At 40.4% G+C, this 144,179-nt stretch overlaps 2 protein-coding genes, 1 long non-coding RNA gene and 1 pseudogene across 6 annotated transcripts; all 4 read right to left on the minus strand.

The window, feature by feature from the left end:
- Positions 1 to 5,756: 5,756 nt before the first annotated feature.
- On the minus strand, positions 5,757 to 65,596 carry BLOC1S5 (biogenesis of lysosomal organelles complex 1 subunit 5). 3 transcript variants are annotated; one of them, XM_059688576.1, is made up of 5 exons: positions 65,414 to 65,563; positions 56,391 to 56,473; positions 42,629 to 42,758; positions 22,794 to 22,852; positions 5,757 to 7,507 (listed from the first exon to the last, which is right to left on the minus strand). In XM_059688576.1, the coding sequence occupies exons 1-5, from the start codon at positions 65,526 to 65,528 to the stop codon at positions 7,328 to 7,330; spliced, it is 567 nt and encodes a 188-aa protein (XP_059544559.1). In that variant the 5' UTR covers positions 65,529 to 65,563; the 3' UTR covers positions 5,757 to 7,327. The 3 variants fall into 3 exon arrangements, with proteins under 3 accessions (XP_059544559.1, XP_059544561.1, XP_059544560.1); XM_059688578.1 differs by lacking the exon at positions 42,629 to 42,758 and having other exon boundaries at positions 7,351 to 7,507; positions 65,414 to 65,570; XM_059688577.1 differs by lacking the exons at positions 5,757 to 7,507; positions 22,794 to 22,852; positions 42,629 to 42,758; positions 56,391 to 56,473 and adding an exon at positions 64,831 to 65,247 and having other exon boundaries at positions 65,414 to 65,596.
- Positions 65,597 to 73,867: 8,271 nt separating this feature from the next.
- Positions 73,868 to 109,989, minus strand: EEF1E1 (eukaryotic translation elongation factor 1 epsilon 1). 2 transcript variants are annotated; one of them, XM_059688568.1, is made up of 4 exons: positions 109,832 to 109,989; positions 92,468 to 92,668; positions 86,579 to 86,674; positions 73,868 to 75,062 (listed from the first exon to the last, which is right to left on the minus strand). In XM_059688568.1, exons 1-4 carry the CDS (start codon positions 109,916 to 109,918, stop codon positions 75,045 to 75,047), a joined length of 402 nt encoding a protein of 133 aa, XP_059544551.1. In that variant the 5' UTR covers positions 109,919 to 109,989; the 3' UTR covers positions 73,868 to 75,044. The 2 variants fall into 2 exon arrangements, with proteins under 2 accessions (XP_059544551.1, XP_059544550.1); XM_059688567.1 differs by lacking the exon at positions 73,868 to 75,062 and adding an exon at positions 77,314 to 77,743.
- LOC132230703 (uncharacterized) lies at positions 93,233 to 104,832 on the minus strand. The gene is made up of 3 exons (XR_009451916.1): positions 103,832 to 104,832; positions 94,093 to 94,171; positions 93,233 to 93,283 (listed from the first exon to the last, which is right to left on the minus strand). It is a non-coding gene; the product is annotated as an uncharacterized LOC132230703 (long non-coding RNA).
- On the minus strand, positions 105,377 to 109,593 carry LOC132231896 (beta-hexosaminidase subunit beta-like; annotated as a pseudogene).
- Positions 109,990 to 144,179: the final 34,190 nt, after the last annotated feature.

The raw sequence follows: 144,179 nt of genomic DNA on the forward strand, positions 1-144,179 counted from the left end.
AAATAAAAAATGAAAATAGCAAGATCAGGGTGCAAGTGAGATAACTGATTTTGATCCTCTTTTTACTTTATGACCACTGGTCAATATAATATTAAGATTCACATTTATTGGAGTTAAAAATGAATGAAATAATTATAAAACCTCTTGGGAATATTAAGAATAATATATTAGAAAATATATTTTCTATATTGGTAACTTCAAATATTTTGGCTGAATTAATGTTTAAAATATTTTTCTGCTATTTTTTTTTCCTGAGATAAAGACTTATAGTTTCACATGGCAAAAAAGAGCCCCTAGGGTATAATTTAAGAAAAAGCAGTCATTATGCTAAATTCCAAAGCAATAAAACCCTCTGCCTTTTAATTTGCAATGCCAACCAGAGTCCAATGTATTAAAACACATATACAGGGTGTGGCAAAAGTAGACTTACAGTTATTCATATAGATAATTAAGACAATACAAAAATAAACTCCATGTTGTGCTTATAACTGTAAACCTAATTTTGCTCCACCCTGTATATTAGAAAACTGTTTAAAAGTAAAAGGAAGTGTTCAGATAGATAGTTTATGTGTTAAAGGAGCAAAGTAGAGAATTCCCGATGGGGCTGGGAGGCATTTGTGACTCCTCCATATTTTCATGTACTTTGGGTTTATACCTACTACTTCTACCTACACATCCATAATAAAGATCTGGGCATTTTCATAAATCACAATAATATTCTAAAAAGAACAAAAGAAAACCAAAATAAAGTATTCAGATAAGAGTTATGCAGGTTTAGAAGACTACAGTAATCTTACTTTCTTTCTTTTAAAAAAGTGTTTTTTAATTGATTTCAGAGAGAGGAAGGGAGAGGGACAGAAACATTAATGATAAGAATCATTAATTCACTCTCTTTTGCACAACCTCTACTGGGGATTGAGCTCGCAAACCAGGCATGTGCCCTGACCAGGAATTGAACTGTGACCTCCTGGTTCATGGGTCAGTACTCAACCACTGAGCCACACCAGTCACAACGGTTTTTGTTGTTGTTAATCCTCACACAAATATATTTTTTCCATTGATTTTTTTTAGACAGAGTGGAAAGGAGGGGGAGAGACAGAGAGCGAGAAACACTGAGGTGACACATCCATTGGTTGCCTCCTGTACACGCCCTGACCAGGGCAGGGATCTGAGCCTGCAACCGAGGTATGTGCCCTTGACCGGAATTGAACACAGGATCCTTCAGTTGATCGGCCGACAGTTCAACCACTGAACCAAACTGGCTAGAGCTTGGGCAATCTTATTTGCTTTCATTAGCTCACAAGTAGTAAAAAGAAAGGATCCACAGAAGATATAGAAACAATCAAATTAGTTCACAGGTAGCAATAAGAAACCACCAAATAGAAAATATCTAGCACAATATTTGAAAGAAAAGCTACCATCTTTTATACTACAACATGGTCATATTCTTGGGGGAAATATTAATATAATAAAATCAGCATATACTTGTCTAACATGCCATTTCTATACAGAGAAATCTCACTAGCTGCTGAATACCAAAAAAGCTAGAGTAAAATTTAAAACCAAATAAAGACAAGGAAAAAGTGAAATTCTATAGGGTAATTTAGCTCTGGAACTTGTAATTGTCCTAAAGGCATCTCTGCCTCCTTGCAGCCAGAAGGACCTATCTTAAGGAGCTAAGCCTGTATGGGGGACAAGAATCATGGTCTGGGGCAGTATTAGTCTCCTCTGGCTGCCACAGTAAAATATCACAGAGGGCATACCATAAACAAATATTTTCTCATAGTTCTGGAGGAAAGAAGTCCAACAATCAAGGTGTCAGAAAATTCCATTTCTGGTGAGGTCTCTCTTCCTGGTTTGCAGATGGCCACCTTTTTGCTGTGTCATACGACCTTTCCCGAGTGTGTAGAGTGCACTCTGTTGTCTCTTCCTCTTCTTATAAGGACACCAGTGCTAACAGATTAGGGCCCCACCCTTATTACCTCATTTAACCTTAATTACCTCCTTAAAGGCCCTATCTCCAAATGTAGTCACATTGGGGGTTAGTGTTCTGACATATACATTTTGAGGGACAGAATTCAGTTCATAACAGGTGGATGAGCAACAGGATTGGGGGATCTCCATAGGGAACCACCTTCAGTGAGTGAACTAGGAAACCATCCAAATTTTCTCTTCTTTCCTTGAAGTAGAGCTGGGAAGGGGGAAACAGTCTCCTCTAGGAATGCCATTCACGGCCCAACACTATGTTTAAGGATGAAATTCACACTACTTCTAAGTGTGTGTGAGAGTGCATGTGCTGAAGAACAGGGGAGGGAAAGGCGGGAATCCAAGGTGAACACTGACTTTGAAGTGGCCCAGGGTTAGCAGTGTCCCAAGAAACAAACCGGTGGTGCCGGGGTCCAACCCCAGCAGGTCCAGGGGTCCCCAAAGGTGTGGACGGAGTCGGCGAAGAAGGAATGACACGGAGACAGCGTTCAGTTGATCAGCAGCCTAGCCAGGATCTCCAGCCAAGTTCTGGTCTTGATCTCCAGAGAGGCTCTGCTTCGGATTTCCAGCGAGGTTCTGTAGCCATGTCCCCTCGCTAGGTTCTCCAGCCAGGTTCTGTCCAGGCTCTCCAGTCAGGTTCAGTGTCCAGGTTCCAGTCAGGTTCTCCTTCCAATCTCTGTAGTCAGGTTCAGTCCAGGATCCCTTGCCATGTTCTCCCGCTAGGCTCTGTCTCTAGGCTCCGAGGCCAGTCCCTCTCCAGGATCCTCCAGCATGCTCTCGCCAGCGAAGTTCTTCTGTCTCTAGAGAACGTTCTGTGTAGGTTCTGTGCCTAGGCTCTGTCTCTCTTGGTCCTGTCTTCCAAGCCTTGTGTCCTTAGTTCTGTGTTCTGAGTTCTGAGTGTTTCTGTCTTGTTACAACTGTATTTATACCAGTTGATTCAATCCTATCAATCTCTATTACAAAGGTTAGGGCGTTTCTTATCTCCATTCCAGGGAGAAAAGATTATGTAGTTTAAGCATGATTGTTCATAGTTAAAGGGATTAACTACCCGCCTGGCACTTAGTTAAGGAGTTTCATCCCCTCCCTAACTTCAGGGTAAAATCCCTACCTGGGGATTCAACCTTTCTCGGAGAGGTGACCTTGGTTAAAACACAGAGCCAAGAAGGTGAGCAAACATATTAAGAACCGTATGCTATATATGCCAGGTCCCTTGAAACAGCAAGGATGGACCGGCTCCCGGCACGGTGGTTCTAGAAAGAGAAATCTTCTCTGTAGAAACATAAATTATAGGTTAAGTAGGTTAGAAACAGTGAGAAGAAAGAATGAGTGAAGTGAGCAACAGAGTTAAAGAAACTATCCAGAATTTACAGGGATGGTCAAAATTTCACACAGAGACAGAGATAGAAAATATGAATCAGAGATAAGGAGAACAGAGTGAGGCAGTAAAACCTAAGTCTAATTTGATACCTGAAAGGAGAGAATAGACAGAATGAAGGCAGTACAATATTCAAAGAGATAAAAGTTGAGCCCTAACCTGTTTGGCTCAGTGGATAGAGCATTGGCCTGCGGACTGAAGAAGGGTCCTGGGTTCAATTCCGGTCAAGGGCATGTACCTTGGTTGCGGGCACATCCCTGGTCAGGGGTGTGTAGGAGGCAGCTGATAGATGTTTCTCTCTCATCAACGTTTCTGACTCTTTTCCCTCTCCCTTCCTCTCTATAAAAAAAAATCAATAAAATATATTTATTTTTTAAAAAGTTGAGAATTTTTTGAATTTATGAAAGATACAAATTTGTAAATTCAAAAAGCTCAATGAATCTGAACAGGATAATTTCAAATACTGAGAACAAATGACTGTCAACCCACCTAGCTAATTTTCAGGGATAATGAAATGGTAAACTTGTAGGTAAATCTAAATAAATATTGACTGCATAATTATTTTTGGAGTTAAACTGAGATAAAATAAATTCTAGATGCTAATTTTAAGTTGAGGGGGAAAATCAGACTTTATTCAAAAGTCTCTTATGTTTAGAAAGAAAAATAAAGATTTTATGCTAACTATGCAAATTAAATTGGTAAGCACTAAAAGATAAAAATTGAGGGTTTTTTTACCTTCTAAAATAGTAGAGAAAAAATAAATGGGGAAAAAAACACATACAACTTAATCTGAAAGAAGGCAGAAAACCCCGAAACAACCCACAAGGGCAGTAAGATAACAGAAAAAGTGCAACAAAATTATAATAAGATGATATAAGCAAACCCTAATATAGTACTAAGTTCAATAAATATAGATTGATCAAACTCTCCAGGTAAAGGATAATCAGATAAAAAGAAAGAAAAATCACAGTTTTTAAGAGGCACATCTAAAACATAACAGAAAGGTCCAACAGAAGGATAAAGAAATACATATCATACAAATATTAACCAGCTGGTATGGCCTATATGTTTGTTAAAGCATAGATTTTAAAGCAATGTAGAATGAAATAAAAACATTATTAGGAATAGAGGTCATGACTATGAATACAAAACTCAATTCTAAACTTGGAAGATAATTCTAAATTTGTATGTTCCTAATAACAAAGCTTCAAAATATACAAAACAAAAATTACAGGAAGAAAAAAATAAAAAAAATTTCAACACATCTTAGAATCTGAGTGATCAAATAGAAGGAAAAGCAACAGTGAAATGAAGACAATTTGAAAAACACCATTAGGAAGTTTGATCTAACAGACACCCAACAACTGGGAAATATTTAGACTTTCAAGCACTAAAAAAAATTTACAAAAACTGATCAAATTTAGGTCATAAGGAAAATAACAAATTTTGCCATATCAACTTTATATGGACCCATCTCTGACCACAATCCAATTAAAGCAGATATCAATAATGAGAACAGAATTTAAAAATCTATAAGTTAGGAAATGAAACAAAAGTAGCACATATGTAAGTCAAAAAAGAATCATTATAAAAAATAGAAAACACTTAGAACTTAAAAAACAAAATATTTCTATAGGACTTAAGCATTATTCAAAAGAAAATCATCGTGTCAGCTACACAGAACCCCTCTTATCTCTGCTCAACGGCATAAACAGCAAAAATGTTGTAAATTATGTAATTACCATATTAAAGTTAAATACATGTATAATACATATAAAAAGTGATTTGTAGATTGAGAAATATGAAAGTGCTCACTACTAGAGTATTAAAAGGGAGGCAAACCAACCATCTCTTTTAGAAGTTATACTGAATAGCTAAAGAGAGAAGTTGGTATCTTAAATGTTTAAAGGTCAAAAAGCCAATTATTTCATTTTGGTTTAAGAAGTCCCTTAGATCCTTATATAGTATATACAAACTCATATGGTAAAGTACTTATTATCCCTATGAGATGGACAAATGCTATCAGAAATCCTTGTTGCACCAGTTGAGTAACCACAGTTAAGAATACATTCCTGCTCACACAGTCCTGATTTCTTGGTTATAGAGTCTATTCAATGGTGCATTGGCAATTAATAGCATTCCAAAAACTGCCTATAGTACAAAGGGAATTTTCATTTAAGGCTCCCCTTGCTTTTCATGTGTGGGATATTTTTGAAAGTATGTGTTTTTTTCCATCCACTGAAAGAGAATTAAGAAAATTCCAACATGCCTCTGTGTCAGCAAGAGCCCTTTTGAGTCCAGGTACCAGAGGATGATTGATGAACCTGTCAAGCCTACAGTAGCGGACAGAGAAAGTTGGCAGAAGTTCAGTGTTATTGAAAGAAATCTCAAATACTTATTTCATCTCCTCTATTAACTTTAATCACATTTTCAACATGCAGCCAAGAATGCAGCTTTGACAGTACGCCATAAATTTACACAAGCCAGCATTGTCACTTTCTGCTCTAGTAAGACTGAGATACATGAGAGAGTTGGATATGTTCTTTCAGTGCCTTTCTTTATTGAAGAGCAATAAAAAACATTTGAAAGATTTATCCATACCTCAAATTCATTTGCTATAAACCTCTTGAAATATTGCATGTTATTATTTTTTTTAATATATTTTTATTGATTTTTTACAGAGAGGAAGGGAAAGGGATAGAGAGTTAGAAACATCGATGAGAGAGAAACATTGATCAGCTGCCTCCTGCACACCTCCTACTGGGGATGTGCCTGCAACCAAGGTACATGCCCTTGACCAGAATCGAACTTAGGATCTTTGAGTCCGCAGGACGACGCTCTATCCACTGAGCCAAACCGGTTAGGGCTTAAAATATTGCATTTAATTTTGCTTTGTTTACGGCAAATAAAAAATAACTTAGTTCCTCAATTACACTGTTAAATGCAGATTTTTAAAGCTCACAGTGATGACTGAGTTGGTACATGTTTCATCATAGTACACCTGCTTATGAGAACAGACGCTCAACACTAAAAAGGATTTACATTTAGCATGGATTATTTGCCATATGGGCAATTACTTCTGGCATATTCAGAGCCAGAATAATTGTATGATTCCAGAGGAACTCCTTGCAGATTTTGCTGATTACTCATTACACAGTTGAAACATTTTAGAGATTATTTGTCTTACAAAGCTCACCCACAGCAAAAGAGACACAAAAATGAGGTAAATACTATGGGCAAGATTATGGTTTTTGGAAAGGCTAAAAGTCAAACTATATTTTTGGTAAGCTTTTCCTTCTAAGCATGTTTTAAAAGCTGAAAGTATGAAGTGCTGGAAGGCCACACAACTTAATAAGTGTGTCTTGTCATCAGTGAAACACATGGCATTATGCTGCACTGCAGACTCTGTAACCTTTCAGCAGTTCAATGACCAACAGGGCCACCTTTGCTACAGTAGAGAGTGTTTTACTCTCACCTCTCATAAAGGTGATCTATGTTCCAAGGACCATTGTTTTTGTCTACATTACTGATGGAATAACACTCTACACATTCTTCCAATAGCCAAGGAGGCTAAAGCAGGCAACTATTATATCTGCTTTCTAAGCCACAATAATAAGCTAATATTAACCTCGTATAAGAATGAAATTATTTTTCTAAGAGGTCTATACTTACAGTTCTTTGAGATAATCAATAACAAGAAGACCAATTCTGATTAACAAAAAGTAAATTTATCCAATTTTTCTTCCTACTCTTGCCCAAATAATTATACATAGGCACTTAAACAGGAAAGATATAGCACTCTTTTTCCACTAAACATTTAATCAGTACTCCAGTAGAAGTTTCTTTCTCCTGATATGAGTGTCACTAAATATATTGCTAAGCTTGAAGCAGAGGCTAAATGGTTTGATGAGAATAGTTAGTTCTTTGGGGCAAGTCAATGCTTTCACACTGTTGTGGTTCAAGTTCTCAAAAGGTTGAAAATTTTCCTAGGTCCTTCTTCATTTCAGCATATTGTTCTTTAAGCCTCTCCACAGCTTTTCTGTGCTCTTCATCCACTTCAGCCTGTTTGTTGTGTTGTTCTTTCATGAAATCTTCCCACTGGATTATATGCTGGTTTTCACTAGCTATTAAATGGTCATTATAAATCTGAGAAAAGAAAATTTGAAAGTCATGTGACATTTTCCAGACAATTATTTTTCTATGCAGAAGAGACAAACATAACTTTAACTCTTGATATTTGGTTACTATAGCAATCACAGCTTGAAAATCACAATGATAAAACTGCATTATAGTTTTAATATCCAATAAGAACACAACGTATTAGAAACGTACTATGACTGAACATGGGTATCCACATTGTCGAAATTTCAAAAATGTCTAGTATTGTTAAATGACAAAATCAAATACAATTCAAGTAAATTTTCATACCTCTATTTCTCCTCAAATACCATTTAACTGCATATAACTTTTAAATCAAGCTTAAAGAATATATGCCAGCAATGATTATTATAAGAAATTAAAGTGTATATCTTACACAAAATATTTCTTTAAATGCATTAAAAATAATTATGCATTGTTAGTCACTCAAGAAATCTCTTCTGGTTCAGTTCCATTCCTTAAAGCAAACAAACTCCAAAAGCATTGCTGTCAAATATTTGGAAATGCTCCTTAATATTTCTATATGAGAATAAAATTTTTGCTTTTGAGGACCACAACAATAGAGATGAAACAATGTATAAGTAAAAAAGGCATGAATTTAGTATAATTTCAATTATTATCTTTGAATATGGACAACAATGAAAAATAACTTTATATCTCTGCCTCAAATATTCTACATACAACTTTAGAAGTTAAGTTCTGAGACAAGCTAAGTCCTATTCAACAAACAAGAAAAATATGATGATATAAACCATAGAAACCTACAAAACACCTAAAGCCATTACTAATCCCAGCACACTAACGTAGGCACCTACCTGGTGCACTTATGTACTGGCAGCTCAGCTGCTGGGAGAGAGCTATAGGAAAAGAGCAAACCAGGTTTTCATGCGGCCCATAAAGTCCTTGCTGCCTTACTTTCTCTCTTATCTGGGACATGATGAGAAGCAGGAGGAAGAGCTGGATAAGCCATCACATTCTAAGTATTTATGAAATGCATATTTCTGTTAGCTGTTTTATGTATCTTATCTACTTCTATAAACCTCTCTTACACGGTAACATTATTCTCATTTTACAGACGAAGAAATAAAGGCTTAAGGACACTAAATTTACTTCTCTATGGTCACTCAGCTATGAAGTTGCAGAGTCTCACTTAAGTCTTTCTAACACCTATGCCTTTTCTATCACAAAATGTAAATCAGATCTTTCCAGAGGAAGTTCTACATAGGTAGCTAAAAGTCTCTTTCACAAGACCAAATAAAAAAGGCTATTGTGCCCTAACCGGTTTGGCTCAGTGGATAGAGCATCGGCCTGCGGACTGAAAGGTCCCAGGTTCGATTCCAGTCAAGGGCATGAACCTTGATTGCAGGCACATCCCCAGTGGGGGGTATGCAGGAGTCAGCTGGTCGATGTTTCTCTCTTATCGAGGTTTCTAACTCTCTATCCCTCTTCCTTCCTCTCTGTAAAAAATCAATAAAATATATTTTAAAAAATAAATAAATAAATAAATAAATAAATAAATAAATAAATAAATAAATAAATAAAATAAAAAGGGTATTGCAAGAGCTTTTTCTGCCAATCCTATGTGAAGTTCCTCAGCACAGAGGCTTCTCAAGTAAAAAGAGGGTGAGGGTCTGAAGTTTGAGTTATAGTAAAACATTAGCCTAAAAGATGTTCCATAGACTTTTGGAATTTAATAGGTATTACAGCAGTGAGGAGAGAAGGTTAAGGAGGGTTTTACAGATCCAATAAAGTTGGGAAGCAGGTTAAGCAAAATCCAAAACATTACTTTTTAACTTTTTAGCCTCATGGATTGTAATTGTCTAAAATATACATAAAATAAATTATTTTCATAGAACTTTTGCACTATTAAATGAGAAAGCCATTAGACTAAAAAGAAAAGACAAAGGCAAATAAACTTCCTCAAAATGGTATCTTGTTTTAGCTGTAAATTAATTTTTAATAAATACAGAGAACATTAACATCCAAGCTCAGATGTTATTTAAAAATTTATTATTTTATTTTTAATCAAAACACCATAATTGGCTCAGCTGACCCTGTGATTTGGACCTGGTTCCACTTCCCCTCAGGCAGCTCAACAGAGAAAGATGAAGATCCGGGAGGCAATGAACCTTGCTTCAAATTCTGGTTCACTTATTACCAGTTGTATGATGCTGAGCAAGTTAAAAAGTTTCTTTAACTTTAAAATGAGAAAAATAACACTTTATATTCATAAATAATATTTGTAAAAATCAGAGGTAATACATGTCAAGTTCCTAGCTCAGTGCCTGTGGTGCTTAATAAAAGATCAATATTATTATTATGCAAAATCACAAGTACCCTGGCCGGTGTGATTCAGTTGGTTGGATGTTGTCCTATGTACCAAAGGTTGCTGGTTTGATTCCAGGTCAGGGCACATGCCTGGGTTGCAGGCTCAATCCCCAGTAGTGGGTGTGCAGGAGGTGGCCCAATAGACGTTCCACTCTCACATCGATGTTCTTTCTCTCTCCCTCTCCCCCACCCGCCACCCCAAATAATCAATAAATTAAAATAAAATCACAAGCAAAGAATCTGGAAGGCATGTCACACTACTTTTTATCCTCTCCAATTTAAGTTTTTTTGTTCTTTAACTGTAGTCATTTAATTTTAGTAATACTTTCTTGTAGTAATTCGAACAATAGAAGTAGCTCAAATAAGTTTCCTCTTTCATTCCCACATTCACTTCAATCCCCTTTGATGACTCCACTATATACTATTTTGCTATGTTGCCATTCAAACAGATTCACATTAAGTCTTATAGAAAGTGATAGTTCCCCTTCCCCCAACACATACACACCAAATCTTTTCCAAGTATTATCTTTTTTTCCTAGTATTATTAATAGTTTGATGGGTATTCAGAAGATTTTTACCTATATTTATACAACCATATATTTTTTAACAACAAAATGAAGTCATATTACATATGACGGTTTACAGCTTCCTTTTTTTTCAGTAATGATATAATCGGTACTAGTGGCAGACCAACAGCAGTAGGGTGGGTGAGCTCTGCCCTGGGTGCAAGCAATCAGGGGGTGCAATGTCTGTACAGAATTTAAATCAATGACACAAAGAGCTGAAAGACCATCTTTTATTACCACCAGGCATGGCAATACTGAATAATGTCACTAATAAAATACTCCTAAACCAAAAATCTTGCTTTGGTTAATCTCCAACATTTATAGGGAACTCATACATCTTAACAAAAGGAAGATAAACAATCCAATCAAAAAATGGGCAAAGGACCTAAATAGACACTTTTCAAAAGAGGACATTCAGAAAGCCAAGAGACATGAAAACATGCTCAAAGTCATTAATCAACCGAGAGATGCAAATCAAAACAACAATGAGGTATCATCTCACACCTGTCAGAATGGCTATCATCAACAAATCAACAAACGACAAGTGCTGGAGAGAATGTGGAGAAAAGGGAGCACTCGTGCACTGCTGGTGGGAATGCAGACTGCTGCAGCCACTATGGAAGACAGTATGGAGTTTCCTCAAAAAGTTAAAAATAGCCCTAACCGGTTTGGCTCAGTGGATAGAGCATCAGCCTACAGACTGAAGGGTCCCAGGTTCGATTCCGGTCAAAGGCATGTACCTTGGTTGCGGGCACATCCCCAGTAGGGAGTGTGCAGGAGGCAGCTGATCGATGTTTCTAACTCTCTATCCCTCTCCCTTCCTCTCTGTAAAAAAAAAAAAAAATCAATAAAATATATATTTTTTAAAAAAGTTAAAAATGGAACTCTCATTTGACCCAGTGATCCCACTTGTAGGAATATATCCCAAAAAACCAGAAACACCAATCAGAAAGGATATATCCATCCCTATGTCATAGCAGCACAATTTACCATAGCGAAGATCTGGAAACAGCCTAAGTGCCCATTAGCAGATGAATGGATTAGAAAATTGTGGTACATCTACACAATGGAATACTATGCTGCTGTAAAAAGGAAGGAATTCTTACCATTCGCAACAGCATGGATGGAACTGGAGAGCATTATGCTAAGTGAAATAAGCCAGTTAATGAAAGAAAAATAAAGACCATTATAAACTGATGAACAAAAATTGATACAGAGGCAGAGCAGCCTCGAACAGACTGTCAAACTACAGCCGGAGGGCTGGGGAGGGTTGGGGGGGCAGGAGGGAGGGGTAAGAGATCAACCGAAGGACTTGTATGCATGCATATAAGCATAACCAATGGACATAAGACACTGGGGGGTAGGAGGGGCCGGGGGATTGTCAAGGGGTGTGTGAAAAAAGGAGACACATGTAGTACTCTTTGTAATACTTTAAGTAATAATAATAATAAAAAATCTTGCTTTGGTCTAAGTCCTAAACAATTGCTGAGGTTGTTGAATTTTAACAATATATGTTACAAATTAACAGATTTTTATAGTTAATCTTTAATAAACATTGAATTCTACACTGGAGTTAATTTAGAGGACTCCCACTTTAAATAGCCAGTCCTGGACAAAGTTGAAATCAGCCATTCATTTCAAATGTAAATTCCCAGTAGCTAAGAATCATTTCAGTTTTCTCTGGATGTTCAGCTTCTCTAACCTCTGGGTAATTAAATATTCTTGCATTTAACCAATGATGGCAGAGCAACTGCTGAAATAAAACCCGAATTAGTTTCAAATCTATCATTCTACATTACCATACCACTTTTTGTACGTAAATTTGTATGTTTTTATTTGTATTTACAATTTTTATAATGCAGAAATATTGGGAGCCATTAGAATAGTTTTCAAAGAAACAAAGACAGCATTGCAATTTCTGAATTTATTGTAAAATGTGATTTTTATAAATCTCTTCTAGACTTCATTTGAAAAACTTTTTGAAATGTATAATAAAAGTATTTTCAATCAACTATGAGTCAAAACAGATTGATAAATCTGATATACTATTTTAAGTTGAATATTCAAAGGTCAAATTTGATGAAGTCATTAATAAATTTGCATAAGTTAAGAATCAAATGCAAACTATAATATTATTACCATTACTGTAACAGACCAATATGTAGGTAGATATGTTTTTCCTCCTTTTTTCAAAAACTATATTAATGTACTTAAAATGATTACTCTCTTACTTTTTCCTTTTGCTGTTATAGCACTTTTTAAATTGTTTACTTTTTTAATGGTATAATTATGTACATTAAGTTAAAAAATACTATGTGCATTTTTTTCTTATCATTATTCTTTAACATCAGGATTATTATGTATTACAAATAATTTTGTCGGGGAGGGGTTTAAAGATGATCTATTCTAGTGTCAAATACAATAGGTACACTGTTCCTATGGACCTCTTTCCAAGGTCACACAGTGAGAAAGGGGTAGAATCAACAGTAAAAATCTAGTTTTCTGCTCTTTTTTGCTATATAATGCTGTTCAAACCAAACATAATGAGTCATGAGGATTGGCAAAAACAAATATGTATTTCACATTCCAATATCAAAAATAATTAAGAGATTTTAAAAAACACAATGTGAATCACTTAAGATATATATATTTTTTAGTTAAAAATAAAAGTACAACTAACTTTGGTCTCATTTTTCTTTCTTTCTTCTAGCAAGTGATCATAAAAAATCATGTGGTATTAAAAATCAAAGTCACACAAGGAGCAGATGACTTTATTAGTGAATTCTACCAAACATTTCAAGAATTAACACAAATCCTTTTCAAACTATTCCAAAAAACATTAAAGAGGATGGAAGGTTTAACTCATTCTATGAGGCCAGCACTGTGCTAATACTAACTGATACAACATATACCTCAACAAAAAACTAGCAAACTAAATTCAACAGTATATCAAAAGGATCAGATGCTATAATCAAGTAGGATTTGTTCCTGGAATGCAAGGATGGTTCAACACATGAGCATCAACTGACAAAATACACTCCAACAACAGAATGAAGAAAAAACACATAATCATCTCAATTGATACTGAAAACACATTTGACAAAATTCAACACCCTGACATGATAAAAACAACTTAAAAACCAGTAATAGTAGGAAACTATCTCAACATAATAAAGGCAGTATGTGAAAAACTCACAGCTATCATATCTGATTGTGAAAAACTGAAAGCTTTCCCTCCAATGTCAGGAACAAGACAAGTATTCTGCTTTTTCAACTTCTATTCAACATAGTATTTGAAGTCCTAACCAGAGCTATTAGGCAAGAAAATAAAAGGCATCCAAAATGGAAAGGAAGAAGTAAAATTATCTGTATTCACAAACAACATGATTTATATGTCAAAAATTGTAAGATTCCACAAAAAACTGCTAGAAATACTAAACAAATTGAGCAAATCTACAGGATACAAAATCAACATGCAAAGTTAGTTGCATCTCTATACCCTAACAAAGAAGAATCAAAAAAAATTTTTTTTAAGAAAACCATTCCATTTACAATAGCATTGAAAAAGAATAAAATACTTAGAATAAATTTAATCAAGGAGGCAAAAGACCTGTATGCTAAAAACTACAAAACTTTGTTGAAAGAAATTAAAGACACAAATCAATGGAAAGGCATCTCATGCTCATGGACTGGAAAATTTTATTTTGTTAAGATGTCAATACTATCCAAAGTGATCTACAGATTTGATAAAATCCTTATTAAAATCCCAATGATGTTTTTTACAGAAAAAGAAAAATCCATCCTAAAATGTATATGAAGTGACACCAAATAGTCAAAACAAAAACAATTCTTGAAAAAGAAGAGCAAAATTGATGTCTCATATTATGTTAACCATGTGTTCATGATGTTTTTACATTTGGGGCCTTGCTGACCCTGGAGAGACTGTCCCTTCCAGAGCTAACTTATTCCTAGAGATAGTAAACAACCACCCTGTAAGAATAACTTTTATATGCAAGCCAACCAATACAAAGCCCATACCCTAACTACCTTCTTTATTGGACTCGCACATTCTGGGCCACTACCTACCTACCCTGGGCCAGGTACCAGACAACTATGCTCTTATGCCCCAGAGCTTGATAAAATTATTCGAACTAGACAATCCTAAGCCTGATTACCCTGCTTCATATGTAACTTCCTTTGGAAACCACAATAAAAGCTCTTGCCCGTGTTTTCCCTCTTTCACTCTGCCTGACAAACTCTAGTGCTTTCCTATATGGTCCTGTGTACACAGCATGCCCCCTCCTTTTGAGAACTATGAGTAACAAATTATCTTTATTGGAGATGGCAATCATCTCCAATCTGTTGGCTTCACCAAATCTAAATAATAAAACCTACATTAAAAAACATATTTCCTAATTTCAAAACATACTGCAAAGCTACTGTAATCAGTGTGGGACTAGCATAAAGACAGACATTTAGACCAATGGAAAAGCCCTTTGTCCATTTTTTATCAAACTGTTTTATTGTTGTTGTTGTTGTTATTGAACTATATAGTTTTTAAAAACATTTTTTGAATATTAACCCATTATTAAATACATGATTTGCAAATATTTCTCATATTCTGGGGAATTGCCTTTTCACTCTGTTCATAATGTCATTTAATGCACAAACGTTTTTAATTTTGGTGAAGTAAAAACAAAAATTTATTTTTACTTTTGTTGCCTGTGCTTTTGGTGTCACAGGCGAGGAATCATTGCCAAATCCAATGTCATGAGGTTTCCCTGTTTTCTTCTAAGAATTTTATAGTTTTAGGCCTTACATTTAGGTCTTTGTTCCATTATGAAATAACTTTTGTATATGATACAAGGTAAGGGTCCAGTATCATTTTTTTTGCATGTGAATATACAGTTTTCCCAGCACTACTTGTTGAAAAGACTGTCCTTTCGCTATTGAATGGTCTTGGCATATAAAGATTTAATACAATTCTCATCAAAATCCCAATGGACATTTCTACAAAGAAGATATACAAATGTCCCAAAATCTTAAGATGTTCAACATCACTAATCATTAGGGAAATGCAAACCAAAACCACAATGAGATAGCCATTAGAATGGCTACTATGAAAAAAAAAAACCCACCAGAAAATAACAAGGATGTGGAGAAAATGGAATGCTTGCACACTGTGCTGGTGGGGCGATAAAAATGGTGCAACTTCTGTGGTTCCTCAGAAAATTAAAAATAGAAATACCATATAATACAGTAAGTCCACTTCTGGGTATAGATCCAAAAGAATGAAAAGGAGGAATTTGAACAAATATCTGTTTACCGAAATTAATAGTAGTATTATTCACAATAGTCAAAAGGTAGAAGCAACCCAGTATCCATTGATAGATGAACGGATACACAAAATATAATCATCTTTAAAAAGGAATGAAATTCAGATACATGCTACAACACAGATGAACTATGAAGACACTATATAACAGAAGCCAATCACAAAAAGATAAATGCTACATGATTCCATTTAGAAAGAAACCTAGAGAAGTCAAATTTTGGAAACAAAGTGGAATGGTGGTTACCAGGGGTGAGGAGGGGAGAATGGGGCATTAGTGTTTAATGGGTACAGAGTCTCAGCTGGGAAAGATGAAAAAGTTCTGGAGATGGATGGTGGTGATGGCTGCAGAACAATGCGAATGTATTTTATGCTACTGAACTGCATACTTAAAAGTGCTTAAACCAGTAAATTTTATGTTAGGTATATTTTATCACAATAAAAAAATTCAAATCAGGTTTCAGAGGATTCTTCATAAATGAAACCAACTACATTCTTTATAAAGTGGACACAACTAATTTTCTGAAGATACATTTAGAAAATGCCAAAAAAAAAAATTGAAGAGAAATTTTGTTAATGAGCTACAACTGTATACGTGGAGTAATTAGCTTTAATGGTTTTGTCTCTTTCTACAACAAAGTGAAAAATAGTAATAATAAACTGTCTTACATATATCCCATTAGACATAAATTTAAAGAGAAGCCAATCTTGAAGCCAAACCATTCTAGGACCAGGTCTAGAAATGAACTCTGGGACACATAATACATTTCTGCATGCTTTAGTCTAAGTCAGTGGTTCTCAACTGGGAATGGATTTTGATGCTTCTGTCTCCCAGATTTTTGGTTGTCATAGTATAGGTTAGGGGAAGCTGCTCCTGGCATATAAGGGGTAGAGGCCAAGGATGCTGCAAACATCCTACAAAGCACAGGCCAGCCCCTCCCACCCCTCAAAGAATTATCTGGTCCAAAATGTCAATAGTGCAGAGGTTGAGAAACACTGGTCTCAGAGAAAACTCAGTCTAAAAGGCCCTCTGGAACTTCTGTCAGTAATACATATGCCATTAATTGTACATATGCCCGACACAAACAAATGAAAAAGTATTTACTTTGATAAGAAGTGTCAGAATAACACTGTCAGTAATGATTTTAAATAGAATATTACCTATTGATCTATGAACTCTGCATTTTCACACTCTATCAAGAACAATGTATAATCTATGCTATCTCACTGATCTCATAAAATCATACTGGGATATAACTAAATCTAATAAATATTTGTGGACAAGATGAATCAAAGGATTCATGTTTACTTCATTACTATCTCTAGTTTGGTTGAATGTGGCTTCAAAAGTTGATACTTGTGTATGGAAACCACGTTTAAACTATTCACACATATTAACAAGCTCACTTCCCTTGATGGCATATTTTTAAGAGCCAGTGAATTTTATAAGCTACTTGTATTTTCTTTTATTTTTATGCTACTTGTATTTTCATTGCACTACTCTTATTGCTAGCATCCAAAATACAACTTTGTATTAGTGAGTCGTTTTCAAGACATTTATTGTTCTTATGAATGTACTTTTAGATATCAATTGTGGGAAATGTGATTTGGATGAATGACGTTTATCATAATTTACTTCCCACAGAATTCCACAAATTGTCTTGACATAAAAGAATTAATGATTAATGGCAAGAGTCTATTTTATTCCATTACTACTCCCATCTTTCTTTGTTCTGAGAGCCATTCAAATACACAAAATGTAGCCAACAGTATAACTAAGGACAACAATTAACATTAGATTGCAAAATGCAGCTAGACGTCAATTTTGCTTTGTACATATTTGCTAGATGAGAAATTAAACTTTACCTCTATGTCTTTTATATATTTGTAGTGTGAAACCTCTGCCACGTCAAAGTTTTGGCAAAAGCCAGATGACAGAAAAAAAAAAATTCTTAAAGATACGTATTTCAAATCTATTGCTAACTACATAAACTCTGAAAAATAAATGAAGACTAAAGGTTCATTGCCTTGGAAGAGTATAAAAGCAGCGATTCTCAACCTGTGGGTCGAGACCCCTTTGGGGGTCAAACGACCCTTTCACAGGGGTCGCCTAAGACCATCGGAAAACACATATACAATTACATATTGTTATTGTGATTAATCACTATGCTTTAATTATGTTCAATTTGTAACAATGAAAATACATCCTGCATATCAGATATTTACATTACGATTTATAACAGTAGCAAAATTACAGTTATGAAGTAGCAACGAAAATAATTTTATGATTGGGGATCACCACAACATGAGGAACTGTATTAAAGGGTTGTGGCATTAGGAAGGATGAGAGCCACTGGTATAAAGAATTTTTATTCTTCTAGGAAAAGCACATCTTTGTGTGACTTATAGCTGGTTAATTTTATTACATTATTTTGAGAAAAGAAAATACTCAGGGTGGCTGATTATGCAAGTAGGTTTCACAGACTCCATTTCAGTCCTTAGTGAAACACAACATTTCAGTACATTCTAAAATAGTAACTTTAATGTGTACTCTATAGATAGTTCAGTAACGTTCTCTAACATAATACCTATAGAAATAAAATTATGACTAAAATATTCTAAGGGCTTTATTATTTCTTGAGGCTGCTTTAAGAAAAAACAACCAGGGACAGCATCTTTTAATTCAGAAAATCATGAATGGGCAGGATTTTCAAGGGCTTTGCCAACTCTAATAAACCACAACAGGGCTCTTATGCACAAAGTGACTGCCTGCACCTTAAACAAATGATTGAACTGGCAGGGAAGATGTGCCACCTTACATATGAAAAGTGATATACAATTTGCAAAACCATTTCACACAAACCACGTAATACGATCAGGTAAGTAAAATATTAATCCATAAGGTTAAGTAAAATAGGTATTTATTTTGCAGATGAAGAGCTTGAAGCTCAAGGCATTGTCCAAGAACATACAGCTAGCTAATAAAGAAAACAGCTAGAAATAGAAGACACTGTACTTTTTTTTTTTTTTTTTTTTTACCAAATCTGGTCATTTTCTTACTTACATATAGTTAATACACCAAATGTGAAAAAAGTTCAAAGTGCCAAGAAGAACCATTCCAATTATAATTTAATTTTAGGTTAGTTCTGCTCAAGGATGAAAAGAATTGCCATTTTACCAGAATCATCACTACTCTGACTATGTCTTCGAAAGACCAATAATGTGTGAGAGCATATTCACATAAATCTGCTTAAATCACGCAGCAACATGTTCAACATACATAGGGCACCCTTTTTAATTTTCATTGTGAAAGCCAAGAGAATTGCACATGTTACAGCCAGGAATAGCCAGTGTTCTTACAGAAAAAGTCTTTTTGCTTCTCAAACACAGAAATGCTCCTGGTGCCTTCACTAACAATTCGTTTAATATAGCAATCAAGGTTCTCCACAATCATCCTCAGATATAACCCGTTAGATCAGGGTGGGGAATGTCCGGCCCACAGGCCATATGAGACCTGCAAAATCATTTCGTCTGGCCCTGCCAAGGCATTAGGTTTGAGTTAATTCAACGTTCAACCAAATATAATAGGCTAATTTTTACAAAATATATTTGTATTAATTTCAGAGAGAAAGGGTGAGGGAGAGAAACGTCAATGATGAGAGAGAATCATTGATCTGCTGCCTCCAGCACACCCTCCACTGGGGATTGTGCCTGCAAACTGGGCATGTGCCCTTGACAGGAATTGAACTGGGGACCTTTCAGTCTGCAGGCCGATGCGCTATCCACTGAGCCAAACCAGCTAGGGCAAGCAGGCTAATTTTTAAGTTGATAACTTTGTATGGCCTGCAAATGATGTTATAAATACCCAAAAGGCACTTGGCAGAAAAAAAGTTCCCCACCATGCTTTAGATAGTCCACATCCCAGCTCTACAGACTACTGAATTCTAACATCTTTTGTCTTTTCTCACATGATATCCGTCACCCTCTCATATTTTTCGTCCCATATCCTGTCAATTGAAGTCCAACTCATTGAGCAAGGTTGAAACGAATGCTAGCATCCTCCTAATAAATTACTTTTTTGTCAGATCCTACAAAGTTCCTTGTGACTGGACCACAGCTTTTACAGCTTTTACTTTATCCTACATTATATTAGTACTAGAGGCTCAATGCACAAAATGCATGCAAGAGTAGGCCTTTCTTCCTCGGCTGCTGGCACTGGCTTTCCTCTGGCACTCGGGACCCGGGCTTTTCTCCAGCCACCGGCAGGCACCCAGGACCCGGGCTCCCCTCGCAGCCCTGGCTTCATCTGGAAGGTTGTCAGGAAGGATGTCTGGTCTAATTAGCATATTATGCTTTATTATTATAGACTAGAGGCCCGGTGCACAAAAATTTGTGCACTCGGGGGGGGAGAGGGGGTCCCTCAGCCCGGCCTGTGCCCTCTCGCAGTCTGGGACCCCTCGGGAGATAACGACCTGCTGGCTTAGGCCTGCTCCCGGGTGGCAGAGGGCAGGCCCAATCCCTAGGTGCAGTCCCTGGTTGGGCTCAGAGCAGGGCCGATTGGGGAGTTGGGGTGCTACCTCCTGTCATGCACAGAGCAGGGTCAATCAGGGGGTTAGGGAGCTCCCCCCTGTCATGCACAGAGCAGGGCCCATCAGGGGGTTGAGAAGCTCCCCCCTGTCACTCACAGAGTAGGGCTGATAGGGGAGTTGGGGCACCACCCCCTGTCACACTCAGGGCAGGGCGGATCAGGGGGTTGGGGTGCCACCCTCTATAACCCACAGAGCAGGGCCAATCAGGGGGTTGGGGCGCTGCCACTGTCCCACTCAGGGCAGGGCCTATGGGGAGGCTATGACTCTACCCCATCACACACAGAGCAGAGCCCGTGGGGGTTGGGGGGTTGGGGCACCGCACTCTGTCACACACAGAGCAGGGCCGATCAGGGGGTTGAGGCGCTGCACCCTGTCACACACAGAGCCACAGGGCGATCAGGGGGTTGGGGAGCTCCCCCCTATCAGGCACAGAGCAGGGCTGATCAGGGGGTTGGGGCGCCTTCCCCTGTCACGAACAGAGCAGGGTGGATAGGGAGGTTGTGGCCCCGTCCCCTGTCACACACAAAGCCGCAGGGCGATCAGGAGGTTTGGGCGCTGCCCCCTGTCACGCTGATCCCGGTGCCGGGAGGCCTTGTGGCTCCGCTGATTCCAGTGCTGGGAGGCATATTACCCTTTTAGTATATAGGATGGAGGCCTGGTGCATGGGTGGGGCTGGCTGGTTTGCCCTGAAGCGTGTCCTGGATCAGGGTGGGGGTCCCCACTGGGGTGCCTGGCCAGCCTGGGTAAGGGGATGATGGCTGTTTGCAGCTGGTCACACACCCTTCAGGGTGGGGGTCCCCACTGGGGTGCCTGGCCAGTCTGGGTGAGGGGCTGAGGGCTGTTTTCAGGTCGACTGAAGCTCCCAACTGCTCCTTTTTTTCTTTTTTTTTAAATTCTGGGCCAGCTTTAGCTCTGGCTCCAGCTCTGAGGCCTCTGCTGCTGAAAGAAGGTATCTGATTTGTTTCGGTTCTATAATCGAAACTCTGTATCAACTCCAGCTCTGAGATCCCAGCTCGCTGAAAGCTGGTTTCTGGGGTTTTGTTTAGCTTCTATATTTGTTACACTGTTTCTTAAACTGCAAGCTCAGAGGCCGGCAAAGCAGGCAGGGAACGTTGCAGTCCTCCGTCACTGAAGCAAGCAAGCCTCATGTTCAGTTTAAGCTTCCTGGCTGCCGGCCGCCATCTTGGCTGGCAGTTAATTTGCATATCGCCCTGATTAGCCAATGGGAAGGGTAGTGGTCATATGCCAGTTACCATGTTTCTCTTTTATTAGATAGGACTAGTGGTTTGGGACCCCTAGACTTTTACCTCCTGAGTATACAAACTGCTTCAAACTTAACAAACTAAAATTTTTCTCCTAGCAAAGTAGAAGATTAAAAAAAAATCTGTCCAGCCAGGAAAAGCCCATTGAAGCCCCTGTTCCTGCCTCTACAGTGCTCTCTAGACACAGTGCAAACACTCCACCCAACCCAGACTTTCCTGCCTATGGCTTTGCCTTGCCCTTTTATCAAGGTGCTACGCAACGGCCTGTTTCCTGACCTGGCCTGCTAGAAACAATTCTACTCTTCTTGGACAGCCTTCCCTCCTGGCTTGAATGTCAAGTTCTTTCAGTAGGCTTGATTCATCAAACTGTTCAATATTTAAACTTTATATCAATATTTAAAGTTGAGCAGAGGGTGAAGAAATTCAAACTGGGGCAAGGTTCATTCCATTATATTTTTACACAACGCCAAATCTGAACCACAACACTTCCAGAGAAATGGAGATAGTAACACTCATTGATACACACACATGCAAAAAGGTGTGTATTTCAGAATGACTTAGCATTTTCAACATTTCTTAATAAGTGTATCTTTATTGGTTTAAATCAATAAATAAGCTATATAAATAATTCATGAAAATTATATGTGAAAACACCAAGTTATAAGAGGACCTTAAATCCTTAAGCTATTTTTCCACATCTGAATTTAGTTAAGATATAATTAAAATAAGCAAAGCACTACCCAGCAAATGATTCACATGCACTTATGACTATTCACTAAATAACCCATCCACGGGCATGAATGCTTCCTTTTCTAGAAGAAATATACATTCTATACTCAATGCTTCAGGCGCAAAGGAAGATTTATATTTCCAATCTGGTAAGTATTTTTTATTCCATGTAAAAGTCCTATTCTCTCTCCTCCATAAGACAAATACCACTTTCAAGGAAAAGATGGAAATGTTGAAAAGGTGGAAAAAAAAGGTCAAGGTCTGTAATTTAAACTATAAAAATATGGATGGTGCAATCATGTGCCTATACCTCTTCAAAACATCATGAATGAATTTGCCATTTTAAAATCTTTTAAAATCATTGCATAAAAAACCAAATTCAGATAACTTCTTTTTATCAAAAGCTAATATGATTATAATAAAAACCCTGAAGTTAGAGGCTCCAATAGCCAAATGATCTACTTTTACCTTTTTTCGTTCCTGCTCCCTCTGTTGGAGTCTACAGACTGAGTCAGTAGCTGCTTGCACTGAAATGAAACAGAGAATGGGTTTTCAATTAGCAGCCCTTGATCAATGAAAGAATGACCTGGAAAAACAAATATGTGGATTGTTTTAGATCTCAAAAAACTATGCAAAACAACAGCAACAACAAAAAAACCACAATACTATTTTGGTTGTGGTGGGGTAGCAAAAAAAGAAGTTCTACTAATATACTCAGTATGTCATAATCAGAACTACCATCATTCTTGAGCTTTGAGTTGCAAGCCAAAGGCATTTAAGTACTAATTCCAATGACAAATTGTCAACAATAACCTTAAAATTCTCTAAAAAGATATAAAGTTAGCATTACATTTTGATTGTGCCTTTACAGTGTCTTTCCCATTCACTAGGCCTCTCTCCCTTTGTCTCTTGCACACTACTGCTCTCTTGCAGACATTACTGGAATGCTTCAACAACTTTCTACTATTCTTCTTGCCTCTGCTCTCGTCTTCAAATTCATCCTGGCTGCCATTGCCAGATTCAAACTTCTCCAGATTGTTTTCATTGAGTTGTTTTCCTTTCTAATGGACCAAAACTGTTAGGAATAATTACTATAGTTATTTATTAGTACTATGGTGCCAAGACCTGTACTTTCCATGCATTATTCCTTTTAACCCCACTTTTCTATTTAAAGAGGATCACTGTCACACTTTACAGAGTATTGGCATTTGTAAAAAACAAGGGTAAAGAGGTAGATGCCACTCAAGGAGGTAATATGACTAACTAGTGACCCAGCAGGTAAAATCGTGCGAGACCCGGACCCCCCCCCCCCCCCCCGAGTTCCAGCGAGGGGTGGGACCCAGAGTCAAGTCCCCATCCACCCGCACACACCTTGCTGCACACGCAGCCCCACCCATCTGTGCGCAGCGAGGCCTTCTGGTGACTGGTCTTTGGTTGTTACAGCATTACCACCACTGGGTTTTTATTATATAGATAAATACAAAAAGTAGAATTAAAATCAGATCTCTGACTCTAAAGACTTGATTCTTATCCTCAACACTCCATTCCTCTTATAATTTCATCAATGAAGCTGGTTTTAATCCATCAGTTATTTAAACCTTTTCATTTACGGGATACATTGTATTTACATAGATAAATGTCATCACTTACTTTACTGTTTAGTGTGCAGGCTAAGAGTCAGACTTTGTTAAATCTAGAGATGAGCACTTATCAGTTGTCTCACGGATCTTTGGCATGTTTGTTTACTTATTCTTTCATTCATTTGCCAAATATTTATTGCCCTGTGCTGTTATTGCTACTGTTGCTAATTTTGTAGCATCTTAGTTCTCCATTTGTAAAACAACAAAGAGGACTTCAGAATTGATACAAGAATTAAATAACATAGCACATATTTAAATACTAATAAAAGTCACTTAGCGTAGTTCTTCACACATAGTAAGCAGAGTAATAGATCGGTACATAATATTCTATTTAAAATACTTCTGACTGCTGTTATTTACTTCTTACCCAAGTAAATACATTTTCATTTGACTCTATAAGGCATGTGTAGAAGTAATGGCATGTGTAATACTGACAGATGTAAGCAGTCAAGAAATGCTACTGTTCTATTATTAGAACTACTAGAGGTCCGATGCACAAAAATTTGTGCACTCGGGGGGGGAGAGGGGGTCCCTCAGCCCGGCCTGTGCCCTCTCGCAGTTTGGGACCCCTCGGGAGATAACGACCTGCTGGCTTAGGCCTGCTCCCGGGTGGCAGAGGGCAGGCCCAATCCCTAGGTGCAGCCCCTGGTCGGGCTCAGAGCAGGGCCGATTGGGGAGCTGGGGTGCCGCCCCTGTCATGCACAGAGCAGGGCGGATCGGGAGGTTGTGATGCCACCCTCAATCATGCTCAGGGTAGGGCCGATTGGGGGGTTGGGGCACCGTCCCCTGTCACACTCAAGGCAGGGTCGATGGGGAGGTTGCGGCGCCACCCCGTCATGCACAGAGCAGGGCCTATCAGGGGGGTTGGGGGTCCGTACCCTGTCACGCACAGAACAGGGTCGATCAGGGGGGTGGGGAGCTCCCCCCCCCCCCCGTCACACACAGAGCAGGGCCCATCAGGGGGTTGGGGAGCTCCACCTGTCACGCACAGAGCAGGGCCGATCAGGGGGCTGGGGAGCTCCCCCCTGTCACTCACAGAGTAGGGCCGATAGGGGAGTTGGGGCACCGGCCCCTGTCACACACAGAGCAGGGCGGATCAGGGGGTTGGGGTGCTGCACCCTTTCACACTCAGGGCAGGGCCTATGGGGAGGTTATGGCTCTACCCCGTCACACACAGAGCAGGGCCCGCGGGGGGCGGTTGGGGCATCGTCCCCTATCACCCACAGTGCAGGGCCGATCATGGGGTTGGGGCGCTGCCACTGTCACACTCAGGGCAGGGCCGACGGGGAGGTTATGGCTCTACCCCGTCACACACAGAGCAGGGCCAATCAGGGGGTTGGGGCGCCGCACCCTGTCACACACAGAGCCACAGGGCGATCAGGGGGTTGGGGAGTTCCCCACTATCAGGCACAGAGCAGGGCTGATCAGGGGGTTGGGGCGCCTTCCCCTGTCATGAACAGAGCAGGGCCGATAGGGAGGTTGTGGCCCCACCCCCTGTCACACACAGAGCCGCAGGGTGATCAGGGGGTTTGGGCGCTGCCCCCAGTCACGCTGATCCCGGTGTCGGGAGGCCTCGTGGCTCCGCTGATCCCGGTGCTGGGAGGCATATTACCCTTTTAGTATATAGGATAGAGGCCTGGTGCATGTGTGGGGGCCGGCTGGTTTTCCCTGAAGGGTGTCCTGGATTGGGGGTGGGGTCCCCACTGGGGTGCCTGGCCAGCCTGGGTGAGGGGATGATGGCTGTTTGCAGCTGGTCACACACCCTTCAGGGCGGGGGTCCCCACTGGAGTGCCTGGCCAGTCTGGGTGAGGGGCTGAGGGCTGTTTTCAGGCTGGCGGCTGACGAAGCTCCCAACCGCTCCTTTTTTTCTTTTTTTTAATTCTGGGCCAGCTTTAGCTCTGAGGCTGCAGCTCTTAGGCCTCCGCTGCTGAACGCAGGTATCTGGTTTGTTTGGGTTCTATAATCGAAACAATGTATAACTCCAGCTCTGAGATCCCGGCTCACTGAAAGCCGGTTTCTGGGGTTTTGTTTAGCTTCTATATTTGTTACAATGTTTCAAACTGCAGACTCAGAGGCCAGCAATGCAGGCGGGGAACGTTGGTTTCCTCTGTCACTGAAGCAAGCAAGCCTCATGTTATTTTCAAGCTGCCTGGCTGCCAGCCGCCATATTGGCTGGCAGTAATTTGCATATCTCGCTGATTAGCCAATGGGAAGGGTAGTGGTCGTATGCCAATTACCATGTTTCTCTTTTATTAGATAGGATTATTCTATTTACCATACTATCCCTACTCAAAGTGCTTTCCTTATTCCTTTCCTATAATTAAAATGTTTTACTTGTTTCAAAAGCTCAGTTCAAGGTTTACTGCCTTCATAAAATCCCCCCAGATTAATCCTTTCCCTATAAGAATTTCCCCTTATTTGGTATGTAACACCCTACCACTTTAGCTTGCATTTGCTTAAAGGGAGGTTCACCTAGCTGTTTTACAATTATGCCTTCCTATCTCAATCTGGCCCCAACTAGGTCACAAGTTCCACAACAGGGTGGGGGCTGTGATTCTCTTTCAGAAGAATTTTAGGACCCACCCTGTGAAAATACGGTTAAGAGGAGGATTCTGCTTTTAAAAGTCAGGTTTTCATCAGTAAGCATTCTCTTTATAGTTATATCAAAGATAGTATTTTAGTACTGAAAATTAGGTTCCCCATCATTCATTGTTTCTTCTAACAGAAAAGATGAAAACAAACCAAAATAGGTGCTGATTAGATCTGCCTTCTTTCTGTGCTATACTAGTAATAATATTACATCATCTTTCCTGAGCAGTGGTTTTTATAATTTCCTGGTTTTTTATTTTTTTGGAGAGGGGTGATGGAAGGAAGGCTTAAAAATATCCATTTTGTGGTCTTTGTTTCATTATTTTCAGGTCTTTCTTGGTTTAATCTGACAAGAGTTATAGGACTATGACATTTATTTTGTCATTTATTATATCCTTTAAAATTTAATTAGAACAGATCTGACAAAGTCATACTTTTGTTCCTTACCAGGATTGTCTTGGTGCTTAGACAAAATATATATTTCTAAAAAATTCCTTTGAAGTAATTTACTTTTTAATTCTTTAGCCACACAATAAAAAAAGGTTTACTTTCCGAGTAAAATAAAATCTGCTTTTCTAAAGTCTAGAAAGTCACCTGACTACAGCAAACATTCCCTTTCTTCACCATTAGAGACTCAAAGACGAAAAGGTCCATTTATCCAAACCTTCTTATCACTTCCACAGGACTTACTGGTCAATAGGAAGCAGTTGCCCCTGTTGTCTCAGTGTTTTAGGAAACTATACTGACTTTAAAAAGTTAAGAATTTATCAAATTATTTCCTCTCAACTGAAAGATTATTTAAGGAAATTAGTATAACATACAGTAATTGTGCTGCATATAGTAGTTAATGTCCCAACTGTCTTCACATAAAAGAAACAAATTCATCCTGTCATGGTAGGTATGTGTAAACCTCAAATACATACATAAGAAAATAATTTTGGTTTGGTATTAGGAGCAGATGTTGGCTGAATCCTCATTCATTCATTTATTTCAATAAACAAATAATTAGTGGCTACAATGTGCCAGCCACTGCTATTCTAGGTGCCATGGATACTGCAGAGAACAGAGTCCCTGAGCTCATGAAACTTATTTTAGTTGGGGAGACAGAGCATATAGATAAATAGTTAACATATCAGGAAATGATGGAGAAAAACAAAGCAAGGTAGGGAGGCCAGAGAATGCCAAAGTGAGGGGAGATGAATGTTAGAGTGGCTGAGTTAGGTCTCGCTGTTGACATCTGAGCAGAGACAAATAGGAAATGAGAATGCACAGAAATCTGAGAAAAGAGTATTCCAGAGGCAGTAGCAAGTGCAAAGGCCCTGAGGTGGGAGTGTACTTGGCACATCAGAGGAAGAATAAGGTAGCCAGAGTAGCTAGAACAAACAAGCAGCGGAGGGGGGGGGGGGGCCCGGGTTAGAAAATAAGAGTCACTGAGCCAGAAGGATTTAATAAAATATACATGAGGGGAGAAAGAAGGAAAGAATGAAAAAAGGGAAGAGAAAAGAATAGAGGGAGGAAGGGAAGGAGTGGAGATGGAGAGGAAAAAAGGAAGAGAAAGGGATGAGAAGGGAGGGAAGGGGAAGAGAGACGGGATGAGTAAAGGAGGGAAGAAGGGAGGTGAAGGAGATGAAGTGGGGAAAAGAGAGCACTCCAGAGAAAGAGATGAAGAAGGGAGAGAAAGATAGGAGTTCAGATTTTTCAGCATGAGCATCTAGGGAATGGTAATGTCATTCATGAAATGGTATAAAATGAGGTAAAAGCAGAACTGAGGAAAGAATTCAAGTCTGGTTCTGGATATGTTATACTGAGATGCTTATTAGACATCTAAATAGACTAAGCAGTTGGATGTAAAAAGTCTAGCAATCCAGAGAGGAGCCTAGGGTTAAAACATGAATGTAGAATTGATGAATGGCATACAGATAATATTTAAAACTGTGATTCTACATGAGACCACCAAGCAAGTAGAGACAGAAAAGGTATCCCAGACCCAAGCCTTAGGACACAACAATGTTAAAAGTCAAGAAAAAGGTGTGAACTAACAAAGTAGAATGGAAGGAGGCGCCTGTGTTGTAGGAGAAAATCCAAGAGAAAGTGATGTCTCAGAAGAAAAGGTGGACTTTGCTTATTACCTTCTCAAAGATGCACAAAAGCAATATTCTGAAGTTGAAAGATCTTGAGCTTTGGAGCAGAACTAGGTCTGCATGGTAATTCCTCTGATTATTATTGGAGAACGATGGATATTAAACCACTATTAATTTCAGTTTCTATCAAGTAGGGAGGATAATAAATACTTATTTTATAGAATTATGATAGTTTATGAAGAAACTACAGGTAAAAATTCTAACTAATAAAGTGCTATAAAAGTAGTATTTTAAATCATGAGTTCTTAATGATTTCTAGGTAAAGAGGCAGAGTGTAGCAAAAACAGACAAGGTTAGCCCCTTAAATAACTCATAAAATACATAAAAAACTATAAAAGAGTAAGAGGGGGGAAAATCTCCATCCTTTACTGAAAAAGGAAATATTATAATTGCATACTATAAACTTTGGAAAGTGATGGCCAAGAATAGGAACACAGCTTCTAATAAAGAACTGAGACTCCTAACCTCACCATAACTATTCCTCCCCCAAAAGTCAGAGAAAGAAAATGAGTAGACAAAACTTAGAATTCTGATAAGCTTTCATTTATCATTTATAGAGAAAAGATGTGAGTGGGGGAGGAAGAAGGAACATAATATGTGAGAGGCAGATAAGACAGACAAAGTATCCAATTCTGAAATAAAACCTAATAAAATTCTCCACTGGTACTTTGTAATACAAAAAACAAACGAATAAAACCCACCTCAATTGAATCTATTAAAAGCGATCAAACATACAGCATGAAATGAAAATGTGACTGTAAAGCTAAGGAAACAAACTGAGAACTATAACAACATCATTACAGATCTAATAAACAAACCAGAAACAGAAAGAAGTTGAATAGTGTACAACTAAATAAGCAATTGGCAGCATTATAACTGCAGAACAGAAACAAATACTATGAACCCTACCAAAGCTAAAATTCACAAGTGAGAGGTTGGGGAAGAGATGCAAGAGAAAAGGTTAAGTCTTAACCCCTCCACGTCTCAAGGCATTAACTAATGCAGAAATTATGATGCTAACTTCAGAATGTCTTTTATTACTTTTCTTTGAATGATCTTTTAGCAACTACCTTCAATAGTAAAGAAACACATATTTTAATGTATTTATTTCAGCTTTAAGTTTTTGTTCTGTTAAATTCAAATAAAATTTAAAATTAATACTTTAATTTAAAAAGACAATAGTGTGGTGAAGATGCGGGGCGTGGCGGGGGGGACTGGATGGAGGTGGGCAAGGGGGGTGAAAAGGAGGGACATCTGCACTAGTGTAAACAATAAAAAATGTATTTGAAAAAATTATATGATTGCCGAAACCGGTTTGGCTCAGTGGATAGAGCGTCAGCCTGCGGACTGAAGGGTCCCGGGTTCGATTCCGGTCAAGGGCATGTACCTGGGTTGTGGGCACATCCCCAGTAGGAGATGTGCAGGAGACAGCTGATCGATGTTTCTCTCTCATCAATGTTTCTAACTATCTCTCTCCCTTTCTCTCTGTAAAAAATCAATAAAATATATTTTAAAAAAAATTATATGATCCATTCTTATCAGAAGGTCTCTCCCCCGTCCCCCGCCCCCCTGATACTTGCCCATCTGTTCATTCAGCAGTCATCCCACTATCCATCCTTCCATTTGGATATATACAAAGTTGTCTGGAATGATGTTCTCCAAAGTTAAAAAGCAATGGTTATCTTTATGTAGTTATTAAGGTGATTTATTGCTTTCTCCTTTTTCCCCCTAATTTCTTTTTTTTTTATTTTATTTTATTTTATTTTATTTTATTTATTTTTTTTTTATTGCTTAAAGTATTACAAAGGATATTACATATGTATCCATTTTATCCCCCCGCCCTAGACAGTCCCCTAGCCTCCCCTATCACCCAGTGTCTTATGTCCATTGGTTATGCTTATATGCATGCATACAAGTCCTTTAGTTGATCTCTTACCCCCCTACCTCCTGCCCCCCAACCCTCCCCGGCCTTCCCGCTGCAGCTCGACAATCTGTTTGAGGCAGCTCTGCCTCTGTATCTATTATTGTTCAAAAGTTTATAATGGTCTCTATTGTCCACGAATGAGTGAGATCATGTGGTATTTTTCCTTTATTGACTGGCTTATTTCACTTAGCATAATGCTCTCCAGTTCCATCCATGACGTTGCAAATGGTAAGAGTTCCTTCCTTTTTACAGCAGCATAGTATTCCATCGTGTAGATGTACCACAGTTTTCTAATCCATTCATCTACTGATGGGCACTTAGGCTGTTTCCAGATCTTAGCTATGGTGAATTGTGCTGCTATGAACATAGGGGTGCATATATCCTTTCTGATTGGTGTTTCTGGTTTCTTGGGATATATTCCTAGAAGTGGGATCACAGGGTCAAATGGGAGTTCCATTTTCAGTTTTTTAAGGAAACTCCATACTGTCTTCCATAGTGGCTGCACCAGTCTGCATTCCCACCAGCAGTGCACAAGTGTTCCTTTTTCTCCACATCCTCTCCAGCACTTGTCGTTTGTTGATTTGTTGATGATAGCCAGTCTGACAGGTGTGAGATGGTACCTCATTGCTGTTTTGATTTGCATCTCTCGGATGATTAGTGACTTTGAGCATGTTTTCATATGTCTCTTGGCTTTCTGAATGTCCTCTTTTGAAAGGTGTCTATTTAGGTCCTTTGCCCATTTTTTGATTGGATTGTTTATCTTTCTTTTGTTAAGTTGTATGAGTTCCCTATAAATTTTGGAGATTAGGCCCTTATCAGATATGTCATTGGCAAATATGTTTTCCCACACAGTGGGTTTTCTCATTGTTTTGTTGATGGTTTCTTTTGCTGTGCAGAAGCTTTTTATTTTGATGTAGTCCCATTTGTTCATTTTTTCTTTAGTTTCAAGTGCCCTAGGAGCTGTATCAGTGAAGAAATTGCTTCGGCATATGTCTGAGATTTTCTTGCCTTTGGATTCTTCTAGAATTTTTATGGTATCCTGTCGTACATTTAAGTCCTGTATCCATTTTGAGTTTATTTTTGTGTATGGTGTAAGTTGGTGGTCTAGTTTCATTTTCTTGCATATATCTGTCCAATTTTCCCAACACCATTTATTGAAGAGACTATCTTGGCTCCATTGTATGTTCTTGCCTCCTTTGTCAAATATTAATTGAGCATATTGGTTCGGGCCGATTTCTGGGCTCTCTATTCTATTCCATTGATCTATGTGCCTATTCTTGTGCCAGTACCAGGCAGTTTTGAGAACAGTGGCTTTGTAATACAACTTGATATCTGGTATTGAGATCCCACCTACTTTGTTCTTTTTCAGGATTGCTGCAGCTATTCGGGGTCTTTTTTTATTCCAGATGAATTTTTGGAAAGTTCGTTCTAGATCTCTGAAGTATGCTGTTGGTACTTTAATGGGAAGTGCGTTGAATTTATAGATTGCTTTGGGTAGTATGGACATTTTGATGATGTTGATTCTACCAATCCATGAACACGGTATGTTCTTCCATCTGTTTATGTCTTCCTCTATGTCTTTTTTCAACGTCCTGTAGTTTTCTGAGTATAGGTCTTTTACCTCTTTAGTTAAGTTTATTCCTAGGTAGCTTAGTTTTTTTGGTGCAATGGTAAACGGGATTGTTTTTATAATCTCTCTTTCTGAAAGTTCACTATTGGTGTATAGAAATGCCTCAGATTTCTTGGGGTTAATTTTGTATCCTGCTACATTGCCAAATTCATGTATTAAGTCTAGTAGCTTTTTGATGGAATCTCTAGGGTTTTGTATGTATAATATCATGTCGTCTGCAAATAAGGACAGTTTTACTTCCTCTTTTCCAATTTGGATGCCTTTTATTTCTTCTTCTTGCCGAATTGCAATGGCTAACACTTCCAGTACTATGTTGAACAGGAGTGGTGAGAGGGGGCATCCCTGTCTTGTTCCTGTTCTTAGGGGAAATGGTGTTAGTTTTTGTCCGTTGAGTATGATGTTGGCTGTGGGCCTGTCATATATGGCTTTTATTATGTTGAGGTATGATCCTTCTACTCCCACCTTGCTGAGAGTTTTTATCAAAAATGGGTGTTGAATTTTGTCAAATGCTTTTTCTGCATCAATTGATATGACCATGTGGTTTTTTTCTTTCAATTTGTTTATGTGATGTATCACGTTTATTGATTTGCGGATATTGTACCATCCTTGCATCCCTGGGATAAATCCTACTTGGTCATGGTGTATGATCTTTCGGATGTACTGCTGGATCCGATTTGCTAAGATTTTGTTGAGGATTTTGGCATCTATGTTCATGAGGGATATTGGCCTGTAATTCTCTTTCATTGTGTTGTCTTTACCTGGTTTTGGTATTAGGGTGATGCTGGCTTCATAGAATGAGCTTGGAAGTGTTCCTTCCTCTTGAATTTTTTGTAGTAGTCTGAGGAGGATAGGTTTTAGTTCTTCCTTGAATGTTTGGTAAAACTCCCCTGTGAAGCCGTCTGGTCCTGGGCTTTTGTTTGATGGAAGCTTTTTGATGACTGCTTCAATTTCTTCCATAGTAATTGGCCTGTTGAGATTTTTAGATTCTTCCTGATTGAGTTTTGGAATGCTGTATTTTTCTAGGAATTTGTCCATTTCCTCCAGGTTGTCTAGTTTGTTGGAGTAAAGCTGTCCATAGTATTTTTTAACAATCATTTGTATTTCTGTGGGGTCTGTTGTTATTTCGCCTCTATCGTTTCTGATTTTATTTATTTGGGTCCTCTCTCTCTGCTTCTTGGTGAGTCTGGCTAGAGGTTTATCAATCTTGTTTATCCTTTCAAAGAACCAGCTCTTGGTTTCATTGATTTTCTGTATTGTTTTTTTGGTCTCTATGTCATTTATTTCTGCTCTAATCTTTATTATCTCCTTCCTTCTGCTCACTCTGGGGTTTTCTTGTTGCTCTCTTTCTAATTCTTTGAGTTGTAGAGTTAGATGATTTACTACCATTTTTTCTTGTTTTTTGAGATAGGCCTGTAGAGCTATAAACTTCCCTCTCAGGACTGCTTTCAATGTGTCCCATAGGTTTTGGATTGTTGTGTTTTCATTGTCATTAGTTTCCAGGATGTTTTTAATTTCTTCTTTGATCTCATTGGTAACCCAATCAATATTTAATAGCATGCTATTCAGCTTCCAGGTGTTTGAGTATTTTGGGTTGTTTTTATTGTAGTTTATTTCTAATATTATGCCATCGTGGTCTGCGAAGACGCTTTTTATGATTTCAATCTTCTTGAATTTGGGGATACTTTGCTTGTGACCCAATATGTGGTCTATTTTTGAATATGTCCCATGAGCACCTGAGAAGAACGTATATTCTCTGGCTTTGGGGTGAAGTGTTCTGAAGATGTCTATTAAGTCCATCTGATCTAGTGAGTCATTTAGGATTGCTGTATCTTTGCTGATTGTTTGTCTGTAGGACTTATCCAGTGCTGTCAATGGTGTATTAAAGTCCCCTACTATGATTGTATTGTTGTCGATCTCTCCTTTGATATTTTCCAGGAGTTTTTTTATGAATTTGGGTGCTCCTACATTGGGTGCATATATGTTTACCAGGGTTATATCTTCTTGTTGTATTGATCCCTTTAGTATTATGAAGTGGCCTTCCTTATCTCTTGTTAAGGCCTTCACTTTGAGGTCTATTTTGTCCGATATAAGTATTGCTACCCCAGCTTTCTTTTCCTTTCCATTTGCCTGAAAGATATTTTTCCATCCTTTCACTTTCAGTCTGTGTGAGTCCCTTCTAATGAGGTGGGTTTCTTGTAGACAGCAGATGTATGGGTCATGTTTTTTTATCCATTCAGCCACTCGATGTCTTTTGGTTGGAGCATTTAGTCCGTTTACGTTTAAAGTTATTATTGAAAGGTACTTGTTTGTAGCCATTTCTTTTTGTGTGTGTGTGTGGCTGTTTTCTTTCTGAGCTTTTTATTTCTTATTTTTATACCAGTCCCTTTAGCATTCCTTGCATTGCTGGCTTGGTGGTGACAAACTCCCTTAGTCTTTTTTTGTCTGTGAAGCTTCTTATTTCCCCTTCAAGTTTGAATGATAGCCTTGCTGGATAGAGTATTCTTGGATTCAGTCCTTTGCTTTGCATCACTTTGTAAATTTCAGTCCATTCTTTTCTGGCCTGATGTGTTTCTGTTGAGAAGTCATTTGACAATCTAATGGGAGATCCCTTGAATGTAACTTTCCGTCTCTCTCTTGCAGCCTGTAAGATTCTCTCTTTGTCCTGAACATTTGCCATGGTGATTATGATGTGTCTTGGTGTGGGTCTTTTCGGGTTCACCTTGTTTGGGACTCTCTGGGCTTGTGTGACTTTTTTCTTCCCCACCTCAGGAAAGTTTTCTGATATTATTTCTTCGAGTAGGTTTTCTAATCCTTGTTCATCTTTCTGTTGTTCTGGTACTCCTATTATTCGTATGTTGTTTCGTTTCACGTTGTCCCAAAGCTCCCTTAGGCTCTCCTCCTGTCTTTTAATTTTTTTCTCCAATTGCAGTACATTTTGGGTGTGTTTTGCTTCCTTGTCTTCTAATTCACTTATTCGGTCCTCCGCTTCTCCTAGTCTACTGTTGATACTTTCAATGGAGTTTTTCATTGCAGCTATATCACTCTTCATTTCTTCTTGGGTCTTACTTAGGTTGTTGATTTTTTCATCTGTTTCTTCTAGCTTCTTCCATATGTTGTCGATTTTTTCATCTGTTTCTTCTAGCTTCTTCCATATGTTATCGATTTTTTCATCTGTTTCTTCTTGCTTCTTGCAGAGGTTGTCGATTTTTTCCTCCATCCGGTTTATGCACTCTAGGATCCTTATTCTGAATTCTTTATCTGTCATGTTGCATGCCTCTGTATTACTTAGCTGCTTTTCTGGAGAGTCCTCCTTCTCTTTCCTTTGGGGGTTTCTTTGTCTACCCATGTTTGATCTCACTGACATATCTAGACGTTGAGTTGTTCAGTGGTTGCTCCCTTGGTGGCAGTGACTCCTTGGTCTGTGGTTGCTCTTCGGGCGGTTGTGGTAGCAGCTGCTCTTGAGTTGGCAGCAGCTCCTCTGGTGGGTGCTGTTCACAGCTGTGGTGGCTCTTCCGGCTGGTAGGGCGAGGTTTCACGTACAGCTGCTGTTCCTCAGCAGAGGATGAGGTGCTCAGGAGGTTGCTGTTGCTTGGATCTGCTGCGTTGATTTAAAGGCACAAAATACAACACAACAAGGCACCACGTACCAGGCACTATACACAAATATATTCACGATATTAATAACCCCAATTAAAGGTGACCACCTGAATTAAGAGAATTAGGGGATAAGGAAGAAGGAAGAGAAAAAGATAAAAGAGAAAAAGGAAAAGAAAAGTAGGGACCAAAAAAAGGGAGTGCAAAAATGAAATTGGGAAAAAGGAAGGGGGAAAATAAAAGCGAGAAAAGAAAAGAAAAAAAAAAAAAAAGAGCGAAAAGAGAGAATGAAGTGGAAGAGGGAAGAGACTTTTTATATGAGGAGAATACTCCTATAGAACAGCCATTAATCCCAACAAATTCCAGCAACAGCTCCCTGGATATGAATGCAAACTAGAAACAACCAATAATATAACGATGAAAATAGAATGGTGAACACTAATCCCAAAATAAAATAAAGAAAAAATAAAATGGCACTTTAAAAAATGGTAAAATGGTAGCAGTAATAATACTGGTTAAAAATAAGAAGGTAGTAATTAAAAGGGTAAAATCAGGTGATGGAAAAAGAAGAAAAGAAAGAAAGAAAAAGAAGAAGAAAAAAAAAAAGAACAGAAAAAAAAAGAATGAAAAAAAAATTGGTTTCTTAGTTAAAAAGTGAAAAAAGAAAAAAAATTGCAGTAGTGAAGGTCCTTCGTTTCTTCTATTCTTCAGTGTGGCTCGCCTTAGACCTTCCAGGTATTCAGGAGAGTGTTGAGTTTCCCTGCGATATACTGTTCCTCTGTGTTGTAAACCACAGTCCTTATTTTAAAGCATGCCGCATTTATTTCCCAGACTGCCTTATTTTGTGTTTAGCAAAGAGTCAGTTTGTGGGTCAGCCTCTGGGTGGCAGTGTTCTGGGGTTGGCCTCTGAGGCTATAGGGCCTCTCTGTCCAGTGGAAGTTCACTGCCCAGAGCTGACTGCGTAATAGTTAGTTACTGGCGCTATGTTGTTGCTGGGATTGAAAATCCCCCTATAGGCCAGACCCTGTTAACTCCCAGGGACTGATCAGGTTATCTTAATCCTTGATCTCGTACAGGGTGGAATCTGGGTGTGGCTGTGCTCCTTGCCTGAGGGCTGGGGGGAGGAGACTCCCTCTCAGGAGCGGGTGGATGCCCCAGTCCCGGGCTCTGGGGTGTCTCAGCACTCAATTCACTACCACCTCTCCCGGCTCCCCCTCTTTCCCCAGTCTCTCCCCAGATTCCACTCCCCAGCACACTCTCCCTCTCTTCAGCACAGGTGAGTGTCTGTATCCGAAATGTCCCATGAACAGGATTCAGTGAAAACAAACAAACAAATGCCGGCCGCGGAAACGGGGAAGGCTTGGTTTCTGTAAGCTTCTTCTCTTACCGGGACTGCATGGTCAGGTCAGCTCTTCAGGCTGCCCCCTTTAGGCTCAGTCCTCCGTGATCACAGAACCCAGCTCTCAATTTCCCTGGCAGCACCAGGAATCCCGCGGTTCTCCTTTCCCCCGTCAGGGGCTGTGCCTGTCCCAAGGGACGCGGCTGTCTGCCACGCGGTCTCCCTCCGACTCTCTGGGCTCAGAGGTCTGGCAAACTTTCCTGCCCAAATCCCTGGTTTTTTTTTTACCTTACCAGGGAAGTTCTGCTCTTCCCGGCTGTAAACCCTCTCACCAGCTGAGCAATTTCGCCAATTCGGTGTGAGTGTTACTAGCTTCAGCTGCTCGTTCCATTTGCTCCGGGACACGACCTGGGACACGTCTGCCTATATCGCCGCCATCTTGGTTCTCTCCTCCCCCTAATTTCTTAACTTCTTTTTCTTAGTGCTTTACATTTATCTTTTGTTTAAATAATACAAAAATAGTCACTGCTCTTAAAAAGAGAGGGAGGCAGGAAGAGAGAGAAAGTTTATTTTACTATGGCTGTATTAGTTAAGTTGAATCAGGAATAACCTAGAGGCTTTCTGTCCTTACTCTCTAAAATCAAGGACAAGAATTCTAGATAACAAACTTGGTGAAGTGTATTAAATAATTAATGAGTCAAACACAGACACTACTAGTATGTTCAGGATGAGAAAATAGTAAAGGCTGCATCTTGATGACAAGTTACTTTATGGGTTGTTTTTATGTATCTTCTCAGAGCAGCAATTTTCAACTGGAGTGCTGCAAGAATTTTTAAAACATGCAATACCTGACTAGTCAGGGGTACTGACCTCTTTTCCCTTAGATCGCCAAATTATCCACAGCTGTCTGGTGTGAACGAATCAAAACTATATCTGTTTCTTTTGTCAAATATATTTTTTAGTGTGCCACAGAATTTTAGTAATTGGTTTATGTGTGCTATAAGATGAATAAGGTTGAAAATTGCTGAATTGATGAATAAGGTTTAAAAATTAAATCTTTATTGCTAAGATTATTACATTTGTTCCTCTTTTTTCCCCCCATAGCTCCCCTCCACCCAGTTCCCACGCCACCCTCTGCCCTTACCCCCCCCCGCCCCCACACTGTCCTCATCCATTTTTGTCCAGTCTCTTCCCACACCCCCCACATCCCCTTCCCCACCCAGACTAGTCAGTCCACTCCCTTTCTATGCCCCTGATTCTATTATATTCACCAGTTTATTCTGTTCATCAGATTTTTAATTCACTTGATTTTTAGATTCACTTGTTTAGATGTACTTGTTCATAATTTGTATCTTTACCTTTTTCTTCTTCTTCCTCTTCTTCTTAAAGGATACCTTTCAGCATTTCATATAATACTGGTTTGGTGGTGATGAACTCCTTTAGCTTTTTTTAAATCTGTGAAGCTCTTTATCTGACCTTCAATTCTGAATGATAGCTTTGCTGGGTAAAGTAATCTTGGTTGTAGGATCTTGCTATTCATCACTTTGAATATTTCTTGCCACTCCCTTCTGGTCTGCATAGTTTCTGTTGAGAAATCAGCTGACAATCTTATGGGTACTCCCTTGTAGGCAACTAACTGTTTTTCTCTTGCTGCTTTTAAGATTCTCTCTTTGTCTTTTGCTCTTGGCATTTTAATGATGATGTGTCTTGGTGTGGTCCTCTTTGGATTCCTTTTGTTTGGGGTTCTCTGTGCTTCCTGGATTTGTAAGTCTATTTCTCTTACCAGGTAGGGGAAGTTTTCTGTCATTATTTCTTCAAATAGGTTTTCAATATATTGTTCTCTCTCTTCTCCTGGCACCTCTATAATTCGGATGTTGGTTCACTTGAAGTTGTCCCATAGGCTCCTTACACTATCCTCATATTCTTAGATTCTTTTTTCTTTTTGCTTTTCCGTTTGGGTGTTTTTTACTTCTTGGTATTTTAAACTTTGACTTGATTCTTGCAATCCTCTAGTCTGCTTTTGGATCTCTACATAACATTCTCTACTTCAGTCAGTGTATGCTTAATTTCTATTTGGTCCCTTTTCATATCCTCAAGGGTCTCACTAGATTTATTGAGGGTCTCACTAAATTTATCGGCAGTTTCTAGAAAACTCTTGAAAAACCTTGCACCTGTGGTTTTGAACTCTATATCCAGAAACTTGCCCTTCTCCATTTCTGTCATTTGTGACCCATCTCTTTGCCTCTGATTTTGGCTGCTGTGTTGATAGGGTGGCTTTCTGTGCTAGGTGTCCTATAGGGCCCAGTAGTTCAGCCTCCCCAATTACCTGAGATGGACACTCTTGGTGCACCCCTCGTGGGCTGCGTGCACAGTCTTGCCGTAGTCAAGCCTTGATTGTAGTTGGTATCACCAGGAGGAATCGACCTCCAGGCCAATTGGCTGTGAGAATCAGCTGTGTCTATGGTGGGAGAACTTTGTGCTGGAGACACCCTTCTGGGGCAAGACGTGCTTCAGTGGGGCTTTGGTGCTCACTGAGTCTGCCCCCTGAGTGTGTCCCTTATGGATATGAGGAGTTGTAATCTGGATGGTCCCACTCTGACCACTGGGTACACTGGCTCTTGGATCTAAGGAGGTGCTAATTTAGCCTCTGCCTGAGGCTACCCAGCAGGAGCCACGGAGAGATCTGCAGATTCCTCTTCTTTGTTTGGGATTTGGAGGTGCCCAGAGGAGGTCCAGCTGTGAAGCAGTGCAAGCTGCTGTCAGGCCTTGGGCCTTCTTTTGGATGTTCTGGGTCTCTCTGACCCAGCTGCAGTTTGTTAGGTAATCTTAGATTGCAAAGAGCCAGGTCATCCATATGCAAAAGCCTCTGCACACAGCTTGGGTGGGGCGGGGTCTCAGGGAATCAACAGGGCGGAGCAAACAGCCATGGCTGATCCTCAGTCCTGCCCTAAGGGGCCCTGTGTCTCAGTGTCCCGGTAATCGCTGCAAGCACCTCTGAGGGAAAGCCACCCTTGAGTTCTGACCGATGCCAGACAGTCCAGCTTCTCCCCGTATGAGTCTGGGTCTCCAGAGACTCGCCTGGAACTGGAGTTCAGAGCGGGAGCGTGTGTCTCCCTTCCGATTGAAAAAGACAACCGTGTCTTCAGTTGCCAGCCCTTTCCACGTGCGCCTCCACACCTCCTCTGAGTCTCACTGTGCTTTTCTCTTTCCTTCTAGTTGTAGAATTTCCACTCAGCCAGCCTTCCTGTGGTTCTGGATGATGTCCATTTTGTTTTTTAGTTGTATTTTTGACGTGGTTGTGTGAGGCAGCAATTTCTGGTGTTTACCTATGCCACCATCTTGGTTTCTCTCCTGTCCTAGAGTTCTTGTTTATTTTTGTGGTGTTAAGGATCCACAGGAGAGTGTTAGTTTTAAAGGCTCTGCTCACACAAACACACTTTGCAAGATAGGTGGCGCTACACAGGTAAAAGCAGAAACAATTATGAGCTGCAGATTCTGTAACAGGTCTCATTCAAATAATTCGAGATGTCTCCACTTTACTGTTGCACAGCTATTTAGTTTTGTACATCATGTTAGACCACGATCCACACCAGCATAGTTCTGAGATGCAGCTGATGGCACTGCCAGCACAGCTCTCAAACATGCATAGAAGAGACCAATATGGCAGTTCTAACAGGCACAGAACAAAACTCAACTCATCACTAGTCTTGTAAAGTATAACTAAGATCAGAATATAGTCCATATATAATAAATTCACTTGCATGATCTTGTAAAACTCTGATCAGTTAGTAGTGAAAATAAACAAGCCAGCACTATGACTTAAAATGTCAAGTTTTTAAACATGAAATTCCCCAAGAACAACAGCTGGGCCCAGGTGAATTTTTAAACTACATCAGCTTAAAAAGCAGGTAATTATCTCCATTGTACCTGTGCTGTTCAGGATAATTACTACATGAAAATACTTATATTGGAGCCTACTGAGTTCCAAAAATCATTGACTAGTTTCTAAAGCTAACAATGAGACCCAAAGCAGTGTATATATGTCAAAACCTTAATTATTAACTTTGCATTTTGTGTGTTTTAATTCTTCCTTTTAGGAGAATACATTTAAATTTTGGATAATACTTTTTTAATGCACTGTGAAGACTCTACTTTTATATATATATATATATATATATATATATATATTTCAGAGAGGAAGGGAGAGGGAGAGAAAGATAGGAACATCAATGATGAGAATCATTGATCGGCTGCCTCCGGCAGGCCCCCTACTGACCGGGAATTGATCCGTGACTCCAGGTTCATAGGTCGATGCTCAACCACTGAGCCACACCAACTGGGCTGAAGACTCTACTTTTAAGAGGCCAGTCCTCACATCAGAAATAACTTTAGCCCAAGAATGAAGCAAGTCAAATAACTGCTTATAGATTTTTACCAAGTTTTACCTAATTTATTTTTATATTCTCAAAATGTAGAAAAGGCAAGTTACAGGCAGAGTTCAAATGCATACATAAGCATTCTTATTAATAATAATTTGTTTTATTTTTAGCATAATGTCTAGAATGTTTGTCAAGGTTAAGGAAGTGACAGTGTGAACAAACAAGGGCAAGTTTGTAGTAAAATGCAAGTCTGAGGTTAATTTTAGACTTCTTGTTTCTCCCCTCAAAGAAACCAAATGTGACCTTAGGGGATTTTTCCTCTCCAATCTCCTTTTAACATCAGAGTACACAAGACTAACTTGGACTTGCACATAAAGACTTAATTACTAGCCAAGGTCTCTCAGCTGCTTTCCTTCACTGGCCAGTTTTCTCTCCCTCCTCCCTGCCCGAAAAACATTTTATTTGGCACTTCAGTAATCCATCATTATTTACCAGCATTATCCTTGGACAAGCTGAATAGTGTCAATATAGATGCAAGGAGCAGCCTTGTATTTCTGATATACTTCTAATTTTAAAATCAATTATTAATAAAACTCCTTTTATGCTATGATTTGACATGTTTAATAAATATTCTTTTTGATTAACTATGTCTTCAAAATAAAGTATTTTGCTTAATGAAAATAATAAAATACTAATATTATAACAGGATTTTTTTTTTAAGTTAAAAAACACACTCTAATATCCTATTTGAAAACATTTTATTTCAGATCCTAAATCTTGGTTATCAAACTTTTTCTAATGGATAAATTTTTTAAGGTAAAAAATGTTTCAATTTTCTCACATCCTAAAAGGATAAGTAATCTTGTGCACTGCAGATGCACACATCTCACTTTGGAGATTAAGGCTCTCAACATCAATGGCAATACACATTAGTCACTAGATAAGCACTTCCTCTGAGACAGGCCATCTATCTTTATCCTCTCCAACTCCCACCAAATACCCAAAAAGATACATTTTGGCGTAGATCTCATGTGAAATAAAGCAACGTAAGAAAATAGCTGGCTTACATCTCTGGAGAACTTGGTTTAAGTTGTCTTGCATTGTTTCTCTACATTTGGGAAGAGTATGTTCATTTGTTTCATGGATCATATTCTTCAAATTCTCAAGAACTCGCATTTCTCGAAGACCACGTTTTTCCTATCAAAAGAAAATAAGTGACTAGTACATATTGTCTTTAAATCTTAGTAATTACTTTCTGGGATTTCCACCCAGGTTTTGGTTGTTATGTTATTACTTATTACTAAAATTTACAAGGCCTTCTTCTAATTATTTGGCAATAAATGATATGACACACAATCTGGAGACATTTTTTTATTATTATGAAATGCTTCAAAAGTTGAAAAGTTGCAATATGAATAATAATTTTTATAGCAATATTTTAAAATGGACAAGAGAACCCGGCCAGCGTGGCTCAGTGGTTGAGCATCAACCTATGAACCAGGAGGTCACGGTTTGGTTCCAGGTCAGGGCATATGCCTGAGTTGTGGGCTTGATCCCCAGTGTGGGTTGTTCAGGAGACAGCCGATTAATGATTCTCTCTCATCATTGAAGTTTCTACTTTTTCCCCCTCTCTGAAATAAAGATATATATATATTTTTTTTTTAAATGGGCATGAGAAATAAAGAACAAAAAATGAGGCCTAAATTGTGACATATTTCATTCTGTACAGCAAAAAAATATACTAGATGCCCTTGATTTGATTTTAAATTTTTTTTCATTCTTACCATCTTATTTATACCCTCTATTTTTTACCTGATTCCATTTTTCTCAAGTAAAAGTATGAAGTAAAGGTAATATGAGGATACTTCCCTGTGCAGAAAAGAGCTTAACACTGAAGGCCTAAGATTACTATCCTTAGAAAGGCCTGCTTGCAAGATTGGCCTTTGGCTGTGGGTTGGGAACTTGACCAGTAAATAGTTCCTTTCACTGGTATAAAACTTTCTATAAATGATAAGACACCACTTTCCTTCAAGGAGTCTGGAATTGGATACACACTAGGCAGAGATTGCCTACCTGACCAGTCCCCAGTAAAAACCTTGGACTCCTAGGCTAAAGCAAGTTTTCCTGATGGATAACATTCCACAAGTATTGTCATAGCTCACTGCTAAGGAATGAAGAACATATCGTGTGAACCCTAGGACTCTTGGAAGCTTCTGCCTAGTTTCACCCAGACTCCTCCCCGTGCACTTGTTCACTCTGATGACTTTGCTCTGTATTTCTTTGCCATAATAACACTGAGCCCCCAGAACAACCATATGCTATGTCCTTGAGTTCTAGAGAGTCACTGCACTGTGGGGAGCGGGGAAGGTCTTAATATCCCCCACTTGAGGGTGGGCTAGACTTAGTGACTTGCTTCTAAAGAATAGAGCAGGGAAAGGGAAAAATAGTAACTTGACAGTGGAAACAATGACAGTTGATATTATTAGTGATGTCATGGTGATAGCATCCCCTAATGCAATGTGATGACAAGAGCTATTTACTTCTGTGGTACTCTTCCCAAAATTCACAACCCTAGTCTAATCTTAAAAAAAAAACAAAAAAAACAATCAGACAAACCCAGATCAGGGGACATTATACAGGATACTGGCCAGTACTCAAGACTATCAAGATTATGAAAAACAAGAAAAGACTAAGTAACTGTCATAAACCAAAGAAGACACGACAATTAAATGCTAATGTGGTACCCTGGATTAGATCCTGGACAGAAAGAGGACTGTAATGGAAAAACTGGTGAAATCCAGTCTGGTGTTTAGTTAGTAGTAACGTACCAATGTCGGTTTCTTAGGTTTTACCAATGTAGCATGGTAGTATAAGACATTAACAGAGAGAAAATGAGCAAAGGGTAAACAAGAACTCTCTGTACTATCTTAACAATTTTACTCTAAATCAATACAAAATAAACATTCATTTTAAAAAAGAAAGGTGGTAAACTTGATCATAAGGAAATAAAAAGTTAGTTATGTTACCGGGTTTTTGTTTTGTTTTAAGTCATTATTATGGAGCAGCTGTGGTCAGATTTTTACTCTTAATTTTCCCATAGTAAGAAATTTAAAACTTATACAAAAGTTGGGAAAATAAAACAATGGAATCCTCATATTCCTATCAACAAGCTTCAAAAATTCTTAACTCATGGCTGCGTTTGTTCCTTCTATAGCACTCCATACATCTCCCTACTCAATCCTGTATTCTTTTGAAGCAGATCCCAGACAATATATCATTTCAACTATAAATATGTCAACATCTACCTTTAAAAGACAAAAACTCCTCTTAAAAAACAGATACAATAAGACCACCTCTCTCACACTCAACAAATCTTTAATATTATTAAAAATCAAGGTAGTGCCCAGCCAGCATGGCTCAGTGGTTGAGCACTGACCACTTATCAGGAGGTCATGTTTGATTCTCGGTCAGGGCATATGCCCGGGGTTGGGGGCTCAATCCCCAGTAGGGGATGTGCAGGAGGCAACTGATCAATGATTCTCTCTCACCATTGATGTTTCTCTCTCTCCCTCCCTTTCTATGTGAAATCAATAAAAATGTATTTTTTAAAACCACATAAATCAAGGTAGCGTTCCCTCAATTAACCCATAAATGTTCTTTTTATCCTCCAGTTTAAAACAAAATTGAAGATTCTTACATTGCAATTGGTTAATATGTTTCTTATATATTTTTTAATCTATAGATTTGTCCTCCATCATTTTTTTCCCCTTTGCAATTTGTTGGGAAAAAAAGTGAGTCATTTATTCTGCAGTTTCCCACAGTCTGTTTTTCCGCTGAATGAATCCCCATGGTGTAATTGAACATGTTCCTTTGTCTCTTCTCTTTCCTGTAAATTAGTAGTTAGAAGTAGAGGCTTGATCAGATTCAGGGTTTTATATTTTGTTTATAAAGAACATTTCAGAGGTTGGTTGTGTCTTCATTTATCAGCAGGAATACCTCCAAAATGAAAAATTTCCCCTCACCGACTATTTGGCTATTCTGAAGATTGCTCATTATATGAAAGGCAAAATAAAACACCTGATCATTTCCCTGAAACAATTATTTGGTTCCCTGGTACTCTCTAAAGGTTTTTGTTTGTTTTTACATATTCCTGTAATTCAAAAATTTAAAAATAAATTTTTTCATCCATTACAGTATTTCTCCTTATTGGTGGTTAAATTGTCCTTTGTCCAGTGGGAGCCTATTCAAGTTGGTTCTGGAATGCTTTAGACCAGGGGTAGGGAACCTTTTTTCTGCCAAAGGCTATTTGGATATTTATAACATCATTTGCGGGCCATACAAAATTATCAACTTAAAAGTTAGCCTGCTATATTTGATCAAACATTTAATTAACTCACCCCTAGTGCCTTGGCAGGGCTGGACCAAATGATTTCATGGGCCTTATGCAGCCCATGGGCTGGACGTGCCCCACCACTGCTTTAGACAAAACTTGAATGTTCTTTAGTAGTTTCTTTACTTCTGGTATGGCCTGATGCTCCAGGCTCATCTCTACATTTCCTGACTCAGACTTGGAATCAGTAGGTCTCTAAATACCACTAGTATTTACAAATAGTATTTGAAGACAGCACTAGTGGTGTTCACTCTACTGGCTTGGTCATTATTTCTAGAGCTTTCAGTGGACAAGGCTAGGAGATAACTATTTTTTAAAAAGAAAGGAAACTTTTTAAGTTCTCACTCATTAGTCAAACTTAAATTCAGGACTACAGGGTTTTTAATTACCTTCCTCTGCTTCATCTCTTTCCAGTTCTCAAGTCACCAATATAATTACTCATTTGCTTTATTACCAATTTAAACAAATAATACTAATACTAGCATCAACAAAATGATTACTGAAAACAGTTTTTTTTGTTTTGGGGTTATTTTCGTTGTTGTTGTGAAGGGTGATTCCTCTAGGAATGTAGTCAAATTACTGTGTTTTAAAGTTACTTAGGATAATTTCTCTCTGCATGGCAATACCAAAATCTACAAACATAGGTTTCCTTTTTTACAATTTTTAGTTAATATGGAGAGAATTGCTCATTAAAATTTAACTTTCTTTTAATTATGTAAAATATTTACATGGCTCCAAAATTCTCTCTCTCTCTCTTCAAAAAAGTCTAGCTTCTATCCCTATCCTTTACATCCTATTCCCTCTATCACTCTCTCTTTAGGTAATTCTTTAAATTTTTTTATTCCACCATTGTTTTAAGTATAAGGATATACATCCACACACATCCATCAACATATATATGTGTATATATACACACGCATATATAAAATATATATAAACATATATGTGTACATATGTATATTTTTAATTCTTTCCTTCCTAAACAGAGTAACAGAATTTTCTTATCTCACTTTATGAGTCATTCATAAACACACACATAATATATATAATCTTTATGTGGTCTATTTGTTCTAGTGTTTAGAAAAGCTGGCATTTTTGTTCTCATGATTTTGTTTATACAAAAGAATGGTATCGCAATTCAAATAGAAAGGCATCAATGAACAGAGAGGGGAACTCTTCAGCTCCATTCAGAGTATAAGTCTTATCCTGGGGTCCACGGTTGGGACTGGGGTTCTAGAACCCCCTTGAAATTGCACTCAAATTGAATGTACATGTCCTCTTTCTATTTTTCTTGGAGGGAAAATTCTCCAAGGAGTCCATGACCTCCTAAAGTTAAGAACCACTTTATTCAAAGAGTTATTGAAAGAGTTATTTCTGGTAGCAGGCAACTTGGCAGTCATACATTGTAGCAAGTGAATTTGTAGTCTCACCTCTCTAATAGCCTATTAATGACAATAATTAAACGATACAACAAATAGACCCAATGATAATGTTACATGAAACAGGGTGTCAGAAATAGTCTCTGCCCTTAAACTTACCATCTGGTAGGTGCTTTTTTATACTGATACTACTGACACCTATTACAAAAGGAAAACTATAACATCATCTTATTTATATATTCATTTTTTTAAAAAATATATATTTTATTGATTTTTTACAGAGAGGAAGGGAGAGAGATAGAGAGTTAGAAACATCGATGAGAGAGAAACATCGATCAGCTGCCTCCTGCACATCTCCTACTGGGGATGTGCCTGCAACCCAGGTACATGCCCTTGACCGGAATCGAACCTGGGACCCCTCAGTCCGCAAGCCGACGCTCTATCCACTGAGCCAAACCGGTTTCGGCTATATATTCATTTTATTTCTGGGGTGAAAATTCTCAAAACAAAGCTCAGCATCTGGTTTCCAATGTAAAATACCCTGAAATTTTTCATATACAGTTTATTTTTCTTAGGTTGAAAGTAATGGCAAGTGCTCACATAATGCTTCAAACAGTGCCTAGCAACTAAGCACTTTAAAATGTTTATAATCCTATATAATAAAAGCCTAATATGCTAAGTGTCCGGTCGTCTGTTCAAGCAATCAAAGTGTAATGTGCTAATGATATGCTAAGGCCACTCAACCGCTCACTATGATGTGCACTGACCACCAGGGAGCAGTCAATGGTCGACCAGGGGGCAGGCGCTCCAAATGGTAAGTTAGCTTGCTGCTGGGGTCCGGCTGATCAGGACTGAGCACCCTGGAGCCCACTCCCACCCCCACAGCAGCAGTAAGGCATCCCCTGAGGGCTCCCAGGCTGTGAGAGGGCACAGGCCGGGCTGAGGGGAACCCCCTCCCCCCCGACCGAGTGCACGAATTTCATGCACTGAGCCTCTAGTTATTAATAATACTAGAGGCCTGGTGCATGGATTCGTGCACTGGTGAGGTCCCTTGGTGTGGTCTGCAGGGATCGGGCTGAAATGGGCATCCAACATCCCCTGAAGGATGTAGTAGTGCAAGAAGTGACAGGTGGCCGGGGAGGAGCCACTCCTGCTCATCCTGGCCCCACTCATCCCAGTCAGCTGAGCATCTGCCTCCATCTTCCACCACTGCCCCTCGCAGCTCCTGGTCTGCCACACCCAGCTATGGAGAAGTGGGTCCCTAGGGCAGAGCTCCCACGGCCTCACTTGGGGTGCAGACTGAGGCTCGAAGAAGTGGGGTGAGTGCCTGAGGGGCTCCCAGGGTGGACTGGGGAGTCGTGGTGGATGCACGGCGTGACTTTGTGCACCCTCCCACAAGTCCTGGGGTGGCTCTGGTCTGATAGGAGGAGGCAGGTGCTAAGGGCAGAGTTTGTGGTCTTTTTTTCCCCTCCCTCCATCCCTCAGTCCCAGCTGCCTGGGGAGGACATGGCCGGAGGGGTTGAGAGGGGTCAGGGGTGCCGCACCTCTAGAGCGGTGCCTGGGGAGCGGCGGAATTTGGGCTGATGACTCAGCCTCCCAATGCAGCTCAGCCCCACCTGCTTGCAATCTTTCATAGACTTAATATCCTATTTCTCTTTTGATCTGTCCAAGCTGACTGTCCCCTAGTGGTCAGTGCACTTCCTAGTGACCATTCGGTCATTTGGTCGCTTAGGCCTATATATATAGACTAGAGGCCCGGTGCACAAAAATTTGTGCACTCGGGGGGAAGGGGGGTCCCTTAGCCCGGCCTGTGCCCTCTCGCAGTTTGGGACCCCTCGGGAGATAACGACCTGCTGGCTTAGGCCTGCTCCCGGGTGGCAGAGGGAAGGCCCAATCCCTAGGTGCAGCCCCTGGTCAGGCTCAGAGCAGGGCTGATTGGGGAGTTGGGGCGCCGCTCCCTGTCATGCACAGAGCAGGGCTGATCGGGAGGTTGCGATGCTACCCTCAGTCACGCTCAGGGTAGGGCTGATTGGGGGGTTGGGGCACCGCCCCCTGTCACACTCAAGGCAGGGTCGATGGGGAGGTTGAGGCGCCACCCCGTCACGCACAGAGCAGGGTCAATCAGGGGGTTGGGGCACTGCCCCCTGTCACTCACAGAGCAGGGCCTATCAGGGGGGTTGGGGCTCTGTACCCTGTCACGCACCGAGCAGGGTCGATCAGGGGGTTGGGGAGCTCCCCACTGTCACGCACAGAGCAGGGCCCATCAGGGGGTTGGGGGACTCCCCCGTCACACACAGAGCAGGGCCGATCAGGGGGTTGAGGAGCTCCCCCGTCACTCACAGAGTTGGGCCAATAGGGGAGTTGGGGCACCGCCCCCTGTCACACACAGAGCCAAAGGGCGGATCAGGGGGTTGGGGCGCTGCACCCTGTCACACTCAGGGCAGGGCCGATGGGGAGGTTATGGCTCTACCCCGTCACACACAGAGCAGGGCCCATGGGGGAGGGGGAAGGCGCCGCACCCTGTCACACACAGAGCAGGGCCGATCAGGGGTTGGGGCACCACAGCCTGTCACACACAGAGCTGCAGGTCGATCAGGGGGTTGGGGAACTCCCCCCTATCAGGCACAGAGCAGGGCTGATCAGGGGGTTGGGGAGCTCCCCCCTATCAGGCACAGAGCAGGGCCGATCAGGGGGTTGGGGCGCCTTCCCCTGTCACGAACAGAGCAGGGCCGATAGGGAGGTTGGGGCACCGCAGCCTGTCACACACAGAGCCGCAGGGCGATCAGGAGGTTTGGGCGCTGCCCCCTGTCATGCTGATCCCAATGCCGGGAGGCCTCGTGGCTCCGCGGATCCTGGTGCTGGGAGGCATATTACCCTTTTACTATATAGGATAGAGGCCTGGTGCACAGGTGAGGGCCGGCTGGTTTTCCCTGAAGGGTGTCCTGGATCAGGGTGGGGGTCCCTACTGGGGTGCCTGGCCAGCCTGGATGAGGGGATGATGGCTGTTTGCAGCTGGTCACACACCCTTCAGGGTGGGGGTCCCCACTGGGGTGCCTGGCCTGCCTGGGTGAGGGGCTGAGGGCTGTTTTCAGGCTGGCGGGTGACTGAAGCTCCCAACCGCTCCTTTTTTTCTTTTTTTTATTCTGGGCCAGCTTTAGCTCTGAAGCTTGGCTCCAGCTCTGAGGCCTCCGCTGCTGAAAGCAGGTATCTGGTTTGTTTGGGTTCTATAATCGAAACACTGTTTCAACTCCAGCTCTGAGATCCCGCTGGCTGAAAGCAGGTTTCTGGGGTTTTGTTTAGCTTCTATATTTGTAACAATGCTTCAAACTGCAAGCTCAGAGGCCGGCAGCGGCAGGCGAGGAACGTTGGAGTCCTCCGTCACTGAAGCAAGCAAGCCTCATGTTCGCTTCAAGCTGCCTGGCTGCCGGCCGCCATCTTGGCTGGCAGTTAATTTGCATATCGCCCTGATTAGCCAATGGGAAGGGTAGCGGACGTATGGCTAATTACCATGTTTCTCTTTTATTAGATAGGATTAGTACAGCTACTATAATATATATATATATACACATATATATTAACAATTTAATTTGATAATATTAGAGAGGAAATGAGAAATTATTTTAAATTTTCTTTCAATTACAAAATGGATTTATCTTCAAGATTCAAAACCATATTGTATACATATATATTTATTACATGGTATATGGGACAGACTTCATACTGATATTTCATAATATGACAGTTACTCTAATAATCTAACTAAATATGAGAGGTTAGGATGTCAAGTGAAATGTCCTGCCTTTTAAGGGATTTTCTCTTGATCAATTCAACCCATATTCAAAATGCATCAACACAATCCCTCCCAACTCCTATAATAACTATACTTACTTGAAAATATTTTTGCCTCTAATTTTAATCATCCATTTTTTTCCTATCGGGATAGTATCTGTTTTTCTTTCTCAGCTCAAACATAATCCCCTTTATGAAAAATTCCCTCCCAGCTCTCTTGGGAGTTGTTGCCTCCTTGGTGATCTCAAGTACTTTGTGCCTATTTTATCATCATACTTTCACCATTAAGTCTCTTTGTTTATATGTCCTTCTTGTCCCTAGATTGTAAACTTCTGCAGGTAGAGACTGTTTCTTATTTTTACATATCTAGTGTGACAGATAGTCCTGGGTCCATTCTCCTCTCCTTTCTTTCTAGCAACATTGAATATTATTTGGAGTGGCAAATGTACCTATAACAGAGACTGCTAGATGTTTCCCACCTGCCTTTCTTTTTGCTACATGAAATGCAGATGTGGGGGTTGGAGCTCCACAGCCATCTTGTAAACATAAGCATAAGAGCAATACCTCAGGGAGACAGAAGGAAAAAAATCAGGAAGAGAGCTGACATCATAGAGCTACCATAACAGCCTAGGCTCTGGGTAGTGTGAGAGAGAAATAAGCACTTGTTAAAGCTACTATTTTTCAGGTGCCTGCTACTGTTAACTAAATACATCCCTTACCGATATACCTAGGTCTTCAATAACTATTCAATAAAGCATTCAAAGAATAAAGTTTGGTAAAAATAAGAAACTTGTACAGGACTACACACTCCATAGCAAGCACTTCATAAGTATTGACTAAATGGATCTCCCCTCTGTTCTATGTGAGAGAGGCCATTACAGCTCCTTGTGGCTAGAAAGACAAAGGTGCAGAAGATAATGTCTCTACCCACAGACACTATCAAACTGATGCTCACTGAGAGGGTCCCACTGGGATCTCTGTTCAAAATACGCACTGGAATCAAGAGAAGAAAAGATTTGTATAAAGTTGGGAGAAAGATAGTCAATTGCCCAGAAATACTAGCAAACACAAAAAGAAAGCATAAAATATTACAATAGAACTTCATTAATTTAAGAAATGCTGCCACCATGTGGCACTTATTTCCTTCTTTTAGAAATAAAATTTTATAAAGAAAAAGATGATTGTTGCTCTGTGCATTACCTTTTTTAAATTATATAAACTATAAACAACTTCAGTTTTAAATGCTAGCCAGTTTTTCTTAAAGTGAACTACATTTAAATGGTGAAAAAGCAGATAAAAATTCTAGGAAGTACTGACAACTAGCTCTGCTGCACCATTCCTCTCTGAAGACCACATGGACTAATTAGAGGATGTTATTGTCTGAACCAAGATTGAAGAGAACTATAAACAATGCAGATATCTTTTTAACTCTAAAGTCTTCACAGTGTTTTAAGCTTTTCTTTACTAATTTAAGGAAAGTGTTAGGAATATAATATACATAAAGGTAGCAGAGCCTGATATGTAAAGTTTTCATGCTACACTAAACCTCAGGAAGACCAACTGGGGAGGACACTGGGTGAAAAGATTGGATCAGATACATTTCAAGAAAAGAAAATATATTTAGTTGAAGATAATGGCTCAAACTTAGCTGACAAAATATTTTTGAGCCCTCCAGAGGGCTGGCGGCGGAGGGCGCGGTTGTTGTTTTCAATCGGGAGGGAGTCGCAGACTCTGAGCACCAGATCCGGGCGAGTCTTTAGGGACCCAGACTCAAACGGGAGAAGCGGGACTGTCTGGCTTCGGTCAGAGCGAGTGCAGCTTTCTCTCCCAGCTTTGCAGCGGGTGCTGGGACTCAGAGAGGCAGAGCCCCTTGGGACAGGACTGAGAGCCGCCATAACTGCTCTCTCCGGCCCACCCTGTTGATCCTGTGCGACCCGCCCAGCCCAAGCCCTGCACAGAGGCATTTGCTGGATAGCCTCAGGCAAAGGCTAGATTAGCACCTCCCTAGAGGACAGAAGTTCTCTCACTGCTGACACAGCTGATTCTCATAGCCACTTGGCCTGGAGGTCAAACCCTCCCTGGAATTAGCTACAACAATCAAGATTTATCTATAAGACTGCGAACAAAGACCACTAGGGGGTGCACCAAGGAAGCATAACAAAATGCGGAGACAAAGAAACAGGACAAAATTGTCAATGGAAGAAATAGAGTTCAGAACCACACTTTTAAGGTCTCTCAAGAACTGTTTAGAAGCTGCCGATAAACTTAATGAGATCTACACGAAAACTAATAAGACCCTCGATCTTATATTGGGGGACCAACTAAAAATTAAGCACACACAGACTGAAATAACGAATATTATACAGACGCCCGACAGCAGACCAGAGGAGCGCAAGAATCAAGTCAATGATTTGAAATGCGAGGAAGCAAAAAACATCCAACCGGAAAAGCAAAATGAAAAAAGAATCCAAAAATGCGAGGATAGTGTAAGGAGCCTCTGGGACAGCTTCAAGCGTACCAACATCAGAATTATAGGGGTGCCAGAAGATGAGAGAGAGCAAGATATTGAAAACCTATTTGAAGAAATAATGACAGAAAACTTCCCCCACCTGGTTAAAGAAATGGACTTACAGGTCCAAGAAGCGCGGAGAACCCCAAACAAAAGGAATCCAAAGAGGACCACACCAAGACACATCATCATTAAAATGCCAAGAGCAAAAGATAAAGAGAGAATCTTAAAAACAGCAAGAGAAAGAAACTCAGTTACCTACAAGGGAATACCCATATGACTGTCAGCTGATTTCTCAACAGAAACTTTGCAGGCCAGAAGGGAGTGGCAAGAAATATTCAAAGTGATGAATACCAAGAACCTACAACCAAGATTACTTTATCCAGCAAAGCTATCATTCAGAATTGAAGGTCAGATAAAGAGCTTCACAGATAAGGAAAAGCTAAAGGAGTTCATCACCACCAAACCAGGATTATATGAAATGCTGAAAGGTATCCTTTAAGAAGAGGAAGAGAAAGAAAAAGGTAAAGATACAAATTATGAACAACAAATATGCATCTATCAACAAGTGAATCTAAGAATCAAGTGAATAAATAGTCTGATGAACAGAATGAACTGTTGATTATAATAGAATCAGGGACATAGAAAGGGAATGGACTGACTATTCTTGGGGGGGAAAGGGGTGTGGGAGATGTGGGAAGAGACTGGACAAAAATCGTGCACCTATGGATGAGGACAGTGGGTGGGGAGTGAGGGCGGAAGGTGGGGCGGGAACTGGGAGGAGGGGAGTTATGGGGTGGAAAAAAAGGAACAAATGTAATAATCTGAACAATAAAGATTTAATTAAAAAAAAAAGTGAGAAAAAAAAAAAAAGAAATATTCAAACTGATGAATACCAAGAACCTACAACCAAGATTACTTTATCCAGCAAAGCTATCATTCAGAACTGAAGGTCAGATAAAGAGCTTCACAGATAAGGAAAAGCTAAAGGAGTTCATCACCACCAAACCAGGATTATATGAAATGCTGAAAGGTATCCTTTAAGAAGAGGAAGAGGAAGAAAAAGGTAAAGATACAAATTATGAACAACAAATATGCATCTATCAACAAGTGAATCTAAGAATCAAGTGAATAAATAATCTGATGAACAGAATGAACTGGTGATTATAATAGAATCAGGGACATAGAAAGGGAATGGACTGACTATTCTTGGGGGGGAAAGGGGTGTGGGAGATGTGGGAAGAGACTGGACAAAAATTGTGCACCTATGGATGAGGACAGTGGGTGGGGAGTGAGGGCGGAGGGTGGGTCGGGAACTGGGAGGAGGGGAGTTATGGGGGGGAAAAAAAAAAGGAACAAATGTAATAATCTGAACAATAAAGATTTAATTAAAAAAAAATAAAAACTAATTCTGAAAACTAAAAAAATAAATAAATAAATTAAATAAAATAAAGGCTCAGCTTGCCTTGGCATCTTTCTCTGTGGCCTCAGCCAGGCACAGGGAAGATCTACGGAGACTAAAGAAAGCTAGAGAGTTCTGAACACTGTCTTTGTGTAAAACATTCTTCACCGACTCCGTCCACACCTTTGGGAACCCCTGGACTGCTGGGGCTGGACCCCAGCACAGGCCTGCAGGGGAGGGCAGTTGGGGGGGACCCAGGCCTGCAGAGGAGGGCAGTTGGGGGGGACCCAGGCCTGCAGAGGAGGGCAGTTGGGGGGGACCCAGGCCTGCAGAGGAGGGCAGTTGGGGAGAACTAAGCCTGCAGAGGAGGGCAGGCGGGGGGAACCAGGCCTGCAGGGGAGGGCAATCAGAGGCAATCAGGCCAGCAGGGGAGCAGTTAGGCGTCGATCAGGCTGGCAAGGGAGTGGTTAGGGGGTGATCAGGCTGGCAGGCAGAAGTGGTTAGGGGCAATCAAGCAGGCAGGCAGGCAAGTTGTTGGGAGCCAGCAGTCCTGAATTGTGAGAGGGGAGGGGTCCCAGATTGGAGAGGGCACAGACTGGCCTGAGGGACTTGCCCCCTCTCCTGCACAAATTTTGTGCACCGGGACCCTAGTAATAATATGAACTAGGATGGCAGGTTGGTGTATTAGTATTGCTGGAACATAGCACACAAGGTGGGGTGGCAGATGGTTAAGACAGAAAAGTAGGGAACAGGTCACAGAATGATGCCTGACTTTATCCTATAGATGACAAACATTATAAAAGGGTTATGTCAGAGCACTCTGGCAAGAGGGTAAAGATTGGATTTTACTGGGTTGATAAAGCAGGCACACAAGTCAGAAGGGTTAGAACTTATGAGGTAGCATCCAGAAGACGTGTTCACTAAATACAGGCCCTAAAGGTAAGAGAATACTAAGGGTAATTCTCATGTCTTAACTTGAGTGCTTTGGGTGGGTGCTGATGCCCCAACTGAGAAAAAAATATAAAAAATGGGCCTGGAAAATCTAGACCAATCAGTCTTTAAAACCTTTTTTTTCACTCTATCTCACTGCATAGATGAAAAAAACTGAGAACAACAGACATTAAATATGCCAGAGTAGGTCACAGAACTTGAGCCCAAGTCACCTACCACCTAGTCTTGTGCTCCTTACATTAATAGTAATAACTCTTAAAGAGTTTTTACTATTACTATTAAAACTTTGTAGGTTTTATGAACCATGAACAGAAATCAGAAATTTTAAAACTAGAGAATGTCCCTTCCATATATGAAAATCACTAATAATTAGGGCAGTATTTTTACAAAATAAATTTTAAATACTCACTTCAAATTCTTTCACAAAATAACGGGTTTCACCCTGAATAACTGGTCTGTGATCTAACAGCCTTGAATGAATTTCTCCAAGATCTATAAAGACAAAATAAAATCCAAGGTTAATCCATGTTAAGTGGCACAATCTCTAGCTTGTTTTTACTCTTTCTATTTCCCATAAATATATGAAGGTTAAAATCTAGTTTAGACAATGTATTAATAGGAAATCTTATCCATGGCCAGTAAATTGATACAAGTACTTTTGAGAGCAATTTGGCAGTATCTAATAAAGCTGAAGACACCTATACCTAGCAATTTCATGCCTACCTATGTGCTCTAGAAAAACGCTTACCCAAATGAAAGAGACTCTTATAAATGAGTGTGATGTCAAAAGAAAAAAGGAAACAACCTAAACATATTCATGACAAAATACTATACATCAGAAAATGAATGAATACACTAGAGTTACATTTATGAACATGGATAAATTCTACAAATATAATGTTGTACACAAAGAAGGTCAGTAGGATAAAGCTATTTATATAAACTTTAAAAATATGCAAAATGATACTTCCTTTTGGGATACATACAGAAGAAATAAAACTACAAAGAAATGTATGAGAAGAATAAATACCAAATTCAAGGCAGTGGTTACCTTTAGAGGGAGAAGAATGCAATCTGAGCAAGCTACACAGTGGTCCCCCTTTTTAAAAATTTAATCAATAAACTTAATTTTTTTTATAGCAGTTTTGGGCTCGTAGCAAAATTAAGCAGAAATCACAGAGTTCCATTATACCTCTCGCCCCCACATACCCACAATCCCCCTTCTATCAACATACCTGCACCACAGTGGTACATTTGTTACAATCAATTAACCTACATTGACACATTTTTATCACTCAAAGTAAATAGTTTACATTAGGATTCACTCTTGGTGTTGAAAAACGTATAATGACATGTACTCAACATTGTGGTATATAGAATAGTTTCATGCTCTAAAAAAACCTCTGTGCTCTATTCATCCCACACAGTGGTCTTTTCATGTTTACTTATTAAGATGGTGGGTCAGTGTTCATTATAAGTCTCTGAACTTTTTAATGGGTCTGAAAAAGACATAATTAAAGAAAAAAGTTCTAAATTTTAACTGTTTTAGGTGAGTCATTCTACTTAGTAACAACTATATAGTTTAAGGAGTAAACCTCAAAATTCCTGGACGAGTTAAATCTCCAAATAAGAACATGTGCCATTCATATTTACTCATTGGTATCATCTGCTCCTCAAGTTTCTTACTTTTGCAGATATGCAACAGGGTAAATTCAATTCTCTATTTTAATGAGTTTTATTGGGATACATTGTGGGAAGTATGCTAAGTAAAAATATAACCACCAGTGTCCAGGTAAGAGACTAGATTCCAAGCTCCTCAGAAGCCACATAAGGGCCTCCATGGTCTGGCTCCAGCCTCATCTCCTCACCTGTCAGCAATTCTGAGCTACCTGCAGTTTTCCAAACACGCCATGCTGCTTCATGCATCCTTGCCACAGTTCATACTACTGTCATCACCTGGAACCATTCCCCAATTCCCTAATCCCTGTGCTCTTTCTTCAAACCGCTCAGACATCAAACTTATTTAAAATTTTCATTAATTCTATCTAGCTTCCTTTAGGTCTCAAGGAATGTCCCTATTGTATGTTCCCAAAGCACAGTGCATATATTTCCATCATATATCACTTACTAAAATCCTCTCTCTCCTCCAGCAAGCATCTTCAAGACCAAATTATTTACATGTCCAGAGTGCATAAATGAATTAACATGTATTTTTCTATGTGACTAAGAAGTCATTAAGCTTTGTTGATTTGGGGAGATCTATTTCTGCGGCCTGATATAATGGGAATTTACTTAATCTTTAGCGAGATGATTCAATTGTTTGGACGTAGATAGTGATCACATCTAAAACCACAAATTTAAGATAGTAAAGATGGGGGGGGGGACAGAGAGAGAAGATTCTGAAACACACATTACTGTAGAAATTAAGCCACTAACTAGTTTTGTTATAACATTACTAGAGGCCCGGTGCACGAAATTCGTGCCCTTGGGGTGGGGGTCGCTCAGCCCGGCCTGTGCTCTCTCGCAATCTGGGAGCCCTCGGGGGATGTCCGACTGAAGGTTTAGGTCCGCTCCCCACAGGGAACAGGCCTAAGCCAGCAGTCGGACATCCTTAGCACTGCCGCGGAGGCGGGAGAGGCTCCCACCACCGCCACTGCACTTGCCAGCCGTGAGCCAGGCTTCTGGCTGAGCAGCGCTCGCCTTGTGGGAGCACACTGCCCACCAGGGGGCAGCTCCTGCATTGAGCGGGATCAGGCTGAAACTGGCTCTCTGACATTCCCTGAGGGGTCCCAGATTGCGAGAGGGTGCAGGCCAGGCCGAGGGATCCCACCAGTGCACAATCAGAGCCTGGGAGGGACATGGGAGGTTGGCCAGCTGGGGAGGGACCATGGGAGGGCTCCAGGGCATGTCGGGCCTGTCTTGCTCAGTCCTGATCGGCCGGACCCCAGCAGCAAGCTAACCTACCAGTTGTAGCATCTGCCCCCTGGTGGTCAGTGCATGTCACAGCGACTGGTCAACTGGTCACCTGTCTGCCCCCTGGTGGTCAAGTGCATGTCATAGCAAGCAGTTGAACAACCTTAGCATATCATTAGCATATTACACTTTGATTGGTTGAACTCAGCATATTAGGCTTTTATTATATAGAATAGGATAATAAAACAAGCACATTATAATAATTCAGAGTTTGTTGGAGTCCCAAGGATTACAAATACGTAAAGTCTCTATAAATAATGTAAACAAATATAAGCTACAGATTTTCACACAGCTACATGGGAAGCATCCTTTTGTTGCTTGATGTATACAAGATAAAAGATACCATCTTCCGTTCTCCAAAAGTTCATACTCTACTATGGGAGTTAGACAAATATCCCTTCACACATAGGTTAGGATAATCACTTTAATGGAAGATCAATATGCTATGGAATTATGGAACAAGGAGGAATGTAGTAAATTGCAGATCTCTCATTAAATAAGTTTTTTACTCTGTTCTTAAATTTGGAGGCCTTCAATGTAATATGTGAAGCTTTGTATATACTAAGGAACAATTTACTGCATTGCAATTTTTCCTGTTTATACCTTTGGTGTCAACATTTATACGTTATTCTTCCTCACAACTTATCAAATCATCCCCTTTTCCATCCCTCCTTGTCTCACTTGGACTACATCAACAGTTGGCTGCACCTCTCTATAACCCACTCCATGCAGCGTCAATTTTCATTATTTGCAGTAGTTATGTTTGTAAAGTTGCCATGAATGCTGAACTATAGAATACTGAACTATTGCTCTTAAAAGAAATATGAGATTAGGTTCCTACAAACCTCTTGTCATATTTTTGTTAACCAAAATGCTATCGGTGTCATATAGGTTTGTTTACCAAGATCCTTGTAAAACACACCAGCCTCAGTGTTGAAGATCTGCTCTTCCAATAACACTGTTTCCTGTATAACTCTTAGCAGGTATTTTTAAAGTTCTACAGCCTCCTGATCTGCAGAACCTGCTTCATCGGCAAGTCTAACATTTTTTCACTGTACCACCTCTGAGAATGCCAGCCAGCACTAGCCTAGAAGGGTTTAACATTTCCCTGACCCTTGGTAACTGAACTATAGATTTCTCTGGCTTTCAACTTTACACAGTGCAGTCCACTACACTTTCTCTATGGGTCATAAACCCACAAATTTAGCTGCTTTTCCATTGCTTCATCACACCACCATAAATGTTACCTTGGCACTTTCTAAAGTGGCCTCATATACAGATTGATGAATTTTCTTCTTTTTATCTGGATGGCTGATTAACACAGAACTCACAGCAAACAGCACTGCAGCTCATACCTGAAAGAAACTTCTCCAATACATGTACTGTCTCTCTAAGGCACAGCACAGCCTTCTTGTGTTTAGGGCCACTTCAGCACTATACTTGGAAACCACTTTAAACAGCAAAACCAACCACAAAAATTACATAAAAGTGAAAAAAATGGCACTAAATAGAGAGCAAAAAGGACATTTGTTTACTGTAAGAGAGCTGAAACAAAAAGCAGAGAGTGGTGTGTTGTTCAAACTCAGCTATGAATGTGCACGTAGGGCAGCTAAATTTTTTTTTCTACTCTGCCTATGTGGGAATGACTATGAAAGCACCACCAACATTGATTTTGGAGTTATGAATTTATCTTAGCAAACAGGCAAACTCACAAATATGCAATCCACAAGGTGAGGACCAACTACTATCTGCCCAAGTGCTTCACTTAAAATACAAATCTAATCACGATTCTCATACTTATTATTGGATAGTTTCCTGCCACTGAAGAAAAAGTCTTCTATGGTCTGATTTCCATGGAACTCCACCTCATTTCCCAGACACTCCTGCTGCTGTAGGCCCGCATACCTTTGCTCATGGTATTCGAAAGTCCAAAATACCTTGCCCTCTTTGTTAACTGCCAACACTTTATTCCTCAAGACGCAGATCAGACACTCCATCCTCCAGGAAGATGCTCCTGTCTCCCAGTCCCCACCCCTAACACTCACCCATGGGCCAGAAGCCCTCAAAGACCCAAGGCATAAGTATCAAAATCATTTATTTGTATGTTTCCCTTTCACTAGACTCGAGCAACAAAATTAAACAAATATCTGTTCACAATTGACAGTCTTCAAATAAGATGAATTAAAAATAGATTTTTTAGAATGAATGGATTCATTGAAAAAGCCAAGGCTGTTCAGACATATTTTCAATTGCAACTCAATTTTGGATTAACTTGAAAAACTTCCCTTGAATTATCTTTTCTTTTTTTTTTAAGTAAATTAAAATTAAAAAGTTCTGTACAAAGGATGCAATCAACAGAGTGAAAAGGTAACCCATGGAATAGGAAAAAATATATGCAAATCATGTATCTGAAAAGGGGTTAATATCCAGAATAAAGAACTCCTACAACTAAAACAACAAAAAACCCAAATTATTTTATATAAAAATGAGCAAAGGACTCAAATGGACATTTCTCCAAAGAAGCTATACAAATAGCCACTAAGCACATAAAAAGATGATGAACATCACTGTTTATTAGGGAAATGAAAACCAGAACTACAAGATACTACCTCATACACGTTAGGAGGGACTAGCAGGGAAACAGAAAATGCCAAGTCTTGGTGAGGATGTGAAGAAACCGGAATGCTTGTGCAGTTAGTGAGACTGTAATATCATACAACCTCTATGGAAAACAATATGGCGATTGCCCAAAAAATTAAAAAACAGAATTATCTTTGATCCAGCAATTCCAGTGTTGGGTATATAGTCAAAAAATTTGAAAGCAGGGACTCAAACATAATGTGCATACCCATATTCACAATAACCAAAAGGTTGAAGCCATAGGTGTCCACCCACGGATAAATGGATACACAAAACGTGGTGTGTATATATACATACATACATACAACAGAATATTACTTAGCCTTAAAAAGGAAATTCCGACACATGCTACAGTATGTATGGATAAACCCTGAGGATGGTTAAGTCAAATAAGCCAATCACAAAATGACAAACACTGTCTGATTACATTTATATAAAGTACTTTGAGTAGTCCTCAGAGACAGAATAGAATGGTGGCTGCTAGAAGCCACGGGGAGTGGGTGTTGAATGAGTACAGACTTTGGGAAGATACATTATGGAGATGGATGGCAGTGACAGTTGCACAATGTGAATGTACTAACACCACTGAACTGTACACTTAGATGGTTAAGATAAAACTTGTTACGAGGTATTTGACTACAACGAAAAAAAATGAAGTGGTAGTTCACTAAGATTACACCTATAAACAATTATAATGTAGCCCTAACACCTGTGCCCCGCTCCCGCACACTCTCCAATCCTAACACCTATGGTTAAAAAACAGGCAGCATCCAAGGGGCCTGCCCCGGGTGGTGCTGAAGGGCTCGCGAGTCCTACCAGGGCTTCTTCCACACTGCAACGTGGTGGGGCTGACGGGGTGGAGGGGGTTAAGAAAGACCTGCGATGAGAAACTGAAGAAGATGACTGAGAAACCAAGATGGTGACATAGGTGACCATGGGAAATTGCTGCCTTGCACAACCACTTCAAAAATACAACTAAAAGACAAAAAGGACATCATCCAGAACCACAGGAAGGCTGGCTGAGTGGAAATTCTACAACTAGAAGAGAAAAGCACACTGAGACTCAGAGGAGGTGCGGTGTGGAAGTAAAGTGCAGAGGTATGGAGGCGCACGTGAAAAGGGCTGGCAACTGAGGACATGGCTGTCTTTTTCAATCGGGAGGGAGTCTCAAGCTCCCAACTGCTCTGAACTCTAGTTCCGGGCAAGTCTCTGGGGGCCCAGACTCATATGGGGAGAAACAGGACTGTCTGGCATTGGTCAGAACTCGAGGGCAGCATTCTCTCAGAGGTGCTTGCAGCGATTACCAGGACACTGAGACCCGGGACACTGAGACCCGGGGGCCTCTTAGGGCAGGACTGAGGATCAGCCATAGCTGTTTGCTCCACCCTGTTGATTCCCTGAGATCCCGCCCCACCCAAGCTTTTGCATATGAAAGGCCTGGCCCTTTGCAATCTGCAAATTACCTAACAAACTGCAACTGGGTCAGAGAGACCCAGAACATCCAAAAGAAGGCCCAAGGCCTGACAGCAGCTTGCACTGCTTCACAGCTGGGCCTCATCTAGGCACCTCCAAACCCCAAACAAAAAAGAGGAATCTGCAGATCTCTCCATAGCTCCTGCTGGGTAGCTTCAGGCAGAGGCTAAATTAGCACCTCCTTAGAGATCCAAAAGCCAGTGTACCCAGTGGTCAGAGTGGGACCATCCAGATTGCAGCTCCTCGGATCCAGAAAGGACACACTCAGGGGGCAGACTCAGTGAGCACCAAAGTCCCACTGAAGCACGTCTTGCCCCAGAGGGGTGTCTCCAGCACAAAGTTTTCCCACTGTAGACACAGCTGATTCTCACAGCCAATTGGCTTGGAGGTCAATTCCTCCCAGTGATACCTACAACAATCAAGGCTTAACTACAACAAGACTGTGCACAAAGCCCACAAAGGGGTGCACCAAGAGTGTCCACCTCAGGTAATTGGGGAGGGCTGAGCCACTGGGCCCTATAGGACACCTAGCACACAAAGCCACTCTATCCACACAGGGAAGCATAAAAAATGCGGAGACAAAGAAACAGGTCACAAATGACAGAAATGGAGGAAAGCAAACGACTGGATATAGAGTTCAAAACCACACTTATAAGGTTTTTCAGGAATTTTCTAGAAACCGCTGATAAATTTAGTGAGACCCCTCAATAAATCTAGTGAGACCGCCAATAAATTTAGTGAGACCCTTGAGGATATGAAAAAGGACCAACTAGAAATTAAGCATACACTGACTGAAATAAAGAATATTATACAGAGTTCCAATAGCAGACTAGAGGATCGCAAGAATCAAATCAAAGATTTGAAATAAAAAGAAGCAAAAAACACCCAAGAAAAACAAAAAGAAAAAAGAATCCAAAAATATGAAGATAGTGTAAGGAGCCTCTGGGACAGCTTCAAGCATACCAACATCCGAATTATAGGGGGGCCAGAAGAAGAGAGAGAGCAAGATATTGAAAACCTATTTGAAGAAATAATGACAGGAAACTTCCCCTACCTGGAGAAAGAAATAGACTTAAAAGTCCAGGAAGCGAAGAGAACCCCAAACAAAAGGAATCCAAAGAGGACCACACCAAGACACATCATCATTAAAATGCCAAGAGCAAAAGACAAAGAGAGAATCTTAAAAGCAGCAAGAGAAAGACAGTCAGTTACCTACAAGGGAGTACCCATACGACTGTCAGCTGATTTCTCAACAGAAACTATGCAGGCCAGAAGGGAGTGGCAAGATATATTCAAAGTGATGAGTAGCAAGATCCTACAACCAAGATTACTTTATCCAGCAAAGCTATCATTCAGAATTGAAGGTCAGATAAAGAGCCTCACAGATAAGAAAAAGCTAAAGGAGTTCATCACCACCAAACCAGCATTATATGAAACGCTGAAAGGTATCCTTTAAGAAGAGGAAGAAGAAGAAAAAGGTAAAGATACAAATTATGAACAACAAATACACATCTATCAACAAGTGAATCTAAAAATCAAGTGAATAAATAATCTGATGAACAGAATAAACTGATGAATATAATAGAATCAGGGACATAGAAAGGGAGTGGACTGACAATTCTTGGTGGGAAAGGGGTGTGGGAGGTGCGGGAAGAGACTGGATAAAAATCATACACCTATAGATGAGGGGGGGGTGGGGAGGTGGGAACCGGGTGTAGGGGAGCTATGTGGGGGAAAAAAGAGGAACAACTGTAATAATCTGAACAATAAAGATTTAATTTAAAAAAAGAAAGAAACTGGCAAAGACCTTTTTGCAGGAAACAGGGTGGCGAGCTCTGGACTCGAACTAAATTCGGGGTCTGTGAGAATCCATGTTACTAGGCTGTAAGCTCCCAGCTCGAAGCACCCGGGACTGAACGGACCTCTGTGCACGTGTCTGGAGCTTGAAGACGCTTTCAGCTGTGATCTCACTGACTCCCGCCTGACCAGGCGCAGAGCCAGGGTGGGTGAAGCCACGACCTCAGGTCCGGCCGCCGCCCCGCGGCCGCCCGGAGGCGCAGCCCGGCCCACTCCCACTCCCACTCCGTGTTCCGCATCCCAGGTGGCCGCGCCCACGGAGGCCCTGCGCCCGGGTCCCGGGCTTGGGGACGGGAGAGGCGGCCCACCTCTAGGCTTTTTCCCTGGAGGAAGAGAGATTGGGCGGGTCGTTCCTAGGAGCCGCCAGGAGCAGAGAACTAGGGGGCGCGGCCACGACCCTGCTCGCCTCGCCACCCCGGGCCGAGGGCGCCGCCTGGGAGGCGAGGCCGCCCTGGCTCCCACCAGGGCGATGTCCCTTGCACTCCGTACCCTTGATAATGAGGTGCGCCGGCGAGCCCGCGGTTCCCACTGAGTCCTTCTTCTTGTTGCCGCCCGCCGCGGGGGCCTCACCACCCACAGCGGCCTCCGGCCCGCCGCCACTCATCCCGCCGGCTCCGCCCACCGCGGCCGCGCTGCGCCTGCGCAGACTTGATCGGCCCGCTTCCCAGGCGCGGGTGCGCCGTCATCAAAGCGCGTCGGGCAGCGCAGTCTACCAGCCCTGGCCCCACTAAGGCCCATAGTGTAACTGGGGGTGTGACCGGGAAGAAGCCGATGCCGCCATGCCAGATTGGGGCAGGTGCTGCCTGGATGGGAAGGTGCCTTAAGTAATTTGCTCAGATCACTTATCAGGCTCATTCGAGCCCATGTGAAGAAAAAAAAAATCTGTTCTTGTATTTACAAAATTTCAACCAGCTGTTATATGCGCTAAGTTAAAATGCATGTAATTATTGGAGGGACGGGTTTTCCAGGTTGCTTTTAATTGCCCTGGTCATGAAGAGACATCTATGGGGCTGCCTTGTATCAAATTGCTGCCCTTTGGTAAACTCTATAAAGCAGTGGTTCTCAACCTTCCTAATGCCGCGACCCTTTAATACAGTTCCTCATGTTGTGGTCACCCCCAACCATAAAATTATTTTCGTTGCTACTTCATAACTGTAATTTTGCTACTGTTATGAATTGTAATGTAAATATCTGATATGCAGGATGTATTTTCATTGTTACAAATGAACATAATTAAAGCATAGTGATTAATCACAAAAACAATATGTAATTATATATGTGTTTTCCCATGGTCTTAGGCGACCCCTGTGAAAGGGTCGTTCGACCCCCAAAGGGGTCACCACCCACAGGTTGAGAACCGCTGCCATAAACTTCATCTTCTATTCTCAACAGGTCTTCACGCCTGTTCAAAGTACAAACACGGTGCAACTTTGCGGTGGCTCTTTCTAAGACCCATCTCTTACTAGTAATCTCTCCTTTTCTCCGCCCCCCCCCCCCCCCCCACACACACACACAAGGTTCTCCTGTTTATTGCTGAAGAAGGCACACAAACCAACATTTAGGGCCTAACTGATAGGATGGAGGAAGGCAGAGCACACATGTGGAACGCCTGGGGGTGGGAGATGGCCAGAAAGAACTTCCCAGAGAAGGCACATATCTTTCATCAGACCCAAAAGGAATAAACGTTAGCCAAGTTGGGTGGGGTGAAGGAACTTGGGGTTTTCTAGCACAGGAAATAACAAGCCCAAAGGCAAAAAGGTAAAAAAATTGATGAATTAATAAATAAATGTAAATTTGGTTATTTGCAAGTTGTTGGGTCTGACTTTTAACTTTTCTAGTCTTACTTTCATTTCCCAGCTTTAGCATCAACCTCCAGAAAACATAATTATTCTCCCAATAGCCAGGCACTTTTCTAATTCGTTTTCTTCTGCACCTGCAATCTTACATTTCCTCTAAGCTGGTCTTCTTAGTATCTTTAAACTAGTGAAAAGCCTTAGAAGGCTTACTATATACAGTGAGGTTGAATGTTTCTCCCACATTAACTAGCTGTTAAAAATGCAGATTATGGGTTCTGCCTCCAAAAAATTTGTTTCAGTATTTCTGGGTAGCTGCTACTTCCCCGTACCCAATTGCAGATTGATAGATAAAAGTGATCGAAGAGCTCTGGGTACAGTAGTTAAGACTTCGGAACCAAACAGAATTGGGTTCTAATTTTGGCTCTGCCACTCACTTGCAATTCCTTTCTTGTAAAATAAAATGAAATATCCATCCTTTAAGGTTTGTTGTGGTGATTTAAAGAAGATACCTGTAAGACACTTAGTACAATGCCTGACATATAGTAAATGCTCAATAAATGTTATTACAATCTATCTCCTTTTATAATCTGCTCTCGTTCTTCCAATCTGCCTTTACCACCCACCACTATAATATATTGTACTTGTTTAGCACTTTAAAATTTATAAAATGCTGTCACTTATATATCATGTGTTTTAATCTCATTAATCTAGTTGACGTAGATAATAAAATACACATTTTCAGATGAGTAAGCTGGGAATCAGAGAATATGGTAGAGTCTCTGAAGATAGCTGTGATGATTCCTTCCCTCCCTGCACACACATGCAACATGCTGCTCCTCCCATCAGGATATGGAATTTGCTCCCCCTCCCCTTGAATTTGGACTGGTCGTGTGACTTGCTATGACCAAAAGAACATGGTGGAGAAAGTGGTGTGCCTTAACACAACTGGCAGTTTCTGCTTTTGCTCTCTTGTCAGGGAGTCCAGACTGTCCTGCTGTAGCAAGGCCATTGTGTAGAGAAGCACTAGAAGTTGAGACATCGCCTGTAGAGAGACATTCTGTAGGCACCCTAGCTGTCAGCACCAAGGCACTGCATGTGTGAAAGAGGCCTTCTTGGAGTTTCAGTCCAGCCATCAGCCAGCTGATGCAGACACATGAATTGCAATGAAGCCAGAAAACTGCCCCATCAACCCACAGTATTGTGAGAGATAATATAGTTTTGTTGTTTCAATCCACTAAGTTGTGTGTATACCTATTTAAATTATGTCCCCCTCTCAGAGAAAGGATTTAAGCTGGTTTACAATGATCCCTATACTCCCACAAGATGGCACCATAGTTATCGAATAGCAGACCCATGGACAAAGCCCCGGTCTTTCAACTTCAAGGCTGGCGCATTCCAACTTAGCAAAGCTAATCACCTAACAGGTCTTTCTACTGTACCATGACTATACCACACTTATTTCTGCCTCTTTATTTTCAAACACCTCCCTTCCTGAAATGCTTTTTTTTTTTTTGTCCTCCCTTCTGCCTATTCAATTTACTAAAATTTCCGTATGTTGTATAGTAAAGAATTTGGCTGATCTTTGTCCCTGGCTCCTGGGAGATAACCTCTAAAGCCTTGAAATTTCCCAAGTAGGAAAGAGAGGGAGGCTGGAGCCAATGATTCAGTCATCCATGTCTGTGAACTGAAACCCTGATAAAAACCTCCTGGACACTGAAGCTGCAGTAAGCGTCCTGGTTGGCACTCATGTATTGATATGCTGCCAGGTAAGGAGTATTGAGGACAAAGAAGCTTCATGTTGGGGGCCCTCCCAGACCTCGCCCGGTGCATCTAGTTATTTGGTCCTGATTTGTATCCTTTACAATAAGTCTGTAATCCTAAGTACGTCGCTTTCCTGGGTTCAATGAGTCAACCTAGTGACTAATTGAATCCAAGGGGGAGTGGGAACCCCCCAAATTTGTAGAGTGTGTCGGTAGCACAGGTGGCCTGGGAACCCCAGAGCTTGTGGAGGAGGGTGGTGCCCTTCACCTGCCAGGTCTGAGCTAACTCTTAATCTGTGTCAGAATTATGTGGCAGTTGAACAAACACCAACATGGCACTTACAATCTGCCAAATACTGTTGTAAGTGCTGAATTTTTAATTTTTAAAATTCTTATGGCAGTCCTCTGAAGCAGTGATTATTGTTATCCTTGTCTCACAGGTGAGCAGGGCGGAGGCACAGACAGGTTGAAGGACTGCCCAGCCTTGATCCCTGTGTATGTGTTTAAGTGTAGGTGATGGGTGAGGAGAAAATGAAGATTTGTAGGGAAGGAAAAGAGGAGCCATACTATAGAACAAGCCATATGGGCTTTTCATTTTTTCATCCAAACACAGTGAACATATATTGAGCATTTTCTGTGTGTCAAATGCAGTGCTGGGGGCTGAGATATAACGGTGAGCATGACTGCTCATGCTTCTACTTCCTGGTGAAGTGTACAGTCCACCGGAGGGGATAATATGAAATCACTCACTACACAATTACTTTTCTGCAATTCTGTTGCTGATAGCCTGTAGATACATGTTTTAGCCATTTGCATTGCTCCGTACATTATGGGGTTGTGTTGTTTTCTGGGATGATCAGGTCCAGTGTACAGTATGCCTCTATTTTATTCCCTCCCTTCCCAGAAATCTTTCAACTGTAGCTCAGATAGGGAGGAGAGTCAGAGAAGAGCCACTTTGGCAGCACTGTTCTGCCTGCACCTCGGCTGGGGTCGGGGCAGCTCTGAGTGTCTCCTTGGTTTCCGAGGCTAAAAAGGTCTTGTATGTTATCTCTTATTGTTTCTGGATTAATGAGACTTTTTTGCATTTTTTAAATAAAACTTTGAGATCACACAGTTGTGTACAGAGAGATTTCTTGTACATTTTGCCTAGTTTCCCTCCAATTGTAACAATTTGCAAATGTCGGTATCACAACCAGGATATTGATACAATCTACCAATCTTATTCAGATTTTCGGTTTTACTTGTGTTTAGTGCTGAACAATGTAATCACATGTGTAGGTTTATGTGTTCATCATCACAGTCAAGATATTGAACAGTTTCAAGGATTCCCCCATGGTGCCTTTGTGTAACCACACCTACCTTCCTCTCTGCCCCCTCCCAACCCCTGGCAACCTATATTGTATCCTCCATTTCCAAAATATTGTCATTTCAAAAGTATTACATAAATGTAATCACACACTAAATACTTCTATGGTTTTAAGATTAGCTGTTCTTATCTTCATAGCACTCTATACAACATCATTTTACTGAGATTCTCAATAGCAGACCCTATAAACCATAAAATTGTAAAGGGATTTTTTTTCAATTATTATACTTGTGAGACTTAAGACACCTAAGTCATGGAAATAATGTGAATTTAGTAGAAGTTCTGACTTCAGGGTTAAATTATTTGCTAATTCTCTATTGAATCTTATAAAAATTAGAAAATAAAAATAAAAATGAGTATTCAATTAATGCATATTGAAAACTAAATTTGAATTTATTATAGTATAAGCCCATCAAGGATAAGCATAATTGAGGGAGGGGACTCCTAAATTTATTTATTTTTATTAAATGCATTTTATGAGATTTTTTCTAGAACATTTTCTGTATTACTATTTATCCTTTTTTGTAACATATTTTTGAAGTGGGTTAAAAATTATAAATGGAAGAAACTGATGAAAGCGAAAGGAGGGGGAAGATTAGAGGGTCTTTGGGGGTAAAATAGTCAATATTACTCCATATTAATCCCATGAAGTTTTGGAAATGCATCTGGCACTTTAGGCTGGAGAGGTTTCTTGGTGTGAAGTGGAGGCTGTGCAGCTCATCGGTGATTTTCTAGGCCAAAGCAACTTTAAAGTCCTGTGTGAAACCTTCCTGCACTGAATTCTGCAGGTCCTCCTGGAGATGCTTCAGGTACAGCTCCATTACTTGGAGAACATGTGGTGTTTTACTGAGAGAGCTACCATGGAGACAAACTGTGCTCCGTGACAGGACCAACCAACAGAATGCAGAGTGCTTCACTACACTGATCATTCCTTCAGAAAATTTGACTCAACTGTGCAAAAAGACAAAAACATGAGTTCTTTGATGAATGGCACCTAAGATTCAGACAGATGCAGTACAGCAGTTCTCATGGTGTGGTCTCTGCACCAGATCTCTTGAATCAGAAACTCAAACTGGGCCCAGCAATCTGTGTTTTGAGAAGCTCCGGGAGATTACCATGCATGCTAACATCTGAGAAGTGCTGCATTCTGCTACATTCGTTACCTACTCCCCAAATTTCTGACAATGACAGTTAACTCTAGAGTTCTTTCATCCAAGCAATAGGGCTTCAGTCAAATGCTGAAAACAGGTAGGAACTGCAAGGCTGGTGAAGCCAACCAGAGGGTTAAAAACCTCTAAGGCCCATTAAAATAAGGAGATGAAGGTGTGTGTGTTTGTATTTTGCAGGTCAGGAAAATGGGGCAGTGGAGGAAGAATAACTTATATTACCCGAAGAGGCTAGTTCATGTCCTGCACCAATAAAACATTGGAATTTGTAATCAAATGGCTGGAAGTTTTTGGTACTGGTCAAAGCAAGCCTGTGGCCTTATTGTTTAGAGCTATGTCTTGTTCAATTAGTTGTGTGGCTACTTTATTTCAAGCTTAACTTGGACGGACAGGCCTGCCAGGCACAAATTTCTTAGATGATATTAGAGAGGACAAAAATTATCCACTGCAGGACTGTGAGGACAGATGACACCCAGCAGGAATGGAAAGCCAAATCTGCAGAATCCATAATACAATTGGCTAGCCCTAGGGGCCCAGCCTCTTTGAAGCGGAAGCGACAGCACGAATAAGCCATCAAATCAACTCACCAAGCTGGAAAAGATGCAAAGCTTTTATTCTCCCCACAAAGAAATGAAAATTTAAAAGATTAAAACATTCCTAAAAGAACAGTGCTAATAGGAACAGAAATCCTTGAGACACAATAGCAAAAATTGCCAACATCTCAAAATCTCCTGACTTCCTGTCTTTCGCCACCCCTCCCACCCCCCCAGAGGTGAAAGATGAGTTTCACTAGATTAGGTAGCAGTTGGAATGAGTTTTATTCACCACCAGTATGGGGAATAAAGGCAGAGCCTGCAGGAATGTGGGCTCCAGCAACAAGTAATCATTATTGCAAAATCAAATTCCCCATCTCATCTCTGATATGCCCGTATGTAACCCTAGAGCTGGGCTTCACAGTGTTATAAATCCAGCATATAAGGCATGGAGCAGTGGGATATAGAGCCCCTCGTGTATCTAAAAGTTCTGCCCGGGCAAGAGAGATATATGATGGCAACTTTCTCCCCATTGCTTTTGCAATAAAATTCACCTAGAGCTCCAGGAAGAGTTGGGAATGTAATTCAGCTCCCATAAATCAAGACTAAAATTAAGATGGCCAGATATGTAGCAGCCTGCTCAGGTGTACGGAGAATTTGAAATTTAGTGGCCTGGTAATGGGTAGGAGCAGATTATCTAATTAGGAAGAGAAAGAAGAAATACTGCTCTCTGGGGTAAAAAGCTAAATGCTTTAATCCAGCAGTTCTCAACCTGTGGGTCGAGGCCCCTTTAGGGGTCGAACAACTCTTTCACAGGGGTCGCCTAAGACTATCGGAAAACACATATATAATTACATATTGTTTTTGTGATTAATCACTATGCTTTATGTTCAATTTGTAACGATGAAAATACATCCTGCATATCAGATATTTACATGACGATTCATAACAGTAGCAAAATTACAGTTATGAAGTAGCAATGAAAATGATTTTATGGTTGGGGGTCACCACAACATGAGGAACTGTATTAAAGGGCCGCGGCATTAGGAAGGTTGAGAACCACTGCTTTAATCCATTAAACATCTCTGCCAAAGCTAGAGTAATATTAAAGTTCATGTAACATCTAATTTTTTTCAAAGAAATAAAGTGAAATGTTAGCAAAAATACATAAATGAAAAAGCTGTACTTAACAGTAACTCTAATTTGGCTACTTACCACTTATACAATTTTAACACAATTTACAATTCTAAATTGACTACTTGTCAATAAACAAATTACTTGTGTAATTAACCTTTGGTGTGACTTACATGTACATATGTACCTGAATATAAGAGTTTTATTTTTTCCTAACAACACACCTTGAGACTATTCTGGAAGGACTTTCAGCAGGGCTCTCAATGATGCGCTAGCCATGGTGTTCTTCCCATTTATTCCGTTACTACTTCCCGGCTTTATCCCAGCAGGAGACCTAACATGCCTCTTTACTAGCTTCAGGTATGACTGGGTGGAGCCAATGGAGGACCTATATTTAACAGGAAGTAAAAGTGAGAATGTTCACATGACTGTTAAGAATCTCAGTGCAATGGGTCTGAATCTGCATGGAGAAGGGGCAGTTTAAACTGGGAAATCAGGTCATGTAGGGATGATTATGTCATTCTTGAAGTTATGTCACTTTTTTTACCGTACTGTGACAGCAGCTACTTGAGATTTACAACCACAGAATTCCACAAAGTACTTAACATCTTAGATGCTTTGGGTATAACTGTGCCTAAAGACAAATGGCCTTTTGATATTGCCTGCAGTTCTATTATTTCTATTTGTTTTAAAACTAGTATTTAAGTAAGAAAAATTTATGGATCTTTTCTTATTTGGGATCTCTTGTCTGTTCTTGAAAGTTGCATGTGCAAGAGCGAGGTAAGGCCAACAAGTGTCTAGTCAGGGCAGTCAAATCAACCCCAGAGCATAACATGGTGACAGATTATGTGCTCTAACTATGAAATTGCACGATTCTCATGCACTCCAGCCATGGCCTAATTGAGATGTTAGTTAGCATGTGGGTTAGTGTCTGCCCCCCGCCCCCCCCCCCCCCCCGCCACCCCGGTTTTCCTAAATTAACATGAGGTAATAAGATTATTGTCAAGTGTCTGGTATAGAGCCCATAACATAGAACACACTCAGTAAATGGCACCTGATTATATTTATTTACTTTTTTATTTTTTTAAAAAATATATTTTATTGATTTTTTTACAGAGAGGAAGGGAGAGGGACAGAGAGTTAGAAACATCCATGAGAGAGGAACATCGATCAGCTGCCTCCTGCACACCCCCCACCAGGGATGTGCCCGCAACCAAGGTACTTGCCCTTGGCCAGAATCAAACCTAGGACCTTTCAGTCCACAGGCTGATGCTCTATCCACTGAGCCAAACCGGTTAGGGCTATTTATTTACTTTCAAAGAATGTTGAGTGGCTGATAATCTTGCAAAGAATGCTTTACATGCCATTTTGGAAATTTGTTCACAGACTACTGGATTGTAAACTCTCTGAAGGCAAAGATGTAGTAGTGTTATTTCCAGGGCCTAGCACAGTGTCTGATACATAGTAGGTGCTAAATAAATATCTGAGGTATTACTGAATGATCAGTGCTGCAGGCTTTTGGGAATTATAGAAAGAAAATGCTTAGAAAAGGGCATCTACTTGGTAGAAGGGATAACATGGACAAAGATGGCCCCACTTTGTTTCAAAGGAGTGTCACTGATACTTTAGAAAAGAAGAAAAATACAATGGTCCATTTTTCAACAGCTTGAAAGATGTGAGGACCAGAGATTTTAAAACTGGTAAGCAAATTGATGAATTAATGCTTTAGCAAAATCCACAAGATACTCGGCCAAGTTGTCTTATCTTAGATAGGCTTACACTGAGCAAGTGCCTCAGGGATGATAGGTTGGAAAAAAACTAAAGAATTAGTTTAAGAATTTGACCTTAAAAAATCGATCCTTTATTGATCACTTTCTGTGTGCTTGGGATTGCACTAGGTAATGCTTATACACTATCATTGCAAATTAAAAAACCATAAAATCAGTCATCTTTATTTCTTTTTCTTAAGAGGAATTTCATGTGCATTGACTTATCCAACATCTCATAATACTTGGTGAGGTTGAGGTATTTGACTCCAATCCTTTTTAAAAACACTGCTTTTGTGCTATAATTCACATATTATAAACATTTACCCATTTAAAGTGTACAAGTCAGTAGGCTTTAGTACATTGAGTTGTGTAACCATCTCATTTATTCTTGAAGATACACACACACACAGACACACACACACAAACACACACACACATTTTATTCAATGTCTAGGCAGCTTTTTTCTAAAGTTGGTTAAAAATTACCTTCACAAATTAAGCAGAACGTCACTGGTACACCAATAAAGTGGATTACAGGTTAAGTTTGAGCCAGACACTTGTCTGAATCCCAGCCCCTTGATACTGGTTGTGTGACCTTAGGCAATTTTCATTATCTACAAAAAGGGGATAAAATCAGTGAATTCACGTAAAATGCTGCCTGATACATACTACATGCCAATAAATGTTATTAAAAATGCACATTAACAGATATTCCTGGTAACTGAATATTGCGGGATCCTGAAATAACTTCTGAATCATGAAAATTGTTGTCAGTGAAAAGTATTTATTTTATTGTATTCTAATTCTTTGCAAATTAATAATCCATGGAATGTTAACAATGTACTAATACAAATTATTTTACAAGTTGATTATTTGGCATTCAGAGGCATTTTCCCAAACACTATTTACTGCGACAGAGACAGCCAGCTGCCTACTCAGTGTCCCTTTTTTCCTTTTTCCTTATTGGCAAAGCACAGGCTTGATCTGGATGGCCGTGTCGGGGGTAAAGGACTACATTTCTAGACTCTGTCCCCGCAGGGATGCCAGAGACGTAGATATTGCTGAATAGGACTTCCAGGACTCAGTTGCGAGGAGTCTTTTTGTCCTTCTTCTCTTCCTCTTTCTCTGGGTCTTGATTATGGATTTGTCTAGAGCTCTGATAGCCATCCTGGACCTTAAGTTAAACTTGTGAAAGAACATTACTTGTTCAGTGTGAAGAAAGATGGGAGCTGGCGGTGGAATGCCAACTGTGGACTGTCTTATGCTCATTTACATGACAAAAAAACAATCTGCTTTAAAGTTATTTGGTTTTTGTGCTCTACACAGCTGTCCCTAATTTCAATTCACGTGTTTACTTTTCTTGGTCAGCTCAAAATGGACTTTAAAGAATACTACATTCTTTCAACAAGCACGCATTGAGCATCTGCTGTTGTATGCCAGTCACTGTTTTGAGGGCTGGATATGCAAAGAAAAAAGGAATCTCTGCTTTCAGGGAATTAAGTTTGGTGGAAGAGACATATAATAAAAAATAGTACAATGCTATCGGTGCCAGAAACAAGGGCAGGCAGAGATGGGTCGATGGGTCTTGACAGACATGACTTTCAGGAAAACATGAGCAAGCTGAATACTGATGAGGCCATCAAGTGAAAAGCAAAGGGCATTCCAGGCAGAGAGGTACCTGACAGAAATGACCATGATGCACAGGAGCATTTCTATGAGAAATGAATTGTTTCAATTTAGACACTGAGAACAATATCTAACCTTTGCAGGAGCCAGGCCTTCATATTTATGCCATCCCCTCATTCAGTAAGATCTAAGTTGCTAGAGGGAAGTCTTGGTCCATAGTAACACTGGGTAACATCTGTTGAAACAATGCTGTGCACTTCAATAAGAACTGGTTAACAGATGTAAGGATTCAGAGGGTTAAGACTCACAAGGTAGACATGGGAAGAAGGGACATTTGACAAAGAAATTAAGAGGTGTCCTCCTATCCTTTCCTCACAGCAGACTTAAACTGAAGAAAAAAAAAATGAAATGGTTGGGATGAGAAGGCTGGGTAGCTCATCTCTTGTCTACCCTGTCTGTCCTGCTGACCTGCAGTCCAGGGGGAGAAGAGCAGTGTGAGGATAGGAATAATTCATAGCAGTGAGGCATAATGTGAATACTGTCTATTTCCTATCCTGCTCTTTCTACCTGACCTTTGATTCATATACTAGTACTTAGATTCAGCATCAAAACCAAAAATTAACTATCATTAAAAAGTAAAGTGCTAGAAGACTCAATTTTTCTTATTTGGAAATATAAATTCTTTAGTTCTCAATAAATGATTACTTAGTCAGCCAGTAAGAGTTATACATTGTATAGATTTGTTAAATAAAGTGTCTCTTTGTTCTTTACATATAGCTTCAACAGCAGCCTTTCTATGAAAGCTGGCTTTTCATTTTAATCTAGTAGTTATCTAGCCCCAAATTAGTGGGGTAGCAGGAATTTCCCATCTCTTTTTATCTACTGCATATTCCACTAAGCTCAACAACAACAAAAGAACCATTAACTCAAGAGAATGCATCTTATTCCAGCTCCCTCTAGGGCACTCAGTAGTTAGTTTCACTTCAATGAGTAATGATGACGGAAAAGAAAGAAACAAACAAAAAAGATTTTTTCCAACACATTTACTGGTTCGCATAAATATTTGAAAACAAACACATCTGTCTTCCCTTTCTCTATCCTTGGCACAATTTATTATAGATCTTAATAAACAAACAACGGTAAATATTCATAAGGGGAAAATGCATTTTAAAATATGAAAGACAGGTCAATAAATAGCCAAATAGGTCAATCATTAAAAGGACTAATGTTTTTTTTTAAAATTAAGCCACTGATTTGCAACTTTTATTAAAATAAATTTCATCTATAAAAACAAATTAATTTATAACTTGATCTTAACTCAAGTTTTGATAGCAGTTTTTACATTAAAAAATTGCAAAATTTCAACTAAAGAAAAAATAAAACATTCAGACATGTTTATACTTTAAAAATTCTATCAACTTCAGCAAATAAAAATGACTGCATATCAATTTACATTAGCCCTCTGGTCCAGAATACACTTTCCATGTAAAATATTTTTAATATCTCTTCTGCACGGCATGGGTAGCTTCTAGTGGGAATTTGTATACAGTCTGTTCTTGATGAAGACAACACTAGACAGATGTTGCCTGATGCCTGGATAATGCTGAATGTGACAAAACCAGCGAGACACATTAAGATATTTCTCCTTTTCTTGAACTGTCAGGTCAACCTAAGTAGAGATTAAAAACACACACACAACACAGGCATTACATAAGCACAACTATTAATATCATCCGAGTAGGAGATAGAAATTGGGGGGGGGAAACCAGTTCTCAAACCAACACGTAGGAGTGAAAAATTTTAGCCACTTAGAAGAGCTATCCATTTGTTTAATGCTTTTATGTTCAATTCAAAACCAGGTATGCTTTCTAAGGAGATCTTGAGAAAAATGAATGGATCTTTTGCTTAGCGCATTAGTGTATAATAGTGATTTTCAATTGGTGTGTTGCAAGAGGCAGAACTGGTGTGCTGCAAGAATTTTTTATGTTTTTATTGATTTGAGAGAGAGAAAGGGAGAGAGAGAAAAACATCGATTCTGCCTCCAGCGTGCCCCTACTAGGTCTCAATCCCATGACCTAAACATGTGCCCTTACCAGGAATTGAACTGGTGACCTTTTGGTACATGGGAGGACACGAGTTTTCAATAAATGCCAATTTTACATTAACCCAGGATATGGAAGCCCAAAGAGTTTGTTTACTTTATTGGAAAGGAAGATAGGAGAAAAAAAGAGAATAGCTCCCAAGAGACTAAGATACGTGTTTAAGTGCCTCCTGTGCACAGCACACCAGACAAGAATAACATAATTCCTATTCATTCTCTAATAGGCCGGTTCATTCTCTAATATTTTTCAGCACACCTCAAAGAAAAAAAAGTTTATTGGCATCTAACAACTTAACAAGGGAATACTAAGTAAACTCATTAGATAGATAGATGATAGATAGATAGATAGATAGATAGATAGATAGATAGATAGATAGATAGCTGGCTATAGATGGTTGGTGTATACATATGTGGACTACTGGTTCCTTTTTACTGAACTCTGGGGAAAAAATTTCACTAAAGAAGACAATGACCCATTTAATTTTAAGTGCTCACTGCTTACTACAAAGAAGGAAGAGCTATTTCCAGTGGCAAGTGCCTCAGATGGACAATAGACCTTCTAAATTCTGTTTGCAATAAAGCTGAACTCTAGCCAAAACCGGTTTGGCTCAGTGGATAGAGCGTCGGCCTGCGGACTGAAGGGTCCCAGGTTCGATTCCGGTCAGGGGCATGTACCTGGGTTGCGGGCACATCCCCAGTAGGAGATGTGCAGGGGGCAGCTGATCGATGTTTCTCTCTCATCGATGTTTCTAACTCTCTATCTCTCTCCCTTCCTCTCTGTAAAAAATCAATAAAATATATTTAAAAAAAAAAAAAAAAAAGCTGAACTCTATCTTCAGTGGATATAGCAGGTCACTGAATTTACTATCAAGCTGTAAGAATGCCCAGAGGTTTGGCTGGAGACAGATGCAATAATAACAGCTCATGACAATCATTTCACTGGGCTCAAAATCCAAAGTAGGGGACTTACAGACTTTTCTCTAAGACAAATCTTAGATTGGAATCATGAAGAGTTGTCAGGTAAAGAGAAAGCCAATAGGGCACTAACTCACAGCCATGACCCATGTAAAAGTAGTGCAGTTAAATCTGCTGTTGTTAATTTAGCATTCATTTAACAGATATTGTATGTCTCTGTGAAACTGACATGCATGCTTAAACAAAGAAAAACACCTCAGTCACCCTTCTGTGGTTCGAACTCATTAGTAGTCTGCTTGTTGGAAGGTACTTTTAGTGAGATGGACGTCCCATGTCTGCTCAGAATTTAGCATATACATACTTGTGCTTACAGGAAAATATTCTGTTAAGTTACTGGGTCAAAATAACTGAAGTATAAATCACTCTAGTATGCAATTATTAATACTGAATACAAAATAATATTATCAATAAAAGGACAGACACACAGTATTTTCTCAATAAGTGTTACAGCGAAATCCTACTTCCATTTTATGTTTACTACAAGGCAATTTAATAAGAAAAATTGATGCAAGTTATCCTGCCTTCCTTTTTGCCATTATGACATCAGGATACTATTGTTAACATTATCTTTGGTGGGCTCATCTATCTGTTGGCCCAGTTTACTTAAATTATTAGCAGTGAGAGTCTCACTGCTTCTGTTACATAAGAATTTAAGTTTGGGTTTAAGTCCCACATACAAGCTGCTATAGCAAATTATAAAAATACGAGAGGCCCAATGCATGAAATTCGTGCACTTGTGGGGAGTGGGGGGTGTGGAGGAGAGGGTGTCCCTCAGCCCGGCCTGTGCCCTCTCGCAGTCCAGGAGCCCTCGGGGGATGTCTGACTGCCAGCTTCCCACCACCGCTGCTGCACTTGCCAGCCATGAGCCTGGCTTCTGACTGAGCGGCGCTCCCCCTGTGGGAGCACACTGACCACCAGGGAGCAGCTCCTGTGTTGAGTGTCTGACCCTGGTGGTCAGTGTGCGTCATAGCGACCGATTGTCCTGCCATTCGGCCGATTTGCATATTAGCCTTTTATTATATAGGATTATATAGGATACTCATCTTGTTTCAAAGGGTATAAGGTTGCATCTAGTTATCAGACATATGCTACTATAACTATTTCACCTACAATTTAGCTAATCCATGGCATAGAGATAAAAAAAAATTAACACATTTGTCAAAAAAATTGGTCAAGAATGTCTTTTTTATGCAAAAGGTACTTTTTATTAAACGAGATGTCATACTTTCACAAGTAGGAATTATGTTATTCTTGTCTGATGTGCTGTGCACAGGAGGCGATTAAACACACATTGTGGAATAAACTAAACATCCATCTATATTTCAAAAGGTAAAACATTTCATAAAAAAACTTTTTGGTTCTTTTTCTAACTCTTTACTATATGTAAACTTCACCACTGATTTAGAAGAAAATATAAACATAGCTGCAAATCGAATAGGAAATGGGGGTGAGTTCTCTTAAATAAATAAATAAAATTCAAAATCAACTCCTGCAAACCTCTTTACTGATCATTAAAGTAAACAGAAAAACAAGTTTTACTCTGGGTTGGTTTCATGATCATTCAAATCTGACCACTTTCTTGCAATTTAGTCTCTCCAGAACTCTTTCTTTTAAAGTCTCCACTCGGCCATTTTGTGAGATGTTACTTTTCAGAATGACTTAAACTGCACTAAGAAGAAAGCAATTCCAAACAATTAAGTACAACTGCTTGTTGATCTATATTCAAGTTGCTCATGCAGACTTTGAAACGGTTAAGAGGGCAATGTATTTTCACTGTTTACATTTCGGAACAGCAGCGTCTGCTCTCACAAGACTAGCATATGCTGCTACTAGGCTCATTATTTAAAACAATAACAAGCTATACCACAGCAAAATCAATATTCTTCAACTTAAAACTTTCATAGAGTCTCTAGTGTAAGGATTATAACAGACCCACAGTATAAAATTATTTTTATTCCAAGACCTTCTTAAACTTTGTCTAACATTTTATTCTGATTTTAAACCAGATGATCCATTTTAGAGGATGTAAATGTGTTCATTTTCCCTCAGAAAACTTTGCTAGAAATACACAGAGCTTTCCTACAATGATCAAGTCACCCCTTAACCTCCTTTTGGTTTAAACTTTGGAGCTTGTCCCTTGAGTCTGAGAAAATTATGACTGACATCAATGTGCTACCTTTGCTACTTTTTCAGTGAACTATATACTTTTGAACTTACTATAAATAAACAGATTCTCTGCATGAAACTTAGTTTTAGAACGTTTGGGTCCCCACCCCCACTCTGTACAACAGGAAACACAATGCAACTGTTCTAGTTACTACTTCCTGCCTCTTATTGGTCTACATGCCAGTGTGTCTGCAGTGATGCTTGGCTCTCCCTTCTTAGCCATTCCTTTTTTTTTTTTTTTTTTTTTAGCCATTCCTTTTTTATTTCTATTGGCACTCTATAACTAGTTTGAACTTTAAAGCCAAACAGATAATATTCTCAGTCATTAATTTTCCATGAAGACATGTGAGAAACACTTGAAGGGACCCACTCCAGATCCGGGAGAAATGCTGGTTTGCTACCTTTCCAACTGGCACCCTGCTGCCTTTAAGACATGCTTTATGGTCTGGGCTGCTCTGCAGCTCTTTCTTTTACTTTTCCTTTCTTTCTAAAAGAACAGCATATCTCCATCGGTGTTCCGAACTTCAAAACAAATGGATTTTAGTAGATAATAATCTTATACTCAAGCAGCACATAATGTTACAAAGGATTATAATAATCTTGAGAAACAGTCTGCTCACAGGGACTGCTATCTACTAGTGAAATCAGCTTAAGAAAGCAATGAGTCACTGGTGTGATAATAAACAGCCACACTAACTGGCAGTTTAACAAAGGAAGAACAACGCATTATTCCTCAAAGGGAATTTAGATAGATCAGATCTTAGAATTAGAGTAAGTCGGCCACAACTAAAATTGGGCTCACAGTGAAACAAAATACAGTAAGATTATTTGAAGACTTGAAGGTTTCCTGACTGCTGTTTTGTACACAGCACTGATTACATTTTAAGTATTTAATAACATGAACAAACAAATGAAAGAATGAGGGCAAAACTAAGTATACTGCCAAAACAGAGCATGGGAAACTGTCTGATGAATTTGAGCAGGTAGCCAATCTGAACTTTACATCTACTATGCCTGAATTTAATATCTAGTAATCATTTTTTTCCTCATCTGGGTATATTTACACCTAACTCAACAGGATGTCAGTTAACTCCTCAGTGCAATTCTGTCACAGTACAGGTTTTAGTCTGCGAGGCCTGTTCCTTGAGAAAGTATTTATTTCTCCCATGTACTTTGTCTGTACTTGGACCAGGGTGGGAGAGATGGTTTGGTTATGAACTCATTTTATGAACACAAAAGGATGGTTAACTTGGATATTATTTCACTCAATTATGTTTTTAAAAAGATAAGCATAATATCCTTAATTGTAATATGCTAGTCACTACATATAAAGAGGATATACATTTCAAAATAAGAACTATAAATAGGTCCAGATCATTAAGTATTGTCAATGTAACCCTAGTTTTAACATGCAGCATTGAATGAAGCACTACTCTGCTTGAAAACCAAATGCCCTGGAAGGCACCTAGATCCATAATTAAATAACTCTGCAGCTGGTGCTACGAATATTTTGCATTATGGAATTATGACCTTGTTCACTCTGCTGGCAAAGAAATTCCACACAAGCTCCCTCCTTCTCAGAGTATTCCTTTCCCTATTGCATGACCTGCGTAAGCCAGAAGAGAGAAAAATGTAAATATACACTTGGTTTGCAAGAGTTATACTTCATTTTTTTTTTTTTTAATTACATGGAAGAAACACTGTCCTTAACGAAAGCTTGATGCTAACAAAGCCAGGCCTCAGAGGGTCCTGACAGGCCCTTGTTAGCCTGCTGAGAAGCATCACATAGGATTAGAGATGGCATCTCTAATATTAACTTTAAAATTAAGTAATGCCATTTAAATATGTATTTATAGTGACAGTATGTTGTTATTGTTATATATAAATCGTTCCTGTTCCCTTCTATAAGGTAGCTTTGCTCACAGCAGCATAGTCTAACTCAAATCAAGTTATGGACTTCCCCAGGTTGAAAGACTCCTTGGTTTGCACCAGGAGACAGACATCTTAATAGCAAGCTCTCTTTACCTGGAGGCTTTTACACTTCCAAATGAGATAAAAACAAAACAAAAAAACTACTAACAGATTTTGAATCAGAATGGAATAGAAAGAGGCGGGTATGATCAAAGTATTTCATCTCTACTTAAACTGCCATCATTTAAATACTTTAGATTTAATTATATTGAAGTATACAATCAAAGCTTATACTTTCACTATAAAGTTATGCAACCTAAAAACAGGAAATATAGAGATTGCTAAATACTGATAATTTCAACAAGCATTTAGCTACACAAGGCACTGTTCTAAGAACTGAAGAGGTACAAAGAGAAATATGAACCATTCTCTTCAATCTCATTTTGCTTTAAACTGAGTCTTACTCCTTTTAAGTGTGGTGAATATTCAACCCACTTTATTCCTGTTGTATCAGTATAATTACTAATAACCCCAATGTCACTGACAAAAGTGTTGCTTTGGATAATAAAGCATATGGTCATTCTACTTACAAGCAATAGTCAGTCAAACTTAACAAAAGCTTTCTAAAACAATAAATACTTCCTTGAAAAGCCAAAACTATACGAAGTCAACATATTTTTCTGATAATTTCATGATTCTACATTCTACTTTTCTCTAAATGTCTCTTTAATTGGTCACTTAATATTCTGATCAGAAATTAGCACTAGATTCCATTTTCTTATTCACTAATTGTTTTCAAGTAAAACAGTCTTGCCCAGCTGGTGTAACTCAGTAGTTGGGCATCAACCCATGCACCAAGAAGTCACTGGTTCAATTCCTAGTCAGGACACAAGCCCAGTTGTGGGCTTGATCCCCAGTAGGGGGCTCGCAGGAGGCAGCCGATCAATGTTTCTCTCTGATCCATGTTTCTCTCTCCCCCTCTATATTCCTCTATAAATCTATAAAAAACACACACAACAGTCTTATCTCTTCAATGAGATTTAAAAAGTTGCTTGAAAATAGTTTTACACTTCTTTTACGTCCCTCCAGTATAGAATGGGCACACATAGTAAGCTCTTATTAAGTAAATTTATAATAATTAAGAGTACTATGCTGAATTAAAGATCAGACTAGGCCATTACAATAATAATGGTATAGAACTTAACACAATCACTTAGGCATCTTTGAGAAATAATGCTTCATAAGTCATGTAAACCCAAATGGAGGAATTACAGCTCCGCCAGAAGACGGAGTTTTCCTTGGCCCTTCCAAAACAGAAGCTGTGTCTTTGTATAAAGTACTCAATATTCCTAAGCATTAGTTTCCTTCTCTGTAACAGAAGGACAATTTTTTCCAAGAAGAATTACAGTAAAAAATGAAACAAGTCAGAACTGAGATAGGCTGCAAAGTACAAAAAGAAACAGAGGAAAGAGTACTTTAATATGCTTTAGGAGCCCAAGATCAATGTTTCTCTCTGATCCATGTTTTTTACCAGGAAATTAGTGCTAGAACTGAGTGATGCTTGAGAAATACAAATCAATTTGGGAGGAAGATAAAGGCTAGGCCAAATAGTAAAAGAGAGCAGCAGTGCAAGGACACTGAGCAGAAAGAGCAAAGACTGAGGAGACTCCAGGGAGTACATTATGGCTCAGAGAGGTGTGTGGGGAGAATGATGACAATGAGGTTAGCAAGGGAGGCAGGGCCACATGAAGAAGGGTCTCCTGTCCTAGGGAGTGAAAGAAAGAAAAAGGTATAGTCATGAAAAAAATTGCCCCAATGGCAATAAAGATGGACTGTAAGAGATGTGATTGGTTGCAGGAGGCCATTTCAATAGCTCAGACAGAACATAATGAATTCTCGAACTAGGGAAATGTCATCTAGGATCACAGAAACAGACACATGGGAGAGGCATCCGTGAGGTAGAAACAAGGCCTCACTGATTGAATGCATGAGGAAAAGAATACAGAAACATATGAGTTCTTTTTTCCACAAGGGGAAGATGGATGTTGGGAGGAGGTTTTAGATAGAGATGTAAGAAAGTACAAACTCTGAACCCAACTGCCTGGTTTCCAGATCTGGTTTTGCCATTCACTTGGGTGATCTCAAAGAAGACATTAGACCTCTCTCTGCCTCAGTTATTTCATCTGTAAAATGGGAATGATAATAGTACCCATCTCACAGGGCTATTATATGGATTAAATGAGTTAACATCTATAAAGCATATAAAACAGTCCCTATATAGTTAATGACATATAATTATTTGTAAATGGGAAAATTTAAGATGGGAAACAATTTAAAGTAAAGAGACTAACCAGATAGAGGGGGAAACTGAAGATATAAGAAAGGATATAAAATTTGGGACAAGACCCAGAAAAGGGGCAGAAGGTAGAGAGGGAATTGAGATAAAAGGCCAGTTGAATGGACTAGCCTAGGAAAACAGCAAGATAATTCTTTTAGTCCAGAAAGAGGAGACAAGATGAATAAGGATGTAAACACAGAAAAGGCTGAAAGTTGAGTGTAGTCAAAGGCTAGCCTCTATTTTCTGAGTAAGGGCGGAAGGCTCTGTGATAATGATTGAAGATAAACGGGGGAGGCGGGAGAGTGGGATTGAGCAAAGGGCTGAAGGGCTGAAATTGTGCCTGGGAGGAATAAAAGAGCTGATCAGCATTACAGCCCGGCTGAGACTGAATAGATAAATTTATAGTGATACCAATCTTAGTGTAATTTCTCCAACATAACTCAGCCTGGATACAGTATTGAAGGCATTTATTTAGACTAACCAAGAGTTGAGGATTGACAGGGAAAGGGTGGTAAGTGTACAGTGGAACAAAGAAGCTGAAGATATTGTAATAAAAGGATGGATGTAGTTGAAGTTACACAAAAGGGGATCTAGTTTGGATGGGGAAGAAAGTATATAGGTTAGAAAAAGGGAAGGGGTGACTTCTGATGATGGGATTTAGGGAGTAAGAGATTAAAAGCTAAGTATAGGAGGTCTCACAGAACATGGGGTACTGGAATTAAGATGGAGAGGTGGGGTTCAGGAGATGATGACAATCAAGTCCAAACGGTGCCAAGAGGAGTAGTTGCAAAGAGGAGCAGAAGCAAGTACAAGAAACAAGCAGATTAAGAAACAGGAAACAACTGTTTGATGGACACACGGAAGGAATATTTGCATAAGGTACCGTGTATAAAAATTATTCCTTTCATTTTTATTTGATAAACTGAAAACTGAAATTTGATTCAATTCAAGACAAATAAATATAATCATCTGAACATTATAGGAAAAAAACCAGTAACTAGTCAAATACTCACTATGAAGCGATGGAGTCCATAGTATAAAACAATATCTGCTAAAGTAAAGTTATATCCTGTAAGATAGACTTTGTCTTCAAGATATGAATTAAGATCCTAGAAAGAAGACAAATGTTTATTTAAAAAACAGTAATACTAAAGTTAACTACTGTATCATTTGATTTTAAAACATTTAGAAGGCTATTAGAATACACAGTACTGACATGTTAGTTTAATAAACTATCTTTGACATTAATAGAGTCAAATTTACTCAGAATCACAAATAAAAATCACCTCATTTTTTAAAAAATAGGGCAAACATTGTTAGTCTTATTTTAAAGAAATAAGAAAACATTAAAAAATGATATTCAAACTGATCATTTCAGATCCCTAAATTTTTTTCGGGGAGTGGGAGTGGGTATGCAGAGGAACATTTTGTAAATCACGCTCATGTTGGATTTATTTTTTTCATTAAAATAGAAAAAGCTCTTCGATTTCTAACTCTTTAGAGAATTATAATTTGTTGGTGTATTGCATTTTTATATATTTTTTAAATTTTAAATGTGGTAGAATACATGTAACATAAGATTTGCCATCTTAACCATTTTTAGCTGTATAATTCAGTAAGTGTTAAGGGTATTCACACTGTTGTGCAACCAATCTTCAGAATTTTTTCATCTTGCCAAACTAAAACTCTATTAAACAACTCCCCGTTTCCCTCACACTCCAGGCCATGACAACAACCATTCGGCTGTTTCTATGAATTTGACTACTTTGGATACTCCATATACGTGGAATCATATAATTTTTGTCATATGCAACTAGCTGATCTCATTTGGCATAATGTATTCAAGGTTGTAGCATATGTCAGAATTCCCTTACTTGTAAAGGCTGAATATTTCTGTGTGTGTGTGTGTGTGTGTGTGTGTATTTATCACACTTTGTTTATCTATTCATCTATCAATGGACATGGGTTGTTTCCACTGCTCAGCCATTGTGAATAATATTGCTATGACATGGATGTACACATATCTGAAACCCAGTTTGGGTATATATCTATAAGTGGAATTACTAGATCATATGGTCATTCTATTTTTAATCTTCTGAAGAATCACTATACTTTTATATAACAGCTGTACTATTTTACATTCCCGACAATGTACAATGTTTCTAATTTCTGTACATACTCATTAACCTTGTTATTTTCTGTTTCTTTGGTAGTAGCCAACCTAATGAAGGTGAGAGGATATCATCTTGTGGTTTTGATTTACATTTCACTAGTGATTATTACTGTTAAGCATCTTTTCATATGCTTATTAGTTTTATGTATCTTCTCTAAAGAAATGTCTCTCAGGTCCTTCGTTCATTTTTTATTTGGGTTCTTAGTTTTCTCTTGGTTGGGTTATAAGAGTTCTTTATATAGTCTGGATATTAACCCTTTACCAGATACATAATTTGCAAATACTTTCTCCCATTCTATGGATTGCCTCTTCACTCTGTTGATGATGTCTGCTGATGAACAAAATTTTTACTTTTGTTGCTGTGCTTTTGGTATCATACCCAAGAAATCATTGTTAAATCAAATGACATTTTCTTCTAAGAGTTTTATAGTTTTAGATCTACATTTAGGACTTTCCATTTTGAGTTAATTTTTACATATCATGTAAAGGGTCCAACTTCATTCTTTTGCAATTGGATATCTAGTTTTTCTAACACCTTAAAGACTCCAGTTTTAAACACCATTTAAAGCAAAAAAGTTTTCTGTCATTTGTTCTCCAGACAATTACCATCAATTTTTAAAAGATTATGTTAAGTATATAAAAAAATAGTTCATTTAAAATCATTCCCTCTCTCCCCCAAATACTAATAAGCACTGAGCTCCCTAAATAACCAATAGGTACTTTTGAAGGAAAAAGTATTTTAAGTACATGTTAAAAAATGATTTTTAAAAATCTTAATAGGTCCTAATCTAAACTGAAATATTGTCTGATAGACCAGCACAAATAAATTTCCTGAGAAAAGAAAAAAAATTTAGATAAAAAAATGTTATATAATACTTTTAGTCCTCAAATTTAACAGCACAGAAATTTACACCAAATTACCTTTAAATTAAATAAGAAAAAACGTTCATATAACTTTACAAAAAGGTTTACAAATAGATTATATGAAATACTATCAGATATTCTCACAGGCTCCTCTAAAAACTAGTTATTAAACACTGCCCAGTAGCCAGTAGCATTTATTTTGGGAAAATTCCATAAGCTGTAGAGAACATTTTGTTTTCTTAAATCGCATTCCAAATGCCTGACACATAAGTAGTTCAGTAATCAGTAAATGTTTGCTAAATTAAATTTAATCTCTCTCTCTTTTTTTTTTTTAGGTTCATTTTATTTTTTTATTTATTTTATTTTTTTTATTGCTTAAAGTATTACAAAGAGTATTACATATGTCTCCTTAAATTTAATCTCTTTAAATTTGCCCACACCTTCATTTAAAGATAGTAATTTTCAAAATGGTATAAGAATATGGACTGCCAAGGATGATATAGATGAGGGCATAAAGGAAGGTAGACATAAATGAGAAAATAAATTCTGAAGAATCAAAGTAAAATTTGGATAGGAATAATAAAATATATTAGGAGCTACCACTTAAAATTCTATAATAAGCTGTTGAATGGAAATAGTTTTACTCCAAACATCTTCAAATGAAAAGTTGATAAAGTATTAAAATAAAATATTTTTTAAAAATGTTTTTATTGATTTTTTTTTTTTTAGAGAGAGAGGAAGGGAAAGGGAGAGAAACATCAATTGGTTGCCTCCCACAAGCACCCTGACCAAGGATCGTGCCTGCAACCTGGGCATGTGCCCTGACCAATAATCCAACCAGCGACCTTTCAGTGCACAGGATGACATTCAACCAACTGAGCCACACAGGCCAGGGCTCTTTATTTCCTTTTTTTTTTTTTTTTTTACAAGTCTTTCCGATGCTATCGCCAAACTTTAAAAAAATATTTCCCCATATAGAGTTCCACCTGATTTTTCTTTTTCTTCCTAACCACTAATAACACTGATAAAGCAGTATAATAAGCAACTATATATTCTCTATCTAGATTCAGCAAATGTTAGTGTTCTATAATGTCTGCTTTTTGAAATTACATATTTATCTTAATTATGAGCCATTTATACTCAGAATCATGGTTTTAGTAATGAAATGCAACTTTAGAGAGTAAGAATCAAACCCTTTTCATAATGCCCTAATAGCAAGAATTTTAGAAATAATAAAAAGATAAATATCTAGTCTAGATGGGCAAAGAATACATATAAGCACATCTTTTAAAAATAATGAAAATGCTATAAACATTATTTAAAAAATGCCATTGCATTAATAATTTTAAGAAGACAAACAAAGTAAACTAAGAAATCACTTTTTGATTTACTTGTTTTGGTAATGAAATGGGGGTGGTGAAGGAAAAAAGGGTAATATCTATGTCAGCAAGGGTTTTGTGGAAGAGGTTACTCTTACATACCCCCAAAACTGTAATAATGCACTTTCCTGGAGGGCAAATTAGCTACACAGCCTTAAAAATGCATATAGTTTTGGCTCAGCAATTTCCCCTGTAGGAATTAGCTTAAGGAAACTAATGAAAATGTGATAAGATATTTAGCAATAACCTAGTAACTACATGGGGATAGACTATTTAAATTCTGGTACAAATATATGATGAAACACTAACAGGTTATCAAAAAGATAATTTAAATGAATATTTATGAACATGTAAATATATTTACAACACACTGTCAGTAAAGAAAAGAAAACACACGCCTATATGCAATGGAAAAGCTTGGAAGGAACACAAAAAGGGTTCAATAAATATCTGATGACTGAACATAAATGTTATTAACAGTTCTCTCTTCATGGAACTACAAATGTTTGAAATTTCTTTTATTTGCTTATTTATATTTCCTAATTTCTATAATAAATATCTATTACCTTTAAAATAAAAACACTATCGTAAAACAGCAAAAAGCAAAGCAAAACAGAATATAACACTTCTCATCTGTCCTCATATGGCCAAAACCACACTGCAGTCCATTATCTGTAGAATTGTCTCCTCACTGGTCCAAGTTCTGTGAGGTCAGGGACTGTGTCTGATGGGTCACTACCATATTTGACACATCGCTGTAGGTACAGATACTGTGGCAGATGGCAGAGCAAGGACCATAACCCAAATCACCCAGGTCCTCATATATTTTGAAAATGGCAATAGTTCCAGTCAGATTGTCCCGATTGAAACTTACATATCTCAGATACAACATTTTGGTGGAATTACTTTTTATGCTCTTAACAGCAAATCTATGTTTTGAATTTAAAAACCCAATTCAATGAAATCCTGCTCCTATCTTTCAGAATCAAATACTTTATTACTATCCCTTTTCTGAAAAACTATAAGAGATGCCTACAAAGGAACAAGGCCTGAAATTTATTTTCTACCAGTTCTATTGACGGTATCTATTAAGAACTAGTTTTGCACTAGCTGGTATGATCATGGTCAAAGGCACAAACCTTGGTTGTAGGCTCAATCCCCAGCCCTGGTCAGGGAGTGTGCAGCAGGCAACCAATCAATGTGACTGTCTCATATCAAAATTTCTCTTTCTCTCCCCCTCCCTTCAACTCCCTCTAAAAATCAATGGGAAAATATCCTCACGCGAGGATTAACAACAACAACAAAAAACCAACCAACCAACCAAACAAACAAAAAACATAGTTTAAGCCATTTTCCTCAGAATGATAAATGAAAAACTTTCAGTACCATATCTTCTTGCACAACTTACTAGTATATGATTGATTTATATGATAATGGAAATATCAGGAAGGAGTTCCTGCAATGATATATGATTGTCTGGATCAGTGGTTGCCAACCTTTCAGACCTCATGGACCACCAGCAGTCTGTGGACACCGGTCGGCGACCGCTGGTCTGGATGATCTCTAGGTTCTTTTAACTTTTAAGCTTTCACAATTTTTTAAAAATTTGCTTTATTTTTATTTACTTACTTAAATATGTTTTTATTGATTTCAGAGAGGGTGAGGGAGAGATAGAAACATCGATGAGAACCATTGATCAGCTGCCTCCTGCACGCCCCCTACTGGGGATCGAGCCCACAATCCAGGCATGTGTCCTGACTGGGAATAGAATCCTGACTTCCTGGTTCATGAGTTGATGCTCAACTGCTGAGACATATAAGCTGAGCAATTTGCTTTATTTTTATAAACATAATTAAGAAAAATAACTTCAGTTGGAATGTTTTTCATTCTTGGTGACTCTGGAGCCATATTTAGTTTATATTTTATCTCAGTAGATATTTTTGTTCTAATGTGACTTCTTCAGAAAGAAAATATAAATTCTAATGTATTTAAGTCTTAAAGGAGGCAAATATGAGCTTTCTCATATCAATCTGACAATTTTTTTCAAACTACAATCCCCAAAGATTCTAATTATCTTTGTCTTTGAAAAAGTTACTTTACTGATTAAGGAATCAGGATTTCCTAGTGAAAAAACAAACATTAAGCCATCACATTAAAAAAATCTTAAAAAGTTATAATTACTGACTATGGTAAGTGGTATGAAGGAAAAGTACAGGGTGTGGTATTATGAAGGAAAAGCCTAAAGGACAAGGAATGGCACCTGTTTGGGAGAGAAGTAGGCAAAGATGTTTCTGAGTAAGGGGTATCTAAGCTGAGATCTGAACAGGGAAGGCTGGCAGAGTCTGTTCAGGTAAAAGTAATACCAGGTACAAACCCCGAGGCAGAAGGAAATAAGAAGGCCAAAGTTTCAGCTATTGACATTCAGGGAAGAGATTCCTGCTATTAATAGGTCATTCATTTCAACCTATAAAGAGAAGTCACAATACCTTCAACAAAATGCGGATATCATCTTTATGAGAGTTTCCATCTACTTGAGTTACTCTGTATTCTAACCATTGTTGAACTATTGCTTTTTCTTCTGCAGTGCTCCCAAGCAAATATTCTTTGTTGGCTTCCTTGACTAGATGAGCTGCTATAGTAGCCAATCCTGTCAGACATGGACCACTGTTTGTTTGAAGAACTGGAATCTAAAAAAGAAAAAAAAGAGTTCTTCATGTAAATTTTAAAACAAATACTAACAGGACTGCAATTCTATGTAATCGCTAAATCCCTCAACCATTTTTCAAATACTCTTAAGATTTCACTTTAAGGATTTTTTTCAAGACGGCAGCAGAGTAAGTGGATCCTTCTTGCACCTCCTCCCAATACCAAACTGAAAATAAAACTAAATTGGGGTACATTCACCCTAAATTACCAAGTAAAAACTAGCCAAAGAGGAGACTTTTAACAAGGAAGGGCAGAAACCATCTAGAGACTTGTAGGAAGGGCAGGGTCACCAGAGCAGCTGGCCCAGCTCCTACAGGCACCAGGCTGAAGGTGAGGAGATAGATCTTAACTGCAAGGGGCGGGGGGGGGGGGGGGGGGTGAGGGGGGGGTGCTAGGAGGAATAAGGCCCAGGGCTCCCCCAGATGGAGAACAGTGGCCCATGAAAGCCAAAGAGAAAGGTAGCCTGTCAGAGATAAAACCACTTAAAAAAATAACATAAAAAAAAAAAACACAACGCACAGGATTTTTGTTTGTAGCCACTCACTCAGGCTTTGGTGGGGGGAGGGCAGTGCAAACTGCAGTCCCCTGAGGAGATTCTGAGATGGGAGGTATTGGGAGGAAGAAGTGGTGGAACGACGACAGGCGGGAGACCTGAGCTCAGTCACCTCCCACCACCCCATATTGCAGTTGCCATTTTTCCTGAGAAGCACAAGCCTTTCCCAGCATCAGCAACCTGGGGAAAGGCAAATAACCTGCCCCCAAGGATACACCTCACTCCACCTTCAGGAAGCTTGCTCGCCTCACCCTGCGTCTCAACCCCTGCTGAGGAGTCTGCAGCAGAGGCCAAGCCTACAAGCTGTGTAGTCTCAGGGAACGTCAGTGACTGGCTTTGGGATGGGGCGATCCCCCCACTGTAAAGTGATTGATACTTCTCCCTTGCGAGAGAGCTGGTAAAAACTACCAATTTCCAGAAGACCCAACCAGACTAAATATGAGATCCACCCTGCTGAGGTCAGGGGAATATTCCAGATAGACTCAAATGAGTGGCTCTGCGATGGGGGAACACACCCACCATCTTTGCTGAAATCAGAATGGCACCTCCCCCTCACAAGAGACTCAGAGGTCTCATCCCAATTCTGCCAAAAGCCCTTTCGGAAAGAGCCTTTTTAGTGACTAAGTCTGACAGCAGGCAGAAGCAAGCAGAGGCAGAGCCCAAGCTGCCTTGGGACATTTGCTGACATGGCCCTGTCAAGCTAACAAGCCGGCCCTAGAGCACAGCTTGGCCTCTCCCTAGCACAGCCGAGCTCTGTGGGGGCAGCCATAAACCATGGACCACTTGAAGCTTTGAAAAGGTTGCGAAGGGCAAAACATGGTTAGCTTTGGACAGCAATCAGCACCAAATTACCTCTCAAGAGCATACAAAACAGTCAGCTTCAGTCAACATAAAGCAGCATCCAAAGGGAGCTCCCATAATGCATTTAACTCTGCTGAGACAAAATCCACTCTAATTATTTTTGCATTTTTTATTGCATTGTAATTATTTTTTACTCTTTTTTCTTCCATATCTCTTTTCTCTTTCCTTTTCTTATTCTATTTTTCTCTTTCTCCTCTTACCCTCTTTCTTATTTATTTCCTTTTCATAATTTTTTACATCCTTTCATTTATAGTTTTCCTTTTCCTATTCTTTATTTTTATAATTGCTCTCCCTTCTTTCCTTCCATATTCTTTTCTTCCTACTATTTTTTTCCTTTCTTTTATTATTCTTGCTCTCTTCTCTCTTTTCTAATTCTCCTTTGTTTTGAAGTTGCTTTTGTTGTTGTTGTGGGGGTCTTTTGTATGTTTTGCTTACTTTCTAGTTTTACTTCCTTTGTTCTATCAACACCTGCATAACAGCTCACACAACATGGGGGATGGGGGGTGAGCCCCACAGTCAGCCAGCCTGAGGCAAGATCCCGCCCATGAATGGGACAGATATAATCAAGAACCAATTGCAACAGGAGAACCTAAATAGCCCACACAAGGGACATCCCTAGAGCATCCAGCTCAGGAGATCAAAGAAACTGCACTGCTGGGTCCCACAGGACACTTACTACATAAAGAAACCTTACAAAGACTGGGAGTCATGGCAGTTCTATCCAATACATAGAAACAAACACAAAGAGACAGCTAAAATGGTCTCCATATGAAAGACAGCTCCATATGAAAGGAGAAATCTCCAGATAAAGAGCTAAATGAGGGAGAACCAAGATGGCGGCATAGGTTAACGCCGGAGTTTGCTGCTTTGAACAACTACTTCAAAAGTGAAACTAAAACACGGAACGGACATCACCCAGAACCACAGGAACGCTGGCTGAGTGGAAGTCCTACAACTAGGAGGAAAGAGAAACGCACACGGACACTCAGAGGAGGCGCAGTGCTGAAGTCAAATTCTGAGGTGCGGAGTGCGCGGAGCGGGCTGGCGGCGGAGGGCGCGGTTGTTGTTTTCAATCGGGAGGGAATTGCAGACTCTGAGCACCAGATCCGGGCGAGTCTTTAGGGACCCAGACTCAAACGGGAGAAGCGGGACTGTCTGGCTTCGGTCAGAGCGAGTGCAGCTTTCTCTCCCAGCTTTGCAGTGGGTGCTGGGACTCAGAGAGGCAGAGCCCCTGGGGACAGGACTGAGAGCCGCCATAACTGCTCTCTCCGGCCCACCCTGTTGATCCTGTGCGACCCGCCCCGCCCAAGCCCTGCACAGAGGCATTTGCCGGATAGCCTCAGGCAAAGGCTAGATTAGCACCTCCCTAGAGGACAGAAGTTCTCTCACTGCTGACACAGCTGATTCTCATAGCCACTTGGCCTGGAGGTCAAACCCTCCCTGGAATTAGCTACAACAATCAAGATTTAACTATAAGACTGTGAACAAAAACCACTAGGGGGTACACCAAGGAAGCATAACAAAATTCGGAGACAAAGAAACAGGACAAAATTGTCAATGGAAGATATAGAGTTCAGAACCACACTTTTAAGGTCTCTCAAGAACTGTTTAGAAGCTGTCGATAAACTTAATGAGATCTACACGAAAACTAATAAGACCCTCGATCTTATATTGGGGAACCAACGAGAAATTAAGCATACACGGACTGAAATAACGAATATTATACAGACGCCTGACAGCAGACCAGAGGAGCGCAAGAATCAAGTCAATGATTTAAAATGCGAGGAAGCAAAAAACATCCAACCGGAAAAGCAAAATGAAAAAAGAATCCAAAAATGCGAGGATAGTGTAAGGAGCCTCTGGGACAGCTTCAAGCGCACCAACATCAGAATTATAGGGGTGCCAGAAGATGAGAGAGAGCAAGATATTGAAAACCTATTTGAAGAAATAATGACAGAAAACTTCCCCCACCTGGTGAAAGAAATGGACTTACAGGTCCAAGAAGCGCGGAGAACCCCAAACAAAAGGAATCCAAAGAGGACCACACCAAGACACATCATCATTAAAATGCCAAGAGCAAAAGATAAAGAGAGAATCTTAAAAACAGCAAGAGAAAGAAACTCAGTTACCTACAAGGGAATACCCATACGACTGTCAGCTGATTTCTCAACAGAAACTTTGCAGGCCAGAAGGGAGTGGCAAGAAATATTCAAAGTGATGAATACCAAGAACCTACAACCAAGATTACTTTATCCAGCAAAGCTATCATTCAGAATTGAAGGTCAGATAAAGAGCTTCACAGATAAGGAAAAGCTAAAGGAGTTCATCACCACCAAACCAGGATTATATGAAATGCTGAAAGGTGTCCTTTGAGAAGAGGAAGAGGAAGAAAAGGGTAAAGATACACATTATGAACAACAAATATGCATCTATCAACAAGTAAATCTAAGAATCAAGTGAATAAATAATCTGATGAACAGAATGAACTGTTGATTATAATAGAATCAGGGACATAGAAAGGGAATGGACTGACTATTCTTGGGGGGGAAAGGGGTGTGGGAGATGTGGGAAGAGACTGGACAAAAATCGTGCACCTATGGATGAGGACAGTGGGTGGGGAGTGAGGGCGGAGGGTGGGGCGGGAACTGGGAGGAGGGGAGTTATGGGGGGGAAAAAAAAGAGGAACAAATGTAATGATCTGAACAATAAAGATTTAATTAAAAAAAAAAAGAGCTAAATGAAATGGAGGTAAGCAATGATCAGGAATACTGTTCAAAATAATGGTTAAAAAATGCTCAAGGAACTTAAGTGAGAATTACAAGGAACTTAGTGTGAAATACAACAGCATGAAAAAGGAAATCGAAACCATGAACAAGAACCAGTCAGGAATTGAAGAAGACCATATGTGACATCAAGACTACACTGGGAGGAATTAGTAGATTGAATGCAGCAGAGGACTATATCATCGATTTGAAAGACAAGGTAGAAAAAAAGCACCATTTAGAGCAGCAAAAAGAAAAAATAATTTTTTTAAAAAAAGAGTAATTTAAAGGAACTTCGGGACAACATGAAATCACCATCACAGAGGTCCTAGAAGGAGGAGAATGTGAGCGAGGAATAGAGAATCTGTTAGAAGAAATAATGACAGAAAACTTCCCTAACTGGGCGAAGAAAAAAAATCACACAAGTTCAGGAAGCACAGAGTCCTAATCAATATGAACCTACACTAAGGCACAACATAATTAAAAGAGACCCACACTAAGACACAACATAATTAAAATGGCAAAGGTTAAAGATAAAGAGAGAATCTTAAAGACAGCAAGTATGAACAAAAAGTTAACTACAAAGGAGTTCCAATTAGACCAGTGGCTCTCAACCTGTGGGTCGTGACCCCTTTGGGGGTCGAATGACCCTTTCACAGGGGTCGCCCAAGACCATCGGAAAACACATATATAATTACACATTGTTTACAGTAGCAAAATTACAGTTATGAAGTAGCAACGAAAATAATTTTATGGCTGGGGGTCACCACAACATGAGGAACTATATTAAAGGGTCACGGCATTAGGAAGGTTGAGAACCACTGCATTAGACTGTCACCTGATTTCTCATCAGAAACATTTCAGGCCAGAAGGGATTGGCATGAAGTATTCAAAGTAATGAGAAGCCAGGACCTGAATCCAAGATTCTATCCATGAAACCTACCATTAAAATTGAAAGCAAAATAAAGACTTTCCCAGACAAATAAAGGGCTAAAGGAGTACATTATCACCAAACCAGCATTGCAAGAAAAATGTTAAAGGAAGTGCTGTAAGAAGAAAAAATAGAGAGAGAGAGGAACATGGGTATAAAGAAAAAAATGACAATAAGTAAGTACCTATCAATAACCTTAAATGTGAATGGATTAAATGCCCCAAAAGACATTGGTAGCTGAATGGATAAGAAAACATAACCCAGATAGATATATGCTCTCTATAAGAGACCCACCTCAGAACAAAAGACACACAGGATGAAAGTGAAGGTATAGAAAAACATTCTCCATGAAAATGGAAACAAAAAATGTTGGGTAGTAATACCCATATCTGACAAAATAAACTTCAAAACAAAGGCCATAAAAAGATAAAGAATTATTAAAAGGATTGATCCAACAAGAAATAACCCTTGTAAAGATATAGGCACCCACTCACTATAGGACCACCTAAACACACACACACACACACACACACACACACCACTCTTGGTAAACTTTAAGGGAAAAATCGACAGCAATGCAGTCATAGTAGGGGACTTTAACACCCCACTGACATCAATAGATAGATCTTCCAGACAAAAAAACCAACAAGGAAACAGTAACCTTAAATGACACACTAAATGGAATGGATATTTCATCCCAAAGCTGCAGAATATACATTCTTCTCACATGCACAGAGAACACTCAAGGACAGACCACCAGTTAGGACACAAAACAAGTCTTAACAAATTCAAGAAGACTGAAATCATATCAAGCATCTTCTTGGATCACAATGGCATAAAACTAGAAATCAACTACAGTAAAAAAACAAAATTATTCAAACACATGCAGGCTGAATAGCATGTTATTAAACAATGAATTGGTTACCCATGAGATAAAGGAAGAAATCAAAAACTTCCTGAAAACAAACAAAAATAAACACACAACAACCAAAAATCTATGGGAAATAGTGAAAACAGTTCTGAAAGGGAAGTTCACAGCATTAGAGGCCTACCTCAAGAAATAAGAAAAGGCTCAAATGAACACTATAACACAACAAGTAAAAGAATTAGAGAGCAAGAAAAGCCCACAATAAGTAGAAAAAAGAAATAATAAAGATCATAGAGGAAATAAATGACATAGAGACTAAAAATAATACAAAAGATCAATGAAACCAAGAGCTGGTTCTTTGAAAAGATAAATAAGGTTGATGAACCATTAGCCAGACCCATCAAGAAACAAAGAGGACCCAAATAAATAAAATCAGAAACAAAAATGATGACATAACAACTGACATCATAGAAATAAAAAGGACTGTCAAAAAAATACCATAAACTGTATGTCAAGAAATTGAACAACCTGGGAGAAATGGAAAAATTCCTAGAATCATACAATCTTCCAAAACTCAATCAGAAAGAATCAGAAAACCTGAATAGACCAATCCTATAGAATAAAAGGGTGATATGCAAATTGACCCTAATAGCAGAATGACCAGGAACGACTGGTCACTATGCCACACACTGACCACCAGGGGGCAGACACTCAATGCAGGAGCTACCCCCCTGGTGGTCAGTGCGCTTCCACAGGGGGAGCTCTGCTCAGCCACAAGCTGGGTTGATGACTGCAAGCACAGCGGCGGTGGCGGGAGCCTTTCCTGACTCTGTGGCAGTGCTAAGATGTCCAACTGTGGCTTAAGACATCCCCCAAGGGCTCCTGGGCTGCCGGAGGGATGTCTGGCAGTCAGCTTAGGCCCCATCCCCCTGGGGAGTGGGCCTAAACTGGTAGAGGGACATCCCCCAAGGGGTCCCAGATTGTGAGAGGGCACAGGCCGGGCTGAGGGACAACCCACCACCACCAGTGCATGAATTTTCGTGCACTGGGCCTCTAGTAAAATATAATGAAATTAAAACAGTAATAAAAAAAAACTCCCAGCAAACCAAAGTCCTGGACCAGATAGCTTCACAGGAGAGTTCTACCTAACTTGCAAAGAAGAACACCTTTCTTCTCAAACTATTCCAAAAAATTTAAGCTCTTTTTACAAAGTCACCATTATCCTAATTTCAAACCAGATAAAGATACTACAAGGAAAGAAAATTACATTATGGGCCAGTGTCCTTGATGAACATAAATGCTAAAATCCTCACCAAAATATTAGCAAATCGGATCCAGCAGTACATTAAAAAGATCATACACCATTACCAAATGGGATTTATCCCAGGGATGCAAGGCTGGTACAATATTCACAAACCAATAAATGTGATTTATCACATAAACAAAATGAAGGTTAAAAAAAATCACATGATCATATCAATAGATATAGAAAAAGCATTCAACAAAATTCAGCATCCATTTTGAGGAAAACTCAGCAAAGTGGGACTGGAGGGATCATACCACAACATATAAAGGCCATATATGACAAACCGAGAGCCAGTATCATATTCAATGGACAAAATTAAAAGTGTTTCTCTTAAGATCAGGAACAAGACAAGGGTGTTGCTTTCACCACTCTTATTCAACACTGTACTGGAAGTCCTAGCCACAGTGATCAGATGAGAAGAAAAAATAAAAGACATCCAAGTTGGAAAGGAGGAAGTAAAACTGTCATTTTTTGCAGATGACATGATATTATACACAGAAAACCCTAAACGCAATCTACAGATTCAACACAATCTTATTAAAATACTTATGGTATACTTCACAGATCTATAACAAATATTATATGGAACCAAATTTATATGGAACTGAAAACAACCCCAAACAGCCACAGCAATCTTAAAAGAAGAACAAAGTTGGAGGAATCACAATACCGGACATCAAACTATACTACGAAGCCAATGTAATCAAAACAGCCTGATACTGGCACAAGAACAGGCATACAGATCAACGGACCAAAACAGAGATCCCAGAAATCAATCCATGCCATTATGGTCAATCAATATTTGACAAAGGAGGCAAGAGCATACAATAGAGTAAAGACAGTGTATTCAATAAATTGTTTGGGAAAACTGGGCAGGTACATGCAAAAAATGAAATCAGACAACTAACTTATACCAAAACTCAAAATAGATAAAAGACTTACATTTAAATGTAAGTTGCAAAAACCTTAAAAATCGTAGAAGAAAGCATAGGCAGTAAAATCTCAAACATTTCATATAGCAGAATTTTCACTGATACATCTAGGGCAAGAGAAACAAAGAAAAAATAAACAAATGTGACTATGTCAAACTAAAAGCTTCTGCATGGCAAAGGAAACCATCCTCAAAATGCAAAGGGAACCCACTCTATGGGAGAACATATTTGCCAATTATACATCTGATAATGGGTTAATTGCCAAAATACATGAAGAACTCACACAACTCAACAAAAGGAAGACAAACAATCCAATTTAAAAATGTGCAAAGGAGCAAAATAGACACTTCTCTGAAGAGAACATACAAATGGCCAATAGACATGAAAAAAATGCTCAATGGCACTAGTCATCAGAGAAATGCAAATTACTAAAACTACAATAAAGTATCACCTCACACCTGCCAGGACAGCTATCATCAATAAATCAACAAACAACAAGTGCTGGCAAGGATGTGAGGAAAAAGAACCCCTAGTACACTGATGGTGGGAATGCAGACTGGTGAAGCCACTGTGGAAAACAGTATGGGATTTCATAAAAAAGTTAAAAATGGAACTGCCATTTGACCCAGTGATCCCACTTCTGGGAGTATAATTTTTTTTAAAATATATTTTTATTGATTTCAGAGAGGAAGAGAAAGATAGAAACATCAATGATGAGAGGGAATCATTGATTGGCTGTCTTCTGCACATTGGACCAAGCCCGCAACCCAGACATGTGCCCTTGACCGGAATCCAAGCTGCAGCCTGCAGGCCGTCATTCTATCCACTGAGCCAAACAGGCTAAGGCTGGGAGTATATCTGAAGAATCCCAAAACACCAATCAGAAAGAATATATGCTAGTACATCCCTATGTTCATAGCAGCACAATTTACAATAATTAAGATCTGGAAACAGCCCAAGTGCCCATCAGTAGATGAGTGGATTCTATGCAGCTTTAAAAAAGAAGGATCTCTTACCCTTTGAGACAGCATGGATGGGCCTGGAGATTATTATGCTAAGCGAAATAAGTCAGAGAAAGACAAGTATCACATGATTTCACTCATATGTGGAATCTAATGTACAAAATAAACTGACAAAATAGGTTGAAATGCGTGGGATACAATGACAGAACACAGACGGGAGAGGGGTAGAATCGATGGGAAAAGATTAACCAAAGAACATATATGCGTAAAGGAATTGTCCATGGACACAGGCAATAGTGTGGGGAAGGCCTGGGGTGGGGATGGGGCTGGGTGGAAGCGGGCAAAGGAGGGGAAAATGGGGGACAATTGTAATACTGTCAACAATAAATTTTTTAAAAAAGATTTTACTTTAAAATACTGAACTATGTACTAAATTATGTAAATTAAAGTCAGGAGAAGAGCAGTTATGTAATTTACATTTGATAAGAGATGTTTGATAATGATACTAACTATACTACTACTAGAGGCCCGGTGCACAAAAATTTGTGCACTCGGGGGAAGGGGGGGTCCCTCAGACCGGCCTGTGCCCTCTCGCAGTTTGGGACCCCTTGGGAGATAACGACCTGCTGGCTTAGGCTCCGGGTGGCAGAGGGCAGGCCCAATCCCTAGGTGTAGGCCCTGGTCGGGCTCAGAGCGGGGCCGATTGGGGAGTTGGGGCGCCTTCCCCTGTCATGCACAGAGCAGGGCAGATTGGGAGGTTGCGATGCCACCCTCAGTCACACTCAGGGTAGGGCCGATTGGGGGGTTGGGGCGCCGCCACTGTCACACTCAGGGCAGGGCAGATGGGGAGGTGATGGCTCTACCCCATCACACACAGAGCAGGGCCCGTGGGGGGGGGGGGGTGTTGGGGCGCCGCCCTCTAACACCCACAGAGCAAGGCCGATCAGGTGGTTGGGGCGCCACCACTCTCATACTCAGGGCAGGGCCAATGGGGAGGTTATGGCTCTACCCCGTCACACACAGAGCAGAGTCTGTGGGGGGCGGGGGGGTTGGGGCCCCGCCCCCTGTCACACACAGAGCCGCAGGGTGATCAGGGGGTTTGGGCAGTGCCCCCTGTCACGCTGATCCCGGTGCCGGGAGGCATATTACCCTTTTAGTATATAGAATAGAGGCCTGGTGCACGGGTGGGGCTGGCTGGTTTGCCCTGAAGGGTGTCCTGGATCAGGGTGGGGGTCCCCACTGGGGTGCCTGGCCAGCCTGGATGAGGGGATGATGGCTGTTTGCAGCTGGTCACACACCCTTTTTTTCTTTCTTTTTTTTTATTCTGGGCCAGCTTTAGCTCTGAGGCCTCGGCTGCTGAAAACAGGTTTCTGGCCTTTGTTTACTGTCTGTATTTGATACACTATTGCAGTCCGGCTGGCTGAAGCCCCACTGAGTAAAGCAGGTTTCTGGGGTTTTTTTAGCTTCTTTATTCACAACATAGTTGTTTAGAGTTGCAGCTGAGAGGCCGGCAAGTCAGGCGGGGAACGTTGGAGTTCTCCGTCACAGAAGCAAGCAAGCCTCCCTGCTCGCATCAGCTGCCTGGCTGCTGGCCGCCATCTTGGCTGCCAGTTAATTTGCATATCTCGGCCCTAGTCTGTGAGTGACAGGGGGATTAGCCAATGGGAAGGGTAGCGATCGTACGCCAATCACCATGTTTCTCTTTTATTAGTGTAGATATGTACAAAATGTTTATAACTGTGTATGTACAAAAAAAAGGTGAACATCCTAGTAACACTGCATTAATTTCGATTAAGTTTACCTATACCCTATTTTATTTTAGCAAGGTGAACATGCTTAAATAAACTTGACTTCTGTAATAACAAAAACAAGAAAGTTATAGTGACACTGAGTTCATGTTGCTATAGTTAGAACCACCAAATGGGATCTAGGCTGATTTTAGTGATATGTGATCTAATAATACACTTACCTATCTCATTAACGAGGTGCGGAGTGTGACGGTGACTTGGTTTTCATGGATAGCATATTCATCAATTCTGGAGTCATTTCAAGAGAGGTCACTCTAAGTCAGTGGTTCTCAGCCTTCCTAATGCCGCGACCCTTTAATACAGTTCCTCATGTTGTGGTGACCCCCAATTTCATTGTTATAAATTGAACATAATTAAAGCATAGTGATTAATCACAAAAACAATATGTAATTATATATGTGTTTTCCGATGGTCTTAGGCGACCCCTCTGAAAGGGTTGTTTGACCCCCAAAGGGGTCACGACCCACAGATTGAGAACCGCTGCTCTAAGTGTTGGTCTGTATTTCATATTTTTAAAAAACATTGCAAAATATAATTGGGGCTACTGAAAATAAAGTCAGCTTCAGGTAATCTCTGAAAAATAATCCTCCTTTTCATTTTCCCCCTCCAACAGCAATACTAAGGGTCAGATTATAAGAAATTGCTAATTAGTTTAAGTGTTCTTGATGCCCAACTAAGTGAAGCATTATAAAAAACTTAAAAGAAAATGGAACGTTTCATCCAAGGGGAAGACTGACCATTATAAATAACAAGAATACAATCTAAATGACCTATGCAAAACAAAAATGAATACATTCTTGGGAAGGCTGCTGCTCTTATACTCACCTAGTGATTTATACTTTTCAGGGAACTCTGATACTTACATTAAGTCAACAGGACTCTGTGAAGTATAAGGGGAGATTAACTTTTCATAGCTAGAGTCAAAGGTTACCCCTGAAAGTTAAAGGAAGTAACACCACTTTCCACTTCCTCAACCACTACTAGTTAAGTTTTTGGGGAGTCAAAAATTATACATGGGTTTTCAACTGCGTGAGGGGTTGGTGCTCTAAACCTCCATATTGTTCAAAGGTCAATCGTATTTCCCATTCACTTCTTAGCTTCTTGAATTCTCACTTTTGCCTTCACACTCAAATAAAACTACTACCTCTAACATAACCCATAACTTCCCTTAAAAATGTATTAAAAGAAAATATGGGGCTCTCAGTCCCATCCCCAGAGGATCTGCCTCTCAGTGTCCCAGCAACTGCTGCAAGTACCTCGGAGAGAAAGCTGCCCTCGAGTTCCGACCGATGCCAGACAGTCCTGCTTCTCCCGTTTGAGTCTGGGTCCCCAGAGACTCACCCAGAACTGGAGCTCAGAGCCTGAGACTCCCTCCCGACTGAAACAGACAACCGTGCCCTCAGCTGCCAGCCCGCTCCACACGCACCTCCGCACCTTTGTATTTTACTTCCGCACCGCACCTCCTCTGAATCTCGGTATGCTTTTCTCTTTCCTTCTAGTTGTAGAATTTCCACTCAGCCAGCCTTCCTGTGGTTCTAGATGATGTTCGTTTCGTCTTTTAGTTGTATTTTTGAAGTGGTTGTGCAAGGCAGCAATCTCTGGTGTTTACCTATGCCGCCATCTTGGTTTCTCTTGTAAGAACTCTTTATATAATTCTAGATACAAGTCCTTTGTCAGATATATGATTTGCAAATATTTTCCCCAGTCTACAGATTGTCTTTTTTTATAAAGCACGAAAGTTTTAAATTTAGATGAAGTCCAATTTATCTATTTCTTTTGTTGCTTGTGCTTTTGGTGTCATATCCAAGAATTCATTGCCAAATTCAAGGTCATAAAGATTTACCCCTATGTTTTCTTCTAAGGCAGTAGTTCTCAACCTGTGGGTCGTGACTCCTTTGGGGGTGAAACAACCCTTTCACAGGGGTCGCCTAAGACCACCGGAAAACACATATATAATTACATATTGTTTTTGTGATTAATCACTATGCTTTAATTATGTTGATAACATAATTTATAACAATGAAAATATATCCTGCATATCAGATATTTACATTATGATTCATAACAGTAGCAAAATTACAGTTATGAAGTAGCAACAAAAATAATTTTATGGTTGGGGGTCACCACAACATAAGGAACTGTATTAAAGGGTCGCGGCATTAGGAAGGTTGAGAACCACTGTTTTAAGGGTTTCATAGTTTTGGCTCTTATATTAGATCTTTAGTCAATTTTGATTTAATATTTGTATATAGTGTGAGGTAAGCATCCACTTTATTCTTTTGTGTGTGGCTATTCAGTTGTCCAAGCACCATTTCTTGAAAAGACTGTTGTTTCCCCATAGAATTGTTGTGGCATCCTTGTTGAAAACAATTGACCCATTTATACATGGTTTTTTTTTCTGGACTTTCCATTGATCAACATGGCTAGCTTACAACTTATTCTTGCTTCAGAGTAAGTTGTGAAATCGGGAGGTATGAGTCATCTAACTTGGCTCTTCTTTTTCAAGATTATTTTGAGCATAATGGGTCACTTGAGTTTCCATATGAATTTTATGATATTTGTCAATTGCCACAAAATAGCCAGCTGGCATTCTGGGATGGATGGTGTTGAATCCATAGATCAATTTGGGGAGCATTGCCATTTTAGCAATATTAAGTCTTCCAATTTAAGAACATGGAATACATTTTCATTTATTTAGTTTTCCTTGCATTTCTTTGAACAATGTCTTGAGTTTTTTGGAGTATACATTTTGCACTTTTGTTAAATTTATTCCTAAGTACTTTATTTTTTATTCCATTTAAATGGAATTATTTTCTTTTCTTACAAATTTTATTGATTGATTGACTTTAAAGAGAGAGGAAGGGAGGGGAGGAAGAGGAGGAGGAGGAGAGAGAGAGAAAGAGAGAGACATAGACTTGTTGTTCCACTCATTTATGCATTCATGACTTTTGCATGTGCCCTGACCATGGATTGATCCCACAATCTTGGTGTATCTAGATGATGCTCCAACCAACTGAGCTACCTGGCCAGAATTATTTTCTTAATTTCATTTTTTGTTTTCTCAGTAGTACTATATAGAAATAAAGTTGCATCTTGCAACTTTAATGAGCTCATTTATTAGTTCTAACTAGAGGCCCAGCACATGATTAAATTGTGAGCATGTAGGGTCCCCTAGGCCTAGCCTGCATCAGGGCCATGTCTGCCACCCTGCGATGCCTCGCACACTCCACAGACGATGCTGGCACCCTGCCCCGCGACTCCTCGAATGCCCTGGGTGTGTGTGGGGGAGGGGTGGGGGAGCGGGCCTGAGAGGTGCTCCAGCACCTTCTGGTGACTGGTTGTTTGGTCGTTCCACTGTTACGGTGTGACAACCACAGGCCTTCTATGATATAGTTTTTTTAGTGGATTTCTTAGGATTTTCAACATAAAAATTATGTTATCTGCAAATAAAGATGGTTTTACTTTATTTCTTTCCAATCTTTTATCCCCACATTCCCCAAATTACTCTAGGTAGAATCTCCAGTACAACACTGAGTAGAAGTGGAAGCCATGGATATCTTAGGAGGATGTTCTAAGTGGATGATCTTAGGAGGAAGGCATTCAGTCCTTCAACACTGAGTATGTAAGCTGTAGGTGTTTTTTGTAGCTGTCTTTTTCAGGTAGAGATGTTAGTTTGCTAGTATTTTGTTGAGGATTTCTACATCTACACTTATAAGTGGGAGGGAGAATATTTAGTACATTTCATTACTAACTGCAAATGAAATATATATTTAAACTGGTAGGCATTTAAAAAAATTAAGAGATTTCACTCTATAGTAATTTATCCAATCTTGTCCATAACTGATGCAATCTAAGTACCACAGAACAGAAAGGATCACAGGTAAGACAGCTGCTGTGATTACATTTAATTCATTAGCATTCCTTCCTGTTTCTATACTTGAACTACAGTACTTTGCTGAAGCTTCACTTTATCAGAAAAACCCCCTTGCCAGACTATGGATCCCTTCTTTAGAGTTGAAATAATATCCAACAGCTTTTGAACACAGAAAGACTCTGGTTTTCTAAAATCTTTGCCAAAGCCTTTCTGTTTCATGAAATCCTGGATATCTGGATTGGACTCCCAACAATCAAATTCTACTTCATCTCCCAAATGAATGAATAGACCTGGAAATACCAAACTAATTTCTTTGAAAATTTCAAACAGCAAGTTGTAAGTTGTATTCAAAATAGGGTTTATAGGTCCAAAAGTCCCAGGCTGATGTTCATGGTAACATGGAGACAGGAGATCTTTCTGACCTTTCTCCCAAGATTGTGCATGTCCAGGGTCATCCAATTCTGGAAGGTTTGAACCCTGTAATCAGGAATATTTATCACCATGTGGACTTCATTTGGTGTGTAAACATGAGACAAAGAATAGCTTCCTTTATTGCTTATCTCTGGAGAAGTGATGCTCTGATAAGGGTCTTGGTGTAGTTTTAATTTCTTGAGATGTATTTGTCTGGTTTTGGTATCAGTTAATATTGGTGTCAGAGAATAGAATGGGAAGAATTAAAAAAAAAAAAAAAAGAAAATATGGAATCCTCTGAAGGTGTTGGTAATGTTCCATTATTTGACTATGTGGTTACTTGGGTATGTTCACTGTGCGGTAACTCACTAATTGTATACCTTTTCTGAATGTATGTTGGGCAGGGGAGGGGAGGGAGTGAAGAGGAAGGGAGGGAAGGGGAAGAGAGGGGAAGAGAAGGAAGGAGAGGGAAGGAGAAGAGAGGGGAAGGGAAAGGAGGGGAGGGAAGGGGAGGGAAAAGGAGGGGAAGAAGGGAGAAGAGAGGGGAAGGGAGGGGAGGGGAGGGAAGGGGAGGGAAAAGGAGGGGAAGAAGGGAGAAGAGAGGGGAAGGGAGGGGAGGGGAGGGGAGGGGAGGGGAGAGGGAAGGAAGGGGGAGGGGAGAAAGAAACCAAAGAACTTGCAAATGCAGAGTGTGTGTGTGGTGGTGGTGGGGGGGCAGATGACAATTTAGAGACAATTATTAGTAAAAATAAATTATGCACAACCCCAGCATACTAACTCAAAAAAATCCCATTACCTTGTCATCTAATCATCATCTTCCAAAACAGGTATGTAATCTTGTCCTCATTTTACAGATAAAAAAAATCCAAGGTCACCAGGTTTGTAATGTCAGAGTCAGGGTTTGAACAAAATACAATTGGCTCCAAAGTCCATTCTCTTTAGTGCAGAAATCTTAGTTGCAATCATGGCACATCTACTATTTTCACATTCATCTTAATGGTCTTCAATTAATCACTTTTAACGGCCGCATAAGTAATATGATGAACCATTCCCCTAGAGCTGGATCTCTGAATTGTTTTCAGTTTTCAATTATTATTGTTAATTCAGTTTTTAATTATTATTGATAATTATTATTATGTTGCAGAGAATGACTTGTTGGCTTACGCTTGTCAATTGTCTTAAAAAACAAACAGCAGCCTGAATCTTATCACAAACCCTCATCCCTTCCCCAAACACATAAATAGAAACTTTCAATAGCTGTCTCCTGCTAAAAGAAAGCAAGAAAGAAAGGATCCAGAGGGAAACCATATTGTTCAAAGGTCACTGCATCCGCTTCATGCCGCTCTGCTCAGGCCCGCGAGGGAAGCCGCGGCAGGGCTGGCACTCGGCTCAGGAGCCAGCTCTCTGAGGGGTGTCAGCGTTACCCATCACGCGCACCCCCAGGCCCGCACAGGGCTCGGGGCGGGGCAGCGTCCGCTCCCGCAGCGGCTGCGGAAGGATGAATGAAAGCTCCCCTTACAGCAGCCGCTGCCACTGAACGCCAGCGTTCAGCCTCCGGGCTGGTGTCTCTATGGGCTCGGGGGGTGGGGAGTGGGGGGTGGGATTCTCTTCGCTTCCCCAGAACCGGGTCACGGCCATCTACCGGAAGGCAGAGTTCGGGCCGAGCCCACAGGGGGCGGTCCCTCGCCCGTTCCGGGAGCGAGGGCAGCAAGAGCAGACCCCAGGCGCCAGCCAGCCCCGCGGCGCCGACACGTGGGAGCTGAGGGCCGCCTCCTCCAGCCTCCGCCTCCGCCTCCGCCGGCCGGTCCGTCCGCCCTGGCTCCGCAGGCCCCGCTCCCGGCCAGCTCTTCCCCTCCGCGCCGCCTGCGCTTCTCACCTGGCGCTCGCCCTGAGCGCTGTACTTGTTCCCTTTGCTCAGCCCCAGGGACTTCTCCAGCAGCGTCAACTCGGCGGCCGCCGCCATCTTTCCGTCCGAGCTCCCGGCAGGGGCGTGACAGCGAGATCCCCGGCGTCGGCGGGGCGGGAAGGCGCTGCGCAAACTCTCCGGCTATTGGCTGAACGCAGGGGGCGGGGGGCGCGCCTGTGCGCGGGGGGCGGGGCCACGAGAAGGGCCTGGGAATGGGCGTGGCGTGAGACAGGTGGAGCGGGCGGTGACCCTGGGCGCGGAGCTCTGCCGGGAGTGCTGGAGAGCCAGCCCTTGGTGGCCAGTGGACGGCATCTGCCAACTTCTAAGTGGCAGGCTGCTTGACTGCAGAGGTAACTGGTTAACTGACACTTTCTATACATAGTGGGAACCGAAATTTACCTTAGTCTGGCTCAGGAGTCTGAGTTTGAACGATCAAGCTGAAGAGCAAAGAGTTCACAATCTGTTAGGAGTTTCCAACATATAGCGTTAATTATGGGGATTTTAATTGTTTAAATTAAATTATTTTAATTTTCTTATGTAAATCTACAGCTCAATAGTAGCAGTAGAATATAAATTTAAAGATAATTACAGAGCACTGGGTAGTTAGTATCAAGTGATTCCTGTAGCCCGTCCCCTCCTTCCCGTCAGCCATTAGTAGTTTTAAGGATATTTATTAGCGATACCAGAAAGATAGTGATATGATTTATGTAGCTTTTGTTATTTAAGTAAGCAGTGCACATGACGTCTTCCCCTTAAGTTGCTATATTTTTGTATTTCAAAGTAGAAAATGGGCAGTATATGTTGAAGGCCTGAATATTTCCAAAAGATTTCTGAAAAAAAAATTCTACATCGCAGAATGAATAAACAAAATGTGTATTAGTTCGAGAGAAATGGAAATTCTCTTTTCCTTACATTTCTCCTGCTGCCAGTGTTCTGGGTTAGGAAAGATGTCATATAGTACAAGATTCCCCTGTAAGCTTCTGTATTTCTCATTTAGTGATGAATTATCTAAAAGTGATAACTTTTTTGGATTAATATTGAGTAAATGGGTGGAATATCACTTTTCATTTATGCTTTTTGATTGAGTTATTGAAAATAGATTTTATAATTACAAAGAAACTTTGATTTAATGTAGTTTCAAGCTTCTTTCTTCCCTTCAAGTCCTGAAGTTTTTTAACCCTGAATTTCCTTTTCTTCCCTGGTATTCATACTTTTGTTTTGGATGTTTATGACTAGGAAAATAAAATTGGTTGACCACTCCAACACTTCTGAGATGAAAAGGAACAGAGATGATACCACATGAAAAGAGACAAATTTAAAATGGATTTCAGGAGCCAGAGATTATTCAACAGTAGCTAATTATGTCACTCGAGGTAGGCAGTTAACCTCATTGGGACTCAGTTTCCCCAAAATAACCCAGTGGGCTTTGATTAGGTATTCTCTCTTGTGCCTTTTAGTGTTGAGATTCTGTCTTTCAATATTTAAAGTGAACATGTATTTTTGTATACTTTTGCCTTAAAGTGGACATATATTTTTGTACTATTGATGTAATTTTGTAATTATAATTTTGTAATGTAATTGTACTACTAATTCAATTTTGTGTACTTGGCTGGAAGGGTCTTTTGTTGTGGACAACTGTGGTGTATAAATATAGTGGCTTGCCTGCTTTAAACAGAATTTATGGATGGCCATAGAGAGAGGTGTCTAGGTGTCTCTGTCATACTCTCTACACTGATACCAATAGATGAGAAAGAGGATCAGAAGAGCTTCATGTACAGATGCTTAGAAGGGCCCTATAGTTGATTTAATGTTCTGCTTTTGCCATCTTAAAATTCTTAACAGTCTTTTTAAAAATGGGGCCTGATTTTCATTTTGCACTAGACCTCATGAGTAGAAGAAAGGGAATCATAAAGATCAGAGTATAAATGCAATTGATTCTAAAATAACAATACAAAAAATTACTGAAACCAAGAGCTGGTTCTTTGAAAAGATAAACATTTTTGACAAACCTTTAGCCAAACTCATCAAGGAAAAAAAGAAAGAGAGGACCCAAATAAATGAAATCAGAAATGGAAAAAGAGAAGTAAAAATTGGTTCCATAGAAATACAGGGGATTGTAAGAAAGTATTACAAAGAACTATATGCCAATAAATTGGACAATCTGGACAAAATGGATAAATTTCTAGAAACATACAACCTTCCAAAACTGAATCAGGAAGAACCAGAAAATCTGAATAAATTAATTAAAACTAATGAAATTGAAGCAGTAATAAGAAAACTGACAGTAAACCAAAGTCCTGGACCAGATAGCTTTTTAGGTGAATTTCCCCAAACATTCAAAGAAGAACCAGCTCCTATCCTCAAACTATTGCAAAAAAATTCAAGAGGAGGGAAGACTTCCATGCTCATTTTATGAGGCCAGCATTATCCTAATTCCAAAACCAGATAAGGACACTGCAAAGAAAGAAAAGTATAGGCCAATATCCCTGATGAAAATAAATGGTAAAATCCTCAACAAAATATTAGCAAACAGGATCCAGTGATACCTTAAAACGATTATACACCATGATCAAGTGGATTTTATTTCAGGGATGCAAGGTGATATCCGCAAATCAATAAATGTGATATACCACACAGACAAAATGAAGGATAAAAATTACACGATTATATCAATAGAAGCAAAAAAAGCATTTGATAAACTCTAGCACTAATCTATACAATAAAAAGGTAATATGCTAATTAGGCTGGACATCTTCCGGACATCCTTCCGGACAAAGCCAAGGTGGCAGGGCTGAGGCAGAGGTGGATAGGGGCAACCAGGTTGGCAGGGGAGGGTAGTTAGGAGTCACCAGGCAGGCTGGCAGAGTGGTTAGGGGCAATCAGGCAGGCAGGCAGGTGAGCGGTTTGCGAGAGGGATGTCCTATTGCTCGTTTAGGCCCGATCCTGGCCTAAACTGGCAGTCAGACATCCCTTGAGGGGTCCTGGAATGGAGAGGGTGCTGACCAGACTGAGGGACCTCCTCCCATGCACGAATTTTGTGCACCGGGCCTCTAGTTTATAATAAAAACCCTTAGCAAAGTGGGATAGAGAGAATATACCTCATATGGCAATATATGACAAACCCACCACCAACATCATACTCAATGGGCAATAACTAAAAGTGCTTCTTTTAAGATCAGGAACAAGGCAGGATGCCTACTTTCATCACTCTAATTCAACGTAGTACTAGAAGTCCTAGCTAAGGCAATCAGACAAGAAGAAGATATAAAAGACACCCAAAACAGAAAAGAATAAATAAGATTGTCATTATTTTCAGATGACATGATACTATATATAGAGAACCCTAAATATTCCACCTAAAAACTACTAGAACTGATAAATTCAATAAAGTAGTAGGATACAAAATAAATACCCAGAAATCAGTTGTATTTTTTTTACACCAATAATAAAAGGAAACTAAGAAAACAATCCCATTTACAGTTGCATAAATAACACCCTCAGAATAAATTTAACCTAGGATTTAAAAGACCTGTACTTATAGAAAACTATGACACTGAAGAAAGAAATTGAAGAAGATACAAATCAGTGGAAGCATATATTTCATGGATAGGAAGAATTAACATCATTAAAATGTCCACACTACCCAAGGCAATCTATAGATTTAATCAAGATACCAATGGCATATTTTATAGAACTGAAATAAATATTCAAAAAATTTATATAGAACTATAAAAGACCCTGAATAACCTCAGAAATCTTTAGAAAGAAGAACAATATTCAAGGAATCATGCTACCTGTTATGAAATTATACTAAAAGACCACAGTAATAACAACATGGCATTGACATAAAAACAGACATATAGATCAATGGAACAGAATAGCGAGCCCAGAAATAAGCCCACTCCTTAATGGTCAGCTAATATTTGACAAAATAGGCAAGAACATACAATGGGGTAAAGATAGCCTAATCAATAAATGGTGTTGAGAAAATTGGACAGATATCTGTAAAAATATAGACCACCTTCTTACAGCATACACAAGAATAAACTCAAAATGGATTAAAGACTTAAATGTTAGACTTGAAACCTCAAAAATTGTAGAAGAAAATACGGGCAGTAGAATCTCAGACATTTCTTGTTGCTATATATATATATATATATATATATATATATATATATATATATTCACCTCAGGCAAGGGAAACAAAAGAAAAAATAAACAAATGGAACTACATCAAAATAAAAAGGTTTTGCACAGCAAAGGAAACCATCAACAAAATGAAAAGACAATTCACTTAATGGGAGAACATGTTCACCAATGATATATATGATTAGGGGTTAATATCTAAAATTTATAAAGAACTTATACAACTCAACACTAAAAAAACAAGCAATCCAATTTAAAAATGGACAAAAGATCTGAACAGATACTTCTCCCTGGTGTATATACAGATGACCAATAGATATGAAAAGATGCTCAACAGCACTAATTATCAGAGAAATGCAGATTAAAGTCACAATAATATATCATCTCACACCTGTCAGAATGGGTATCATCAATAAATCAATGAACAAGTGCTGGTGAGGATGTGGAGAAAAGGGAACCCTCATGCAGTGTTGGTGGAAATACAGACTGGTGCAGCCACTATGGAAAGCACTATAGAGATTCCTCAAAAAATTAAAAAATGGAATTTCCTCAAGATCCCATGATTCCATTTCTGGGAATATATCTGAAGAAACTTGAAACCCCAATTTGAAAGAATATATTCACCCCTATGTTCATTGCTGCGTTATTTACAATAGCCTAGATCTGGAAACAGCCTAAGTGCCCATCAGTAGGTGAGTGGATAAAAAAGCCATGGTGCATTTACACAATGGAATAGCACTAAGCCATAAGAAGAAGGAAATCTTACCTTTTGTGACAGCATGGATGGACCTGGAGAGTATTATGCTAAGTGAAATAAGCCAGTCAGCAAAAGACAAATACCATATGATTTCACTTACATGTGGACTCTAATGAACAAAATAAACAAATAAAATAGAAATATATTCATAGATACAGAGAACAGACTGATAGCTATCAGAGGGGAGGGGTTGTGAGGCTGAATAAAAAAAGTGAAGGGGTAAAGAAAAAAAAAGCACACTAAAACTCAAAACCCTCATAGACACAGATAACAGTACGGTGAATACAAGAGGTAAAGGGGGGGGGGTGTGGTAGAAGAGGGTAATTGGTGACAGAAGGAGACTTGACTTTGGATGATGGACACAGAATACAGTATATAGATAATATATTGTAGATTTGTACACCTGAAACATATACTTTTATTAAGCAACTAAAGGCCCAGTGCACGAAATATGTGCACTAGGAGGGGGGGGGGGCGGGTGTCCCTCAGCCCAGCCTGCACCCTCGCCAATCTGGGACCCCTCCAGTCAGACATCCCTCTCACAATCCAGGACTGCTGGCTCCCAACCACTCGCCTGCCTGCCTGATTGCCCCTAACCGCTTCTGCCTGCCAGCCTGATCACCCCCTAACCACTCCCCTGCCAGCCTGATCGACGCCTAATTGCTCCCCTGCCAGCCTGGTTACCCACAACTGCCCTCCTCTGCTGACCTGGTTGCCCCCAACTACCCTCTCCTGCCAGCCTGATCGATGCCTAACTGCCCTCCCCTGCAGGCCTTGTTGCCCCCAACTACCCTCCCCTGCTGGCATGGTCGCCCACAACTGCCCTCCCCTGCCAGCCATTTTGTGGCTGTGGGCGCCACCATCTTTGAGGGTGGGATAGTCAATTAGCATATTCCCTCCTTATTAGCTGTGGGCGCCACCATCTTTGAGGGCATGGCAGTCAATTAGCATATTCCCTCCTTATTGGCTCTGGGCACTGCCATCTTTGTGATGGCGTGAGGGTCAATTAGTATATTCCCTCTTTATTAGATAGGATGTCACCCCAAGAAATTCAATTAAAAATTTTTTTTAGCGTAAGTTACATCATTCTGTCTTCATAGCAGTAATGGCCTTCAGGTATCATTCAGGGCTTTGGATGCAACAACAATATCTGCTTTGATTAATTTAAGTAGATTAGAAATATTCAGTATTAAAGAATTTTAGTAAGTTCACAATAATGTTAGGAAGACTGGAGAAACAATCTCAAAGCTAGGGTTACCAAACCAAGCTGTAGAATTGATTTCCTAAGGAAACTGCTACCACTGATATCATGGTTACAAAGTACAAACACCAGAAATTAGATTTTATTGCCACTACTACTATGACGAATACCATTTTGGCATCAGAAACATGATCTTTTTTTTTTTAATACATTTTATTGATTTTTTACAGAGAGGAAGGGAGAGAGATAGAGAGTTAGAAACATCGATGAGAGAGAAACATCGATAAGCAGATGTGCCCGCAACCCAGGTACATGCCCTTGACTGGAATCGAACCCGGGACCTTTCAGTCCGCAGGTTGACGCTCTATCCACTGAGCCAAACCGGTTTCGGCAGAAACATGATCTTTATTATTATGTTTTTAATCCCCATTTGAGGATATGTCTTTATTGATTTTTAGAGAAAGAGGAAGGGAGAAAAACAGAGACAGGGAGGGAGGAAGAAAGAGAGAGAAAAAGAGAGAAACATCGATATAGAGAGTAACATTGATTGGCTGCTTCCCTCATGCCCCCTGACCAGAGCTGGAACCCACAATCTAGGTTTGTTCCCTGACCTGAAATTGAACCCACAACCTTTTGGTGCACAGGATTAGGTTCCAACCAACCGAGCCACCGGCCAGGGCAGGAACTTGACCTTTAATTCATTGGGAAACTGCTCCTCTCCCACCTTTGCGTTTGGAAGCTGGATGCCCTGGAGTACTAGCTATTCCAGTACAGATGGCAGCTCCATGCAGTGTGCTTCTCAACATTGCTCAATTCTGAGTCAAAATGTGTGATTGGACAAACTTTTAGACAGTTGTTTGTGTCTTGGCTGTAAGGTAACCTGGGAAATTGAGTTTTGACTTCTATATTTGCAGGACCTTGATTATATATTTACCTTTAGCACCATGACTAATGATTGCAATAAAGGAGCTACACATTGTGCAATGCTTGTCTGCTCTGCATTGTAGAAACAATAACAAAAATGTATAACTATCAAAAACTATAATTATTTGTATAACTATCAAATATCAGGGTGAGCATATGGAAATGAAAACAGCTTGCTGATGGTTTTAATTAGGAAAAAAGCTATTATTTCAAATTAGATGCTGAAGGAGCAGGAGGGAAGGATAAAAAAAGAATACTAATTAATTCCAATATTTTTTATAATAGGTAACTGGTAGGCAGTAATAAAAAGAAGAGGGGATTAAGGTTATTACATAAAACATTATTCTAAAGGTAACCTTAGAACAAAAATATAAACTTTCCTAAACATCAAAATAGAGATTGCAAACAAAACAGACCACATAGGTGTATGATTATATGTTTGTCTGTATGAGTATATATGAGTATATTGCATGAATCAATATGAAAGAATTGAAGTACAGTTTACAGATTATATGACTAAATATATATAGGTTTAATTCACCTATAAAAATAAAATAATTTTTGAATTAGCTAACAAAGCAAAATTCACATTATGTTGTTTACAGGAGCACACCCAAAACAATACAAAGGGCATTTTATAATGCTAAAGGCTACAATATAGGGTGAAGATAAAATAGTGATTAATATTTGTCAATAACATTACAAAACTTTCACTAAAGCAGATACAACAGCGAGATGCTAGGAGAAATAGAAGCCCAGTAATAATAGGAGCCTTTAATATATCTCTCTCAACCTTAGACAGAGCCAATGAACAAATAACAAACAAACAGGAAGAATATAGAAAATATAGATAGTATAGAACATATTCTTACATACAAATGTCTGAAACTTAATAGATTTCTCTATTTCTCTACCTTCTGTATTAGTTTCCTAGGGTTGGTGTGACAAATTTCCACAATCTTGGTGGCTTAAAACAACAGAAATTTATTCTCTCATGTTTCGGAGGCTAGAAGTCCAAAATCAGTTTCATTAGGCCAAAAGCAAAGGACAGCAGAGATGCATCTTTCCAGTGCTCAAGGTTGGCATCTTCAAATCTCTGTTTTGTCTTTACACAGCCTTCTCCTTTCTGTGCCAAAGCTCCCTCAGCCTCTCTCTTAAAAAGACACTGTGATTGCATTTAGGGCCCAACTGAGTAATCTCCCCATCCTCAAATTCTTAACTTAATTGTATCTGAGAAGACCCTTTTTCCTTATGAAGTGATACTTCCAGATTCTGGGGATTAGCACCTGATGCACTTGGGACCATTGTCAGCCTACCATACCTTCATTTTGAGTGCACATGACTTCATGAAAATTGATTGTAGCTTAGGTTACAAACAAACAAAAAACAAAAAACACATTTTAAAAGTAAATAAATTCTAAAGAATAAAAAGAACTAAAACATGATTCTTTGACCACAATGAAATAAAATCAGTAATTAATAATAAAGTAAAAATTTGAAAAGGCTTTTTTTTAGAAATGTAACAATAGTCTCATAAACAACTCTTGGGCCAAAGAGGAAACACAGGCTGAAATTGCAGAATAACTTAAATCTGAGAGACAGCTATCAGAGGACAGTCCATACTGTGATATTCTTATAGTATTAACAAGAATGAAAAATAACTTAAAATAAAACTATAATCTACATAAAGAAGTTAAAAATAAGTGAAAGAAAGCAGAAGAAAAGAAGTAATAAAGATAAAAGCAATGTGTAAGAAAACAATAACAACAAGAGTAGGACTATATTTACATTCAAATTATAAAAATTGAAAAATAAACCACAAGCTACTGTATATAGTGAGAAAACATAAATACAAAAATTGAAAGTGGCAAGAGGGAAAAAAATCTACCATAGCAGAGAGAATTTTATTTTGTACAAGATTCTGCAAATGTGTAAACTTAAGTGAAGTTTTCCAGAAAAAATTTTCCAATTTTTTTTTCTTAAGTGAAATAAGCTAGTCAGAACAAGACAAGTATCATATGACCTCACTTATTTGTGGAATATAATGAACAAAATAAACTGATGAACAAAATAGATCCTGAGACATGGAAGCATGAAACAATCTCAGAGGGAAGGGGGGGAGGGGGGAAGGAGGATCTTAAGAGATTAATCAAAGAATTATATGCATACTAGAGGCCCGGTGCACAGATTCCTGCACATTGAAAGGAAATTAATTAGAAGGTGGCTGGCAGGGTGGGACTGGGCGAGATGGGCTGTACATGCCCTGGAGTCAACCTCCTGAGGTCCCTCCCTGGCTGGCCACACCTGGGGTGGTGCTGGGGCTTGAAGGGTGGGCATCTTCAGAGTAGCAGGGTCCCTCTGGCAGGTGGAGTCCCTCAGCCTGGCCTGTGGGGATTGGCTGAAACCAGCAGTCCAATATCCCCCGAGGGGTCCCAGAGTGCGAGAGGGCACTCTGCAAAGTTGCTGTTGTTCCACAGCTCCTGCGTTGAACATCTACCCTCTGGTCGTCAGTGTGCGTCATACTTACCGGCTGGTCACTTAACCTTTTATATATTTAGATATGTGTAACCCATGGACACAGACAATAGTTCGGCAGGCCTGGAGGGGGAGATGGCGGGGGGGGGGGGGGCTCAGATGCTGGGTAGAGGGGGGTCAAAGAGGAAAAAAAGGAACATCTGTAATACTTTCAACAACAATGATACATTTTTAAAAAATGCAACTTAATATGAAAACAAATGAAGGAAACCTCATTTGAAATGGAGTTGGGAAGATCTGAAGGGGAGCTCTCACGCACTCCTCCTCCTCCTTCTCCTAGTTCACAGACCTCAATAGGAAGAAGCTTGCTTTACTACCCAAGCAGGAGGAGGGAGGTTTTAAAAGTTGGAAATTTGTTTTACAGAGAGTAAAACATTGATCCCTAACCCTGTCAACAATTTCTCCAAATAAGAAAACTACAGAAAAATCTCAATTCTAAATATAAATGCAAAAATTATAAATAAAACATTGGTAAATAGAACCCAATTGCACATTAAAAATAATAGGTAATGAGTAAGTTTATTTAAATAATGCTAGGGTGGTTCAACATTCAGAAATCTGCTATAAAATCCATCATATTAATGCAGCTAAGGGGAAAAATTATATAATCATCTCCACAGGTCATTTGACATTATTTAGTCATTTACATATAGAACCCTCAATAAAATATCAATATAAATATATGCATGTAAATTCCAAAGTCTGAAAGGTAGTGGTTTATTTTTTATTTAATGAGAAAACATTAGAGGCTTTCCTGTTAAAGTAAGGAATTAGGGGAATGGTCTTCATCTCCCCTACTTTGTAACATTGTGTTCGAAGGTTTTAGCCAACACACTTAGATGAGAGAAAGTAATTAGAGGCAATGCAAATGGAAATGAGAGATCAGCTATCTCTGTTTGTAGATAATATGATTTCATATCTTGAAAATTCAAAAGAATCAATGGGAAAACTAAAATCAATAAGAATGTATCAAAGCAGCAGATTATAATATCAACATTAAAAATAAATAGAAGTTATAATTAGAGAGAAGACCCCATTTATATTAAACTAGAGGCCCGGTGCACAAAAATTTGTGCACTTGGGGCGGGGGGAGGAGGTCCCTCAGCCCGGCCTGTGCCCTCTCGCAGTCTGGGACCCCTCAGGAGATAACGACCTGCTGGCTTAGGCCTGCTCCCGGGTGGCAGAGGGCAGGCCCAATCCCTAGGTGCAGCCCCTGATTGGGCTCAGAGCAGGGCCGATTGGGGAGTTGGGGCGCCGCTCCCTATCATGCACAGAGCAGGGCAGATCAGGGGGTTGGGGCGCCGCCCCCTGTCACACTCAAGGCAGGGTCGATGGGGAGGTTGTGGCGCCACCCCCTGTCATGCACAGAGCAGGGCCAATCAGAGGGTTGGGGCGCTGCCCCCTGTCACCCACAGAGCAGGGCCCATCAGGGGGTTGGGGAGCTCCCTCCTGTCATTCACAGAGTAGGGCCGATAGGGGAGTTGGGGCACCGCCCCCTGTCACACACAGAGCAGGGCAGATCAGGGGGTTGGGGCGCCACACCCTGTCACACTCAGGGCAGGGCTTATGGGGAGGTTATGGCTCTACCCCGTCACACACAGAGCAGGGCCCATTGGGGGGGGGGTGGGTTGGGGCGCCGCACCCTGTCACACACAGAGCCGCAGGGCAATCAGGGGGTTAGGGAGCTCCCCCCTATCAGGCACAGAACAGGGCTGATCAGGGGGTTGGGGCGCCTTCCCCTGTCACGAACAGAGCAGGGCGGATAGGGAGGTTGTGGCCCCGCCCCCTGTCACACACAGAGCCCCAGGGCGATCAGGGGGTTTGGGCGCTGCCCCCTGTCACACTGATCCCCATGCCGGGAGGCCTCGTGGCTCCACTGATTCCAGTGCTGGGAGGCATATTACCCTTTTACTATATAGGATAGAGGCCTGGTGCACGGATGGGGGCCGGCTGGTTTGCCCTGAAGGGTGTCCTGGATCAGGGTGGGGGTCCCCACAGGGGTGCCTGGCCAGCCTAGATTAGGGGATGATGGCTGTTTGCAGCTGGTCACACACCCTTCAGGGTGGGGGTCCCCACTGGGGTGCCTGGCCTGTCTGGGTGAGGGGCTGAGGGCTGTTTTCATGCTGGTGGGTGACTGAAGCTCCCAACCGCTCCTTTTTTTCTTTCTTTCTTTTTTTTTTTTTTTTACTGGGCCAGCTTTAGCTCTGAGGCTTGGCTCCAGCTCTGAGGCCTCGGCTGCCAAAAGCAGGTATCTGGTTTGTTTGGGTTCTATAATCGAAACACTGTTTCAACTCCAGCTCTGTGATCCCGGCTGGCTGAAAGCAGGTTTCTGGGGTTTTGTTTAGCTTCTATATTTGTAACAATGTTTCAAACTGCAAGCTCAGAGGCCGGCAGCGGCAGGAGGGGAACGTTGGAGTCCTCTGTCACTGAAGCAAGCAAGCCTCATGTTCACTTCCAGCTGCCTGGCTGCCGGCCGCCATCTTGGCTGGCAGTTAATTTGCATATCGCCCTGATTAGCCAATGGGAAGGGTAGCGGAGGTATGACTAATTACCATGTTTATCTTTTATTAGATAGGATAATAAAAAAACTAGAGGTAAATATAATAAGAGGTGTTAGTTACATGAATAAATATATAAAAACAAAAGGCTGCAAAGTATATTTGAGCATGCCATATGGCTGTTAATCCTCTCTAAATTAATTTATAAATGAGCAAATTTTAACAAAAAGCCATGTGTGTGTGTGTGTGTGTGTGTGTGTGCATGTGCGTGCACACACACATGCACGTTTGGAGACTGGAGACAATAAAAGGTTCATTTTGAAGAACAGACAAGCAAGAAATGCTATAAAAATTCTTTAGGTTAAAAAAGAGCAATGGAAGGTGTGGGTTGGGAGAGCCCTTTAAGATACTAAAACATTATTATAAATCCCCTATATTCAAAACAAAGTAGTATTGACATATGAATAGACACTTAATGGAACAGAATAGAAAATTCAGATATAGATCCAGTTGCAGTTGTTAATATGCAATAAAGGCAACATCTCAAATTAATGGTGGGGGAGAGATGAACTTTTTAATAAATGGTGTCCAATAGTCTCCAAAATACACACTAATAAATTCTAAATGCATTAGAGATTAAATGTAAAAAATAAAGGAATTATAAACAAACACTTAAAAAAAAAGATTACCTGTGAGGGAGGAGACAGTATGAAAGGGACAGAAATAGAAACCAGACTTTTGTGACTCTACCTTTCATATAGCTTTGACTTTGGAATCAGATATATATTTTTACATAATTATAAACTCATTAAATTAAAAAAGAAATCCCTAAAGAACTGAAAGTAAAATAAAATAAGATGTACATCAAGTTGGTGGCATGATCATATAGTGCAAACATTTATGAAAAAATTTATATTTTTGGTTTGGTTGCCATATTAGCGGTGTTAGTGATGGTACTATTTCTCTGGCTCTAAGGAAACTAGAAAACTTGTGCTGTGCAGTAAGGCATGTGTACAGTGCCACAAAGCAAAGGGGGAACTGTGGTGTTGCTGGAAGCTCGGGTTTGGGTATGGCAGAAAAGAGAAGCAGATGCAAGATAGATAATTTATCAAAACTCCTCAGTCCTGAATTATAATTAAAATATCAATATACACTCCTGGTAATTTTTATCTTAAAGAAAATAAAAAGTATTTCCTATCTAGTTCTGTTTAATTAAAAGTCTTAGAAACAAGGGCAACTCCATGAATCAGTGTTCATTGGAGAATTGGCTGGTCCTAGATCTGGGACAGGACATGGAAAAAAAATGAGCCTGGATCATCTTGTCGTTGCAGAAAGCAAAGGCGTTAACAAAGAGTAATGGGAGTGTCAAAGGATAGGATAGAATCATGTAAGGGTCAATGATAATTGCAATGGATTGAAACACTTAAACATGTTTAAATCTATGAGTTAAAAAAAAACAAAACAAAATTAAACAACCTTCATCAGTTCCCTTTGGAAGATTCTAGAGATCCAATTCATTATTTTGAAAAGTGATAAAGGAACAAATAGACTTTTTTTCTTGATTATCCTATTGATACTCTATCTCAGGGAAACCACACACTGAGGGTAAGATTTCTCTGTACAGAAGTGCTCCAGCTGACAAGTGAAGATAACACAATAAAATATCACTTTTTTGCATCTTTCACTGAAATAATGGATCTAGGCAATGATTATTAATAACTAGAGGCCCAATGCAGGAAACTGGTGCAAGAGTAGGCCTTCCTTCCACCGGCTGCTGGCACCAGCTTCCCTCTGACACCCGGGACCCGGGCTTCCCTCGCAGCCCCGGCTTCATTCGCAAGGTCGTCCAGAAGGACATCGGTCTAATTAGCATATTATGCTTTTATTATTATAGATTGTTCACATCACAAAAGTGGAGACTAATATACATAATGTTCTTCTGAAAGAAGTACACATCACCACCGCTGAGGAGACTGGTTGAGTAAATCTTGCCATTGAACCTGAATCTGATCAAGCCTTTTGATCTAAGAACCAATTTACAACACATAAAAGTGAGAACCAGGAACATGTTAAGTGACACCATGAAGAATCAATCAACAAGTTCTAGACCACAGAAAACTCCATAGAACAAATAATCTATTTCAATAAATAAATTGTAAAGAAAAAAGAAAAGAGAGGGGTAAAGTGGAACCTATACATTTAAAGAGTTATAAAGACACTAGGAGCCCGGTGCACGAAATTCGTGCACTGAGTGTGTGTGTGGGGGGGAGTGTCCCTCAGCCCAGCCTGCCCCCTCTCACATACTGGGAGCCCTCAGGCATTGACCCCCATCACCCTCCAATCGCAGGATCTGCCCCTTGCCCAGGCCTGACGCCTCTGGCCTAGGCGTCCGGCCCGGGCAGTGGGGACCTGCAGCTGCAGCGGCCCCACGATCGTGGGCTTCGCTTTAGGCCCAGGCAAGGGACCCCTAGCTCCTGGGACTGCCAGCTTCGACCGTGCCCAGCTCCCATCGCTGGCTCCACCCCTACTTCCTGCTATCACTGGCCAGGGCGGAAAAGGCACCTGATTCTCCGATCATGGCTGGGGGGCCCCCCAGCCCCCCAGCTCTTAGCTCCCCCCTGGGTTTCCAATCACTGTCAGTGGCAGGGGGCCTCTTCCTGCTTTCCCCTTCGCCTCCCTGCATTGTGCCTACATATGCAAATTAACCGCCATCTTGGCAGTTAACTGCCAATCTTAGTTGGCAGTTAACTGCCAATCTTAGTTGGCAGTTAATTTGCATATAGCCCTGATTAGCCAATGAAAAGGGTAGCTCGTACGCCAATTACCATTTTTCTCTTTTATTAGTGTTGATATCAAGCAATTGCAGGGTTCATGGTCAGTCAAGACAGAGGCAGATATCTACCCTACTTCATTTTGTGTATCAGGGATATTAAATTACTTGCCCAAATTCACAAAGCTAATAGATATATGCATGAATCACCTGTGGATTTTAAAAATGCAGATGTCATGCAATACTCCTAGACATTGTGATTTATTTTGTCTGGGGTGGGACCAGGCATTGGTATTTTAAAAAATCTCCAGGTGATTCTAATGTGCAGCTGGGGCTGAAACCCCCTTTAATAGATGGAGGATCTGAGATTTCAACTCAGTTTTCTGGTTCTCAAGTCCACATGCTTCTAACTGTCTCCTTTCCTGCTGTCATGGTGAGAGGATGACACTCTACAGTAGGCATAAGAAAGAGGGGAAAGGTATTTTAATTAAAATAATCAATAAATGTAATTTTTAAAAATATATTTTTATTAATTTCAGAGAGGAAGGGAGAGGGAGAGAGAGATAGAAACACCAATGATGAGAGAGAATCATTGATCGGCTGCCTCCTGCACGCTCCACACTGGGAATTGAGCCCACAACCTGGACATGTGCCCTGACCCGAAATTGAACCATGTCCTCCTGGTTCATAGGTAGATGTTCAACCACTGAGCATCTTAACAAGACAGCCTCACTCATATTAAAAATAACTTGATGATTTGATTTTATCAAACAGAACACTTCTCTAATCTGCTGTTATCATAGTCAAGTTGAAAACCACAGTACCTTAGGACACAAATTAAATGTCAAATGAAATTAATTTGGCAAATGGAACAGGCACTGAATGACTTTCCTCTTTGAGGCAGGCTTGACAGCTTTCTGTATGTCATGTGGGCATCTGCTAAAATGAGCTGCACATGCCAGGAACTGTTACTGTATCAGATTGCTCTTAGCGGTGACTATTTGAAAATTTTCAATTTTAGGAGAGCTTATCTTTCTCTTTCAGAATATGTTGAGGTTAAACCCATGTTTAAGTGACATCAACTGTGTGGTAAATACGGTGATGTAGGTGCTACGTGAACTTTTTTTCTATGTCACAGGCACTCCTCACATCTACGTATGTCCTGTGTTTATGGTGTGCATCAAGCCATCACCGCGTGCCAGGCACTGAGCTGAACATGAGGGACACATTGATGAGCAACACCGCCCCCCCCCCCCCCGCCCCATCCAGTTTACAGTGTCTTGAGGGAAGAGACTTAAAAACAGACAAGTAGAATTGTGTGATAGGCAATGATCAGGAAATAGAGAGAAAGATAAGAATGCACAGAGGGGCACTTAATCTAGAACTAGAGAGGTCAGGGAAGGTTACTAGGAGGTCATGGTGTCCAGCCTGAGATTTGAAGGATAAAAAGGAGTTGGTCAGGCGAGAGGTAAAATGAAGTGGTGTTGGAGGGGATGGGAGGTGTCCGAGTTGTGAGAATTGCCTGTGCAAAGGCTATAAAGTGAGGAGAGCACAATTCCTTGTGGGATCTGCTCAGGGTGAATAGGTGAGAGGCTGGACAGGTAAGCAGATTCTGGATCAGAAGGGCCTGTAACCTGCTTCAAAAGGTCTTTACTCCAAAGTCTCTCAGACACTTCAAACCGAGCATGTCTGAGCTGAACTCTATTTTCTCTTATGCCCTTTCCCCAGACATGCTCTTTTGCTCCTCATCCCCATCTCACTGAACCACACTCAGACACTTGCCCATGTCACAAGTCCTGGTACCTCCTGGACTCTTCCCTCTTTCATATCCCATATGCAGGCAACAGAGAGTTGATTCAAGCCCCACGGGAAGACTGGCTGAAAGTCTTTACACTGGATTTGTATTTGGGCCCAGACTGCCTACTCCTCGAAATCTGCCCTTTATCCTCATTGCTCATGCCTTAGCATTAGCACCATCATAGACCATCTGAAATTCTTTTTTAAAAAAATATTTTTATTGATTTCAGAGAGGAAGGGAGAGGGGGAGAGAGATAGAAACATCAACGATGAGAGAGAATCATTGATTGGCTGCCTCCTGCACATCCCCTACTGGGGAACGAGCCCGCAACTCAGGAATATGCATTTGACTGGAATCGAACTTGAGACCCTTCAGTCCACAGGCCAACGCTCTATCCACTGAGCCAAACCAGCTTAGGCAACCATCTGAAATTCTTTAGCAGGCTGGTCTTCTGGCTAGAATCCAGATATCCATTACCTCCTCTCATCTATTCTCCATCCTGCAGCTCTAAAGATCTCTCTAAACTGCCAATTTATCTTGTCACACCCCTGCTGAAAACATACCCATAGTTTCTCATAGAACTTAGAATTCAGTCCAGACTCCTTAGCCTGGAAACTAAGGTCCCTTATAATCTGACCTCTGCTGACTTCTTCAGACTCACCTTTGACACCTCTTGCCTGGTGTTCTGTGCCCCACTCCTGCCTGTCTCGTCAAACTGCTGAAAGCCCCATGTGCCCTCTTGCCTTCAGGCCTTTGCATTTGTGGTTCTCTTCACAGGAATGTCTTCACCCACCTACCCACTCTCTCTTAGGGCTGAGACTCTGAGCTCTCTTGGCAGCCATGATAATGCTGCCTGCACAAGACAGACCCCACTCTATTCAAACTGTCTTCTTGTCTCTCTACCGCCCACTGGCAAGCTTGCTGAGGACATAGATCTGGCATGAGGGGGGGGGGGTTAGAAGAGAGGGGGCACTTGCCGGGAGCCAGTCCATCTTTGCTTTTTCAAGGGACCTGGCATATATGGCATACTGTTCTTAATATGTTTGCTCACCTTCTTGGCATTATGTGTTTTAACCAAGGTCTCTGAGAAAGGTTGTTTCCCCAGGTAAGGATTTTCCCCTGAAGTTAGGGAGGGAATAAAACCTCTTAACTAAGTGCCAGGCGGGTAATTAATCACTTTAACTAGGAACAATCATGCTTAAGCTACATAATCTTTACTCCCTGGAATGGAGATAAGAAACGCCCTACCTAACCTTTGGAATAGAGATTGATAGGATTGGAATCAACTGGTATAAATACAGATGTAACAACACAGAACTTAGAAGAGAGAACCTACAGACAGAACCTACACAGAACCTACAGGCAGAAGAACTTCGCTGGAGAGAACATGGCAAAAGATCCTGGACTGAACCTGACTATAGAACATGGCAAGAGAACCTGACTAGAACCTGGTGACTGAACCTGGCTGGAGAACCTGGACAGAACCTGGCTGGAGATCCTAACCAGAACTTCGCTGGAGATCCAGACCAGAACTTCGCTGGAGATCCTGGCTAGAGATCCTGGCTAGGCTGCTGATCAACTGAATGCTATCTCCGTGTCATTCCTTCTTCGCCAACTCCGTCCACACCTTTGGGGACCCCTGGACCTGCTGGGGTTGGACCCCAGCAGGCACTGGATAAATTTATTCACTAAATAAGAGTCTCATGCTCTACCGACTGAGCTAGCCGGGCGCGGTTATTCACTAAATAAATAAATGAACACGCGAAGGTACAGAATGAGGTTGAAAGCTAGGCCAATGCAAAACAACTAACATGCAAAGTGTGAGGATATTGTAATTTGCCTTTAAGTAAATATTAAAACCCCCAAAGCAGGGTTGGGGAGGCCAATGCAAATAAAAATGACTCAGGGTTGGCAACCAGTTTATTAAAAGAAAAGCCAGTTCCTTTCGCCAGTCCCCCAACCACTCACTCACTGATCTCCTGAACCAAGTTCTTCAGGCTCAGGAGGTGGCTATTTACCATCTCATCACCATCCTCATCCTCATCCTCATCACTGGACTGTCAAACATTTATGGGTCATTGCTGTGTGCCAGACTCTGTCCTAAGCCCCTTACTGGTATTAACTCATGGATCCTTGCAGCTTTTGAAGCAAATATTATTATTATTCCCACTTTAGAGATGAGGAAACTGGGGCTCAAAGAAGGCAAGAACGTGACTTTTCAGAGCATTTCAGAAAGACAAGTACCTTGGAAGAATGAACTGACCCGCTTTCCCCCAGGTTTGGAGACTTGCCCCTGCTGACCTGTTCTCTGCCGCCTCATAACTCTCAGACTCAGGGGCAGCTCAGTTGGAAGCTCCGGCTCTTCACAGGGCACCAGTTCACCAGAGCTCAAGGAGAGCTTGGCCTGAGAGCCATCCGAGTCAGTGCTGCACTGTGGTGGAGCAGCGCTGGCACCAAGGTTGCTGCTGAGCTGAGGATGTGTTAGGGAAGAGCTGTTGACCCAACTTTAACCGCAGCCCTGGGGTTAATCACAGGATTTTTAGCAGCAGACTATCTTCTCAACCTCGCCTAAAGGTGAAGCATGTCCTTAAAGTGAAGGGTTAGCTTGCAGCCAGCACACCCTTACAGATCCATCCCTCAGGACAGGTCAATCCTTTCTGTTCGAGAGGAGATTAGGCTGTTGGCAAGACATGTGCTCATGTAGCCACTTCCTTTCAGACCCTGCTCGGGATCACTTTCTCTCTGAAGACTTCCTAATCCATTTCTACCCCTACCCTCAATCCAGGAGAGATGGCCGCCCTCCCTTTTGGGTCCCACTGAACAAAGTACTTATTTCTTCACATCTGGGACTCTTCCCAGTAGACTATAAATCACTTGACAGGTGACTGGCACAGAACAGCCATTCAATAAATATTTCTAGAATGAGTGAATGAAGATTTAATGGATAATAATTACAGGAGTGAAATCTTAAGGAGGGAGAATAGCATTGAAGAAAGAGGATGGGCTCTTTAAAGGTCCAAACTATACAAACACACAAGGACTGACAATCCTCAACGCTGGTGTGGAAGGCCTGCACCTGTTCCCATCTATCACAGACACTGTCGTATTCTTACTCCAAAGCTAGTTTCATCCCCTTTCTTCCATGCCATAGAGAACACCTTCCATAATACAGCCAGAAAACACAGGGGAAAACCCGTGAAACAAAGGTCTGGTAACTTTGGTCCTTCTCTGCTAATCAGTTGTTTTTACTAGCTTTAAAAAAATTATTCTTAGAATCTTTTGCTAACTTCAGCTCAGTTTAGACTTGTCCTTTCCCAACAATATTCATGTGTATATTGGTTACAGTTGTTTACATAACAAGTAATTCTACAACCTTAGAAGTTTAGGATATAATAATTGATTTCTCATTCATGCCACTGTTCAATGTGGGTCTCTGGTAGACACAGTCATTTAGAAGCCCAGGCCATAGCTTAGTGGCTCCATCATCCTGTAAGGCCTCAAAGTCTTCCTCTGGACCCTTTAAGTCTGAACTGCAGATGAAGGAAGAGGAAGAGCATTGAGGGCCATGCCAAGCGCTATAGACTGGTCTGAAAACGTTGCACCTCACTTCCGTCCCGTTTCAGTGGCTAGAACTCACCCGTGAAGCCACACCTGAATGAAGGGAGTCTGAGTCATGGAATCTATCTGCTGGTTATTCTGCCTTTGTCCCCAAGTTCAATTCTCTGCTCTCTTTGACTCTGCTCTGGGCTCTAGAAGACTGACATTACCCTATGGATGACATCATCCAGGACCTCTTACTTCCAGATAGGTTCAGTGTGGGAAGCATAGGCAGGAGATTGGAGAGCTAGAGTTTGGGGGTTTTATTCCCATACCTTCCTGCATTTCACTGGGTAAGGGTTGGACTCTCTTTTTCATGTTTGATAGTGAAAGGGCGAGGGCTATGCCCTCCATCCTACCCTGGATCCTCCATGTTGTGGCAGAGGCCATGTGCTCAGAAGAGTGCCTTCTTCCCGGAAGCCCAGGCCCCTGCTGGCCACGCCCGGGATTTCTAATGACAAGCAAGGGATGTTCGCGCCATAGAGATGACCACATCCTGTGCAACAAGACCCGACTTGGCGCCTGGCCAATCCGAAGGGCCCACAGCTAGCCCCCTCCCCTCACTATTAAAGCCCTGATTTTCTCATGGATATCACTCGGTTTTCCGGTCGCTGCGTCGACTGGAGGCCCGGGTCGGGTTAGCTAACTCAATAAAGGACCTTCTGCTTTTGCATCGGACTGGCTCCCTGGCGTGGTATCTTGGGGATCTTGAATTCTGGGCATAACATTTTGGGGGCTCGCCAGGATCCCCAACACCATCGATGGGACTCCCAGTCCGGAGGGCCTGACTGACCGCGGTAGGTCGTGTTTTGTGTGTGTCGTGTGTTTTGGTGTGAGCTCACTTCTGAAATCTGTAAATGCCTGTAAATGCCTGTAATAATGATCCCGTGGATGCACGGGATCAACAGGTGGGAGGAGCCGAGGGACGCCTCGATCCTCCGTCTGAAGGGGTATAGCTTTGCTTCCGCAGAGTCGGAAGGTCTGTAAGAAGCCCCTTAATCTGAGACAGGCAGGAGGAGTCGGGGGGGGGGGGGGGCGCCCCGATCCTCCATCTGAAGAGGGGAAATTTTGCTTCCGTGGAGTCGGAAGGTCTGTAGGAACCCCTCAATCTGAGAAAAGGCGGGTCGCTCCTGCTGGTTGGCGCGCAGCCAACGTCTGGCTTTTCGTTTTGTTTTGTTTTTTGTTTTTTTGCTTCCATGGAGTTGGAAGGCTGTATTTCTTTGGGCCCTTTAGTTGTTTGTGTTTCCGTTTTATTTTGTGGATTTGCTGGATTAATAATTTCAAGGAGATTGGGGGATGAATGTGGAGGGAGGGGGGCTGCTCTCACCCCTCCTTTGTGTGGCGGTCGGGCGGCCGCCTGAGTGAGGGTCTGTGGAAACAGGTCACCCCCTCCCCAAGTATTCTAAAATTAAAATCCTTCTTGTAATTGAAAAGCATTTACAAATTTATAAATGCATCCGGGATTTCTGTGCACATGTAAAGGGAAAAGGCCAGTTTAAAAACGAGTGCGCATAGTTTTGAGCTGAACTTGACCTCTTGCTGAGTACAGAATAAAAACCCGAGACTGTTTTGGTCTTAAAAATGGCAAAGATGAACCTGAGAAAGAAATGCAGACAGGTTTCCCAAGGCGATTTAAAGTAGCTCTTTTGAAATTTCCCGCCCTGAGGCAAGTACCACCAGGAAGTTGAAAGTCAAGTTTACATGTAAATAGCTATGGTTTTTGTTTCTTGACTTCCCCAACAGGAAAATTGTGACCATTTTAGCAGCTATGCCAGGCTTATTGGCTGGAGACTTAAAACTTTTAAGTGCAAATCATCTAAAAGCATTGAAATTTATAATACTGAAATGTTGATCTAAATATGCCTAAGTTAATCTGTTAATTGAAAATGCCTTTGCTTATTAATCTGATTGAGAAGAGAGGATTGATTTTGTGACCTCAACTGAAGATTTTTGATGCAAGGACCAGTTTAAACTTAATTGATATTCTTTAAAATGTTTATAAAAGGTATAAACAGCTAATATATGCCTAAGTTTAACCTATAATATATTTACCCAAAGCTGTGGTTTAAATTGCATGCTGTCTCTGCTTAACTAGTGAAATTTCTGTGTAATTAAGGCTAAAAGTTCTAGCTACCTGAAAAGCATGGCCTTGGTATAATAGAAAAAAAAAAATATTACCAGTGAGCTGGGACTGGTCACTAATGGTGGATTGTGAGAAGGGCTGGTTGTGGCCTAACTTCTCCTTCCTTGGTACCCCTGAAACGTCAGAGGGTACTTCTGGCCTTGGTTTTCCAATATGTTTAATCTGTCAATTTTGTTGTTTCGCCGAAATCCTCTTGAGTGACATTGAATGATTCTTTCCTTCCTCTTTAACTTTTGGGGGACTGTATGAATGGATTAATAGCTTCTAGATGGTATTCACCATCTCTGAGACTTCCAGAGAGAAGTTAAAACTCAGACTGGCTACACAACTGAAACTGATTTGTTGGTATTTTGTGATATAAATGTGGACCGTTTCTATCTGGATGAGACATAGGTCAAAAGTCCTGTCCTAGGATGTGAGAAAGGAAGCCCTCCCCATCTGTTCCTGTCTGCTCAAGATCCCAAGACTGTAAAAGTATTTGTTCACTGAAAGGATGTAAGTATGAATGTTTATTTGGTATTTATATGTCTACTTGGGTATAATTATTTGTTCATATAAGTGTGGAAGTATATTCTGCGCTAGGTTGGAATTTTGGAATTCTAGGGTAGATTTAAAAGGTATTTACGGCTTTTCTAGTCTGATTGGGACATTTAAAGGTGAGGCTCACAGTTCCTCAGGGCAGAGATTCCATGGGCCCTTCCCCCTGCCTGTGCTGAATTAAATAATACAGGTCAGTGTCATTTAGCTTGCTGGTTAAAGGAAAACAATGGGCCTTAGAATCTGTAAAGGTGGGCAGGAATGAAGCTGGTCAAATGTACTGAAAGGGTTTGGTACCTGTTGCTGCTAGCAAAGGAGGGGCTGGTACCCCTTCTAGCGCACTCCCTTCAAAGAGGCCTGGTTGCTGCTCTGCCACAAAGGGAACTGGTAGAAAGGCAAGAAAGCAGAGCGCTGTAACTGATAAACAGGGTTACCTAGAAGCCATCAGGACTTTGAAGTTCTCCAAGAGAGGAGGAATCTGACTCAGAGACTGGCGAGGACTGGGTCGCTTTTCTTTAACTATCTCTTTCCTTGAGAGGGCTCCAGAGGGCGCACGAGGACATTTGGCCACGCCTCCGCGCCATCTATGAGACCAGCCCAACCCCAACTCCTCATCAGCACAGACCAGGAGATTGGGTCTACATCAGAAGGCACCGCCGGGAGACCCTAGAGGCATGTTGGAAGGATCCCTACATTATGGGGCTGACGACCCCCACCGCTCTCAAGGTAGGCGGCATCACAACCTGGGTCCATCCGGAAAGACTTCATCACCAAATGGAGCATCGATCGATAGAGATCAACCCAACCTGCTCAAGCTCAAGCTACGGAGTGCTTGACCTGCCTGATTCCGGTAACATGACTCGCGATCGCTCCTGTCACCAGGAGCCCCCACAATACTGTGTAATACACTTAGATAATGCCTGCATCTTCATGGACATGGCTCCAAAAAGACAAGGACCATTTATAAAATCAGAATATTTGGCTACCTGAAGCGGCCATGATGCCAATATTATGTTTCATTGTATTGATATGTTATATTAACCTTTGATTCCTTTGCAGGTTTGAATGTATGTTGGCTGTCCTGGAAGGGAGCTGTGTGGGGTGACCCCCAAAAGTAAAGGGTGCCTAGCTGCCAAGGGGGCAGGTGCCCAACTGGGCAGGGAAGGGTGCCCATCAGATTTTGGTCTCTATTGAGAGACAGCTAACAGTTGACAACCTGTAATACTGTCTTGCAGGCCTGCGTGACCATGCCCATGTCAGGGGTAGTAAAGCTGGAAAAAGCCTGTTTAGACTAGAAAGTCTGAGGCATGGTTATGCATAGAAAGAAGGTTTTATACCAACAATTACTGTTTTGTTTTAAATCCATGAAAAGGAATTAGCAAGGAAAGTCAGAAAATCTTAGAGTAGATCAATATGTTTTTCTCCTTATGTAATTCCTCCGAAATCTGGCAATGCTAAGTAAGTACGTTTCTTTGCATAGACTCAGTAAGACTGGTTCCTAATAGTGGTTTTATTAACGGAAAACTTTGACTGGAGTATCATGTTTTGAAGAGCCCTATCTGAGCTCTAAAGACTTGAAGCCACTAAGAATGCCACGAAGAAAGCCTGGTGTCCTGCCTGGGAGCCCTGAAGATGGCTGGCGCTGGAGCGTCAGGCCCATGCCCTACCATCACTGGCGGTTGGTAAGAGTAGAAGGGGAGCAGTAAAGATGCCTCTGCATCCCTGCGGAACCCCCACACACTCTGGGCCGCAACGAGTAGGAGGGCTACTGAGATGGGCCTTAAAGCCTGGAGCGTGGGCTCAGGTGGAGTTGCTACAGGTGAGGGATTCATCTAACTCAGCAGATACTGCAGGCAGGCCTGATGGCAGCTGGATGGCTTGGCTTCCTGGCCCTATGGGGCACATTAAGGTTCAACCATGAAATTCCAGCAAAGGTAGTCAGTTACCATTCTTGTTGTGTTTATGCAAACATCAAGACAGTAAATAAATTTATCTTGATTTGGCTTTTTAATAGCCATGGAGGAATTTTAAGAAGAAAAATCCTATTTCAATAGAAGTTGTTAAAGCTAAAATGGTTTCTTTCCCTTCCACCGGACCATTTGTTAAGTGTATAAAATAGTTCAGTTGATAGTTCTGTGTGCTCACTATGGGCCCCTAGCAACGGTGAAATAAAAGTGCAGTCCGTCTCATGATTGAGACGGAAGTTCCAAGACAAGGGGGGAATGAAAGGGCGAGGGCTATGCCCTCCATCCTACCCTGGATCCTCCATGTTGTGGCAGAGGCCATGTGCTCAGAAGAGTGCCTTCTTCCCGGAAGCCCAGGCCCCTGCTGGCCACGCCCGGGATTTCTAATGACAAGCAAGGGATGTTCGCGCCATAGAGATGACCACATCCTGTGCAACAAGACCCGACTTGGCGCCTGGCCAATCCGAAGGGCCCACAGCTAGCCCCCTCCCCTCACTATTAAAGCCCTGATTTTCTCATGGATATCACTCGGTTTTCCGGTCGCTGCGTCGACTGGAGGCCCGGGTCGGGTTAGCTAACTCAATAAAGGACCTTCTGCTTTTGCATCGGACTGGCTCCCTGGCGTGGTATCTTGGGGATCTTGAATTCTGGGCATAACAGATAGTTGACAACATTTAGGCTTCCACCATCCCTTTATCTACCGCATCACTTATGCACCTTTATGTAAGGAAATTCCTTACACTTCTGAGTTCCTGACACCAACAGGAGGTTTTAACCTCGCAGTCTTAGCCTGGGCATGGGAACCCTTCTCCAGTCTGACCCCCGTGGCACGATGAAGGCCAAACCTACTCTCTTCTCTTTGCTCCCCTGAAGTTCCTTGGGTGTAAGTAATAAACTTTCTTTCAAACCTTCTTGATGCATGAAGATGTGCCAGCAGCCAAGACATCCAACCCATTAATTGAGAGGAGTCCACCTCGCATGCTTGGCATGACCTAAATGGGCAATGTTATCTGAGAATGGTTGAAAACCTTGGGTGGTAATGGCTTTCTCTTCTTGCTAGTCCCTGGGTGCCTCAGCATCTCTTGTTAATTTTCTTAATCCTTTCCATGACTCTGAAAATAGTCCTTTCATTAAAGTTTCTTGAGTCATCAGAGTTGGATTCTATTTTCTGCAAGAATCCTGATAGATAACAGAAGAGGAAGAACAGGTTTGGTGAGCATTTAGTCAGTTGCTTTTATATTGTGGTCTGTGCCAAACTTTAGATGTTATCATTGGTTTTCAACAAATATGGGTATATGTGAGTCCCTACCTCAGTAAATGGAATCTGAATAAGAAATGTAGTAAAGGACGGTCTTTTTCATGTAGCTGACATTAAAGTGTCATTTTGCTTTAAAACATTTTTGAGAGTAGGGTGGTATTTGGACATGTATGGAGATAAAAAACATTCACTTGAGACTGGATTTTGGCTAATATGGGACAAATATGTTTCATATAACTCTTCAATGTAAAGCCGAACGTCATCACCAGTGAGGGAGCACTACTGCAAAATGTAGTCTGCAAACTAAACACTTTCCCTGCACACACTCTGTTGAGGTGCACTCAGGTGTCCCTATCTTAGCATCAGCTCAAGTTGGCGATGAGTCCACGTAATTAAGGAAGGAGGTGCTTGGAATTCCACAGGTGACCTGGCTGCCCACATCTTATTCTTGATTTCTGCATTTAAATTAGGCACCTGAAACTTGCGTTCCATACTTTATTTTATTTTTATATCAAGCATCCTCCAAATTGAGGCACATTCTGCAAATTCCCTTAGTTTGTGAACAAGTATCTACAAGGAGGTTTGGCTGTCTTTTCTCCTGATTTGTGAGCTCTCACTAGCTTGCAGCTCTTTCCAGGCTCTCTGTGGTAAATTAATGACAAATGATGTGGAGCTGACAGGTAGGTGAAAATGGAGAGTACCATGATATTAAAAAATCTCAATCTATTATGTAGCACACTGTGTAACACTTTTGCCTGTAGGTGGCTTAATTTAACTTAAATATTTTGTTCACATCTTTTTAACTCAGAGGATGGAAACATAGCCCTTAGCATCTTTCTAGCAGACTTGGTAGCATATATTAGTTGTCATACAGAACACCAAACTTTGCCAGTTATTTGGGAAAATGCACCGAAGAAAATAAAAAGGATAAATATACTTTCTTGGTGGAAAAATTGTCTGATTCTCCCTTGAAGTTATAAGAGGTGATATTTTGGAAGAATATCAGCATTATTTTCTCACAAGCGGAGCCATCCAACTCTGACTGCCTTAAAATTAGTATTTCCTTGTCATTATAAGTATTTAAGCAATGGCAGATCATCTGCCTAGAATTCCTTGGGAAGGATTCTTAGCAAGTATACAGAATATTGAAAAAATACTTTGGCAGTATTTAAACTGCATGCATTACATATTAAATTTCAATGCAATAGTCATTTAAAAATATTTATTGTGAAAAATTTCAAACATACAGACAACTGGAAATAATAATACAATGAATCCCTATTACTGATAACCCAGTTTCAACAATTATAACATTTCTTTTTAATTTTTCTTTTAGAAACTGTTTGATTGGATGATGTCTGAAGTCCCCATGATTCCATTTTATAGGCAACATAAGCTTTCCTGTCCCGAAGGGCCATACTCTTGGTAGACATGGAAAGAGAAGGCTTTAATCTGTGCCCTTCCTGACCCATTTCTTGGCCGCTGGTCCTCTTCATCTCAGCTCTCAGCTTTGCTGTGGGCAGCTACTCATTTCTCTGCTGGATACCATTCCTTCACAAATACTGCTCCCTCTCCAGGTGTCTGTGGAGAAGTGAAGATGGGCAGCCTCCACATCCATGTCTGCTGATTTCCTTTGTTTCCTTGCACAGGAAACTTCACTTAAGGGTCAAGGTGAGCATGAGGCTTTTTGAACATTATTTTTCTGAAACGACTCCTTGGAAACTGTTCCTTTCCAGCCATGGGCAATCTATGGCCCGCGGGCTGGATCCGGCCTGTTTGAAATGAATAAAACTAAAAAAAAAAAAAAAAAAAAAAAAAGACCGTACCCTTTTATGTAATGATGTTTACTTTGAATTTATATTAGTTTACACAAACACTCCATCCATGCTTTTGTTCCGGCCCTCCGGTCCAGTTTAAGAACCCATTGTGGCCCTCGAGTCAAAAAGTCTGCCCACCCCTGCGTTAGACTGAAAGACCTGTGAACTAAGTGATAAGTTATTTGGACCCCACTTACCCAACATACAATGATGGGGTAACCATTCTAGGCATGGGATAACCATTACATATAGACATTCTTGTTCAAAGAAGGTGAAGGCACACAGTACTTACGGTTCGTACAATTCTGAAATCCATGGGCATGTGTTGCCTGGTCCATGATTAGGGTCAGGATTGATGCCTGGGAATGAGTCACCATGGCTCTTGGCTCCATCTTCTGAAATAGACTAACTTCTGTATAAAATGTGGCCCTTGTTCAAAACTGAGTAATTTCTCAGTCTACTTCCTAACCCTAGAAATTATGGCATTCAAAGGTATTGTTTCATTTTGTCCTGTCTATCCTTCTCAATTCAAACTAATATAATTCTTTAAAAATTTCACAGGTTTTATTGTGCATTACTTTGTAATCCATTCCTTTACGGTACCAGGGGTGGGAACATCCAGCCCCCGGGCCTGTGGCCTGTGAAATCAGGCAGTCGGGGTGAGTTAATGAAGTTTGACCAAATACAGCAGGCTAATTTTTAAGTTGGTAATTTCGAATGGCCTGCAAATGATATAAATATCCAAATGATCCTTGGCAGGAAAATGGCTCCCCACCCTTGCACCTGAAATCTCTTGAATAAACCCTTCTGCAGCTTAGGTTCCCTGTAAAGCAGCAGAGGGACAATAACTTTAAGATCCATAGAGAGACTATTTTCTATTTGGAAAGGGTGCTGCCTTCTGAGATCTTAACAGAAGGTTTTACAGTCACACTCTTGGTTTGGTCTTTAGACAAGTTTCCCTGATCAAGTCTTTTGTCCTGGTGGTATTTCCTAATGTTACATTGTTTTCTATCTAAAAAGGCTGGGAGTGAGAAAAGGTTTCATTTGTGAACCGAGTAAGCCCTGGCTCCTTTCTATTTAGCACTTCTTTAATTTTCTATTTTCTCTACTCACATTTTACGATAAGCAGCAAATAGAGGCAGGCAGCACTCTGCGTGCACTGTTCGGAAGTTGCCTTGGCTAGACTTTTCCTTTCAGAAGTACATCTTTTCCCGTGTTCCCACAGCAACAGTGTTACTAAATCTTCTGCTGTGTCTCAGGAACCCCCTGTTCTTTAGCTTCCCATAGCGTTTTTTTCAATTTCTTTTGAGCTCTCCATGGGGCCATCATCATCAACATCCTAGCAGTCTTCTGAAGGCCCCCAGGACTCCTACCAGCCACTTGATCCTGAAAACTGGCACATGTTCTAGGATTTTGTTAGGGCATCACCTCACTTTCCAGGCACCCAGATCTGGTTTCCATTTATCTAGGCAGTCCGTAGCACAGCACCTGGTAAGTAGTGCGCATTTGATGCGAAATTGGGTTCTCAGTTATTTTTGTCTTTTTCATATTTTAAATGATGAGCCTACGTGGTAATGGTTTCCATTTTTTTTTTATTAGATGGGAACTAGTGGGGGATTTTAAAGTTTTATGCATGAGAAGAGAGTATTTATTAGTTTTTACAAGAGATCAATGGCATTTTGAAAAGTTTTCTTTTAAAATTACTTAAGTACAGTGTTTGAGACCCTGTAATTTATTTTTCCTCCATAGAGGCATTAATGGGGACCAGGTAATAGTTTATAAAACAAACACAAAGATCAAAGTCATTTGAAATTCAGGCTGATTTTCCATTTTGGGGGTTTGGGAGTTGATGAAATGATAAACCTTCAATTCATTTTAATTTAAGACCATTTGTGCCAGTAAGGGAAATTTAATCCACATCAACCATCAAATCATTGACTATATATTATATTTATTTATTAAAGTAATCCTTCAGTAGGAATAAATATTTAAAATATATTAAATGATAAAAATGATGGGTTCATAAAGATGTCTAGGAGTTTTCATTTCTTACCTTATCTCAGCTCTTTGCAATAATAGTATTATCCCGTCTGTAGAGTTGGACATAGCTGCATGCTTTTTGAGTTGTCTGGGTGTCCCCGAATAAGGAGAGAATGCAGGTAACAGTAATACAAATTAGGGACACAAAGAAGGGCAGACGCATCAGGCATTTGCACATTTACGGGACAGATCTTGGTAGCGTGTGGATGCATTTTTCCGCTAATATCAGGACTGCTCACTCCCAGTGTCTCACCTACAAGGCTCTGTGGTCTGTCCTTAGTCAGGGAGACTTGCAGGAAAGAAAATCCACTGATAGCTCTCAAATTTCAAAAGTAGATGATGAATGAATGCAATCACATAATTATCATAACTATTATTTTCTGTCATAAATAAATTCATGAAAATGGCTTACTTTGGTATTTTTTAAATGGTTGATTTTGTTCTAAAAATAGCACATTTAAATCTTTTTATTGTAGCCTAACCTGCCTACAGAAAAGTATGCTAATCATAAATATACGGCTCAATGAAGTTTGACCAACGGACTCTTACACCCAGACCAAGCAGCAGCATTTCCTGCTCCCTCTGTAGTCCTGCTGGGCATGACCTATCCTAACCGCCATAGATCAGTTTTCCTTTTTCTTTTTTTAAAAAATATCTTTTTATTGATTTCAGAGAGGAAGGGAGAGGGAGAGAGAGAGAGAGAAACATCCATGATGAGAGAGAATCATGGACCGGCTGCCTCCTGCATGCTCCCTACTAGGGATCAAGCCCACAACCCAGGCATGTGACCTTGGCCAGAATCGAATCCAGGACCCTTCAGTCCGTAGGCCGATGCTCTATCCCCTGAACCAAACCGGCTAGGGTGATCAGTTTTTCTTGTTGTTAGCAATATCTAAATATAATCATATGGGAAGTATTCTTTCAAAAGCATTTTTTAAGTTTTATTGAGGCATAACTGTCATACAATAAATTGCATATATTTGGAGTGTACAATTTGATGAGTTTTGACATATGAATACACCCACACTCAAGATAATGAACATACCCATCTCTTCCAAAAGATTTCTTACCTACCCTCTCTCCCACTTCTACCTCTCCTCGCCTCAGGTCACCACTTTCTGTCATTACAGATATGTTTGCATTTTCAGAATTTTATATAAATGGCATTCTACATAATGTACTTTTTTGGTCTTTATTCCCCATAGTTATTTTGAGATTCATTTCTGCTGTTGTGTATATCAATGGGTCATTCCTTTTTACTGCAGAGTAGTATTTCTTTGTATGAATACATCACAAGTTCTTTATCCATTCACCTCACAGTAAGTAGTTTTTGGCATCTGGTTTCTTGTGTTCAACATTACATTTGTGTGGTTCATTCCTAGTAGGACATTTGTGGTAGAAAAGGGGAAGTTACTATGTAACACTCCAGGGTATAAACTACACCATAAAAGATGAATCAATGTATATTTAGTGTGAGGACATGTTAACACTAAGTCATTCACATACTAATTCAAAGCATTTATTGAGCATCCACTTTGTACAAAGTTTTGGGCATTTAGTGGGGTGGTAGATTGTATTATTCTGTCCTCTCTATAAGAGCATTATACATCCCCGTCCATAGCTATGTGGTTTGTAGAGTCTCCCTATGCAAGATTATACAGGGTGGGGGGAAAGTAGGTTGGCAGTTGTGAGTATGGGGAGCACAGAGTTTATTCTTGTATTTTTATTTATTAACTAGAGGCCTACAGAAAAGTATGCTAATCCTGGCCTGCAGGATCAGGCTGAAACTGGCTGTCTGACATTCCCCGAGGGGTCCCAGATTGCGAGAGGGCACAGACCAGGCTGAGGGACCCCACCGGTGCACGATCAGGACAGGGGAGAGATACAAGAGGTTGGCGAGCCAGGAAGAGACTGTGGGAGGGCTCCAGGTCATGTCCACCTGCCTCGCTCAGTCCTGATCAGCCTGATCCCAGTAGCAAGCTAACCTACCGGTTGAAGCGTCTGCCCCCTGGTGGTCAGTACACATCATAGCGAGCGGTTGAAAGGCCCTAGCATATCATTAGCATATTATGCTTTGATTGGTTGAATGGCCTACTGGTCGACCGGACACTTAGCATATTAGGTTTTTGTTATAGAGGATTATTGTATTATTTTTCATATGAACAACAGTAAGCCTACTTTTGTCCCACCTGGAATTCCTGCCCCACCCATGTCAGGGGTGGACAGGACTTATTTTGGTCAATGAAATGTGAGCAGAAGCTTGAAGAGCTGTTAGTGGTTTGGCTTTAGCTCTTTTCTCTGCCACTGGGCAGGGTGCTTCTTCAGCCTGAGTCTGAATGAAGAGGACACAGAACAGAACAACTGCTGGCCAGTGCTGGTATGCACAATGAACAAGAAATCTTATTTATTGTGGGTAGCAGTTACAAATAAGAGCTTAGTTCTTCTATACGTGAGCAAATCAACTCAAATGATTGAAGAACTGGTTGTTTCAGGGCTAATACAACATTCCAGTATCTACATTTATAGGCATTTTTAATTTTAATCTACTTATTCTTTCTTTACTAATATATTTCCTTTATCTTTAAAAAGAATTTACCTTGAATTATGAAAAAAATCATTTCCTGAGTTCGTAGATTATCTTATTTGAAGTTTGGTCATCTGATTTCTTCCTCTCAGAACACTATTAGGTTTTAGATAGTCATTTTCAAACTGTGCTTTGTGGATTCTAGGAATGTTTCTTGATATCCCCACCATGAGTTATAGACATGGTGCTCTAGATTCTTCTTCCATCTCCCCCTCAACCCTTTAAACCTGTAGTCTTGTTCTGCTTCAACCATGGGCTCTCCTCTACTGTTAAAAATAAGTGCAAACCATAGGGTTAAGAAACTATCAGCACTGTGTCAAAATTCCTACTGAAAGTCCTTCATCTGGTAACCCAATAAAAGAGGCCTAACTATTGCCCTGGCTGGTGTGGCTCAGTTGGTTGAGCATCATCCCATGCACCAAAGGATCACCGATTTGATTCCTGCCAGGGTTTCGGGTTTGATCTCCAGTAGGGGGAGTTTGTGAGGCAGCTTATCAATGTTTCTTTCTCACATTGATGTTTCTCTCTCTCCTTCTTCTCTCCCTAAAATTAATAAAAACATGACTGTTTTTTTAAAGAGGTCTAAGATGGACTCAATTATATTTTCTTATGCTCACACCCTCACATTGTTAATTTTCTCGTATTTCACATTCATTCTACTAAGTGGCATAGCTGTGTAACTCTCAGAAAGAAGTCACTTTATGTCTTTTTTTGTAAAATATATTTTTATTGATTTCAGAGAGGAAGGGAGAGGGAGAGAGAGATAGAAACATCAATGATGAGAGAGAATCATTGATTGGCTGCCTCCTGCATGAACCCCACTGGGGATCCAGCCTGCAATCTGGGCATGTCCCCTGACGGGAATGGAACTATGACCATAGGTCTGGGCTCAACCACTGAGCCATGCTGGCTGGGCGTCACTTTATGTCTTAATATTGTATGAGAAACCATCTCACACTGTGCTTAGTTTCCACCCAATATTTTAAAAATTAAAATCTAGTCACAATCTATAAAATATATGTACTTTATTTGGGTTTATCATACTTATTATCATACTTGTTGCCACTGCAAAGTTTTAAATTCTCATTTCTAAAAGCTTACTTCACCAGCTGTTAATATTGCATATTTGGAAGAAGTACTCTAAAAGACATTTTGAAAATTTAGCTTATGTGCAGGAACTAAAAAAATACACTTACCTCTAGTGGTTCTTGGCCATCATCGACTTTTAAATGTTTTCCTAAGCCGGTTGGATGTTAGGTGTTGTTTGGGAACTGACCAGCTGATGTCACTATGGCACCGTGAATGCAGGCAAATTTCAAGGCCCTTGCTAGGAGAAATTTTGGATTGGCGGTTTAGCAGCCTTGGGAAAGATAGCCTCCCTCCCACCCGGCACAGCCTTCGCCAGCCTCCTCTCTTTCTCCTGCCTTCATAGTTTATAAAATCGAGAACTGGCTGACGGATTTAATTTTGATGGAGAATTACCTGTAGGCAAGAGGGCAGTCAAACCCATACTGCTGAGGAGGGGAATGAGGTGGTGGTGGTGAGATAATGAATCTATTATCTGTGTTTAGCAGCTGGAGAGTGTCTGGGCACTAATTCGTCAGTTTCTTTTCCCTACCTATAAGCTTTCACTTCCATCTTGTTAAGTACAAGTAACTTAGAACTGTCTACAAAGGGGCTGATTAACTGAGCGATGTATTTTCTAGATTTATTTCCTGTACCCTTTTCTGTGCCTGCCCTCCATCCGTC

The sequence above is a fragment of the Myotis daubentonii genome, chromosome 3, assembly GCF_963259705.1.
Source record: "Myotis daubentonii chromosome 3, mMyoDau2.1, whole genome shotgun sequence".
NCBI classification, from domain to species: Eukaryota; Metazoa; Chordata; class Mammalia; order Chiroptera; family Vespertilionidae; genus Myotis; species Myotis daubentonii.

Coding starts and splice junctions, on each gene's coding strand:
- BLOC1S5 (XM_059688576.1), bottom strand. CDS start 65,528: ATGAGTGGCGGCGGGCCGGAGGCCGCTGTGGGTGGTGAGGCCCCCGCG. Junction 42,759..56,390: donor ATTTTGTGAAAGAATTTGAA/GTGAGTATTTAA, acceptor TTCTTTTGATAG/GAAAAACGTGGTCTTCGAGA. Junction 22,853..42,628: donor AAACCAAGTTCTCCAGAGAT/GTAAGCCAGCTA, acceptor GTTTCATTTCAG/TGCAAGCAGCTACTGACTCA.
- EEF1E1 (XM_059688567.1), bottom strand. CDS start 109,918: ATGGCGGCGGCCGCCGAGTTGACGCTGCTGGAGAAGTCCCTGGGGCTG. Junction 86,675..92,467: donor ATATCCGCATTTTGTTGAAG/GTATTGTGACTT, acceptor TCTTCTTTCTAG/GATCTTAATTCATATCTTGA. Junction 77,744..86,578: donor ATGGACTCCATCGCTTCATA/GTGAGTATTTGA, acceptor ATCTCTACTTAG/GTTGACCTGACAGTTCAAGA.